The 144179-nt window shown below is 41.1% G+C and overlaps 4 protein-coding genes across 6 annotated transcripts; 2 read left to right on the forward strand and 2 right to left on the reverse strand.

Moving 5' to 3' along the window:
- Nucleotides 1–13445: 13445 nt before the first annotated feature.
- On the reverse strand, nt 13446–45558 carry PFKFB3 (6-phosphofructo-2-kinase/fructose-2,6-biphosphatase 3). Of its 3 annotated transcripts, XM_053465415.1 has the most exons (16): nt 24349–24705; nt 19566–19691; nt 19195–19291; nt 18873–18939; nt 18711–18785; nt 18536–18592; nt 18278–18402; nt 17787–17994; nt 17261–17407; nt 16841–16945; nt 16576–16705; nt 16401–16463; nt 16084–16151; nt 15714–15887; nt 15090–15112; nt 13446–14181 (listed from the first exon to the last, which is right to left on the reverse strand). In XM_053465415.1, the coding sequence occupies exons 1-16, from the start codon at nt 24425–24427 to the stop codon at nt 14175–14177; spliced, it is 1551 nt and encodes a 516-aa protein (XP_053321390.1). In that variant the 5' UTR covers nt 24428–24705; the 3' UTR covers nt 13446–14174. The 3 variants fall into 3 exon arrangements, with proteins under 3 accessions (XP_053321390.1, XP_053321391.1, XP_053321389.1); XM_053465416.1 differs by lacking the exons at nt 15090–15112; nt 24349–24705 and adding an exon at nt 45463–45558; XM_053465414.1 differs by lacking the exon at nt 15090–15112.
- A 7052-nt stretch (nt 45559–52610) lies between these two features.
- RBM17 (RNA binding motif protein 17) lies at nt 52611–62613 on the reverse strand. Its single transcript, XM_053465421.1, has 12 exons — nt 62554–62613; nt 61040–61179; nt 60520–60636; nt 59074–59240; nt 58398–58495; nt 57809–57865; nt 57205–57343; nt 56222–56373; nt 55688–55764; nt 55368–55466; nt 54081–54153; nt 52611–53228 (listed from the first exon to the last, which is right to left on the reverse strand). The coding sequence occupies exons 2-12, from the start codon at nt 61160–61162 to the stop codon at nt 53131–53133; spliced, it is 1200 nt and encodes a 399-aa protein (XP_053321396.1). The 5' UTR covers nt 61163–61179; nt 62554–62613; the 3' UTR covers nt 52611–53130.
- Nucleotides 62614–74254: 11641 nt separating this feature from the next.
- Nucleotides 74255–112991, forward strand: LOC128492747 (uncharacterized). Its single transcript, XM_053465426.1, has 9 exons — nt 74255–74429; nt 85402–85587; nt 100065–100142; nt 100636–100821; nt 102563–102589; nt 108767–108805; nt 110455–110481; nt 112042–112108; nt 112788–112991. The coding sequence occupies exons 1-9, from the start codon at nt 74303–74305 to the stop codon at nt 112906–112908; spliced, it is 858 nt and encodes a 285-aa protein (XP_053321401.1). The 5' UTR covers nt 74255–74302; the 3' UTR covers nt 112909–112991.
- Nucleotides 112992–124612: 11621 nt separating this feature from the next.
- LOC128491384 (uncharacterized) lies at nt 124613–140905 on the forward strand. The gene is made up of 7 exons (XM_053463708.1): nt 124613–124717; nt 134589–134747; nt 135115–135186; nt 137903–138139; nt 138791–138856; nt 139041–139059; nt 140899–140905. The coding sequence occupies exons 1-7, from the start codon at nt 124624–124626 to the stop codon at nt 140903–140905; spliced, it is 654 nt and encodes a 217-aa protein (XP_053319683.1). The 5' UTR covers nt 124613–124623.
- The last annotated feature ends 3274 nt before the right edge of the window (nt 140906–144179 follow it).

The raw sequence follows: 144179 nt of genomic DNA on the forward strand, positions 1-144179 counted from the left end.
CAAAACAAAACTCAATCTGAAAAAAAAACCTAAAATAATGTCCATAGGTTTTTTCCAACCCCTGAAGCTGATGTACCCTGCTCAACTTCCATGCCAAAAAAACATAATAAAACCGCCAACTTGTCCTCCATGTTCCTGTGTCTATTTCCTGGTGGACATATCAACAAAATGAACTGACAAAGGAGAGAAGTTAAAATTAGAAACCTCTCTCGGATATGTGATATTGTTATTATTATTGTTGTTTTTATTTTTATTATTTCACTCTACATATTGTAATGAGGGATGACAAACTCAATTTGACCCAAAGAAATATGTAAGGGAAACAAGGTGCTTCTCAAACGCATATAATCTTTTGCTGAAATTTCCAACTATTTAGCTGACTGTGGAGCTGAAAATCCCCATAGCAGATGCCTGTAACATAGTTGTCTCGGCATAGTATATTTAGCTGCCCCATAGTTTTACCCTCCAGTTCATTGTAGGGCCATAAGTCTGAATGCGCTTATACCAACAGAATACTACAATGCACTCTTTGTTTAGCATTCCTGACATTTGTGACTCTAAAGCATGGTTCCAGTTCCTCTGCACTGCTGCCCCGCACATGCCCCAGGGTACAATAAACCTTCTAGTGAAGAGAGTAAGACACCCAGTGATAAAAATAGGAGAGTTCTAAGTTATCAATGAGTCACAAAGACTTTCCTCAAAGTGTGGATGATGTCAATGTGAAACCCTCTCACTGTGTACATGCTCACAGTCACATACTGCATTCCCGTCTCCAGTATGCTGCTATACAAATACTTCTACAGCTACAGGTGCCCAAGACATTTATTACCATTTCCTCTGCTTACACACACAACAATGTGGCCACAATCGTGGTTAAATATTGTGTTGTCATATTGTCCAAATATAAACGTACGTACAGAATAGTATTTATTGTGTAAAGTCAAGCAATGATATGTAAAAAAAAAAGAATAATGTTAGATGGACTTCATTGCCAAACTGCCTTGGTTTTACTTTAAATACACATTTTACACACGCACATTTGTTGTATCAAGTCACACTCATATGACTGGGTTGTCACTTCCTCTATAATGCATTATTGTCTTCTGACTCAGTTTACCTTTGTTCCTTTCAGTATAATAAAATTAAGATTGCTTTAGTTCTGAGTCACAAGAGGTATGTGGTCTGTGTACACCGGTAGTGTGAGTTACTTAAGAAGCAACCGGTATGTAAGGTCATATATACCGGTACATTGCATGCCGATAACTTAAATTGCACCAGTTCTCTGGTATATTGCAGTACTATTGCAGACAGTGACATAAACCGACCAGGACTGAGGGCATCAGATCTGAGGGCAGCAGCCCTTCTGCACAAAACCAGGGGCACATTGCCTTTTCTTGGAGAGGGAGATTGTAAATCTAAGGGTTAATTTATCGGTAGCAATCTTCACCCAGCTTTCAGGATGTTACCCTGCAGAGCTGCTTGGCTTTCCTCCTTTTATCATGAGGACACATTAGCATCTTTAGCAGAACAGTGTGTCTTTGTGCTACACAGCCAAGCTGGCAGGGTTTAATCCTCAACTCAGCTGGGAAACCAATCTTTGGAAGGAAGCATCTGAACACTGCCTGTGTGAACCACTACATGTGCAGTCAGGGCTGGACTCGGGATGACTTAAGTTTGCAGCCATGGTCCCCAATATTACTAAAGGGTAACGTAATATCATGTTATGCACCCCACTGTGCTCCTGCCGCCTCGAGTGGGCTGGCTCACCTTATACTATCCCTGTTTAAATTTGGCCTGGCATGAGAGGCAGTTGCCCCTCGCACCTACCCACACCACAAATGAGCACATGGCAGGCTCCCAGATGGACAGCCCTGGTATATTATATATAGCTTTTGGCTTAATAACTGTAGGTTGATATTCCTTAAAGCTCATAAAAATGGAATGTTAGTCCAATAAAAAATGGTATTGCAGTATTCACTGTGCATCTACACTAGTGGACTAATATGGCAATCCAAGGATGGATACAGTTTGAATACTTATTATTTTAATTTCTAAAGACCATGTCCATTACCATGTTCAACTGGAAGGAAATATATGGTGCAAAGAAGCCTGTTTCCCTGCATGAGAGTGAAGGTTCCATCTCCCATCATTGAGCCCAGATGGCTGTTTCATTAGCATGTGCCTAAAGGAGACTGGTATAGATTTTAGCTTAATAAAGTTTGCTGAGGTTCAGGGGGTACCTTATGTGCAATCCCCAGTTATGTGGATTGTATAAAGAACAACTAAATGACATAACAGGTACTATGACAATCAGCTGCTCAATGTAGTCTTCAACCTGAGTTCACCATTAGCTAATATTTTCCATAAAAGTTTAAAATTAATATTAGTTGAGGTTAACATTAGTTGTTTTTGTGTTTGCTTTTTATTATGGAGTGGAATTCTTTAATTTCACTGGGTCTTCGAGATAAATATTACACTAGTTTACAAAAATGCTTACTCTTTCTGTGATTAGTTCTGCCACCCTTTAAATCTCTTCCTTTGAATCTAATGGTAGGAATATGTTTACAGTTTCCTGTGGTTACACAAGGATTACACAAGGATGCTGAGAGATAATAAACCCTGGAAAGATGCCAGTAATTTGAAATTGTTGTTATAGTTATAGATAGAATCTATGAATGTGTCACAAACAAAATTAGTGTTTCAATATGGTGTAATCTTTTAAATGCAAAAACAACCTAGTCTAAAGTATCATCATACCTGGGTTTTGTCCGAAGATTCTGGGTGAATCGCAGGTTTTCTGGGTCTCCGGGTCACTAAGTGGAAACTCTGGGTTGGGCCACCATGCTGACATTGCAGGACCTGCTACCAGCATCCAGGAGCCAGTAAGTTCCCAGATATGCATATAATATATATGTGTGTATGTTCTGTCTATATATCATAGACATGACAGCTTAACCAGATATATACACAAAGGCTTAAGGTGTATACCGTCAAGCATTATAAAAACAGTATGCCTTATGCATCAAAACATCAATATATATATACTGGTATATACACACGCAGTGCTAAAACAATGCAATTTGAGTAACAAAACCGTTACAACCTGAAAAAGGTACATAAAGAATAATAACACTAGTGATAGATGGGTTTCCATGGATTTTAATTATAGTTTCATCTCAGAAGTAACTTTTTCTGTATATCCTAGCGACAGCTAGAAGAAAGCTAAGTGCAATGACTCACGAGCTCTACAGAGGAATTATTGAACTACCAGTGAGCAATAGATTGAAAGATTCTGTTATCATCCACAGAATGAGAGGCCATCTCTGATCCTTAATACACAATGTGCTCTATGCTGACGTAGCAGAAACGTTGCAGGTTAATTTAAAGTTATTGCCTGACTCATTCCTTCATTTCCTTTTCTCTCTCTGTTTCTGCATTAAAGACTGTGTCACCACCAGATGGATACTAAAAGTACACATTGATAAAGAATCACATAGAGCGAAAAAAACATCAAGCCCAGGGTTCAGCAGTGGAACATTTATCAGTTTTGTACAGCTCCACATGGCTTGTTATCCTTCGTTTTATTTTCTGCATTTTTAGAGGCATGCCGTTCAAAAACTCACAAACGTTAATTATTTATTCATTTAGAGCAATTTGTTGGCAGATGATAAAATGGATATCCGTATCTGTACTATACAGCACTTTTTTTGGTCCATGTTGACCTTTTTGGGTTCACAACGCCTGTCTTCTTTTTCCCGTCAGCAGCCACCATAGTTTAAAGGTGGGGGGTCTGTAGAACTGCTGGCGGAGGCACTCATCAAAGGAGGTATTGTGTTTTTGGTACGATTGGCCTGGAAGGGTGGCTCATGGGGTAAAGCTTAACCTAGGTGTCATGTATAAAGATGACTCTGGTTCTATACACAAAGTTCATGAATTAGTCTAGAAAATATACTTATGTAGTAAAATCACAGAAGCTGTATTTTCACTTATCAAAGTGGTGATATGGCCCAAAAGCCATGTATTTTATCTTAAAATAAGAGAAATGAAATGGCTTGTTTTGGAGTCAGCACTAACCATGTATGTTTACTAATTCTAATCAGAAGCCTGTGAGTATTGCCATTAGGAGTGTTTTATTCTTCAATTGAGAGTTTCAACTCCTAGTATCATACAAATACCCAAAGGCGTCTTGTGCCAGCTTTAATCACATTCTTTCTGCTGGAAACCACTGTATTCTTATTGTGTAACCAGATGGCCGCTGTATTTACAGAACACACTGTTCTACAAATAAATACACATAGGGAGAGTTAGATCCTTAGATATGTGCTGGGTTTATAATCCAGACACAATGTAGGATCTAGTGTGCACTGAACCTAAAAACTCTTTTGTAACCTTATTACTCAAAAGTTGTATAGCATGAGTACACAACAACAATAGACAACAATTGATAGATCCTATTCAAGACCCCGGTGATGCCTATTTCCATACAATAGATATTTCTTCCGTGAAATACTATACATAATAGGTGTTGGTCACTAAATCAGTCTTTGCGGAAACCATGTCACTGGTTTTATTGAATATTTGTATGTACGTTTTATTTGTATTAATGTTGTTGGTCATTTTTTATTCTCTTGTTTGTAATAGAGTTACAGAATCAGCTTGCTCTCCATCAATAAAATGTAATTGTAATATGTACATTTTTATTTTATAGGACTAACTTAGAGCTTTATAGTATAATAAAGTGCAGCTTTATAAAAAGTAGGAGGTCGGCAGAGTTATACAATGAGGAGGAGGAGGTAAGTAAAATCTACAAAAGCTCTGATACTGCTGATTTTAGATTCATAATGTGATCACATAAATATTTGGGAATATGATGCCATGCCTGTTTGAGATAGATGGATACTAAGAGGTTCATATTTATTTTAGTAGGCATTTTACTTCAATTCAATATAGAGCAAAACCTAAGAATGTTTACACTCCGGCCTGTACTAGCCATAGGCACAGGGGGGCTGGCACCGTCTGGCCTGGGGACAGCACTGCTGAGATACTGGGAGATTTCCTGGAAGGCCACCTCTTCTGGGGCCGGTCTTGGGGCCTGCCATCTAATTATATGTGTGGCAAAGCACAGATGTGAAAAATGTGGTTTTCAAATGAGCTTTATAATGCATTATTCTAAATAAAAAATATTGGGACCAGAACGTGACATGTGCAGTGTACCCAAAGGTGTCACTATGAAATATGGGGCTGGTATTCAATTGTTTCCAGAGCTGGTTTTTTTTCCCGCCCAGCCCTGCCTTGCTTAGAGCTCTGTCTTATAGCTGCTCACACATTGTGCAAGGAGCAGTGCTTTTACTGTGGCTTTATGTAACATTTGTTTACTTGACCCCACTGTGCTCTCGCAAGTGGGCCGGTCCAAGTTGGACCTACTTTAAAGAGTGTTGGACCAGCATGGGGGCAATTACTCCCTTGCCCAGCCCAGTCCAGTCCTAATCATAGGGCAAATACCTGGTGGGAGACTGTTGTTGGGCCATCAGTTTTCAATTGCATAGAGCATGTCTTTAGTTAACCTGTGAGCTGGTGTGATTAACCTACCCAGCCCAGTTAATGGCTCTGCTGGGCACTGTTATTTAAGGAAAGCAAAATGACATTCCCAGTTACATGAAAAGAGAGCGTTCTGTAATATTATGCAATTTGTAGACATTCAAACATGAAACCATGCTAAGGATCATGGGTGTAGTTTAATCACAATTAATAAGTTACCCGTTGCATGTTACTGATCCAGAAGGACTAAGGGACAACTAAAACAGAGAGTAAAAAGTACAAAAGATCTACTAGAGTTCATGATTGCACAGTTTATCAACAAATAATTGAGGATAGAGTTGAGGTCTAGATATAATAATTGAAAGCTTGTTTCATGTGAGCTTTGAAAAGAGAAAAAAATGCACATTTACATAGTAATGAGTTCCGAAGGTAAAGGGCAATCAGGAAAGGTTCTGGTAAAAGTTATAGATAAAAGTTGAACGAGAATGAGAGTGCATATAGTCGAAGGGTCCAGGTGAAAAATGCCACTGTTGATATTTGAAATATTATTTCTGATAGAATGGAAAGTCAGTGGAAGTTTTGCAGAGCAAGTGATGACACTTGTGATATGAAAAAAAAACAATACAAAAGGAAGAATGCTAATTGAAGTAATATGAAAAGCAGCAAAATCCACGAGATAAGTAAGCTTTGGATGAGAGACAAAAAATTATATCAATTTATCAAAACTGAGTTAACTGAGAAAAGCGTTCAGAAAGTAGAAGAAGTTAATGAGGCAATGGAAGAAATGAACCTAGTAAAATGGTCATACATAGAATTACCTCTATAAGCAAAAAGAAAATGAGAGGTAGGACACTAGCTAGATACCTTGAGGTTCAATGTCAAATGTGCTTGAATTGTGTGCATAGCTACTGACATAGCAATGATGGCCTGATTGAAGCTTCAGCCATGGACTACCTTAGAAAAATCCTCTGTGCGTCCAATTGAGTGCTTAGGTTTTCAAATGCCCAAGTGGCAATACATACTTGATCTTTGTTCTCCATCTTATTTTGGTTACCCATCATACTCTTTTATTTTGATGGGCTATTAAACTCCTAAATGTGTGTCTTAACTCTTAACCTGAATCATTGCTATCTACCCTTACTTTGTTGTAAATCTAATGCCTACGACACTTGCAGTCTCCAACAACGCCTTTGTCTCTTCTCATCAGAACATTTGGTTCTAGGTCTTCTGCTTGTAATTCTCTTAGAGTTGTTTTGTTTCTATATAGACACTATGGACAAGGCGTTCCAAGAGGCTGCCACTGTTCTAAAATATATATGCCTCATACATAACCAAATTTCAGGATACATGGGACTGATAAAGGTAGTTGCAATACGGACAATTAGTAAGTGAGAAGAACAATATGTATTTTGTTTGGGTTAATGGGACTGGGTAAGTGAGGCAAACATGTAAAAGTGACCTCATCCTTAGTTGCCAAGAAAAGTGCTTATGTTTAGACAGGTGTGAGAAGAAGGAAGAGGTGGTATATATCAACATGTTAAAGGGAAAAAAAAGTTGGACTAAACTGAGGAAACAAGTATCTGATAGATCACAGCATAAACAATGGAATTCACCCTGCTTGGACCAATACAAGCACCAAATGAGCAATGCAGATGAACACTATATGAGCTTAACCCAAAGGCTACAATTGAAATTGAAGAGTGGATTTTCTTGACTCTGTCTCTGGATATTAATGACTCTGTCATTAATAATTTCTGTTTAATATATATTAAAATGTACCATGATCATAGAAGGACGTTTTTGTTCTTTGAATTCAAACTTGGTATGGGGATTTTTAGCCTATATTTTGTAAAAAAAAAAAAAACAGCAGTTACATCTAATGTGACTTAAAAAAGTGTCCGAAAGAGACCTCTTATCATGTGAGAACACTTATTTCTGTGAGTTTGCAGATCTGAAAAATGTTTAAGTTTAGTACGTAACAGTTACATGCAGCATCATGACTCATCACAAGTGTATTGCAATGTATTGCAATTAGCTGACACGTGTATTTGATTAAATACTAAGTAGATATGACACACAGGGTGATCAGTTTATCGTAATACTGAAGAATAAATAAGTCTGAAAAATTGCAGATTATCTTAATATTTTACCAGGTTAATACTCCGTTTATTCCGTGAAAATAAAGCACATTAATGCCAAAATGGACATATGGGGGTATGGAATCAAAATCGGTATGATTTCTGTCCTCATATGTCCATTTTGGCATTAATGTGCTTTATTTTCACGGAATAAACGGAGTATTAACCTGGTAAAATATTAAGATAATATTTATACTAAACAAATAGAGACCTTGTTTAAATATGTAATCCAAGGCATATTATGTGGCATATTAAATTATTTTGGTGATTTAATATGGACCTTTCTAACAGCAAGAGGGTTAACACCATATGGTTTTAATCTGCATCACCTTTTTTCAGTTAGGAGGGGTAGGAATTCAGCACAGCTGAGCTCACAGAAAAAAAAGTGCCACTTTTTGCTCATGGGCTATGTGCTCCAAGTCACATAGACCGTTAAAAAAAAACTCTTCCCGAAGTAACATCTACTAAGGTTTAGATGTTAAAACATGACTGTGGTCACATAGGCTCTTTTCCATAGCTTCCTTCCAAAGATGACGAATCCCGAAAAGGGAGTAGCAGGATCTCTGTTGGTCAAATGCTGGCAGCAGACAGGGTTTCTACTGGCAACACTCATAACCACAGAAAAATCCTGTGCACGTAGAGCTTGGTCATGTTTTCTGAAAGTTATTTCAGGTTCAGATGTTATGCTTCAAAACCCTAGGATACAAAAGGTGTTAAATCATTTAATTATAACAAGAGAAGACAAAGCTATATTTAAACATTTTATTGGCCCAGCAGCTGTACAAACCTCTGAAAGGCATATCCTGTATTAGACAGTGTAGCTTTTATATCAGATACACAGAAAATAAAATGATACATACATAAAATAAGTCAAAAATAAAAACAAGCCGAGCTAGTAATATTAAATAAATAAATAGCATGTCTTTTTTTACAATTTAAATATTTAACAATCGGGGGCAGTTTTACTACAAGTTATGATGTGAACAGTATGTAAGTAATCGTCCTCTAGATTGTAAGCTCGTTTGAGCAGGGCCCTCCTCACCTGTTGTCTCTGTTAGTCAATTTGTTATGTTACATACTACTTGTTATGTCCTGTCTACCCATTGTACAGTGCTACAGAATTTGATGGCGCTATATAAAACAATAAATAATAATATGCAGCCGACAAATCTGCAGCAACTGCCTGATGCTATCATTTCCACATGGACCAAAATCTCTGAGGAACGTTTCCAGCACCTTGTAGAAAGTATGCCATGAAGAATGAACACAGTTCTGAAGGCAAAGAGAGATCCAACTCGGTAGTAGCAAGGTGTACCTAATAAAGTAGCCAGTGAGTGTATGTTAAGCTCCTTTAACCTTTCCTGGTAAATTTTATCCTGTAATCCATGAACCTTTAGCCCTTCTCTGAACTTTCACCAACATTTCTATATCCTTCTGTAGATACGGTCTCCAGTACTGTACACAATACTCCAAGTGAGGTCTCACCAGTGATCTGTACAACGGCATGAGCACTTCCCTCTTTCTACTGCTAATACCTCTCGCTATACAACCAAGCATTCTGCTCGCATTACCTGCTGCTCTACTGTATTGCCTACCTACCTTTAAATCCTCTGAAATAATCACTCCTAAATCCCTTTCCTCACACGTTGAGGTTAGGACAGTATCAAATATTCTTTACTCTGCCTTTGTATTTTTATGCCCTAGATGAATTACTTTGCATTCATCCACATTAAATGCCAGTTGCCACAGCTCTGACAATTTTTCCAGTTTACTTAAATCATTTCCCATTTGGCCTATCCCTCCAGGAACATCAACACTGTTGCAAATTTTTGTGTCATATATGGAGATTTTTATGTCATATATGGAGAAACAAGTGATAGGTTTATTGAAGATACGTGAGGCATTGGTTTTACCAACACTGAGCAAATAATTCTAATAACCTTCCCAGAACCTAAAATCTAAGGGACTAGAACAGATAAAGAATTATCTAAGATAGGGATTCCACACAGAAGGACATTCTGTTCATGCTTTTGTGTGTAAATTAATTGTGTAGATAATATCTCACGTTCTGTGCCCTGGGTCGTCACAGCGGGTATGTGATATGCAACTTCCAAAATATTACATCTTCAAAAGGGACCCATGGTAAACCTTCTTCATCAATCTATATTATCCCCTGAATTTACCCTTTTTAGGGAGATTTAATTTCCCAGGTGTAAATGAGTAATTTATGGCTTAATAAACTGAACCCCTTAAATTAAATTCCATGAGCCGATGTGGATATAGTGCCTTATCTCCTATATCTGCCCTCTTATTGCCCCCGTCCACTTTAACACTATTTAACACTCTCTATTACAGCCCTCAAAGCCTGCAATACACTCCTCCATCTTCCCCACAACTGAATTTTTGCCCTCTCCCACCCGCCCCAGTGTTGTCCTAATATATAGACAGTTAATTACCAGATCTATTTAAACATGCCAGTAGAGGGCACCAACACTTTGGATCCCTTTAGTACCCACTTCTCCCCATTAAACCATTCAAAATACATCCCTCTCCATCTCTCTGCCATCACAGCTATCCCAGTACCTCTACACTTACCTTTATATGTGAAACCTGCCTGTGTTTGCTCTGCTACTTCTGTCCCCCATATATGCCTCCCTATTCCTATCACTCGCAACCACCAAACTTAACCAACATGGTCAACCTAACCAAGTTTATTCCTATCATCTCCAACCATAAACTCCCTCCAGTCCTTAACTGTTCCCTAACAAAGGCTCTCCTCCTCACTTATCACCTCTTCCTTTTCCCGTCTACAAGATTTCACTCGAGCTGCCCCATATCTCTGGAATCTAAAACCCACTTCTTCAGAGAAGCATTCCACCTTAGCTGCTAGAACTTCCTTGACATTGAGACAACCACCACACTACCTCTCACCCTTTCTCTGTGCCTTATACCCCCCACACGTCACTGATACCCCCCGCACCACCTCTCACCCTTTCTCCGGGCCTTATGTTTGTCACCCCATTCCCTCAAGATTGTAAGCTTGCGAGCAGGGCTCTCTCCACCTAATGTATCGGTTTGTCTTAGTCTGTCAATTCTCGTCTTGTCATACCCCTTGAACTTATGTATTGTATTAAGCGCTGCGTAAATTGTTGGCGCTATAAAAAATAAAAGATAATAATTATAATAATATTACAAAGATACTAGAATATACGCAGTATTAACCTGGCAAAATATTAAGGTAATATTTATACTAAATTAAAAAAATAGACCTCGTTTAACTATTTTTTTACCCTTCGTGACAAGGTTTTAACATGTCTGCGTTGCTCGTGTTTAGCTAGAATTTTCTTTTCCCATTTACTGAACCCATGCACGTTATATACATTGAAGGGATTTCTTTAGATGTCATGATTTTGGCTGTATCATATCATCTACTATAAGAAAAAGTATAAAATAGTGAATGGTTGATATAAAAGGACATTTTTTTTTTACTTTAAAAAATCTTTTACTCATCTATATAAGCTAATAAAAAAACCTTGTTAAGTATATTTTTTTTTTGTTTTCTCTCTGCATGTTACAGGGCAATTACATGTAGCGTTTTGCTTTTTCAAACCCATGTTTTCCAAATCTGGTAATTCTGTTCCCATGTGCTATTTGAAACACCTTTTGAACCGTTCAAAGAGATTTACCTTAATCAACCCATGTATTTTTTTTTGTATTACACCCCAGGGTATTTCAGATACTACTACTTTAACTCTTTCCATCACACGTTGTCATAGTAATTTCTGTGTGTGTTTTTTCCCCACACATTTTACTTCAGGCATTAATTTACAGCTCCTGGTATATGTCACTGCCAGACAATCACAATATGTGTTCAGCAAAAATCTGTTATCAACCATGCATGGGCTTGCTTGGTGGTTTGGGGGCATGTGCATTTTTCAGTCTTGAACTTTTACATTTGGTGATCCTCTGCCCAGGCCCTATTTGGGACATCTTTGAGCCTGGCCAATTCAATATACCCAATAAAACCATATATTTGTGAAAACTAGACACCCTAAGTTATGTCAAATTCTGGTATTTCAACTATTTCCATGAAAACATTTTGCAACCAGCCTTGTCAGAGTTTGCAGTATTCGTTTGTGTAAATTCATACCTCAAGTACATGTCACTGTGAAACACCACAATATGTGTTCAGAAAAATCTCATGAATACAGTAATAACCCCCATGGGTTTGTTGGGTTACTTGGAATGTAAAGGGCCACCTTTGAGAGGTGTGCATTTATTGGAATTTAGACATCTGGTCCACCTGTACCTATGTCCTATCTTTGAGACATCTTTGAGCCGTGCCAATTTCATTTTCCTCATCAAATCATGCATTTTTTTAAAAAAAAACTAGACACTCCATGGGCATTTAACATGCCTGCATTTCAACTCATTCCATGCGAGAATTGTTTGTGAAGATATAATGAAAGCATTTAACAATTATAACAAGAGAAGACTAAAATATATTTAAACATTTTATTGGTCCAGCAACTGTACAAATCTCTGAAAGGCATATCCTGTATTAGACAGTGTAGCTTTTATCAGATACACAGGAAATAAGATTATATATACATACACATAAAACAAGTCAAAAATAAAAATAAAAACAAGCCAAGCTAACATTAAATAAATAAATAGCATGTCTAATTGTTTTTTCTTTAAAAAAAATTACACTTTAAATGTTTAACGATCCAGGGCACAAAAATCACTTTTGTTTTGCAGTTTTACTACAAGTTAAACACCCTTAATGACGTGCACAGTATGCGAGTAATTACAAAGCCAAAAGCAGCCAAAGTGTAATTGTGCAAACAACCCGAAAACCAGCACAAAAATAATGCTTAACTTACCATGAAAGAAATTAAAATGCATGTATTTTAATGTCAGAGGCATTAGCAGTGCCACTGAAAGGTGTAGTACACTAAGCAAGACAGTTGGTACAATGGGGGATGGTAACTTTTAAATATAACATGGCAAAAGCATTTACATACACAACATACCCTGATCTCTTGTAAAAAAAAATAATACACAATTGCCCATATACCATCTATACATAAAAACGCAACCTTTTGTTTGAGACGGCAGACAAGAAAAAAAAAAAAAAAAAAAAAAAAAAAAAAAAATCAAATGGATCTTTAAATAAAAATAAAACAGTCTTCCAACAGTCATGTATCAGGCATCAGTCATAAAAAACATACAATCTTCCAGCATTTCTTCCCAGCCCATCACAAATATGTGCCAAGACTTTCCAGTATTGTCTGTACCTCAAAAATCTGTCCTGGTCAGATTAAAGTGCAAAGATGCATCTTTGTATTAAAAGTGAGATTATGAAGGAGAGAAAAAAAAAAAGTTGAAAATGCCATTTTACAAAAATACAGACAGATCAGTGAAATAGCCACTCCCAGTATACACGGGAGTATAGGAGCGAGTGCAACAAAAAAAATAAAAAGGCTCTAGAAGTGGATGCGGCTCCAGAATATTCAAGTTAGAGGGAGTAGAGAGCAGTTATAGATAATATTGTCCTACTAGCAGGAGTAGAAGGATTGAGAAAACCTTTGTTCCTTGCATCAAAGAACTTCATATTATGCCTCTTAAGCCTTTTGGTATCGTACACCTCACAATAAAGCGTTTCATACGGACCTTTGCACCAAAAGCATTAACAGAAACAAATCTGGGCACTTTGCAAAGACTTGAATGTGCAGAACAAAACAAAAAAAAAAATCCAATAATACGTGACGCAGGCCTCAGTTACAGGCTAAGCCGTTCGATTTCAAAACAATTCTGAACACAAACTTCCATAAACTGTGTGTAACAAAAATCAGGCCATGGTCCGAGTACCACGCAGTGGCGACTGAACGGGTTGTATGCCAGCCGAGTACATCACCCAGTAGGCACTCAAGGGTCTAAACGAGAAAGCTCCATATCTTTCGTTTGTGATGTTGTTCCATAATGCAGGTTCTTTAAGCAGTTAAAGGTTCTCCGCTTAGTACTTCTTTGATTCCTGGAAATCAATTTTTTCTTTTTAAATTAAAATGGATAGTAAAAGCTCGATGAGACCAAGAATGGCATCATATTCAAGAATTTAAAGATAAACAAATTGTCTATACAATGTCTAGACAATATAGACAAAGTTAAACGAAACCAAACAAGAAGCATAACTAAGAAGTAATTTGTGTTCAAGCAGTTCCAGCTGTGCACTCCTCCATTGAAAGGACCTGGAAGTCTTTGTTTAACATAAAAATGAAAAAAATCCTCAGTGGCAATCTTCCTTTTCGCTCTAGTCCAACAGCTTTAGGCAGAAACAGCCGGAGGCTAAACTTTTCAGGGTGATAAGTTTTGAAGAGCTTCGGTAAATCAACATAAAATTGGGGCATCAGCTTTTACCGATGGCCATGTTTTCCAGGACAGATCACTCGTGTCCTATATAGAAAGAAACGGAGATGTTGTCCTGTGCAGGAACACTCACACCCTACAAAAAAAGAAAACAATGATTTATAAGAATAGTTACATTTTTAGTATAGACAAATATAAATTCATACTCTAGGCATGCAGATGTGGACACATCAGGCAAAAAATAAATAAATATGGGACTGTTCAACAAAATGGGAATATGATCAGAAACTCCATTATAACAAGGATTAAAAACCAGTGATCCACGTATGATACAAGCTACTATCATTGGAGATAGGAATCCCAAATAGCTACTAGTCCTTCTAGTACACTAAATGACAAACCAATAGTTTTTTTCCATTATTTATTGTTTTATATAGCGCCATTAAATTCAGCAGCGCTGTAAACTGCCTGAGTGTTACAATTAAGGTCTGGTTAATTTGATACACAATCTAAAAGGAGTCGAGCCAAAAATGTGGGGACATTTACGTTATCAGAATATTTGCAATATAATGAAGAGAATGGAGAGAAACAAGAAAGCATACACACCACACTAAGCATGCCACTGGATGCTTGACATGATCAGAAGGGGGGGGGGACACATGGCATAGCAATAAGATGGGTGAAAATATTGATAAGGAGGACAGGGCCAACATGCCCCTAACCAATTACCTTCGATATAAAAACATGGAGGCCAATCTAAGGTAATGACATACTGATAGCCTTTAAAGTGAGGGGAAGAGAAGCAATTTTAATTATCTAGGTAGATTAATTTAAAATTTGGATGCGCATTTACTGTTCTTCAACGTCAATGTATGCAATAATAAAATTCCACTATGTTCTGCTGTCTTTCCAGTCATAATGCTATGGTCTAGTACAAAAAAAAAACATTAAAATGGCTAATGAAAATGACAAGTGGCCCAATACTGCACAGTGCATCCGCAAAATGTACACGACTAAAAACAGAAACAGAGATACAATACTTACAGGCAAGCCTTTCCTAGCAAAGGCTGTAAGGAGAAAAGGAATCAGTGTGAGAAGAAAGCAGAAATATATTCAGATAGACGAGAAAAGGGAGAAAGTTGTAAAGCTGTAGAAAGACTGCAGTGGGAAGAACATCATCTGTTTAGCGGTCAGACCGCAGCAGAATACAAAAAGGCTTTGAAGGCCCTCTATGTAATGTCACAGTGCCAACATGCTATTCCCCTTTTTGTTTTTTTAAAGATACGCACCCTCGTTCTAAATGAAATTGAATGAATAATAGTGTGACAATCTGATTTAAATAGGGCAGTGATATAGGGGAAGTCATGTGCAGATCAGACATGAGCCTGTTTCTGGCCTTATCAGCAGCAGAGGTGTGGAGGACCATCAAGTTAGAAAGTTCAGTAGAAAGCTCCTATGAAGTCAGGGGACTTGTCTTGTTTTTTTGTTACATTTAAAGGGGATGCCACAGGGTTTAGCCAGTGTAAATATTTAAATATATGCATATACATATATATATATATATATATATATATATATATATATATATATATATATATATATATATATATATGCTTAAAAGTGCTTAAAGAGCCCAATGTTAATAATCAGAAAAAGAAGTGGACCAACCTGTGCAGCTTGGACAGTTGGAGGTTCATGGGCTGCACATCCAGATATTGAAGCAGATGTAGCAGCAGTCAGTTCTTCAAAGCTATTTATTCGAGCTTTCTTAGTAGGCTCAGGACTGGCAAGAGGGGTCACACTATTTCTTCTCATCAGTGGGTTTGGGAATTTCTTGAAATCCTGGAACAATTTAAAGCACACACATAAGTGGAAGAACAACCCACTTTAACCATATAGTATATTACATACAGTAGCTTGCTACAGTGTAACAAAAGGGACAATATGTGGAATCCGCTCCCATACAACCAGGACACCGCTATTTTCAATCCTTCAGCTTTGCAAGGCTTGACTAGCAAGAATGAAATCCCAAACTCACCTCCACCGATCTCTCCCGATGGGTGTTTACTGCCTCCACATTGAAAGTGACAGTCTCCACGTGACATCCTGCCAAAATACAGCCTCGTTTAGGTACAGTGTCTCTTTATATACAATTTGCAGTGCTAGATTTGACAAAAACTAATAGGGGTAAGCCATAATTATCACAGCAACATTAACTTACTATTTAACATTATGGTTTATGTGCCTGTCATTGGTCATTTCAGTTTTCACTTTTATTACTATATTACCAATACATAAACAGGTTGTAGGATTAAAAAAAAAAAAAAAAAAAAATTGGACATGCAAAAAGCTTACCATATGCAAATGGAGTTAATTTCAGCATTGAATGCAATGGACACTTCAGGTAGGGCATCTCATCTATAAAGACAATGAATGAATTATTAAAACACATGCAATTCAGAAAACGGGGTTGTGTGTGGGGTGTACTAACTCATTAAAGAAAGAAAAAAAAACAACAACATCTCCATACCTGCAGGTTTGTCCAGGAAATAAGACAGGAGGCACCTCATCACTGCCTGGTGACAAATAACCAGGACATTCCCCTGCCTTTCCAACTCCATGATGACGGGCTCCAGACGTTGAACCAGGTCTTGGTATGACTGGAAAATTAGATGCGCAGATGATTTATTAAAAAGCTAAATCAAGATATACATCATTGAATGTATTTTATGCCTGGGTGACTTATGTAACCATAAACTGATGTCAGATTACACAGAAAGTGTTAGAGAACTTACCTCTCCTGACGGGTAACGGTAATGATATTTGTCTTGAGCACGCAAAGCATATTCTTCAGGATACATTTCTTTGACTTCTTCATAGGTTTTATCTTCGCACACACCCTGTTAAAACAGCACACTGACTATCAGGTCATTCACAACAAGGTGTCAGTGTCTAAGCAAACATTCATTCCTTTCACTCTTTGGCCAGCTTTGTTTGTTAAGACTAAATTGTACTAATTTCCCATTTGTTTGAAAAACCATGAGATATTTGTCAAACTAGGAACCAAATTAAATATATATTTTAAAGTTCCCACAACTACAATTTGAGGAATGTGTGAATGATACAGGTTGTGCATTGCAATAAATGTATTTCTCCAACACGGGGAAAGGGGGACACACACACACAAAAAATAAATAAATAAAAATAAAACTTACAGCATCCAGTTCGTTTAATGCTTTCCACTGTTCATAAGGCATGTTGAGTACTTCTGCTGTCTGAATGGTCCTCTTTAGTTGACTTGTCCATACTTTCAGTTCCTTCAGGTTCTGTTCCTCAATATAGTTCTTCAGTGCAACAGAAAACTTGGAAGGAAAAAAATCACAATGCACATGTTAACTGGCCGACAATGAAAAATAAAGCTGAAACACCTGCTTCCCATATAGCTAGCTACGACTACTATTACAATCTTTTCAAAGCTTGAGCCAGCTAACATGGGAACTGTAAAGGTTGCAATAAAAGTAATGCTGATAATAGGTAACCATGAACTTAGTAAATAGTCAATTTGTAATAGGCATGTAGACAACTGTTGACATGTTTCCTTTGCCTGCCACACTTGTTAAAGCATCATTCTGCTCAGATGCAAATGGTAAAAAAAAGTCTTCAGCATGGTAAACCAATATGAACAATGGTACCACAAGTCCTTGAGACATGACGAACTAACATTTTATTTAGCGTTTTTACCTTCTTTCCTCTTTGTGATAGGCCAGAATCTCCTCCAAGCTTTCCTTTAAGGTTGTGCTCACTCTCACCGGCTCTGCACAGATAAATGCAGTGGGGTTGAACGTGAATGTTCATCAGGTAATATACGATCTTGCTCTGAATATGATCTCGAACCCTGTTAACCAGAAACCTTCGGCCAACGTCAACGACAATAATCATGGACAGATCCCTGAGAAGAAGAAAATGAAGACTTAGACACACCAAAACACAGAATATTAAGCCAAATAAAGAAACACTGCTAGAATTGCAAAGTGGTTACCGCAGATATTGTCCAATGGAAACAGTAGGGGAAGGGTTCCTAAAAGTGGCAGTGTGGAGTGTCCACAGTCATTCTACATATTTGAAAAAGGGGGGGGGGTGAATGCACTATACAATTGCACGGGAGAAAGAGAGAACACCAAACAAAATATTTAATCTTTTTTCTCTCTCAAGATGAAGCCATCAGACATTACCTGTCATGGTTATCAGGATCAAGAGGTTCATAACTGTTCTTGTAGCAGTTTATTCTTTTCATGAAGTCCTCCACTGCCTCATTTGGGGCACGTCCCCTGTAGTCTGGGCTGGACAATTTAACATCCTGTTAAGAAAGAGAATTGAGATTTCAAAGCCATTTCCAACCGAAATCTCACAAATGTAAAATATGTCCACTTCGGGGGGGACGGCACATATCACAGCAACAACAGAACACTTTCTTTCAATGCAATACTTACCAAGATGTTACTAGCAACAACACTTGGGTCATCACACACAGATTCAATGAAGAATACCTGAACAAATAAAAGAAAATCATCATATGACAAATTGGAATAACAGTTTTTTTAATTGATACAGAACATCTAGGAAGAACAATTACAGGCTCTTTAATGGCATTAGAACACATCTTACTTTGAAATCATTCTCTTTGGCAAAATCAACAATCATTGATCTCCTCTCTCTGGTTGTATTGGTGGCATCAAATACCTAAGACAAAAATAGACATATTTTAGGCCATTGTGGTTACTATATACACAAAAATTAATAAAACACAAGAAATGGAAATGAACTTACAGCAATCTGTCCACCTTCTTCTGTCAGGTAAGATTTGACATCTGCTAACGCAGATAAGGCACACTGTCTGCAACAATAAGGAAGGAATACATTTTTGCTGTAATTAATGAAGTTAGAAGGTATTACAACATTTTGGAAGTCTTCATATCAAGTACCCTTATTGGGCAGGTTATTTGGTTGCATTGAACTATATTTAATAGTCTCTTTAGAACATAAACTGTATGAAAAACCCACTCATATGAAGGTAAAGAAGACTACAATATGATAATTCAGTTATAAAACCACCAATAAATGATACAGGTGACACTGGAGAGATACTAACCTTCGAACCTTCATGGCTTCCCTGTTGTCTGCCCGAAAGAAGTCAAAAGAACTGAATTCCTTTACGGCTTCCCGTCTGTACTCTCCCACATTAAAAACTGGAACGTAGAAACAAAATATGTCAGTATTCCTACCATGTCGAATACATCATAAGATATAGTAAATGAAGCATACTTCTTCTAGAGCAATGAGCCCTGCACTATTAAATGTTCAAGCCCATTGTAAATGCCCTTCAGCATAGCTATAGAGAAACTGTATTCGCAGACATTGCTTGGTATGAAACGACAGGGGATTAGTCTTCATTGCCAGATTTTTGTTCATTAAGACAAGATGCCAAAAAGAATTGGGAGAAAAAAAAAAAAATGAAATCACCTTTTGTAGGGACTCCACTCCAGTTGAGGTAACGTGTGAGCTTCTTTGAGATGTAGGTCTTTCCACGGGCTGGTAATCCAACCATTACAATCACAGTCGGTGAGTTGGCAAGTTGGGGGCCACCCACTACAACAGAAAAAGAAAAAAGAAAAATCATTAGAAAGTTATGCTGATTAATGAGATCAGTAGGCATCAAAATGTTGGATCCATTGAGATGTGACATATTATGTCAGACAGTTTTACCAATTACTCAAAATGAGTCAGCAATCCTTTGAGAAGCAGCAAAGCGGAGCACCGTGCTCATCATCTAAACTGCAGTTGGCACCGAACACACGGTAAATTAGTACAAGCCACCAGGGAATATGCTCCTAGACATCGCAGAATCATCTCCATCACTACAATGAACCAGCTCATCTTAATAAGACAAAACAAAATGTACTGTACTATACGGCATGGGTTCAGACTACTCGCTTGGGCATCTCACGCTTCTGCTGACACCGTTTTAAGTTTAGATAAATAATAATTTTCAATAATTTACTCCTGTCCAACAAAAAACAGACGCGTTAGCTTTTGTTTGTTTTTAAATAATGCAAATAGAATGGATTACAGGTTTAAACCAGACTGCGCATCTATTTCTTGCCAGCGAGTTTGGCACCAAAATGAATTCTCTGCGTGCTTTGGCTAAAGCATGGGGTTATTTAGGACCAGGTACAGGGAAACTTGCCCATTATAATCATTGTTCTCATGTTTTGTATCTGTGAGTCTGCACTTGCCTTATTTTCACTCTGGGGCATCAATCAGCAAATTAATGGTGAAAACTATGCCATTACGGCTAAAAGTATTTACAGCTCTCTGCAAACGAGACCGTTTTGCATATATGGAGAAAGAAATGGTAGGTTTGCTGAAGATGCATGGGGCATTGGTGTTACCAACACTGAGCAAATAATGCTAATAAAAACGTCCCAGAAACTAAAACACAGAAAGTATTATCTAAGATAGGGATTCTATACCTAAGGGATATTTTTGTTCATGCTTTTGTGTGTAAATTAGTTGTGTAGATAATATCTTAAGCTCTGGCAACTTCCAAAGCAACCCATGGTAAAACATTTGCCAATCTATATTATCCTCTGAATTTACCCTTTTTAGGGAAATTTAATTTCTACGCAAACTAAGAAATAATTAATCACTTAAAGTATTCCCTACACCTTGATTAGTTGTCTGCTCTTTTCTCATCTAAAATAAGCTTTATGTCTAACCACATATGTGCCAATAAGCAGCAGAAACCAAAACATTTGAACAGAGTTTGAAACCATGAATATTCTGCTAGCATGGTATGACCATTCCTGGGAACATAAATGAGTTGACCCCGAAACTCTAAAAAATGAACCCCCTAGTGGCACATCTTGCTGATTCTAATTAGTGACTCAAAATACGTTTACCAAATGGGTTTAATAATTGTCCTGGTGGAAACCTTGACTTATCATTGGTCAAGATATACTTAATTGATTAACACACATTCAAACAGGGATATCAACCATGACATACTGGTAGCAAAGCTACTAATTGGGAGTCTTAGAAAGCATTAGATAAATGTAGAGTATGAATGAGTCACCTCCAGACTGTGACCCTGAGAATCTGCCTGTTCCCTCTGAGACCCTGAGATTGGTACAAGATCCCTGAGACTGCTTCATATGCATAATTCCATCTAGAGCCATTCTCTTAGAGGATAGATGGAAGTTGACATGTATAATCTCACATGAGCGCAATGTATCAGACAATTTATCTTGATTAATAGCATCCTGTCTGCAGCAGGTAATCTCATGCATGTGCCAAAATATAATCCTCTACTAATCTGCAATGTTCTGAACAAAAGGAACACCTGTGGTGATCACTTTTAAATCACAAAGCAAGTGAAGGGGGTGGGGGAGGAACCAATGTCTGTCTTTTGGTCTCCATATACAAAATCACTAAGGTTTTCTAAACATTACATTTTAGCATTACAAATAGCAATACCAGGCACGCAAAACCGATCAAGTTTCCGCTCTTCAATAACTGTAGAACTGCACGAGATGTCTATTTGCACTCATTTGTTTAACACGGATGGAAAAAAACGTAGACAAGGGGTGGAGACGTCATAGGGATTGTGACCGTTTCAGACCAGCAGGGAAGTAGCACTATATTTTGCTTCACACCACCTGGATAGCAGCGCACTTCAAAGCCATTAACACAGGTAGCAAAAGGGAATTTGCATATAAATATCTATACACGGCTGCCAAGCCAACACAGTTCTGAGATGTCAGGGGAACCACATTCATAACTTTATTGAACCGACTTAACTAGGTATTGAATTCCGATGGATTACATTTAGAGATTGTATCCCCTTTCTTCCAAAATAAAACCCTACCCGACACCATAGGCATAAACAGAACGGGGCTGCGTAACGCCTGTTGCGGGGGTCTGGTTTTATAGCCTTGCCTCTAGCATTCACAACAACAGCTCAAGTACACACGTCGTAATACAAGCACAACAGTTTGTTAAACGGTCTTCGTTACATACAGTTAATAACTACACGGCACAGGATTCCAGCTTTGCAGTAATGGAGAATCATGCTGAAGTGAAGAGGAACAGGCGGGTGGGGAGTTACCGACCCAGGGCGCCCGTCTATTACAATGACAATGTGCTGGCGTCTAGCAGAATAAACTGGCAGGCTCGGTCACGAGTCTATAGCAAAGGGAAATTATCTGACACAGCCATTTACACACGTGCACTACACAGCAGGACGATGCTGCGCAAACACAACGTAACCCGCCCAAATGAAATGGAATGATGATTATTAAGGTTCTAAAAATCATATATTTAAAGTTGAAGCATGAGGGTGACACAGACATTGATGCCATGGGCAACAAGCCAATTCCATAAAGCCACCCTAACACAATCAGTATTATATGGAAGGGATCAGATGTGCAGATCACATCTAATCGCACAAGCTAACAAGGTTTATTCACTAAATAGCATCATTTATTAAAGCCAACCTCAAAAATATTTTATCCGAGAAAATACACAGTCCAACTGGAGAGATGACTGTCAAAAAAAATAATTGATTTAGCAATACTGAGGACCACCCAAGCTTCCTTCAGGGGGGCTCTCAGCTGGGTTAGCCATTCATAACGAATATGGATAAAGTTTGAACTCTCCTGCAAACTTCCACTAGGAGATCTGGTAATTGTGCGTACAATTGAAAAAATTGCTATGGCTAAACACAAATCCTTAGAGTCTGGGGATCTAATGGACTAACCATAATCCCAGATAACCTTTTCCAGAGGACACAAAGTCTGTCTAAAGTTATTTTGGATAACTAATCCAGACATCACAGATTCCAGCAGTTACATGTGCAAGAGGATTATCCAACTGCCCATTCACTGCTCGACTTTCACATTAAACTGATTAAACCCGGAACAAAATGCCCTCTGGATCCTTAAAACTAGCAGGTGATATTCAAAAAATAAATAAAGCCAAATCTATATAAAACTCTAAAGCTGAAATATTTTGGAAGTAAAAATAAAGATGATGCCAGAAACAAATGTAATAAAAATAAATAATAAACAAAGTTACATCTGTTCAAACACTTTAATCACAGTCTAGAATCCAAGAAGCTGGCAACTACCCAAGCGTGTCATGAATGATCAAAACCTACTTACATCAAATACAAAATAAAAGTAAAATGGTATTTTAGGATCCTGAACTAGAATATGCATTACCTAATGCTAAAAATTTATAGTAATTTCTAGAATATAAATTTGTTACGTAATGAAATATAAAAAGAATAATTAGGGGTGTTGATAAAGTGTATAAGGGAGAACAAGTGAATAAGACAGGTGATGACGACATGATAATTGCTTGGTGTTTAGTAATATTTGGAGGTCGCTGGCATGTAAAGCTGTTCTAGAAATAAAGCTGGCTATTCAAATGCTAACACGCTTCCTGCGCCTCTCGTTTTGCATGGCAGAGTCGGTTTCCTTGACAACAGCAGCCCTCCTAAAGGCATTATACCGAGATCGGGGGATAATGCGTCATCTCGGAAGGCTCCCTGCACATCTGCCAATACTGGGACAGGAATGTGCGGATCAATCAGCTGATTCCACAGCTGGTGCTTTAGTGAATCTCCCCCTCCTCCTCACTCACTCACCACCAGCGCTACAGATTAACCACACTCATTAATCCCAGGCGGAAGAAGCTTGCTAATGGATACTTTTATCTCAGCCCTTTGGATCTATTGAATAGATTCCCTCTAGCAGCTAAATGGTTAACACCCAAGTAAAATCTGAGCCGGTAGGTAAGGGGTGTATCCCTAAAAAAAAAAAAAATTGGGGGAATCCCACTATCCGTAAAATTGTCATTATCGTTTTATATAGCGCCGTCATATTCCGCAGCGCTGTATAACGAATATACCGATCTCTGTGCACTCGGCGGTTCATAAACGGAACTACGAGTCGATCTGGATGAAAAACAGGACATGTGCATGTTAATCCAGCAAGAGGATATCAGACACGGTTTTAAAGGGTTACCATGGAACTCCCTGCGCGAACGACCGTGTTATGTGACTCATTTCAATAGATCTGCACGCAACAGACATAGTAATCCGCGCACACACACAGCGTAATATTACAGATTCATGTGTTTAACGGGCTGGGCGGCTGAGCCTCTCCATCATCATCATCACCCCACCACGGAGGGAGGTGGCCACCAGCCTGCCCTGCATCCCACCGGCATGCAGCCTCCTTACCATTGATAGGGCAGCGGGGGATCTCCTCGCTGGGAAGCCAGATCTTCTGAATCCTGTTCTGCATAAGCTCCGCAGGCATGGCAGCAAGTGTTCAATCAGATCTTAGTAAAATGAAGTTAATTTCCCCAGATAATATACCCTGCGATGGATTGGTGAAAAATCTTAAAAAAATGACTCCGATTTCTTCAGATCGCAACGCAGAATTGGGGAAGAAACATGTTTGAAAAGGAAATAAAAGAAATTCTCTCTATTGGGCGCAGTGAATTTCCCGGTGATCTCTTTATAAAAGCCACTGCAGCCGATTTCGTGTCAGGTACTGACAGCCTCTCTCCAGAGCCTCTCTAGTCGTCTCTGATCGGAACGCTCTCTCCAGGAGCTAGAAAAACCCCGGCCGGCAAAAAGCAACGTGATAATCCTGACGTCACCGAAACGGGAACGCCCCCCATTCTTTCTGCTTCTCACTGCTGCCACCTTGCGCTCGTCTCGATGTCCTGCAAGGCAGCATCCTGCACGTACTTCTTAACCCTCTACATCCTGGACATATTTGAGTGGATATCTACAGATTGATGTGAGAAGGTACGCTGATGTTTTAGATGCATTTAATATGATAAACATAATGGCTACTTTATTACCTCCAGCATATCCGATTTATTTGTAACGAGAGACGACTTGGAGAGTGACCTAGATTTGCAGGATGGATGTGCCCAAGCAAACTGTAACATTCTATCTGGAACTGTGTGAATCTAAATTCACTAATAATGTAACATGGCATATAGTTATGGTACTTGTGTATTTCTTTTTAAATGAAATCCAGATCATGCGTTGTTTCTGCTTTCTGATGCTGGAAGTCTGACAATGAGTCACCTCTAGGCTCTGTACGGTAAATGAAGTTTAAAGTTACTGTCTGAGACACATTCACTTCCAGCATCCTATGTGTACTGGGCTGTAAAGTCTCGGGTATTGCACAATAGTGGAATATCCTCAGGCAGCCCCTGCCATCAGGTGCCTCGCTTATTTACTTTCCTTTATTGTGTTTGCCATCATGACAGCACTCATTGCTTTGCACATCTCTCGTTAACCCATTTGGATTTTCCTCTAACACACGGGGCAGTTCGCAGGGGGTGCATCCCTATGTTGATTAGAATACACGAATTCACCATGCAAAAGCTTTTTCTAAGGCAAAGCATGTGGAAATGGCCTTTCGATCCCTTGTCACAGGGCGTGTTCTGCTTAATTAATGAATTCCAATTAGCATTGTTATCCAAGGAACCTCACATTTATTCAAGGATCCCCATTCGGATCGGTTCTAGTTTGTGATCACACTGCCTCCCGGGGCACAGCTATTGTCATGCAATGTCACTAGCCACGGGGCTTTCCACTGTCTACTCGGTTTATAAGGAGTTAAAAGGCCACCTGGTCAGTGACACCTACTTCACCATATGTTTGGCTAAAGCAAGTAATTAAATTCATTACTGCAAGAGACTACAGTAGCCATGGTCCCTACACATTGTACGGTGATTTGGGACTGTTGGCTCATGTTAACCCTTATGTGCCATTCAGGCTGAAGTTGGGGGAACACGGTGTGATCGCTTAATACACATTGTCCCGGAATGAGGGACCACTACTAGCCCCAGGCTATCTGCTACACTTGTCACTGAAGCCTTATCTCTTGTGCTGGCGCTGCCGTTGACGCAGGTCCTAGAGGTAAGCCGGCATTCGGTAGGTAGGGCTGCCAGACAGAAGGTGGTCTGGAAGGAGGTGGGGGTGGGGAAGAGTAACAGGAGGGGGTCAGAACTCCCTGCTGCTATCTGCCCCAGGCACGTCCTTCACGTCCCCAAAAGCACAAAGAGCTCCCCTCCCCCTCCCAGTGCCAGCTTGACTCACATCCCTCCCCAGCCACAGAAAAGATCCTTTTCTGCTGTTTTTTTGCTAAAATTTTTCACTTTCCTTTTATAGACACCTTATTAAAACGAGCATCATTCATTCTGCTCTCCAAATAACTTGGATGATTACATTAGATCAAGATCCACAGATTCATCTGCACAAATACAACAATCCTAATCTGACAATAATCCAAATTACTTTTTACCTTACTGAAAATGACCAAAAAAGACTTTAAGCTAAACATGTTAAACTTGTAATTTAATACTATTCTAAACTAGCTGAATTTAGCTTAAAATAATCTATTTTTTTTATTGCGACTATAAAAGCAATTTGTGTCTACAGCTTCCTTAACCCACTACTCTTCTACTAAAATTTATTTCAAATAAACCTACTAGTGTTTAATATGTATAAAAAAGATTAGTCTAAAGGCCAGATTCATTAGAGTATTAACTGAGGTTGCCACTTTTGAGATTAATAATAAAAAAATATTGGCCCATATATTACTTCAACTATTATTATTAAATATTATTAATATTTCATTGTTATTTTCTCTCCACCCTGCTTTTTTAATCATAAAGATGGGAGCCTAAGAATATCTAGAAGGACAGAATTCATGGACAATCCTCAAGGGGAGCGTTTCACTGCATGCACCGTCACATTTTTATGTAAGAAGAAGCATGTATATTTGCATGAGGAATAATGTATGTATGTGTGGCTGAGTGACACCATTTGTATTATACAGCCCCCAGTAAAAATCCAGAGAGGGATGTCATACTTTTGCTAAGCAGCAACCCTAGGGTACAATAACAATGGTCAACGCTAGGGTGCTACCGGTCTCAGAGAAATTGTAATATATTCTCAACCTTCAAACCCATACCCAGCATCGTCAGTGTCGTTTTGTTTCCGTATAGGGTACATAAAGGACCAGACATTTCTTGAAACCAGCGGTAGGCAGCAACATTCTTTGTGAAAGACATTTGGCTAAATGCCCCCTCTAAGCAACAATGGCTTCCAGAAGTCTTACGGCAGACACTGGTGTCCAGGTACAGACACTTTGCCTACTGTTGCTTGAAACCATCACCTCCACCTCCACCTAGTCTCCGTTTCACATAGTAATCCAGTCTGTGCTGGCCTCTTTCTTACTGTGGAAAATCCCACCTAGACAATTGGCCTCTTATCATTAGAATACAATTGTTTTTGGGGACAGAAACAGGATGTTTGGTTATTTGGTTCCTTTTTCTTGTTTTGACTAGAATTAACTAGAACTGCTGTTTGTGTATTGGTTTCTTGGGGAACTAGCAGAATACTAAATAAGATTAATTTCCTGTACATTGACACCTTTCTGCTATATTTTATTATTATTATTATTATTATTTGTATTCACTTGATTGCTTTTGCCCCAAAGAAAATAATCTGTGGACATATTAAAATATTATTATTAAGGCCAGGCCCAGTGTGCTCCAGCGGCAAACTGGGTGTGGCAATGTACGGCCACCGTACGCATATGCTTGGCTGCATGCCACTAAAGCATGACAACTTAATGTGTGGCTGTGCAGATAAATCTATCGGCTGGATGTCATTCGGTGGCCACTGGCCTTAAAGTGCCTATTTATCCCCAGTTGACCCTTTCATTTTTTAATAGCATTATTAGTACTAATAATAGAGATTTGTGTATTAAGTAATGCCTAACAGGGCTCCAGCATCTTGTGTTATGCCGCTGCTTCCGGTAACATGAAAATAAAAAAAAAAAATGACAATTTCTTATTGGATCTGCATAGATCTGCAGCAGTAAAATAAAACCTTCCTCAATCTGGAGAACCAAAGGAACCCTTATTGATTTAAATATTGCTGTAAATATTACTACTATAATTAAAAAGGGGAAGCTCTACTAACTATTATAAGTAACAGAGCCACTTGCAAAACCTAAAAATGGTGCGTCCTTATCTACACAGACAGATTTTCAGTGTAGCCAATGACCTTTAAGGCCACTGGCCGAGTGCCTGGGCTTACTTCATGTAGCAGTCCAGTTGCGCTTTACAGGAATGTTTTTCTTAGCTGTGCCCCTGCCGGGGTATTATTTTGTGTGTCCGACACCCCCTTATTGAAGTTGCAGGTTTCCTAAGTATTTGAACTTGTTTCCTTACTAACTTTTATGTTGATCGGAAACAGAAGATATATTATTGACTTCATGGTATCACAAGTGAAAAAAAGATGCACATTACGTCATCATTCCCATAAAACCAAAGTTCATTGTGGATTGTGGGTTAATCAGGGCAATACCGTATCATTAGTGATAAGAACTTCCTGCTGTAATGTAAAAAAGAAAAATACCTGTACATCCATAGTATCTAAAGCTGTTTGATTACTCATAGGATAAAAAACACAAACAAAGATGTGTGTCTTCATTGTGAGTTTACTTTTATTGAAATATTTGGGTACTGATAAGCAAATGTATGAATAAGACTCAATCCAATCATTACATTGTTTGGAATAATGGATATTGTTTATTTTCTTCAATGGTAATTTAATCTGTTTTGTTACTTCCAGTTTGTTTCAGATCTGCTCCAAATAATATCTTACAGTTTATTATTAAAACAAATGAACAGCTTAACTATGGAGCTTTCGGAGGATACAGTTTAAGTACAAACTGGATTTTTCTGCACTCATCTGCAATACCTTTTAGGGAACTAATGTTTGCATCTTAAGATGTAAAGTTGGATAAGGTTTTAAGAACTTAGAGGTCTCCTAGACCTCCAAGGTCTTGAATCCTGCAGATTCCACCAGAGGCATAACTGGTGATCTAGCATAGGACAGCGAGAGCTTTGAGTCTGCCACTACAGTTCCCTGTACCAGGTGCAGACACATGGGTTCAAGGAACCGGGATATGATATCATAAGCCAGTGCTATAAAGCTATAGAAGCTGACTAGTGGTGAGAAGCCCACAGATAGAGTATAGTGGAGGCAACTGCAGTGGTCCCATCCCCAACTGGTAACAAAATGGGTGTATAAAAGAGATTCTAGCTAAATATTCTAGTAACACTATACAAGGTTTAGACAGACCACCAAATCGGGCACTTAAATGGCACATTTCAGCTTCTACTTTTTAAAGTCAATATGCTACAAGTCTACAAAGTAGTGGGATAAAACCCGAGCCAAGGTAGTTAGTTCGGATTTCACACATATCTATGTTTTCCCAGAACCTATAGGCACCCAGCTTTGAGTTTTCTTTTACGGTACTCTGTACTGTGATGAATTAATTCTTTCCCAGCTCCTAAAAGACCATTTCTGAATGGATTCATAGGTTGCAGGGTGTGTAAGAGTGTGTAAGAAGGAGGTTTCTAGAAAAGCCAGGTACGTCTAATTCCCCATAATTATCTAACAGTTTTTGGAGCTTATCTTTAGCTCAGTCCCCACTTATAAAAGCAAACAAAACATTAGTACAACTGTTTTGTGGTACTATTAGAGATAATTTAATTATCAAAGCTTTTCAAATAATGTTAGGAAATGCATTATATACAAAAGGACGGCTATGTGGGTTAATCCTTAAATCCTGATCTGACTAGGTTGGCGACCATTGATATATGTAAACACGTACGTAAATTTATTTCTGTCAACAAAACTCTTTAGGTCCTCAGTAAACATACCTTAAGGGTTCTCTAGAAATATAGACCAACAAAGCTAATGTGATCCCTTACTTGACTTTCCCTTCTATCACTGACCTAGATCCGTTTATTTATATATTTCCTAAGAGACACAGGTCTTTGCTGTAGTCAAGCTGTATTTGTATAAAAAAACATTAAAATGTTTGTTTCTATGTAAATGTTTGCAGTAGTATTATGGGACACAAACAAAATTTTGCATAAAAAGAAGATAATATCATGACACCTTGTACATTCCTGCTAATAAATAATTACAGAAGTGATAAGTAGCATATGGCATGAATAATAGCCTCAAGGGACCATGTGTACAACAGGAAGCTTTGGGCAGCCCCTAAACCCTAGGGCTCCTGTGCACCGCATGAGCGTATGTTACATAAGACTAGATTGGCATTTGTTTACCTTCGGGTGGTCCTTGAGTGGGATGCAACTTATACACTCTATTTAGTTTTGTTTTGTTAACAATCAAATCAAGATAGTTTTTTTTGAATTTCCATAGTAACCAAAAGAGATGCAATATACAAAGTCAGCGGGGAGTCTTTTACACGTCGGGAGACACTGATGCAGAGATCTGAGGTTTACTACCTCTAGTATTCATTCTCACCTTTTCAAAGGGAATTCTATCATTCACAGTGTCTATTAGTATTCATGCTCAATGAGAAATTAAATCAGTGATTCACCTGTAAATATTTACTTGACTACCTAAAGATTAAATGTGCCACACTATGCCTTCTGATAACATGAAGAAACCTGTTTAAGGAAAGAGTAATGATGTCATTCCCACATCCACATATTTCTCTCTGCTACATGATTCAATACAGTCTGCGGCTTGCCATGAAATTTACAACTCGATAGACAATGACCCAAATGGAATTTTACTTGACACAAATGGCAGACATGTTCATACTTATGTTGTATTGTCCACCTATTAGTAAAGGATTACAGTGGTGGTGGTAGAAAGTATATACTTCAAGGTGCATGCATATCCATCTATCTATCTATCTATCTATCTATCTATCCATCTATCTCTTAAATTGTTGTTTCTATTAAGATACTGGACAGTTACCTTTTTGTCTCCTTTCCCCGTAACCTCACATCATTCCATTGATAGACTAGAGTAAGCAACATATAACTTCACATTTGCAGAGTAGAGATGGATGGTGATGAAGGTGGGGATGAGTCAGACCCAAGGTACTGCTCTTTTGATTCATACACAAGCAGAAACCTTTTTGCCCAAACTCGTTTAAAGAAAGCTTGCCCATCTATTCTGTAGACTATAGTACTGTGGAAGTGGTTGTTGCGCAACATCTGGAGAATAACTAGCTAAATAGCTTTGTTATCATTATACCTTTAATAGGGTAGCAAAAGTGGCATATTTAATTTCTATTTTGTTCCATGCCCAACACTCACATCCAAGTATGAAGCATATGCACACAGTATATCAGATTATTTCATTTTAGCAAGAGTATCTAGCATACTCTCTATAAAAATTACATTGTTTGAAATACATCTATAGTGAAAAAGTTTAATAATTTAAGATGCAGAGCTACTCCAAAGCTACTTCAGTGGAAGGAATATGTAAATCACTTGCAATACAGTTGGATTTACTATATAGTAATGGTGACACAATTTCTTTATGAAGTGCGTATATTTTATATTAAGTAAAATGAATAAAACATTTTTAATAAACCATTTTCAAAATGTTTAAATCATTTCAAGTTACATTTTTATTCACTCTTTTGAATATCTTTTTAAGCCTATTTTCTGTGTGGTTTCCTGTTATCACTCATATTAAAAAATAAAATAAAAAACAACTAGGCTGTAATACTGCAAACAACACATAGGCTGGGTAATCAGCAAAGCCTACCTGGCTATGAAAAGGTAAGCATATATGTACTGGAAACTGGGCTCGACTGGCACTTTACCGTTCCAAAAAACATTGTATGTAAGCAACTAATAGACATATTATAGATGAGTCATTATGCACTGCCATACAGAATTCCAAAACCATCATAAAAGCTGTTTACTAGACCTTATTTTTTATTAAGTAATACTGGAACACTGACATCCCTTACCAAGTGCCCTTCTGATATCACAGCTTTACTGAATGAAGTAATATAAACCAAGACATAACTCATAAGCTTATAAAAAGCATGCTTCTATCCAGGGCAAATATTACATGCAGATTAAGTAATAGATGTACATTAAGAAAATACATTATGGACGATACTTCTTGACAATGTTATAATCATGTAAAACATAGATTCTCTTCTTCTATTTTACGTTGTATTTCAGAATGCATCATGTTAAAAAGTGGTTTCATGGAATTGTGTATTGTGTCATAACTGATGACTGGTTGTCAAGCTTATAAATATTCAACTAAGGCAGCAAAACATAACAATGTCACCAATAGTCTGGTTACAATTATCATAGAGGAAGTGGGGTTGCCCTTCCAATAGGAATATGTGAACCACATAAGGATGCCAGAAGCCACTTATGGTTGTCGTTTGGACTGTCATTTGCCCTGGAAACACTAGCAAAACAACACATTACAGCACATTATTTCATCCACGTAATAGTTGATTCCTTCAAAAAAATGGGCTTTCATTTGGGAATGTAAAATGTACAGCATATGATAATTATTAAAATTACTTCTAGCAAAAAACATAGAAACAAAACATGGAATTTGCAAGCCCATTTTTTTCCTGCTGCAAAAAAAGTTATTACCGTATTTGCTCGATTATAAGACGAGGTTTTTTCCAGAGCAAATGCTCTGAAAAATACCCCTCGTCTTATAATCGGGGTCGTCTTCTAATCAGACCCAAAAAAAATGGCTGGGGCCATGCTGCTTACCGGTCGCGAGCAGCGTCTCTTCCGTTAGAAGCAGGAGGACAGGAAGCTTGTAGCTTCCTCACAGAACTCTATCTCCCCCTCCCTCCTCTGGGGGCGGGGCCAGAGAAGTTGCTGGTACAGCCGGTCCCCTGCAGAAGTCTTCGAGTGAGAGATCTGCAGTTCAGGTAAGGGGGTGGGGGAGGGTTTTTGGGTAAGTATGTGTGATTAATGTGTGAAGTATGTGTGATTAATGGAATGAATGAGTATTTAAATGTTTGTGAATGTGTGTTTGTGTGTGATAGCATGGATGTGTAAGGGGGGTGGGGGTTGTAGCATTGCATAGGGAGGCTGTAATCCCACTACTATCGTCCCCAGGTTCCAGCATGTACTGGCTGCCTTGGCTTGATAGGAGTGTGATTGCTGTTAGCAGCAATCACACTCCTATCAAGCCAAGGCAGCCAGTACATGCTGGGTTAAAAGGCATATCAATGGGGCTGAGTGGCATATAGGGGGTTAAAATGCATTTCTGGACCTCCAGAAATGCATTTTAACCCCCTATATGCCACTCAGCCCCATGATATGCATATATACCTCCAGAAATGCATTTTAACCCCCTATATGCCACTCAGCCCCATGATATGCCTTTTAACCCCCTATATGCCAGAGTGGCATATAGGGGTATAAGGCATATCATGGGGCAGAGTGGCAAATAGGGGGGGTATAAAGCATTTCTGGGGGCAGAGTGGCATAACTGGGGGGGCAGGTTGGCAAATAAAAGGAAATTTAAAAAATATATTTACATGAATTAATATTTACTGGTAAAACTTTTTTTCCTATAGGGTCGTCTTATATTCAGGCTTTTTGTTTTTTTCCTAAATTAATATTTTGATTTTGGGGGGTCGTCTTATAATCGGGGTCGTCTTATAATCGAGCAAATACGGTATTTGCTCTTTGATCTGTACCGTTCTTTTAGCCTGCACTGCTTCTGGAAGGTTCTTCCACCTATCTACCACTCACTCTGTGAAGATGCAATGCACCTCCAGGTCAGCAAGGGTAAAATCTGAAGAACATAAACTGTCCTTCCTGGCACAGTGCCACTTGGCCTGGCTGACACAACCTAGTCTATTTGCGTTCATCGGAAGACAGCCATCTAGCTCTGTGCTCAGTGTCACACATGTCATGTTCCTACCAGTTAGGATCTGGACCCGAATCGTCAGACGCCGTCTACATCCCTGTTAAATGACAAACCCTACGCATACACTGTGCATACTGAGTCACACATACGCAGGGGGGTATATTCTGACCTAGGCTGGCAAGTAAAGAGGACCATTAGGTCAATGCTCGTTGGGTCAGTGAAAAGGGAGATGACTGACCTCCCCAACTGACCCACAAAATGTGATGCTGTGCATCGTTGAAAGGCAGAAAGCTAGGATATAATGTCATATCCCAGTGCTCAAAATAGGGATTGTGGCAAGGAGGAGGCGGCTGGTGGCACTACCTTTGCTTAGGCCTAAGGCCAATCGTTAATTTAACATCCCTACCCCCAGAAAAAGAGTATGTGTAGTATGGGGTAGAAGGCACTGAGCAAGAGGGATGTGATTGGGTCCACCTAAATATAGATTTCTCAGTCTTCCAACTAGATTATTTAGGGACTGGGGTCAGGACATCATACTTTGTAGACAGTAAGTGCAGGAGGGAAGGAGTGACCATCAATGGTAGGGGTCCCCAAGGTTTTCATGACACAACAGTCAAGCTATTGGTTACACAGGAAGGCAAATGGACAGACAGACAAGCAACATGCTAGTAAGATAACTACAGTTTTTACAATGTGAATATTCCAAACACTTTAGCAGACCTACATTGCTTTAACTTCAGTTAGATATCTTACTTGGGAATCCAAAAGTTGGTTAGTGTTGTAACTATTACATAGATATCTGAAATATGAAAGATGGTCTTTACATGGTTGCAAATTAGTGTTTCAACATCCCACAAGAGTAGAAGCTGTTATAATGTTTTTCTACAGAGGTCATGGTCTAAATACCAATACAAAACAGTAACATAAAGATTACTGTGAGTGAAACATGTATAAGCAACTAAACAATGGAGCCTTTAGTTGAAGTTGATACATTTTTATAGGGCAAACAAAGAAAACGATTAGCTTTAGGGATCTCGGAGGTCATTTTTTCCATATAGAATCAAAGGAGAAATATCCCAGTTTCCAAAAGCGTGTGTAACTTTACTCCCTTTTCTATGGTGATTCAATAAAAGGTATCAACTTTGACTTGAAGAGATCTAAGTAGTATTACTGTGTCCAACCTACATTAAATATGTCATATAAAACATTTCGATGGCATATTATGAAATTAAAAATGTCTTCAAGGATGTATGTATTTTGTAAGGAATGTATAGTTTAAATAAATGTCAGTATTCATTAGCTGTGTAAAAAAGGTGTCACCTTTGTGTGAACTTGCAATATGAACATTTGAGTTGCTCCACTCCAAAACACTTTATGGATAAAAGTAAACATAAACCTCAAGAAAAATGTCCACTAAACGTTCTGCTGTGCTTTTCAGCTAAAAATGTTTTGAATCAGAGGTAAAACTATAAAAGCATATGAAGCCGGTTATGACTCTAGTTCCTATGAAATATTTATTTACCTATCTGGTTGTTTATTCAGATTGTTATGCTTACTAAAAGGTATGTCCACTAAAAACAGGATTTAAATCAGCTCAGTTTGCAGATTTCAACTGCATTTAGTGCCGTCTTAGCACATGAACTGTGTGTATATTTATACCACACGGTTTACCAAATAGTTCTCATTTATATGTTGAAATGTTTGTGTTTTTTGGTGCTTACAATGTTCACCCCGGGTGGTCAGTGCATCACTTTGCCCAGGACCTAAAATGCTGTTAAGACGGCCCCGACTGCAGTTGGATCCAGATAATCTCCAAATCGATTCCAACCTTACATAATTTCTGTGTTTTCACAAACTAAACACTGTTGACTATGATTGGGATCTGCTCTGTGCTAAACTCAGATGTAAAAAAGCCATCATTTAAGAACATTTCCAGTAGATCAGCAACGTGACCCAAAGTTTAATAACCAAGACTGGAAAATGTTAGTTAATATTACCTGGCCTAATCTTTTGACCTGTTTTTTTTTTGCTGGGAATTGATGTTTATGAGACTTTTTACCTCTTCTTGTCAGACCCGTCCCCTTTGTTTTTGGTGCCCAGGCTTTGCCTACCTGCCAGTGAGTTACTTATAAACTCACTCTGTACAGTATCTCTGTCTCTAATTATTACTCTTTGAAACAGGATAAATCAGGCCTTTGGTGGTAAGTGGGTTCATCACGGGTTTCAGGGGTGACCATGTTTACATGTTTATATAATTATAAATATTAGGAGAGCACACCAAAAGGGTATTCAAAGAGTTAACGTCCCAACTGGGTGTAATCACTGCCAAAACTACAGAGGTAGTTACAATCTCGGCTCCTCATGCTGATTCAAAATAGTTTAGAAATAGCCCTTCCTAAAGGGACTGGACCAGTTCAGGTCGGAAGGGCCCTTTCTAAACTATTTTGAACCAGCACGGGGAGACGGTATCGTACCAAGGTCATGTTACGTCACGTGACCCGGCAGTGAAACAGTGGCTGCCAGCACAGTGTGTAAGCAGCCGGAGAGAAAGCTGCAGGTGTGGTGAGAGATAAGCGGGGATGGGAAGGAGGTGGGATATATGAATATGTAATTGTGTGTGTGAGTGTGAGCATGGGTGTGTAAGTGGGGTGAGATGGAGTGTGGTTAGAATGAATACATTTGTGTAAGTGTGTTTTGGGGGCAATGATGGCACACACCAGTTCTTGAAGTTGGGGGGTCCCTAGGGCAATTTTCGCCCTGTGGTTTCCTGTAGCTTGCATCAAATTTACATAGTCTATATGACATATAGTACTGCGCAAACATTTTAGGCAGGTGTGAAAAAATGCTTTTTGTTTTTTTTTCTTCATTTAACAAAATCCAAAGCAAGTAAACAGAAGAAAAATCTAAATGAAATCGATATTTGGTGTTACCACCCTGCTACTTTTCTCAAGGCATGCATCTCATCCCTAATATAACCTAACATGGTTGTGTTGCTTACCACCAAGTTGAATCAACAGGACTGCATTACTTTAAACCCAAAAAAGAGCACCAGCCTCAATTGATTTTATCGCTTCCCGAGCTAGTCAGGAGAGTTCAGGGTATTCCTCCTAACTAGCCCATGATCTGAGATCCCAGCTCAGCAGGACAATGGGATAGAGCCCAAAAACTGGAACTGACTCACTTAAATTGGGATCGAGTTCCTCTTTAAGCACATTAACTCCTAGTTGCATTTAACCCCTTAAGGTCCATTGACGGGTCAGGCACGTCCCGCAAAAACGTTACAACCAATGACGTGCCTGGCACGTCGTTTCATTAAACAAGCTTTGAAAGTGATCTCGATGTCGAGGCATTCAGCAACACCGAGATCAGCATCAGGGGCCATCTCTGGCCCCTCCCCGGGTAGTCAACATCCGCCATACACTGTATCACCGATCGCCACCTAAACTTCAATGGTGTCGCTGAAATGCCTCGATCACGAGGCATTCAGCAACACCAAACACTAACCCCAGGACGCCCTGTCACTGCTCTAAAGAGCGGTCACAACTACCACTGCGAGTGATTTTGCAAGATGGTGACACGTCCTTTAAAAAAAGGACCCTCTAGAGACCTCTGGTTCCACTTGCAGGTTGAATACAGGTACATAGATAATATGATGAAAAAATGATATCTGAAGAAAGCCCTCCCGAAAAAAAAAAAAAAATACATAACTTGTGTGGGTTCACTAAATGTGGGAGGAGAAAATGACATCTAAACACAAGCACCGCAAAAGTGTTAAAACAGCCTTGGTCCCAAAGTGTACAAAAGGTAAAAAACAGCCTGGTCCTTAAGGGGATAAATATATTTGTGTGTGTCATACGGGCATATGCATGTGTTTGTCTATATACACAATTGTGTTTCTTTACATTTTTGGTTGATTATGCAAAGCCAGTGATATGCAAGGCCAGTGATACTTCATTTTTTTGTTAAAAACATTATGATTCCTAGAAAATTTAAGAACATGGAAGTCACGGTGCGTACAGCAAGCTGTTCCGATTCTATAAATACATTTCAGCCGGATCATAATATTTTGCTTGCTGTACTCCTTCAGAAGCAATAACAAGCCATCGACGTTCTAGGTGGGAGTTATGCAATCCCAAGAATGCTCCAATACATGATGCCAGAGTAAAAACATGTTTTTATCCTTTCATTCAACTACATGAACTTGGTTTGACACAGGCTAACTCTCATGATAGCTCCTGGAAGTCTCAGCCAACCATGCGCAGCCAATGGAGAAGTCATTCTGAGTTACACAGGTTGTGCATGCACTGTGCACGGGGAGGAACAGCTGTTCACTCCCTACTGGATCTGTGCTGAGGCACTGAATTCCTCCAAGACGACTGCTTCCAAATCAGCAATAGAACAGTATTCATGAGATCATGCCCCGAGTGTAAATAACACAAGTGCTCCATCGTGGCATTGTGCCAGTACCAATCTATTGAGGCTGTGATCCTATTAATGGCGTCAAAAACAGTGCCTGTACTGTGGGCTACATTCGGTCAAACGCATCTGCTTATTACTGCACTTGCCCTATATACTCATCACTAACCAGCTTCAGTGCTCTCTCATGTGAGACTTTTGGGGGGATCTGATGAGACCCTGTGCACGCAAGTGCAGAAATTGCTCCCATTGATTTCAGAGATTTAAAGAATGAATAATTCTACATATGACAGTCCTAAAATGTGGCATTTGAATGAAATATTTAAAATATAAAACACAAGTTTGCTAAACTGAATCAGATTCAAGATAATGTTCCCATGACCTATAAAAGCCTAATAATCCAGTAATCATGTGGCAGAGTAAAGCATTTGATGAACACTCTACTACTAAGCATGGATTAGTATTTCATGCATAAAATACTGAAATTACAACTCATAATCTCTTATAAAACGCTGCTATGGACATTCATAATGTCAATGTTTATGGAATTTACTAGCTTGGTTCTAGCAATGGTTTAAAGGGAAACTCCAGCCACCATATGCATTTCACTGCATTTGATAGCCGAGTGCTCCCTTTTCGATGTGTCCCCTTTGCTAATTCATAGGAGCTTCTGCGGAATCCTTCCATGTGTATTTGCCCTTTCCTCACCCCCCTCCTAGCTATTTTCCATGCCCAAATCCCATCTCCTGGCATATGGGGTCATTACCTCCAGTCAGATAATTACTTCCCAGCACTGGCTCAGCAAACATCATGGGGCAGAATCTAATCGGTAAATAATTTATTTTCAAAGGAAAAATAACAACTTTTTCAACAATGCATTTTAAAGTACTCAGAAAGTACTTTAATATGGAAAGAGAGTGAGAGAGTGAGTGAGTTATTGTGTTGCACATGTAAATAAAGAGATACATACATAAAAAAGTGAGTAGTTTTTGTAAGTCTAATTGTTATGTTATATATTACTTGTTATATCCTGTCCACCCCTTGTACTGAGCTAAGGAATATAATGGCGCTATATAAAACAATAAATAATAATATTACCTGTCCTAATCTTCTGACCTGTCTGACTTTGCTTCTGTTTTTTTTTTTGCCGGGAACTAATGTTTAGGGGACTTTTTACCTATTCTTGTCTGACCCTTCCCCTTTTGTTTTGGTGCCCAGACTTTGCCTACCAGCCATTGAGTTACTTATAAACTCAATCTTTAATATATTTGTATTGCACATCTAGGTAAATAAAGAGATACATGCTTACAAAAAGCAAATTGCAACAAAAATGCAGGGCAGTATTTATTCTCAACTCGGCTTGCCTTTGGAACCTACAGCGCACAATAGCAATGGAACTTCTTGATACCATTATTTGCTGTGCGTTTCCCCTCCCAAGAGATTTAATGATCGAAACTAAGTTGAAAACAAACTTGAACGCTAAACACGCGAAGTACCTCTCCATTGGCATGCATTGCCCATACTTCATTCACGTGCACAGAGACAGGAATTGTTGCCAGCTGCATGCAACAGCAACAGGTATCGTGCTACACATTCTTGGAACCGTTCCTAACAGTCTGTGGTCGACTTGTGTATTCAAGGGTGTACACTCTTTGAAGTGTAGAATTAACATTTGACTCACTGATTGTGAGCAAAATTGTGTGCATAGATTGATATACTTAGGGAGAACAAACCCCCAATCTGCTGATGCCTGGGTGCCATTCGTTAATTGTTCGGTAGATGAGTTGGGCTCCCCACATGAATGGCAATGGCTTTTCAGGACCCCAGAGAAATATTTCCCATATTAAGCAATAAGTCTTTATTGAGAGAAAACCTCTGACAGTCTCATCAGCTACCGCAGCTCAGGAACAGTCAAAATTAAGTTTATCCCAACAATATGGTCGCCTGTTGGTGCAATGTTGAGTCTTGAGCCTGCTTGTGTCTCTCAGGAAGGTCAGTTTTGAACAATGATACGATTTCTGTTTTAGTCTGTAATAGAGTGACATTAAACATTGATTCCTTAACACAGACGTTTACTCCACTTCCCAGGGCAATCTCAACATCACCCTGTAACAGGGGCGTACCTACAATATTTGGCACCCTGGACGGATTCATTCTGGAGATGCTTAAGGATTTATTGTGGGTGGTAAAACATTACATTTGCTGTTGAATGTTATGTTATTTTAGTTTAATTTGTGACATTATCTCAGTTGCTGTTTATGGGGCAGAATGCCAAGTTTAGAGCACAGAAACCAAAAAAAAATAAAAACCGGCTTCATAAATTAGATATCTTATCAAATGTTCCAAGTCACAAGATGTTCTTAAACATTACTGTTTGACTGATGAGGATGTCTTAATTGCAAACACTAGGAGTATACAGTTTTCCACAATGCAAAAGACTTTCCCAGCTTTATACATTGCAGGGGGCATATTCAGTCAAACGCGGCTCTAATGTAATAGAGCGCATGCTTGCATTCTCACCATTTATTGGGTCCTCCAGGCAGCCATAAATGGTGCCAAGCAAAGACTGTTCTGAAGCTGCAGTGTTTTCACCAAATAAGTTTTTTTGGTTTTTTTTTACAGAATATTTAAAAACCATAAATGGTGGGGCTGTATGGGGCCTTAGACTGCTCCTTTAAAAATTGCTTACCACTTCCCTCACATGATTGGACACAGATCCACAGCTCATAGAACATATAAGCAAAACAAAAGTGTTGTAATGGTGTCACTCCATAGGGTATAACTCATACAACCATTAAAATCCATATTTACTAAACATCAAAATGAACGAATATAGTCAAACACGGGACAAAACATCACACTACAATAGTTGTTTGTTTGCCTTTTATCTTTCTTTTAATCATCTACATTTACATAATTAGCACTGTTTGTGTAGGCATGACTAGTTGCCCCTCATATTGACATTGACATTGGCATCTGCCAAAGTGCCTACTATATGACCAAAAGTATGTGGACACCTGACCATTACACCTAAATGAGCTTGTTGGGACATCCCATTCCAAAACCATGAGTCTCCACTCTTCTGGGAAAGCTTTACACAGTGTAGGAAACCAAGGGGCCTAGCTCAAACCAAAATAAAAATCTCCTGATCATTATCCCTCCTTCACCAAACTTTACAGTAGGAACTACGTATTCGGGTAGGTAGCATTCACTAAACCCAGATCTGTCCATCAGACTTCCCTCCAGAGTCCAGTGGTGGTGTGCTTGTGTGCTGCTGCTCAGCCATGGAAACCCACCTGATGAAGCTCTCGATTCACACGGATTGCGCTGATGTTGCTTCCAGACACAGTTTGGAATTCTGTAGTGAGGGATGTTACAAAGGACAGGTGCTACTCTCTACAGCACTCAGCATCCCCACTATGTGAGTGTGCGTGGTCTACTGTTTCGTGGCTGAGCTGTTGTTACTCCTAGATACTTCTACTTCACAATAATACCACTTAGAGAGGACAGGGGCAGATCTGCATGGACAGAAATTTCACAAACTGACTTGTGGCAAAGGTGATATCCTATGACAGTGCCATGTTTAAAGGGTGTAGCTGAAACACCTAAACTCAATAATTAGGTGGGGTGTCAACATACTTATAGTCATACAGCATAGCTCTTAACCCTAACCATAATAAGCACTGCTGAATACTGTATCATACAATTGCAGAAAAGGTTATTATTTACACTATAAAACATGTCTACTGTGAAAGACATGTCAGATGGAAATGTGCAGACTCCAAAGAATTCCCCAGTTACATAACAGTTACAGTTCCTGTTAGCTTCATCAGCTGAGGGTTAGAATGTGTTTTACAGTGTGCCTGTTGGAAAACATTTACTAATGTCATCAAAATGCCTCGTGACAAACACTGAATCACGCCACGGCCCTGGTTACTACAAGTCGACATTTTTTCCTAGAAAAATTGCATCCCTAGAGAACAATAATAATAATAATCATATTTCCTTATCAACAAACTTCTCAGACAGTAGTTAATCTCTGAAAATGCATCTACTTTTATTCTAAGTGTAAACAAAACATTTTTAAAATACTAAGACCTTGTTACTACTATCTATTTTTCAAATTTTTGTACTGTATGTGCTGTATCGTGTTAGCATATTATTATTATTATCTTTTATTTATATTAAGCAGCGCTTAATACAATACGTATATTCAAGGGGTTTGACAAGATGAGAATTGACAGACTAAGACAAACCGATACATTAGGTGGAGAGAGCCTTGCACGCAAGCTTACAATCTTGAGAATGTACATCCAAGTTCAAGTTTCTGGGGGGGTTTGAATTGTGCTAATGTAGCACTTCCTCGGGTTGCAGCTAAATGGGATACGTACTTCAGTCGGATAGCAGGAATAGCTATTCCTGTAATGTACAGCACTGTTTACAGTATATGAGAGTAAACAAATAAAAATATATGACGTAGAGCACTGGCTGCACGCAGGATGTAGTCAGCATAGTACCAATTCAGAACTCATCATACATTGTTCTATAATTCAAGACTTTATTGGCATCCTGTCCTTCCTCCTTTTCATAATTTCTTCCTATAAGTTTATGAGTATATTCTCATTATAAAGTGCTTCATGCTGCTGTTTTACAATCCATGTCTACCTTGTTTCCTCAGGATGTAACTGACCCAGATCAGTTTAGTAATTAGAGATTTTTAAAGAACCTTATATTGTTGGTCAGTATACTCTGAATCAGGGGGCATCTACCTGAAGTACTTTCATATGTCTGCAACAAAGTGACAAAATGCCCAATTTAGTCATCTGGGAGGTTAACATCAGCTGAACTTGGCACCTGGCAAACTGGCAAATACCAGGAGGGCCTCTGACCAACATCACGCCATATTCACCCGATCTGCATGACTATTGTGCCATTGGCCTTAAAGTACCAGGGCTGCCTACTTATCCCTTGTCTAGCCCTAAACGCGGTGATAACTCACATACACTTGAGAGATGGAATGCTCAGTCAAATCACACATTATGCTTCTTATTACATATATACTTAACTTTTACTAAATGTAGTGTTTGCTCTATTAGAGCTGGAAGTTGCAGGCAAGTTTCAATGTAAAGTACAAACTTTCTGCGATTCTTGCAGGGAAACTTGCCAAGGCAATTTCAGATGCATTGTTACATACAGTGATAAATTCGAACAGCGGGTCACCCTAAGCCTGACCCAGGACAGCACCCCAGCTGCCCTCAACACTCTACCCTGCGCCACCATCATCTCTGCTGAGCACCAGGATCGACTGGTGCGCCCCCTCATAAGGACACACAGATTGCTTCCGCATGTTATTCCGATTATGCCAGCAAGAAATTATAGGAACTATCTTGTCATATTATATATAAATTAAAACAAACAAATTAATCAGTCATATTAATATTAAAATATAGCATAATCATATTGGGATAGCCCATACATTTTTTATGTTTGTTTAGTCTAAGTTTTTATTATTATTATTATTATCAATTTACATGTAATATTTTGTTACATTTTTGTTTATCCTTTTTTCTGCTTTGGGGTGTTTCTGTGCATTGTTACATGTACCTGATATTACTAAATTAGTCGTGATTCATTTATCTGCTTCGCCATAAGTTATAATTAAAGTCTGCGAATTAGAGTTTGAGAAAACGTATGTCTCGTCTTCTTTTGTTTTCAGGTTTATTGCTACTAGTGGATTACACATTTATCAAGGTAATTTACACAAGAATGATGCGTTTCCTCCAGGGCTGCTGTAACTGGCCCGTGCGTGTGCTTCTTCACATGTATGCCACGAGAACGCCAAACACTTTACTGATTAGCCCTGTGTCGCTACACAAACACGACGATAGCTTTGTTTAATATCACCGTGTTTAAGAATGTGTTTGAAATGCTAATGATGTCTTCTTTTAGGACCATTCACTCAACGTGAATTTCATTGTTTATTTTGACCCTTGTTTAACACACAAGGAAGGAAACAAACCTTGATAACCTGCCATTCTAGAATAAGAAGAGATGTTATCAAGAGAATGACCAACTGCGCAGAGGTAATACATTGAAAATTAAAAGAAAGGGGGTAACCTGCCCGCCGGGAACCCTAGGCCTAGTCACTAATGCTATACAGTTTGACTCTTAAGGCATCTAAAGTTATAAACATATTCCCCCCCATTATTTTCCATATACACCAAAGCAAATAATAAAAGTTATGGAAACGAAATATTTTTCTTAAGATACCAAACCCTACCGTAGGGTTGCGTGTATTTGTACACAGGGTGAGTATGCATAAACTAGGGTTAAATGCCAAAATTATACTAGAGAAACACAATCTTTGTAGAAAATACACACTTACAAAAGTATGACACACTTGTAGCACCCCTTGGTACACCAGCTTTTGTGGACTACAAATCCCAAAATATGCACAATACGGTGACCAATCAACAACTAGCATACATGTAATAAAACAGTTTAACTATAAAAGTCTACTACTCCCAGCACCCTAAGCACGTAACACTCTGCCAGGAACCACTCCTCTTACATAAGTTCCTGTCCGGAGCATAGCAGTGGTGCAGCACGTCAGACACGTAACATCCTGATTCCCTGTTGTGAATGTATTAATTATGCATACGGCAGGGCAGCATGTTACATATGCTGGTCAGCAGCAACACTAGATGTCTATGCGTGTCAGGGAAGTATGGCTGATGGGGTCATTTGATCTGTGACCCTGTGTCATTATGAACTTTGCTATGGAATATGTTGGTGCTTTATAATTACAAAAACAAAAATAGTAATTTGTACTTTATTCTGGAACAGGCGCTATTTATATATGAATTTTATAATGATTTTTTATTTTAAATTAACACTGATTAATGGATCGCCAAACTGTATTTATAGTAAAGTGGTTTAGGTTGCTTTAACTTGTTCGCAATTACTTTGGATCAGACTTGAATAGGCTAGAGCGCCTGTAAATCAGGTCATTTTGGTAAATTAGTGTTTAAAGACACGTCTATTACTTGGCTGACCTGCATTCACCAGTAAGGTGTGCACTTTTTTGTATACTCTTTGTGACTGAACACAGGACGACAGTTGTGTCGTTTTAAGTGTCTCCTGTTTTCACTAACTTCCCTGCAGGGTATGTAAAATAACATTGCCTCTTACCTTTCCGAAAGGCCATTGCTGAGGTCAAAGGGTTACGCTATGGCTGTGGATGGACTGCCAAAGGTTCAGGAAGGCTGCAGCACTCTGGACTGGGAGGGATCTGATAGAAAGCAGGAAACTGGTCATATATGGTCATTTTCACCCAGCCACACGTCACTTCGGGGAAGGAGCTCTGTGAGACAGTAGGAAGTTACTCTCTGCACTCTACACAAACAGAAAAGGGGAAGAACTGTACAAAACATTCTCTGCATTAACCCTTCATGTGCAACATTGTTATAAGGCACATATCTGGCTGCAGAATTGCCCTCGTTCAGATATACTAATTAAATTGAATATGTGAATAATAATAATAATGTGTAAACACTAACCAGCAGTATTAAATTCTGCGAAAGTGGAAGTAAAAGAGTTAGATTTCATTGGTGTAGCACTAATGCTTAACATTATGCTTTAAAGTGTTGACCTAAATGCACATTATACGCATAATTATATCATTGGTCGTTATGCAGTAGTTGCCCTTCACTCCTGAGACCTACCTGTTGGCTACCCCTGGTATTGTGTGTTTGAGCTCTCTCTCTCACTCACTCACTCACTCACTCACTGGGTTATGGGTGCACTGCAAGCTTTTTTGCATTGCTGACGGCTTCACCAAAGAAGGATGCAAACATATTTTGAGGAGTACTATGATATACATTCTTTAAAAGGTTTAAAAAAATCACAACTTCAAGCGACAGGAAAGTGCTGCAATTGAAATCAATGGGAGCTCTTTCCACGCATGCACAGCAGACAAATGCGTTTTAGACAACTGTATGTTTCCAACTTTGTGACACCGGTTTTGGGAAGGCCCTTTCTAGTGTGAAGGAACTTGAGTAGCCTGTACAGAGCCCTGACCTTAACCCCATTGAACCCCTTTGGGATTAGTTGGAATCGAAAGCCAGACCTTCTCGTCCAACATCAGTGCCTGAGCAGTGAACACAGTGTTTTTACAGTAGCTATAGTACATGTTTATGAAGGAGGCAGAAGCACCGACTCTCATCTGTTTTTTAATTCCATTCTAGATGCTTAAAGTTTGAAACACAGGCAGGAAAGTGCACACATTGAAATCAGTGGTAGAGCTTTCTGCACATATGTACTGGGAGTCTTGTAAGACCCCTTGACCCCAGTGTGTATAGAACACATGGACATTGGCAGCAGAAAACTGATGACTACGGATGAAGGGTACATTGTGCAAGCATTTTGTTAGTAAATGTTAAGTTAGTTTCCTTGATAGTTTTTTCCCCCTCATAGTGCTTGGGTGGTCTGCACAGTGATATCAACTACAAATGTGGCCTTACTATGAGCACGCATACACATACTGCGCGAAGAAGCCCATTAGGACGTGCCGCTACATCCTGACTTTGCTGCAGGGGCAGGGACATCCCCTTGCTGCTACACAGGTGCGCTGCAAGCACCTGTACACCGTCATAGAACAATTGCATGATCATGGGATTGGGCATTGCCTTCTGGTAGGTGACATTGCTGACACTCGTCCTAAATTCACTTGCGGATAGGAGAGCCCTGCTGGCTGATTGCACGTATCGCAATCAGCAATGCAAGGCTATGGATCAGGAGGAAGAAAGTCCCCTTCCAAAAAAGAGAGAAAACAAATAATCGGGTCCTTATGAAAACTCCTGGGACTGCAAATGTATACAAAGCATCAGCTGTCACAATGGAGGTGACTATAGATATACATTAGAGCAGTAACCTTGGAGCCTGGGACAAGGTCAGAGGTCATGTCCTGTACTAATGGTACATCCACTGCCACAAGCGGGGGGATGCACAAGGAGGCCTTGCTGCCAGGTAGCATGAGCGCACCCTTCACTTTGAGGTACATGGGGTAGATGCCCCTCTTGCCTGGTGGAAGTTACAGCCCTGGCAAGCACAAGTGCAAACAAAGCCCACCTGAGCAAGCAGTCTACTATTCCAGAATTCGGGTAGGTATATAAAGTGTCATGCTTACCTGCAGTGAACGATAGGCCCACCTTAATATGGATCTTTTTTCAAACAAGGTGACACATGACGTGTAAACCAAGACATTCTTAAACAAATCAACACATTACAAATTATATGTTTATTCCCCAGTAAAGACCCTGATCAAAAATAATGTTTCAAAATATACGAAAAAAAGAAGAGAACAACCCATAGGCAGCAGTTTATTAAAACAAATGAAATCCTTACAATGGAAACTAAAGAAATTAAGTAAATGTGGATGAATTGGTGAAGCAAATAAAAAACACCTTCACAATTGTTTCTGGCTTTAGCCTACGGGCCACAACATCTTAATTCAATTGGATCATTTAAACTTCGATAAACAGCTGACCAGCACTATTTATCAAGGTAATGGGTAACCTTATTATTTAACAGGAATTGAATCTGACACATACTGACTTTTGTATGGAAGAATGCCCAAATACAGAAAGTTTAACACCATACATTTTGAGTATGCATACTTAGGACAATATATGTTTTGACGTTAGGACAATATATGTTTTGAAGTAATGTTATAAGACAAATTCTGTAATAATTTTTAACTTGGTGTGACACAGGTAATGAGTTTAATTTATACACGTTTGTTAGTTTAGCGTATCATATTCCTTTGGACAAGTTAGAATACTTAAAATGTCTTAAAGGAATGTCAGCTGGATATTTTTGGACATATTTTATGGGCTAAATGGCTCTTCTCAGCTGTCAAATTACGGTATATCCTTTAAATTTATATTATACCATGTCCCCAACTTTTCAGGTATCCAAAGCAGATACCTTTGTTGTGAGATGTGACTGGAGGCAGAAAGGGACAGGGCTGTGTATGGGATTAGAGGGGCTTCCACCAGGACAGGACTGCCCACCTACCTTACTCGAAGAAACACAGGGAAAGCATCAGAGCATCCCTAGGTCCAAGATGAAATGCAACAGGACAGATCTCCATAGATTCTACAGCTCCCTGGGCTGATCATGGGGGAGACCAGAAGTCTCCCCAAATGGCCCATAATCTCCGCCACCCACAAGCAGGACAGTGGGACAGCACAGTGGCAATAGAATCTTCCCTGACGATGGAAGATTACATACATGTGGCTGCACACCACTCACTTACAGTTTTGCAGTATTCGGCTGGGAGCCCCAAACTAAAAGATTGTATTTCCCGCGCAAGCTGCAATAAATGTACATGGGAGGTGCAATCTAGCAAAGGCCCACTGGCTGTTTGCCTGATAGCCAGCCCAGGCCTGTCCGTCACTGTTTTTTACTCTTCCTCTTTGGTGGTGGCTGTCTTTGTAAGCTTGGGGGGGCAGACTTTCTCTGCCACTTTTAGCCACAGATCTCAACTCTAATGGCAAAATAGTACCTAGCTTTCAAACCACACATCTACACTGACAAACAAAAAGCATAATGTATACATAGATTTAATAATTTAATTTCATTTTGTTAAAAGCGGCTGACAGCCTCCTTTAAGTTACATACAAGGCATTGTTAATTGGTTCAGGGAGCCTTTGTAAGGTGAAGCAAAGAGAGCGGAGATGATAACTTTAGGGAAGACCATTGACTAGATGTTAGGTCTCCCCACTTTCAACAAATACCAGGTTCCCTGAGATAAACAGTCTCTTACTTTTCAGCTATAAAGATAGAAAACAATTACATTCATTGAAATACTTTAAGCCATAGGTAGTTTTGGTAAATTAACTTTGTCTTCCTGAAAACTCCGAAGTGGAACCATTCACTTCTCAACCCGGGATGAGGGCTCAATGGAAATGCTTGGCACTCTAGGGGAGAAAAATGCTAATTTCTAAAAATAAAATCTCTCAGAAATCCCCTGCTCTGGATAAGAGGAGATTTACTGCCTATAGAGAACGAGGGAAAACAGAGAAAAGACACAGTGCATAAGTGTTTGCATTGAAGAAGATATTAGACAACATGGCGCAACACTCGTAGCGCAACGGGGCACACTGTATTTGTTTTTGTAAACTGGTATAGCAGTATCCTTCTCTAGAGTGGCTTGCAAGGTCTATCAACCTAGTTATTGAGAAAGATTAGTAGTAATGGCCGGCACAGGAATGAATGCCTGGCCAAATTATAATTTCAAATAATATACTAAATTGGTAGGTGGGGACTAACACAGGGAGTACTGTTAAGATTTTATACTTGAGGGAATATTTCCATTGTGGTGTATTAAATAAATCTAAATTATTTACTATTGGAACACGTAAGCTACAGATATTCATGTTCTAAAGCAGCGATGAGTTATAGCCTCATAAATCTGTGTGATTATACTCTTAAATTACATAAGAACATGGCAACGCTCATCAGTAGTTTGGGAAATATTGAGCTTAGCTTTAAAATTGTTTTTAATTATGTTGAGTATGAGCAACATTACGTTACCACCAACAAAAAGAGCTGCGTATTCTATAACATACTATACAATGCCATAAAACGGACTTAATATAACTATAATATAAAACAGGTGTAACATTTAAACAGGTAAATGTATCATAATTCTCATTGGCTGCTTAAAAATGTTATTTTATTTCGTGAGCATGCCAATAATGTAATGGATTGACACAATATGGATACTGTGGTTAAGAATTCTGCTATATAAATTATACTACAGCCTTACAAAACGACGACCAAAACTTTAATACATATTGCAAATAAATTTAATTGGAACCCTCACATGTTTTATACTTATATGAACAAGTAATAATCATTTCATTTAAACATCAGTCCTAAACTGAACATTTGTGATGTAGTAAATTTACCAGTAGCCTTCATCATCACAATTAACCATTTTTATTTTGTGTGTGATGAAAACAGTTGTACGCCAATGAGTTTTGGAATACCGCAGATTTCCTCTGACAAACGAAATATACAAGCCACTTATTGCAAACCGTATTTTTTTTACCACAATTCCTATATATGTATATAGGTATGGCCAGACAAATTATTGAAGAGTTTGTTTACAATAAATAGGACTTTTGTTTTAAACCATATGCATTGCTTTAACAGGTTACCGGTATTTATTATAACCAATATATAAAACTACCAAAAATTGTGAAAAAATGTATGGTCTTTAACAATGCCAGGGATCTTAGTTTATCAAGACTATACCCCCCAGTGCACCGAATCCATCTGGTTGTCTGAGGATGCATATCCTGTAATCTAATATGAGCGAGGATTTATTGCTTATGGTGGACCTAAATAAAAATTGAAGCAAGTGGTATACTTTATCACACCCTGTCCTCTTTCGCATGTCAGGTACAGACTACTTGCTTCCATCAGAAGTTAGAACATTAGCTGAACCTTAATACATTTATATGTATATAACCATGCTTTAAGGATGCAATTTATTACATGTTTATTTTACATCCCGGTACAACCCAGAACATGCCTGCTGTATTCCTGAATATGACATGGAATGTAAAGAGGGATCACACACACACGTACACACACACACACGTACACACACAAACTTCCTTGTATAGAGGAGCAGTCATGATTACAAGGTTTTATATGTGGTTCTAGTTTACATAGAAGAAATCACTGCTACATCATTATACTATATTTAACCCATTATAGCAGCACTTTGCCTTTTTTGAATGTTTTGTATTACGGTAATCATGCGCCCCCCCCTTTCTTTTGTTGGACTTGCATTTATCTATACTGTTTACAACAGATTCATAATGCTAGCATAAATTTTAACCATGTTGACTGTGGTTGATGAGAGTGCAAGAAACAAATATCTCTCCAATACACCTTAGCAAAGAACAAGAACAGTCATGTTCTGAAGTTTCAGAGGCAGAGCCAGATGTTCTCCCAGTGGAAAAAAATAACTGTTTTACAGTTAGAACATTAAAAAATACATGTTTTTTTATTATTAAATAAAGACACTAGTCACACTAACATGGAATTCCCCAATCAATTTATAGAATGGCAATAAAATGAATGATCCTTTCCGGGAAAGGGAATGAAAACTGTTCTCAAGATTAAAAATGACACACTGAACAACCAGAGACCCCATATTATGCCATCATCAGAAATCGGGTGCCGGTTTTCTCACCTTCGATTCACGGCACTTACGGGGGACATTGCCTTTCCTGATGTATTGTTAACAGAGTTACCATAATGCAAACAGTATAATACCTACTGGTCTTTGAATTCCCTAACTCCCCTGGTAGCCAGCAATGTACCTATGTTATTAAATGAAATTGAATTTCAGGGCAGGTATGTTAAAAGCACCTATTTTAAACCTCAAAAGCTAGTTTAAATGTTATCACAACATACAGCAAATGTGTATATTCTGTTGATTAAGGTTAAAGTTTACATTTTATGGCAAACACTCCACTTGCAAGAAACGGATATTTACCTTCAGAGATTGTGATCCTTCTGGTTCTATGGGGCTATTTTTTACTTTACAGGTAGAGTGAGAAGAATATATCTTTCTATTGTGCATTAGTCAAAAAAAAAAAAAGGAGTGTACATCATGGTAGTAAATTAAAGATGCATAATTGTTCACACTAACACCTAACATGCTTTCCCAATTGCTTCAGTTTATAGATCATGACTTTAAAAACAAAAAATCCTTGCTCATCTGGATTAAGGGGAAAGCCAGCACAAAAAAAAATAACACTTCCTGAAAAATCCCACCCAGAAATTATCAGCCAAGTGGGGAAAGTACACTTTTTTCTTATTTCCCCACATTGTACCAGCATTAATCCTATAACGGTTTCAAGTGCTTGTCAATACCTTGACATTTGCACAGAGTGTAATGTAGCGTTGGTTTTCCTTATTAAATGAAGATACTTACAGTAAAACAAAAACAAGAACCATAAAAACCATTGATGCAACATAAACGGACATTTCCCGGTATGGGGATTGCAAATATGTCACATTTGTTCAACCCTCTTGTCTTAGCAGTATTATTCTTACAAAATCTTGTAACGTAGAAGCTTGGCCAGTATCGATACTCTTGTGCATTACCACGCGGTCCTCGGCAGGTCAGAAGTGGCTATCTGGCACACTGGGAAAAAGCTGGATATGCCAGGCTGCACACTATGCCAGTATAAAGACGTAGCATGCAGCCGCAGACCTTAAAGTGCCAGGGCCGGCTCATGACTTCACAGATGTGAAATAGACTTTTCTGTTTATTCCTTTGCAACAAGTTAATTTAAAACCTAAGATTTAGTCAATACAAATGTTTACGCGGAATAATACACATGGCAACCAAACTTCTACATTTGGTGATATCTTGTGCGAACAAACCATCATGTCCTTCCTTTAAAAAAAAAAATCTTCTGGGAACTAAAAATATACAATTGACACAGCTTACAAGATATAAAAATAATTCTGTGTATATTTAAAGCCAATTAGAAATCCATTACTGGGATATAAGATGTTGTAGACAGAACAACAGAACACAAATACCATAGTACAATTAGGGGTCATATGAACACTTCTTAAACTGTTTTAAAAGTATTTTATGCTATAAAAATGAAACCAACAAGGAAAAAAATAGGCTCATCACAATAAACGTGACAAACATAGCCAAAGGAAAACAATGTGCACCCATCTAGCACTTAAGAGGGTTCATTTCCGTTTTCTTTATACAAATGGTCTGAAATAAAAAGGAAGTCTCAATGTGTTGGGCTAATCCCCGAGATCCAGAGTTCTGAATTTGTCCAGGTTGTAAAAAGACGCCTTTACTATTCTGCCACCAAAATATCTCCCATTCAGATCAACCACAGCTGAAACAGAAATAATAATGAAAGGCAATTAATATGCAATACAGAGTAACAACACAAATAAAATGGCATAATTTCCTAAAATTGCATATTCCCGATGCTAGAAATAATAATTCAAAGGTATAACAAACATAACAAAAATAAATCTCCAACTCCCCATGTGTCATCAGATAGATACATGCTAATATTGAACAGCGAATTGAAGAGAATTAATTTTGACTGTAGAAAAGAAAATAATTTAACCATTAAGGGATGATTATATGGTATATTACTAGTGAAATAGCTGGTATGTCATTGGCTAGAATTAGCCCAATGACAACTTTCTTTCCCTGTTTGCTGTAACAGTGCTTGCACCTATATAGTGACAGAACCTGAATACCCAGTAAGAAATTCAGGTATTCTCTTCCTGCTGTGTCAACAATGGTACCACTGGAAGCATCGGTTACTGTAGCAGAGAGCCTGTAAGGCCTCTGATCTCCCCCTGCTGCTTAAAACAAATAGTGTAATCAAGAAAGCAGGTCTCTAGAGGCTTGTTTCCAGGTAGGGAGGGGTAGACCACTTCCCCAAGGCATTACAAGGGTCTACACATTGGAGCTCTTCTGCAAAGTTGACTCAATGCATAATTACATCGATATGCACTATTAAACTGTATTAAAGCAGCATTAAACGGATTAAAAGGCAATAGAAGTAATATTGTCTCAGTCTAAGCGACTTTCTTACAATGCACATCACATCAAAACTAGTAAGTGATAAATGTAATTGATTACATGGCTTATTAGAACGCTGCTATTTGAGTGCCTCCCACAGAAACCTCTTGAACAAACAGAAAGGCTTTACATAAACCATGCAATTTACCTTTAATTGCAGATTCCACCCGTTCAAATTCCAAAAATATCCTCACTGCATCCTCGTCAGGTGCACCAGGGATCTAGAAACCATAGATGAATAAATGAATAAAGTTACACAACACGCATGCAAGGTGTGGAGACCGAAGAACCCTCTGTCCCTGAAGCTGTCTCTGGCAGCTGGGACGCAATTGCAGGGAGGAGTCTCTTTAACCCCTTCAGGACCGGGACGTACCTGGTACTTCCTGGTCATAGGTCACCGGTAGACCGGGACGTACCAGGCACGTCATCCCCAAAAACCGCCCCCCACATCGCCACAATCGTGATCGCGGGGGCGCTGCTGCTGCTGTCTGCCCTGGAGTCTGGTAACTGAATTGTTACATTGTATCAATGTAGAATGTGACTTATGCGCCCTTTCAGATCTGAAATTAAGATTAAACGCGACATGCGTTTCACTAACTGTCAGGGGAACCGAGGCTGAAGAAAGTCAGCAATCCCAGGCAACACTATTGTTGATGGAGATCTATATTTTTATCCTATTTACCAGTATTTAATTACTTTCTCTGTTCCAATTTTAATAGAACACTCTTAGGGTACATTAATAAAAGTTATGTTTTTTTCTAGTAATTTTGGGTCTTTAGTTCCTCAGTTTGATTTGGTGACTATTTCAAATTCAAGCTAAAACAACAAAACCACCACAAATGAATCTTTTTATGAGGGAATTAGGCAGGCTTGTGCTTCCCCTCCAGTAAACTGTCTGATCATATTATGCGCTTTCTATCTTACGTCTTTTTTATCAATGCAGCGTAAAGAAGTGGCTGTCAGAGGATGTTCAAATGGTATCCCGGTTTCCCATTTGCTTACTAAACAGGATATTCTTAATGGTCGGATAAATTCTCAGAAGAACACAAATATTATCATGCATGATCCCGAGGGAAAAGAAATCAGCATGTGTGATGAGATTACATTATAAAAACACAGCATTAGAATTCCTTGTACTACTAAACTTGTCCAACATTTCTTAGAAATACTTTGTTAATCTTGTAAAGGTTTGGCTCATCCAAAATATTTTGCTAATGGCTCTTGCCAGAAACGGGAAATGCTTATTTTTGTCTTGTTTTTTGTGATTAACCCTCCACAGTAAAGAACAAAAGTGTCAGAGCTTCTAAGGTTCTAAATTAAAGCTACCAAAACAGTTATCCATGAAACCAGTGTTAAAAACAATCCAGTCTTGGATTCCAGAGTGTGTGTTTTTTTTAATGTAAGCCAATTTAGTTTCCAACTTAAGGCTACTAACCTCAAATATTACGCATTTTCCAACTTTACCATACTTTTCACATTCTTCTTTTGTTTCACCTTCAAGATCCTCATCAACCTCACCTGCACCCACCATGTTCTAGAAGTTACAAATAAAAAGAATACAGTTATGCATAGTCATATAATAAGACAGATTGGCCAATAATTGGTTCTCAGAACATGTACAGATGCACAAAACTGCAAAGACATATACACAATAAAATGGACACATTTTAATCATAAAAACAGCTGAGTGGGGAAAAAATAATTCTAGCTGCATAAACAAGATTTAAAAGACCAGCATAAGCATTATCCTCTTACCCGTAGTAAAACCACCTTTGTCGGAAACTTTAACATTTCTGTTAGAGGGTTCGGTTCTGCTTTTTTTGATGTTTCCACTGAAAGGAAGACATGCAATTATTAAGTACAAGAATTTTTCGGTGGAAGATGTGCATAATCCTGACAGCTAGACACTATATTTTAAACGATATTAAACTATATATATATATATTTATTTTTTAAATCCTGTATTCGTAGTTTTGCACCATTGCACAAGTGCTACTATAACAAAACTGAAAAAGGTTTGTTAATTGAAAACTGCTGTACAAACCAGCATCTACGGGGCTTTAACAATACCCTGATTTATATGCTATTTTACAAAAAAAAAAACTTTATAACGCAGCTGGCTGAACATACAGTTTCCTAAAGGTTTAATTTTAATCATTTGGTTAGAGAAGACATCTGATCTGACTACATATTTTGTAAAAGATTATCAAACGTTGCGTGCTTTCTGCCTTCTATCTCAACGAACACCTTTTCCCTGCCTCAAAACAATAATAAAAAAGGCAGACATACCCTTATCTGCCACGTCTCCAACAATGATTTTTCCTCCTCTCTTGCTTGTCTTTTCAACAGACAGGGCAGTGCTCAGCCCTTGTTCATGCTTTCCAAGTCCCTGTCCTTCTCTGAAGCCATATTTCTGCATTATTTTGTGAGCAACGGTACCACTGCAAGGCAGAAAAAAAGAAAAACTGACTAATACATGTTCCTGCACAATAATTAAAGGATTTTTTTTCCCCAGGTATCATGTGCCAGTTAAAACACCTATTTAATTGGATATACATTCGGTTTCTGATTGCAATTAACACTAAATAGATTGCTGCAACACATTATTATTTGTTTTATAAAGCGCCATCAAATTCCGTAGCGCTGTACAATGGGTACATCACAAAAGGGCAATAGCTGCATTACAAGAGCAAGTGCAACCAATTTCAAACTGCGATGGGAACTACTAGAGACCCAAATTCATATACATTAAACATAAAATTTAATTTTTTTGCAATTTTTATCAAATACGAACGATAAAAAGTGTGAGATTTGCAACACAGTTGCTCCCGGAGATGTATTAATGGTCAGCCAGCCTATGTGAGCTTCTACTCCAAACACTGAGCTGTTCCTGCATACTACACAATATCATCAGGGAGTTTTTAACATTTAACTTTCCCACAAACACACAGGTTAGTGAATACAACCAGATTTTAGAGATGCTGCCATAGCAATATTACAGATGGAATTAAAATGCTGAGGAAACATCTTTATCACTGGGTATTATCTTATTACCAGTGTTCACAGCCCTAACTACCGTTAAACTACCATGACCAGGAGAACATCGCACATCAAACGGCTGGCCTAACAGTTACCCTTGCTACCATCTGCTCGCCACAGGATTGTCCTCTTCATTGAAAACCACACACAGAACAAGAGAAATTGAAACAAGTTGGTTATTCTCGATCAACTGGATGATCCATTAGTCTTGACCTGGAAACACGTTTGCTTACCCCATATTCGCAATGAAGGAATTACTAGGCATAGGTGGTGAGCGCGACCTCTCTGGTTCATCATATATAGGTGGTGGTATGGCGGCTTTCGCAACGGGAGGTCGGGGCCTGGGTTCATCATCATATTGCGGAACTATAGCTACACAACACAAAAATATATTTGTGAATTTAGAAAGACTGTACTTATCTTTACTACATCCCTCCCTTAAAACAAAAAGTGACCAGAAGAAACCTCTGTCTGTGAGGCTTATTTGCAGCAAGTTGTAGTTTCTACGAAATGAAAAATCTAATTAGAAGTAATAATCAGCAATACAAGGGGGCCGCCATGTCGGTGTTTCCTGTGTGAAGGTGTGCCCTGGCATGATGCTTAGTTAACATAGTTTTTGAACACATACAACGTATATCCCATTTGGGGCAACCATACTGCACAACTTGCTTCTATTTAGCATTTACAAATCTCCCCATGCCATGAGCATTCAAAATAAACAAAAGCTCATGTTGCTCATCAAACAGATGGCCGCATGCAAGTGTGGCCTTGGGTTTAAAAAGAAACCATACTTCCTCTAGTGGCATAATAACGCCATACTCTGACTGCAGTACTTACATTCTCTGTCCTTCTCCACAAGAGATGAGGGTGGTGCAATAGCCGCTCCCCCCATTGCTGTGAAATAAAAAAAACAAACCTGGTCATAACAGCATCTGAATGCAACTGTAATTCACAAGGGACAAGATATTTGTTCTTTAGGCAAAAAGAAGCAATCCGTTTGAAATCGGACATGTTTATTCTGTTTCACAAATGCAGCAAGGCTTATTTGCTTAATATAACATTCCATGCATTTGCGTGAAAATAAAACAGACTGAAGCAGCATCAAGAATTATGGGATCATCCGCCCTTGAATTGGGCCTCGAACTAATACGCCTGATGTCATGCAGCCGCATTGTAAGGATAAGCGAGGTCAATGTCTGAATTTAATTGTGGATGTAAATATTTAATCTCTTAATCCAAATCCTTTGAGTGAGCTCAAGCATTCTGCCTGTGCAGTCATTCAACACACACCATTCAGAAAAAAATATACAATATCACTTAGTGAAAGAGTTTTAACAGGGGAGAAAAAAAGTTACACAAAAAATAATAAAAACACAGAATTATATCGTACAGTTCCAGCTTTCTAACCAACAAATAATACACTTACTCCTCTTCCTCCTTTCTCTCTCATAATCTTCGTCTTCATCTGATTCAGGATCAGGTCTACGCGAGAACCCGCTTGCTTCATGCCTGTCCTTTCTCCTCCTTAAACAGAAATCATTTAATTAAAAATATGCATATTAAAAGTATGTATGCAAAATATAGGACAGAAACAGCAATATTGGGTGTTATCAAAGGGTTATAACTGTTACATTATTGCATTAGTATTTAGGACAATAGTTACTCTACGAAGAGAAAGCATAAATGTGGGTCATGCACCCCGCTGTACAGCAGTAAAAATGGAACATGGTTGCCCCAAAAAAGGCAGCTTTCCATTCAACAAAGCGGGTGTACACGCCAATAGCATCTACCTATTCAGCAGGTCTGTGCCACATGATATGAATGCACGTGCAAAGAAAAGATTATGAGCATTAAAACAAATCCCTTCCCTCATACAGATGGCTCAGCTACTAGATGATCCACCTAATCAAGCAGGACTGCCTCAATGAACAGCTGATCAGTTAACTTATATCGAAGCTGTAAGAGTAGCAGAAGAACGTGACTTATGTATAGATCACCAATAGTGTTGACGCCCCTGTAAGTTCATATGTACGTAAGCTCATCTTTTAAACAACCATTTTGGCATTGTTTTTACATTTTTTAGAAGAAAAGCTGTTTCTTACTTTTCTCGTTCCTCTATTTCTTTCTGTCTTTCAATTTCACGTTGCCTTTGTCTCTCCTCTCTCTGACGTTTTACCACTTTCTCATATTCATTGGGATACATGGGGTCATACTCGTCAGCTAAAGGAACCAATACATCGCCAGCAGAGAACCCAGTAGGCACTGATTCCTGCAGAGAAAAAATATTTATATTACGTATCTATATCATACATATATCTACAGCATTAATGTATTTAAAAATGATGCTAGCTACTTCAATAAACGGCTGTGGGGCTTATAGTTGGCTACCCATAAAAGATAATGAGATTGCAATTATAGACGTGTACTGTATCTATACACAAAATAGTCAATGCAGTTACAGTAGTTCCAAATGTTTATCCACTAAAAGGAATAGTGAATGTTTTATTGCATTTACTGAATATTTAGGTCCCCAATGCTTCCTGTGCCCTGCATAATAATTCAACATGAAACACGATACAGAACTGCCCTTTTTCAGCACCTAGCCTTTGAAGGAGACTTTCTGTACGCTGCGCTGAAAAGAATAGTAACACATACATACATACATACAGTCAGTTCCCCCCTGACATTTTTGTAATTATTTTATCTTTTCATGTGACAAGACATGGTGTACACACCTTTGTGAGATACTGTACATATATACATACATAAAGTCCGTCTCAGTGTACAATCCTGCCCAATTTCACTGATCATACCCAAGCATACCCCACCAAATTAACATTTTTCAAGAATACTTTATTTCTCCTTTCAAGCAGTTCTAGTTTGTTTGCATATTAAAATGTATTCTGGCAGATACAGTTTATCCATTTGTTCTATCTTAGAAAAATCTTTTGAACAAATGCCCTGATGTCTTTTCAGACTCCCTCAACAAAAGAATGGTTCAATCGTTATTCGATAGACTAATAAAAGTCTACAGAGATGTGCTCAAAGAAGAAACAAAAAAGGGTGTGAATTATACCATCTGACTATTTAAGTATACTGTGCATGGCTGTCTAGCGAAATGTGGGAAATGTAATGATACAAGTCAAGTAGAAACTAAGGGTTTAATTTAAGAAAAAACAGCAAAAATCATATAAGGAACTTCACTTGCTCTTCCCCAAGATAAGAAAACAAAACAATTAAGTACAATCAACGCAAGTAAAAATACTGTTGAATTGGGTAGCTTCAATCAGTAGAACTGGCATGTACTTGAAATGTTCCATGGACAAGTCTGCAAGCGATATTAGCAGGATGAATTTTCACTTTGGCCTTTTAATAAAACAGCCAAACTGGGCATACTGATAGGCTTTTTGTTTATTAGTAATAATAATAATAATACACATTATTGTTAAACAGGAAATAAGTGGTCACGCAAAATATGGGGTAAATAAACATTAGCGGTAATGTTCAAACCTTATGTGTGTTAATGCTGTGCGTGTTTCCAACCTTACCTTTAGCCCAGTAGCCAGATGTGGTGGGGTGTCTGCAATCTGCCTGTCATCAGCACCACTCCCTCGCTTGAGATCAATTACAGGAGCAAGTACAGTGCTCTGTTTGGCCCTCTGTGTCTGAAATGGAAACAATAAACGTTACAGACGAACAATACTACCGAGCAAATACACACATTATGATAACATAAAAACTGTCAACTGATCAGGTTAAAAAAAGGGTCTCACAATCCCAAAATAGTCAGAGGATCATTTCAGCTGCAGATAAACAGGAAGATCCTTTAAGCATGCCAAATGAACATTTCAGGGCCTCAACTTTAATATTCACCATGGGGCAAAATACCCTAACCGGATAGGAGAGATTATTCCAGAGGGTAAGTATGAATTAATTAGACTAGCCCATTGATGTACACTCAGCAAAACCGAGAAACGCTCTGACAGACACACTGGCTACTATTAGCCCAACTTCACTTGTACTCTTTGCCACATTGATGAAATTGAAACCTACTGATCACTCAGTTACCTTTGCTTGTGTAAGGGCTGCCTTCTTCACTTGCAGCTGTGACTGCAAGAGCTTGAAGTTTTTTGACCATCCCTCTGTTTTTGAATCACTGGTTTCAACGCCAAGATCATCATATAAAGACATTTTGCGATATCCTCAAGCTGAAAAACATAAGCATTGTAGTATCTTAACATAAAAGAAAAAGTAAAACAAAGCAGGTAATGCAATTTGGGAATGGGCTGCAGATCACAATGTTCTTTTAACGTTATCTTTATTAAGGTTCTTCATTAACTACAAACTTATGATATTATTAGTTATTAGGCATATAAGCGACATTGTAAGCGATCTGATAAGCGACATTACAAAACCCTACAGGTTTTTTTCATAAGTCAGCTAAAGGCTATAGTTCTGAATCCAGATGACTGACAGAAGTGCAGAATTTGTATGGTAGTATGTCACACAGCTAGATTTTCAAGAACATTTAAAAAGTACATTAAGGGAGATAGAAAGATCTTATAGAGCTGGCTGCTTCTACAAAGTAGAACCAAGAGGTTCACATGGAGTGCAGGATACAGAGTTTTACTTGGGGATACCATAAAACAGCCATAAATATAAACACATATTAAAGAACCAGTATAATGTATCAGACACTACACTATAGAGGAATGCCCTGCGATTATTTTAATATGCATTCTTCCAAAACAGTATACAAATAAAACATGTACCTGACCTAGTTACAGCTCCTACATTTCTTGCCATTGATTGGTTGTCTAGAACAGTCAATCAGCAACAGGAAAGTGTTCCCACTCAAATGAATTGGATTACTTTTTACACATGCGCACGCGGGTCTGAAGAGCGTTGGAGCTGACTGGAGGTAAGTATACTACATGCAAGGAGATGTGCTGGACAGATAGACTTATGTAGACATTTTCGTAGAATTCATAGCTGATGTCCTATATACTTTCAGTAAGGTGGTATATACATAAAATGAATAAACACCTAAAACAAAGGATTTCTCATAGCTGCTGTCAATTATAACTAGTAATTGAAATGTATATCACAGATATAGATAAAGATGAATCTTGTTTCACAATAAATTATACAGTTTCCATCAAACTGAATAAACTATGGGGTTGGGAAATCACACATGCTGGGAATATTACTTGCAATTACATTTACCTAGCAGATGGACGCCCCTTTCGGTATAGCTACGCTTTAATAATGATCCTATAGGCGGCATTAATGCATAGGATTTACAATTAGAGTCATAAGACTCTACTTCATAAGCATTCGAAGACTCGGTCTTTATAAAACACACGGTTTATTTTTAGAAAGCAATTCATTAATAGGCCGCAAACCTAAAGACACAACCGGAAGAAAGGACATACAATAACAAACACACACAAAATACACGCAAATCACCGCCACGTTCCAGAAACTAACCTGCACAAACCGCAAATCCCCCCATAAATTAAAAAAAAGAATTAATTAAACAGCCACAGCACAGTGCTTACAAAGCAGGGCGACAGGCATACCGTAAATCACATGCGACCGGCGTTCGAGACCGAGGCTTGACCCGCAAAATTGAGGCGCACACAGAGCGGACGTTGAGTAAATTAGCGGAAGTAAACGGAAGCAGGAAAACGCCATCTTTGATGCTGGCAGCGTGTATTCTGTGTTTTGGGTTTTTTTTTACATTCGGGAGGTAGTGTTCGAAACAAGCTAGCTCTTTTCTGTTTTGCGATATAGGCAAATGCACGAAACTATCCAATAACACGTTAAATCATCTCATTTTAATTTTATATCTACTTTTAACCTCAAGGTTTAATGTGTGGAGCGGTGTGAATGTAAATCAATCTGCTATGAAAAGAAAGCATGGAGAAACAGTCACACTTCTCCAATACTGGGACTAGTTTATTGTCCCTTGCTGGTCAACCACATTTTAGTAAATGACAGAATTTAAATATATCATCGTTCCAGCTTCTTGGAATTAGAATAGTTTCTAACTTTACGCCGGGATCTACTTAAAGGATTTAGAGAATGGAATACCTATAGACTATAACGAGAACCATATGTAAATAGTGAACTGCAGACAGACTCTAAAATATATGAGAATTTGGTACAGGTTTTCTCAAACTACTGTGTCAGTTGAGGGTCAGATTAACGCAGATAAAGAGTGCATTCTAGTTAATGACAATATAGTGCAAATGTCAAAAAATAATCGTGGAAGGAAACAGAAAAATGATTTGAAAATAAAACAGTGGCAGATAGATCGTTGGCACAGAAAGTCACCAAATACAGTTGCAGGTTCTAAGATTGAACTTAACGGAAAATATATCTTGTAAAGAATGAAAATGGAAAGTAATAGTAACATAGAAAGTGATGGCAGATAAAAACCATTGGGCCCATTCAGTCTGTCCAACATCTGAATACTTTCCTTAGTCCCTGTCCTTATCCTATATCTAGCTTAGCTTTATGCTTGATTAAATGTCTTCACTGTATTAACAAAATGTGAATGCCCATAGAGCATGATAGAAGGGGGAAAAAGTCTGGTTCAGACAAATCCCTGCGACCTGTTTCATAGACCTATACTCTCCAGGTACATTCATAGGTTCTAAGAATGGAATTATGGCTCTTGTTTGATCTCACTAGTGCAGGATAGGATATTACTCTGAGCAATATGTGTTTGTGGATACACCCCAACATTTCAAGCATTCCGAATTGGGACACTTGGGGAGTCTTGCAAGAGGTGGGGAGATACTGGAACTGGGTGTGGCTGTAGGTGTAAGTCATTTGCACACCTTACCCGATGAAAACTTTTTGCGGCCCTCGGGTGCAGAGCGTCATGATTTGTCCACATGGAAGCTGCAATGGAGGTCTGAGCTCCCAAGAGCACAGACCTCCATGGATTTTACAGATCCCTAGGCCGGTCAGGGGAGATTCTGAGAAAAGAGTTTTAAAATGACGAATCAACAATATGTATCTACTTAACGGCATTTATTTGTAGTACATTTTCAAATAGGCATATTGTTTTGATTAGCTTTCTATTGATAGTGGAGCAGACAATGCTATTGAGTGTATATGATACGGTGGACTTTTTTTTACTTTGGAGCAGGATTCGCTTTAGAGATGTCCACTTTGACATAAGTGTATTTTATTTGGTGGCTGTTTTTATGTCATTGATGTTCATCAGCAGGAGTTATCACTAGGTGGCACTCATATTCAAAAAATGTACCGGTTCGTGAAATGCTTAATACTTGCTTAAGTCATATACTTTATACGTTTCATCTGCTATATAATCTATAGAAACTGGGAGGGAAATTAGTCAGAGCTAAAGCTACATATAGAGGGTTTACGGGAGTAACTAATGGTGTTATAAAGTTTAGGACATAAGGATCAGCATGGAGAACCAGCACTGACCTGGCCACTTAGTCATGACTATGTAATGCTGACATACCACATATCTAGGTGGTATCTAGGTTAAGGTGACCAGATTTTTAATTGGCATATGGTAAAAAAAACATTTTACAAGCATATTTTCTTCAAACTTTATATGCAGTGTAGTTGGTTTATGTTTATGAAGTGATTGTATGATATATATGTTATTTCTCACATTTTGTCCATGAGATAAAAAAAATACTTCTCAGAATCTTTTGTAAAGATTGAGAGTATCATGGGTCTGATGCCAAAGATTTTGGGCCTTTTCACGCAAATAAATAAAATAGAATCTAAACTCCTCGCCATCCATGTGTACTGGATAAAGATTACAGTGGGGGAAAAAAAGTATTTAGTCAGCCACCAATTGTGCAAGTTCTCCCACTTAAAAAGATGAGAGAGGCCTGTAGGTACACTTCAACTATGAGAGACAGAATGGGGGGAAAGAATACAGGAAATCACATTGTAGGATTTCTAATGAATCCATTGGTGACTCCACTCGTTACCTGTATTAATGGCACCCGTTTGAACTTTTTATCAGTATAAAAGACACCTGTCCACAACCTCAAACAGTCACACTCCAAACCCCACCATGGCCAATACCAAAGAGCTGTCGAAGGACACCAGAAACAAAATTGTAGACCTGCACCAGGCTGGGAAGACTGAATCTGCAATAGGCAAGCAGCTTGGTGTGAAGAAATCAACTGTGGGAGCAATTATTCGAAAATGGAAGACATACAGGACCACTGATAATCTCCCTCGATCTGGGGCTCCACGCAAGATCTCACCCCGTGGTGTCAAAATGATCACAATAACGGTGAGCAAAAATCCCAGAACCACACGGGGGGACCTGCAGAGAGCTGGGACCAAAGTAACAAAGAATACCATCAGTAACACACTACGCCGCCAGGGACTCAAATCATGCAGTGCCAGACGTGTCCCCCTGCTTAAGCCAGTACATGTCCGGGCCCGTCTGAAGTTTGCTAGAGAGCATTTGGATGATCCAGAAGAGGATTGGGCGAATGTCATATGGTCAGATGAAACCAAGGTAGAACTTTTTGGTAGAAACTCAACTTGTTGTGTTTGGAGGAGAAAGAATGCTGAGTTGCATCCAAAGAACACCATACCTACGGTGAAGCATGGGGGTGGAAACATCATGCTTTGGGGCTGTTTTTCTGCAAAGGGACCAGGACGCCTGATCCGTGTAAAGGAAATAATGAACGGGGTATCGTGAGATTTTGAGTGAAAACCTCCTTCCATCAGAAAGGGCATTGAAGATGAAACGTGGCTGGGTCTTTTAGCATGACAATGATCCCAAACACACCGCCCAGGCAATGAAGGAGTGGCTTCGTAAGAAGCATTTCAAGGTCCTGGAGTGGCCTAGCCAGTCTCCAGATCTCAACCCCATAGAAAACCTTTGGAGGGAGTTGAAAGTCCGTGTTGCCCAGCGACAGCCCCAAGGAGATCTCTAGAGGAGATCTGCATGGAGGAATGGTCCAAAATACCAGCAACAGTGTGTGAAAACCTTGTGAAGACTTACAGAAAATGTTTGACCTCTGGCATTGCCCTCAAAGGGTATATAACAAAGTATTGATATGAACTTTTGTTATTGACCAAATACTTATTTTCCACCATAATTTGCAAATAAATTCTTTAAAAATCAGATAATATGATTTATGGACTTTGTTGTCTCATTCTGTCTCTCATATTTGAAGTGTACCTATGGTGAAAATTACAGGCCTCTCTCATCTTTGTAAGTGGAAGAACTTGCACAATTGGTGGCTGACTAAACACTTTTTTGCCCCACTGTACATCAGTGTGAGGCAGATATTATAGGATAGAATCTTATGTGATGGGATTGGGAGTAATCAGGTCACTAAAAAGTAATCAGGCCACAATTTAGTGCCACTAATCCTTTTCAATAAAGTATGGACATTGAAATAGAGTAAATAAGACAAAATCTTTACTTTTCCTCTCACTGGTTTCTTGGCCTAGAAAGTTTTGTCCTCTGAAGTGACTACAAATTCAGGAGGGTGTTTCATCTCTGAATAAGTAAAAATTAAAGTAAAGTGTCAGGAAAACAGATGACACAAACCAGGACAGGCTCTGGCACACCGACAACCAAACCCACACACCAGGACTGGCTCTGCCACACCGACACGCAAACACACACACCAGGACAGAATCTGCTACGACGACACACAAATACACACACCAGGACAGGCTATTCCACACCGACACCCAAACCCACACACACCAGGACAGGCTCTGCCACACTGATACACAAACACACACACCAGGACAGGCTCTGCCACACCAACACCCAAACACACACAATCAGGACAGACTCTGCAACACTGACACTTGGGATGCAACAAAATGAAAATTCTGGACCGAAACCGAAAATTCAGGATTCACTTGGCGGAAACCGAAAATGACCCCCCACCTTTAAAATAAAATAAAAATAACCACACTTTTATTAAAACACACCAAAATTGGACAAAAAAAATCAATAACTATATAAATATATATATATATATATATATATATACTTGTTAACAGCAATCACACTCCTATCATACCCAGGCAACAAGTACATGCTGGAATCTGGGTATCCCTGGACATGATAGGAGTGTGATTGCTGTTAGCTCCTGGTGTGTGTGTTTGTGTAAAAGTTCTAAACTTCTATGTTACCGTTTTGTGGTTGCAGTGGGCCATTTAGAAAGGGAAGGAATATGACAATGAGTTCACTGTTCACTTACCCAAGTTTTGTCTAAAGGCTGTCTTGTACAGCGGGCAATTACTTTCAAGGGATCCATGTATAAAGTGGATATAGAGGCAAAAAGTGATTATTGTTGACCTTGTTGGCATGCGCCTACCCAGAATCCCTTGTGGTTGTGGCAGCACCATGACATTTCTGAGGGAAAAACAAGCCTTCTGGCTTGTCTGGTGTCTGTAGATGAGTGTTTAATAATGCTTCTACTACCCCCTTAATTTTAAGTGGAAGGGTTTTCTCCACCTTTACCCACCATAACTTATGTAAAGATATATATATATATATATATATATATATATATATACACACCAAAGAAAGACCTACTTGGCCTGACAAAACAATATATCTTTTACATGGTTAAACTGAATCAGGGGAGGAAGTTATGATTGAAAACAAGATAGCAAAAGTGCTAAAAACCCTTCAGTCCTTAAGTGTAAAAATAGAAAAAATGAGTTAAGCAGTACAAGAAATCCTTCTCAGGTACTAGATATTGTAATGTATGTCAAAACATGTCAGATAGATTTGACTGAGAAATGTGGAAAATGTTAGTACTTTATTAAAATGTGTAGAGATAAGTTGAATCTTTGTTATTTAGACAAACTTCAACCTTTTGTCTAAATCTTTCTTTTACATGCATACAACTACATTTTTATACTTTTATATCTAATATATTTTAAAATAAAAAGTAGATATTCAAAGGTTTTAACAATGTTGCTTGTAAAATGGTGCAAAGAGGTCTGGGGTTAGTTTAATTTTTTAAATTAAACAATAGTTAAGCAATACAAAATGGCTATATGTTCTGTGTTTATTGAGATATTATTGAAACATAATATGCAACTTCCTTTTGAATTCAGTCTTCCCTAACTATACCTATGAGAACTAAGGACTGAAAGAAGCAGTGTTGTATCCCCAAATACCGTTCCTACCGTTCTTTAGTACGTTACTGTATACATGTTTTTATGTTCAAGGAGATAAACCTCCTTGGGATAGGGGCATTGCCTCTTCCTCAAGTGCCCCTCCCATCTCGTGGCGCTTGGGGCAGCTGCCCCTAGTGTTCCATGGAAGTTATGGTCCTGACATGTGAAATGGAGTGGCACAGATATGTGGTTTGTTGGCAATGTTTGGGAATATGTGGATGCTGTGTGTCACGGACTGGGTCCAAGCAGATGACTGAAAGCACCCAGTCTGTGACACATGGCTGCAGGTAAACGGCCAGGAGTTCGCGGAGTGGAGTTTGCACCCGTCTGCCCTTCCAGTGGGCCTCCGTACCCGTCTGCCCTTCCAGTGGGCCTCCGTACCCGTCTGCCCTTCCAGTGGGCCTCCGTACCTGTCAGCCCTTCCAGTGGGCCTCCGTACCGAGCGTGCCCTTTCCGGTGGGCAACCTGCCATGTTCCTGATTTGCGGCCAGCACCCCACTATGGACTCCCAGTATGAGTGCCTGCATCCGGGCTACCCTGGTTGAGTATTCTCCAAGTGGGCAACCTGCCGTGTACCCTGAAAGAGGGTTTCCTGAGTTGCGGCCAGCGCCCCACTGTGGACTCCCAGGATGAGTGCCTGCATCCGGGCTACCCTGGTTGAGTATTCTCCAAGTGGGCAACCTGCCGTGTACCCTGAAAGAGGGTTTCCTGAGTTGCGGCCAGCGCCCCACTAGTGGACTCCCAGGATGAGTGCCTACATCCGGGCTACCCTGGTCGAGTACCCTGCAAGTGGGCAACCTGTCGTCTGTCCAGCAAGTGGGTTACCTGTCGTCTGCCCAGCAAGTGGGTTACCTGTCGTGTCTGCCCAGCAAGTGGGTTACCTGTCGTGTCTGCCCAGCAAGTGGGTTACCTGACGTGTCTGCCCAGCAAGTGGGTTACCTGTCGTGTCTGCCCAGCAAGTGGGTTACCTGCCGTGTCTGCCCTGTCAAGTGGCTTATCTGCCTTGCCTTCGTCTGGACCTAAAAGTCAGCTAGAGACAACTTCCTCATTCCTGTTCAGACATTCTGATTCCTGTTTTTGGAGGAGATTGATCTACTAGCGGCAGTTCCGGTCATCGAAGGACTCCTACGTGTTTCAGACTCCGTATGCTGGTTCCTGGGTTGACTTGTTTCCTCCGTTCTTCTGTCTGAGAGCGGGCCTTCCTTCTATTGATGTTTCTGTTCGCGTCCGGAGGCCGCTCATTCGGAGGGGGATACTGTCACGTTCTGCCCAGGCTGCATATCTGTCTTGCTTTAGTTTCCCTGTTTTGCTTCGATCCATTCCTGGATTTCCTTTTGCTTTGTTCTGATCTTCCATTCCTTGCTTCTGCTTCAGCTCTTTGCTTCAGCTCTGTTTCCTTGATGAGGTGTGCCCCACCTGTGTGTTCTGTTTGTCTCAGCCTTAGGTATGTCTCAGTGCTGTGTGTTTGGTTTACATGTTTGGTTTGTTTCGTACTACTGTCAGCAGGGATTAGCGTTAGGACCCACCGTCATTGGAGTACTTTGGCGTAGTGGTGGGCTAAGCATACTATGGCCATATCATGTGACGGAATCTCCAATAGTTATCAATCAGTCTTAGGCTAGTTTCTGTATTCATGTTTGTTTGTATCTTATGTACCTTTGCCCTTCTTCCTTGAATCATCTGAGGATTCCGGTTCCTCTCTCCTCTCCCCATGTCCCAGTTAATATGTCCTATCCTTGCTTAAAGGAGAAGCGTCCGAGGGTTCCGGCTCCTCACTCCTTCCCCTGTGTTCCTTGCCTTCTTCCCTGTCCTTTGTTGTGCCCTGTATCATGTATATCTTGTCTAGTAATGTTTATTCCTTGTCTGGTTCACTGTAGTGCCCTGTAACATGTATGTCTTGTCTGGTTATGTTTCGTGCCTGGTCTCCCTGTCCCTTGCTTGTTATGTTTCTGCTATACCCTTTGCTTAGCTTCCATACTCCCTGCCTGCAGCATCCTGCACGTATTCTAGTGATATGTTTCATGCCTGCTCCAGGGTGCCTACAAGATTTCGCTTTGTTCTGGTCTTCATCCACTGCCATATCAGGGCGCTGGTGTTTGGCTGCACAACCCTAGGTGCTCATCACCTGGGTGAGTGTGGTCACCCTGCAACCAGGCCCTGTCCAACTCCACTACTGCATTGTGACTCCTGCACACAATCTTTGGGCGCGCTGGGTCCTTTAAGTCATCTGCTTGGACCCAGTCCGTGACACTGTGTAGTTGCTGATGTTATTAATCGCAACTGGTACAGCACCTGCAGACCTCAACTCCCATTATCCGCAGCCTATTGAATGCAAGAGACTCCACCCTTTAGGGCTGCTTAAGGCTTCCCTGACTCACCTTTGCTCTTATGGTATGGTTTTACCTTGCCAATGCACCTTGAGGCAGTAGCCACCAGGGCCGGCCCAAGACATTGTGCTGCCTGGGGCAAAGTGTGAAATGCTGCCCCCCTGGTGCGTGAGTGCTGACGCGATGCCTGACGTCACCGCACTCTCTGGGAAACGCATGCTGCCATGCGAGAGCTGACCTCTAGAAGACGCTCTGTGCAGCGTGCATTCGTCCGCAGAAAAGCTATTAATAGCTTGCTGCTGGCTGCAGCGTCCTAAAGCATTTCTTGGGGCGGCAAAGTGCAGACTCTTCAAAAGTGCCACCTGGGACAATTGCCCCCACTCTGCTCCTGTTCTCATTATCTATCCTTCCTCTCCCTACCTTCTCATTATGTACCCTTCCTCTCCCTACCTTCTCATTATGTACTCTTCCTCTCCCTACCTTCTCATTATCTACCCCCTCCCTATTATCTAACCCCTCCCTCCCTATTATCTAACCCCTCCCTCCCTATTATCTACCCTATCTCCCCCCCCTCTGTACTTCACTTACCTTCCAGCAGTCCTGCGGCGAGAGTTTCCCTGCTCTGCTGCGGTGCGTCATATTCCAGCGCTCAGCATTACAAGCCGGCACCGAAACCGAGCTAGAGGGCTCACAGAGGAGAGAGAGGGGCGCCGAGCGGTTACTGACAACTTGATAAGCGAAGACCACTCGGCGCCCCTCCCTCTCCTCCGCTTAAAAAAAAGACGGCGCTTGGGGCCCTCTTCAAATGTGCCGCCTGGGGCAATTGCCTCACTCTGCTCCATAGCAGGGCCAGCCCTGGTGGCCACTCTGCCCCTTTGCCTTCCTGCTCCTTGACTCATTGTCTATTTGGACAAAAAAGAAAATTGATTTTTAGTATTAAAACATCAGTGGAAACTACTAGATAATTGAAGACACAAAATAACCAAAGCACAATAATATAAGGATGTAAGGACTGGTGACTAAAGTGTTTACACCTTATTTGAGGAGATAGGTCTATATTAAAGTTAAATGAAATGTTAGTGTACTAATGAAAGTTTCCTTTAGAGGGAGCAGAACTGTGTTCACTGCATGAGAAGATCACATGCAAAGCAACAAGGTGACTTCACAAGGTAACACACCCTCTGAGAGTGCAGGTTTCATAGACGACAAAGGAAGGGGTTCTTTACAGTAAATACAATAAAGGTATGGAATTCACTGCCAAGGGAGGTGGTGTTATCAAATACATTAGATGCCTTCAAAAGGGGTCTGGATATTTTTTTAGAAAGGCATGATATACAGGGCTATAAATAGAATAACTTTAACATTTTAGAGCTTCTTCATCCAAGGAGAAATCCATTTGCCTCTTGGAGCCAAGAAGGATTTTTTTTCCCCTGATTGCAGAATTCGAAATAGCTTAATTAGGGTTTTTTGCCTTCTTTTGGAACAAAAATAGGAAGGTTAGGTAGAAGGGTTGAACTTGGTGGACTTAGGTCTTTTTTCAACCTTATGAACTATGTAACAAATATGTAACACACACTTCAGTTATAATTTAATAGTCCCCTGAAAACAAATAATGAATGCTGTTCCATATACTTGGCTGAACGTAACGCCTGTGATTAAATGCGACATTAGAAACATCATTCTTACTTATGTTACCTGCCCAAACCCACCACAGGAATAATTCTTTAATCATGTAAATATTTGTCTCATTCATTTTTTTTGTTTGGAGCACTATAGGTTACTGTGCTATAAACTGAAACAGCTTCTTAAAGGTTTCTGTGTTTGTATTAAACGTGAGACAATAATAAAACAGAGCTACCAAGGTTTCTTTGATTAACACTACTGGGGACTGTGATGTTTAACTTAATGTCTAAGTGGGGCATCACCTTTATGGTTATCTTTTCTACATGTTAGCAACGATTTTAAAACTATTTCTTTGCATCTAGTTTCAGTTTCTTGTTTGAAGTTCCACTACAGTTCTATTTGGCTTCTCCCTTTTTAAAAGTCAGTTATTTTTCCATTGTAACATCTCTTCTGCTTCCTGTGCCAGTGATATTTGGATCCATACAAGTACAATAACTAAATATGCTAGAACACATGCTGTATATTCTATATCTCAGTATTTGGTGTTAGCATGTGTATGTGTATAGTGTGAGAATGAGGGGTGTTAGAGTGTTTTTTGCATGTTAGTATGTATGCATGGTGGAAAAGAAAGGTTATAAAAAACTATTAAACTATTCTTACTTTGTAGCATTTTTTCATACTATATATATATATATATATAACTTAGAAAAAATACAGATTGCCAACTTTCAGAAGTTTCAGGGTTAGGGTGCAAATTTAATATATACATACATATATTAGGGGTAGGTACACATTCTTAAATTTGCACCCTAACCCTTTCTGAAAGTTGGCAATCTGTATTTTGTCAAACTTTGACACGTGTGCTTTTTAAATCTTCTAGAATAGATATTGCAATATTTCAATAGGAGCACAAACTACATGATGTTTTATTCCTATGCAAGATTATTATCAAGATTATTAATTGATGTTTTTCTGTATTATTTTGTTGAAGTTTCTAGTTTATTAACCATGTATAAACTGGAAACATATACACAGATAGATATGTTTATATTTTCTAAAATATTATTACAATATAAAATAAATTAAAAATCAATTCTGGTATATAAATTAGTGTATCTATTAACAGTTTTTTGGATATATTATTATTTATTTTAAAAATATATGTATTCATCTATAAATAACAATGTGAGTATAGAGTTTGTGACAGCTATATTCATTTATCATCAAGGTTAATAAGATATATTTGTTTGTGAAGGCTAAATTTGAAATATTCATGCAATTCACTAATCATGCTTTCTATTTTGTACATACTGTAAAGATCCCAAATCTGAAACATATGTTTTCAGGTATTTTGCTGTATTTTTACTTACAATATTATAATTGTCAAACTAATACTTCCAAACTTTTATTTTCATTATAGAGCAAGATTACTATATACAGTACATTGTCAGCTCTCAACATACTAATACTTATAGTAAATGTTATTAGTTTACAAGATACTCTAAGGATTCATTCTTCAAAACAGTGCATAAATTATTTATGCTACAGTCTTTCATATCCCATGTTTGTTACTACCTTGTCAAAGTCATAAAACGGAAGAAATCGGGAGGTATAATCTACCCATGTGGCTATTGCATTACTTTTCCCACTTTGCACATTCCTTTCTTTATTGAAAGAATATAAAGGATATGTTCTAATTCTCCAAGTACATTACAAATTGGCAACAATGACTGCTGTAAAAATAATGTAGTGATGGGCAGTAGAAATTGTACAGTTTGTGTATCATCAAATGTTACTGTTGGTGCTTCTTTCATGGCACATATGTAAATACCCAATATATACATCATCAACTGTAGAATATTCCCTAATTATATCTCTGATAAGTACTCTGTAAAGTTTACATCCAGTTCTTTAAGCTGATTACAATAAAAAAATAGATGTATTCTGGACCTAGTATCATTTGTTCTTTAAATACCACTGACTCCAGTACTCGGGTTTCTGAAACTATCTCACTGGAAAAGGAGTATCACACTGTCTCTTACTCTAACCACTTCCTATCATATAGGGTATGTAGTCACATCTCACAGTGTGATTTCCTGGCAAAAAAAAGGCAAAAATAGTACCTGCGCATTGGGTAGTTTTTTGTGCCTTATATACTATAGGCAGGGACATGATCAGAAAGTCATTTGTCCCAATGGCTTAGTGAATGTTCAGCTACTCTTGGATAAGAATATACGGATCCAAAAGTGAAATACAGCTTTCTAAAATGAATTGTCTACTGATCTTAGTTGTACTGACAGCTTCATTAATTGCCACATCTGAACCCAAGAAAGGTAAGTGTATAATGCATCTGGTCTATTCAGTACCCAAGAGATAGATCTTCAGATGCTAATATAAAGGAACTTCACCGGTTGGCAGCCAGAATTTAAGGACAGGATCACTTGAATTGTAACTATTATGGATGTACCTGTCAATTTTACCCTTAGACAACAACTCTGTGCACAGAGGTTGTGACAAAGCACCACGTTAGTACCTCTGTTGCTAAAACAAAGTTTATTTTTATCATGGAAAATTGATGTATAAGTATATGCAGCCTATATAATGTATATATTTTTTTTACAAGGTTTGCATCTAAATACAATCTATTGTATTGAATATACTTCCACCACTAACTCTCTTGCCTCCTCTCACTGATTGGATAGTTATTTCCACTTTTTTAAACATTGGGGATTTTTTTTACAATAGGTCCAGAAAACACAGTAATATGATAAGATATATCCTATTAATAACCCATTGTGGACTGGAATGAATTATTAAGGGTATTTTAAAACTGATGAACCATTATATACACAGGATCTTTTATGCATAGTTATTATAGCACATATAATATAATTAGGTGAGATTGGTTTTCATCTCAGCTCACCTACAATGCATTTATTGTGTAGTGAACTGACCCTATATACCTGGCAACATTTTATCGCAATACTTATGATGCCCCAGCTTGTTTTCATTTATTTTATAGAAATATGAAATTTGATGTCAGATAAGAACCATTTGACCCATCTAATCTGCTCATTTTACCTGATGTAGAGACTCAGACCTTAATCAGTCCTTGGTCTTGTCGTAGATTTAGGATAGCTTTATGCTCCCAAGCACATTTAAATTTGTTTGCTGTATTAATATCTACCACGTCTGATGTGAGGCTGTTCCATTTATCTACAACCTACTCAGTAAAATAAAACTTCCTAACATTACATCTAAACCTCCGACCCTCTAGTCGGAGTATGGCCTCTTGTTCTAACATGTCTCCTATAAAATTAATTTCCCTCCTGTACTTTGTTAAATCCCTTTAAGTATTTAAATGTTACTAACCACAACCTGTATGTTTCCCAAATTGCTTTAGTCGATTCAAAACAGTTTTCCCTTCTATTGGGAAAAGAGTGCAAGTGGGTTTCCCGGTCACCTTATGAACTTTTTATATGGAGAAATTAAAATGTAAAATATACTTAAAATGTGTAAAACGTATTGAAGGCTGTCCTGTTGTCCGTTACAACTATACATTGTCTATTGAAATATGGTTTATAAACTACTTACCAGTATACTTTGCAAAACACAAGGTAAAAACAGATGTTTAAGAAGAGATAAATATTATGCTGGTCATGACTCATATTGCAAGTAACATAAACCAGCTCTATGCCTCGGCAAATGTTCTCTTTCCATTTAATCAATTTCCTTAGAGAGAGAGAGAGAGAGAGAGAGAGCACGTCCTTCTGTACTGAGAAGCTTGTGATTGATCAAAACCCTAAACCACAAGGTATCAGATTAAAAAAAAAAAAAAAAAACATTTCATCTTTTTTCTGTTTTCCTTTTAATGGGAAATCTCAAGATTGAAACACTGATGTGTCACTAAACTCATTAAAGGTTAGTACCACAGGTGTGTGTTGAATGACTACTCCATACATACATTGTACAGTTTTGTGCAAAATTGTACATACAATGTAAAGTTTTATTACAGTTGAGTGAAATATATTAAAAATAAATTGAATATTATGAAAGGCAAAGTATAGGGTTTACAGGTTGACAATATCAATCTGTGAAGCTGAAATTCCAAAGATACATTTTTTGCTGTGTGTGTGTAATACTGCAGTGCGTAAAAAATTATATTCTTGTCATTGATTTATTGACAATTTCCTCCTGGGGTTGTCGTTCATATGTTTATTTTCAGTGGAGAAAGTAAGTGAACCTTTGTATTTAATAACCGGTTGAACCATACCTTTGCAGCAATAACCTCAAACAAGCATTTCATGAGGAATTTTGGAGTATTCTTCCTTTCATAAGTGCTTAAGCTCAGCCATATTAATAGGATGTCTAGTGTGAATGGATCTCTTTAGGTCATTCCACAGTATCTCTAATGGGTTAGGGTCTGGGCTCTGACTCGGCCACTCCAAAAGGTTGATTTTAGTTTGTGTAGTAGATTGTGTAGTAGATTTACTTTGATTTTTAAGGTCATTGTTCCACAGCATTATGCAACTTCTAATAAGCTTCAGCTGGCAGACAGCCACCCTGACATCATCCTCTATGATAACTTGATAAACTTGGGTATTCATTGTCCCCTCGATAATGGTGTGCTGTCTAGGCCCCGAGGCAGCAAACAAGCTCTAAATCATGATGCTCCCTCTACCATACTTTACCATTGGGATGATGATTTCATGTTGGTATGCTGTGCCCTTTTAACTCCATATGTCGTGCTGCATGTACTTCCCGAACAATTCAACATTTGTTTCATTGATTGTCAAGGTGCTCTTTGACAAACTTCAGCCAAACTTCCTCTGTAGTGTCCTGCTATGGACTCCATGATTGTTCAATGTTTTAAATATGGTACACTCATGAACAGAGATGTTAACCTGTTCCAGTGATTCCTTCAAGCCTTTAGCTGTCGCTCTAGGGTTCTACGTTGTGCCCTTAGAGTAAGGTGACCACACGGTCTCCAGTTTCCGGGGACAGTCCCCAGATACAGGGCAGGATTAATGTTCGCTTCCGCAGGGGCCCTGCAACTTACCTCATGGGAAGCAGGAACCCAGTGGAGTCACATGACTTTACGTCACGTCGCATGACTTCGCTCCATTCCTGCTTTCCCTTGGAGGGCAAGAGAAGTTGTTTGCACGGATCTGCAGTTCAGGTAAGGGGGTTGGGGAGGAAGTATGCGTGATTGAGGGAATGAATGAGTATCTGTGAATGATTAGTATCTTAATGAATGTGTGTGTGTGATAGCATGCATGTGTAAGTATGGCACAGGGAGGCTGTAAGTGCATGTATTGGCTGCTTCTACATGATAGGAGTGTGATTGCTGTATTAAATATATATGATTGTTAACAGCAATCACACTCCTATCATGCCCAGGCATGCCCAGATTCCAGCATGTACTGGCTGACTTGGCATGATAGGAGTGTGATTGCTGTTAACAATTATATATATATATATATATATATATATTAATTTTGAAATATTTTGTCCAATTTTTATGCTTTTTTTACTTTTAATAAAAGTTTTGGGTTTTTTTTTAAAGATGGGTGGGTCTTTTTCGGTTTTGGCAAAGTGAAATTCAGAATTTTTGGTTTCAGTCCAGAATATTCATTTTGGTGCATCCCTAGTGTCGGTGTGGCAGAACCTGTCCTGGTGTGTATGTGTGTGTGTGTTTAGGTGTCGGTGTGGCAGAACCTGTCCTTGTGTGTATTTGGTCATCTGTTTTCTGGCACTTTACTTACTGTAGGGATAAATTGAACTATTACATTTTTACTTATCCAGAGATAAAACGCCCTGCTGAATTTGTAGTCACTTCAGAGGACAAAACCTTCTAGCCCCGGAAATCAGTGAGAGGAAAAGTGAAGGTTTTGTGTTATTAACTCTATTCCAATCTGCATATCTTATTAAAAAAATGATTAGTGGCGCTAAATTGTGGCTTCCAGAGTCCCGTTGACTTTTTTTTTAGTGTACTGATGTACCCCCAAACCCATCACATAAGACTCTATCCTATATTATCTGCCTCGCACTGATGTTCTCTTTATCCAGTGCACATCGATGCCGAGGATTCTGTCTATTTTATTTATTTGCATGAAAAGGCCCCAAATCCTTGGCATCAGGCCCATGAAACTCTCAATCTGCCCAAAAGATTCTAAGAAGTATTTTTTCTCATGGACAAAATGTGAGAAATAACGTATATATCATACAATTACTTCACAAACACATACCAAATACACTGCGTATATAGTTTGAAGAAAGTATGCTTACAAAATGTTTTTTACCAATTAAAAAAAAATTCCATGGATTTAATTTTAAAAATCTGGTCATCTAAATCGGAGGTTTAGATGTAATGTAAGGAAGTTTTATTTTACTGAGTAGGTTGTAGATAAATGGAACAGCCTCACATCAGACGTGGTAGATACTAATACAGCAATAGATGCAGTACTAAATCATCTCCATTTAGAAAGAGTTTATTAACTGTGGACTGATGAATAAAAATTTTGAAATTATGTTGTAAGCCTTTCCATCTTTATGCAAATCAACAATTCTTGATTGTAGGACCTCTGAGGTTTATTTTTTTGTGAAATGTGATTCACAAATCTCAGATGCTTCCTGAGAAAAGCAAACTCAATGTTTCAGTTTTTCGTTTTGTGAGTCCAGGTTTGCTAATTCCTTAATCCAGGAATTAGCCTAGGGGTTCACATACTTTTTCCACCCCACTCTGTAAATGTTTGAATTATTTATTCAATATAGACAAGAACAATACAATGATTTGTGTGTTATCAGTTTAAGTAGATTGTTTGTCCATTATTGTAATTTAGATAAATGAGTAATTCCAAAGGGTTCACTTACTTTTCCTTGCTACTGTATATCCATTGAGTTACAGTGTAACAGGTACTTTATAATTTACTCTCCATTTCCTTTTTTTCTCTTTTTTTTGTGTTTCCTGGTAATTTTTTTTTTTTTTTTGGTTGGACACAGGGGTGGATAATGCACATTGAGCATGGCAGGAAAAGATGCGTTTCTGGCATTGTAGGTGTGACGGGACTGACCTGTACCCCGAATGGGTACTCCCGCCAAACATTGCTTCCTCCTGCCGGGACACCAACAATTAACCCCTTCAGCGCCAGGCAGAACCAGCGTTGTAGATAGAAGGGGGGACGTTGCTGCACCGGAGCTGCGTTGGCACTGTGGCTATCCGAAGCTTAGCTACACAGTGTGGCTATTGTCCTGAAAAGGACGATACAGGATCATAGCAGCCCACCCCAAGCATCAGGCAACACTCATGTTGAGGTGAAAACAGGACTTCTTTTATTAAAACCAACTACAGAGCTATATATACACAAGTAAGAAAAGGGGCAAGACAAATATCACATGATCTAATTACCATGTCAGAACAGAAGTAATTAGATCAAATCCTGCAGCACAATATCCGGGGGAAGGACAGAATGACATGAGACATAAATAATTACATTCATTGGGGACATAGACGTGGAATGATGATAGACATATAATCAGAGGCGTATCTACTGAAAATAGCGCCTATGGCAAGCACTGAAATTGCGCCCCTGTCCAAAATTAACAATTGCACTCCAAATGCCAAGTTTATGCCCGGTGCCAAATAGCTGTAGCAATAAATAATATAAAGTCCAAAAATAGTTACCGGCACTCCAGGGACTTTCCAAATAACCACACAAACAACTTCGGTTTTCAAGTCAACGTTTCAGTCTTGTTTATTACAGACTTTCATCAGGATATATATATATCCTATATTTATATATATATATATATATATATATATATAAATGATATATATAAATATTAGTCCCTGCTGCCGATAGCGGGTATGGATCAACACACAAACCCAGATGAATTGAAATTCACTTGTGATCTCAGCACAGAAGGTATATATCAAATAAACAGAATCAGACATACAAGTCCTGTATTTGCAGGTATACAATAATAATATATGAAACGTAGCATCGCAGGTATAGATCAACTGAATAAGACATATTAACCCTGTATTTGCAGGTACACATAAATAATGTATGGAAACATAGCATAGCAGCAGGTAAAGATCAATTGGAATTCACATAAAAACACGGCATTAAAGGTATATTTAAAACCCCCTAAATTACAGGCATAGATCACAGGTTGCACACCCCAAAGCCAGCCCTGGCGTCCACACTGCCCACATAGAACCTGGCCAGCATCCAGATAACACACATAAGATTTGCCATCTTTGTCCCCAAATAGCCCAGCACAAGTCAACTTTGTCCCCAAACAGTCCGGCCAGTGCCATCTTTGTCCCATATATACCCTGCCTGTGCCATCTTGGTCCCCAAGGCTCAAACCTCCTGCTAGTGCCATCTTTGCCCTTCCACAATTATACATCTATGATACACAAACACTTTTACAGTCACTCACTAATTCACACTTTAATTCAGACAACTCATCCACACATTAACTCATGCACTCCCTCATTCACTCAATGCATCCACACATTAACTCATGCTCTCCCTCATTCAGACAATTCATCCACACATTAACTCATGCTCTCCCTCATTCACTCAATGCATCAACACATTAACTCATGCTCTCCCTCATTCAGACAATTCATCCACACATTAACTCATGCTCTCCCTCATTCAGACAATACATTCACATATTAACTCATGCTCTCTCTCATTCACTCAATGCATCCACACATTAATGCACTCTTTACTTATATCTACACCCTCTCCCTCCCCTATCACTTTCTACCCCCCTCTCCCTCCCTTATCACTTTTTAACCCCCTCCCTTATCACTTTTTAACCCCCTCCCTCATCACTTTTTAACCCCCTCCCTCATCACTTTCTAACCCCCTCCCTCCCTCTCTTATCACTTTCTAACCCCTCTCCCTCCCCCTACCCACTATATATCCCCCCTCCCTCCCCTATCACTTTCTACCCCCCCTCTCCCTCCCTCCCCACTTTTTAACTCCCTCTCATCACTTTTTTAACCCCCCTCCCTCATCACTTTTTAACCCCCTCCCTTATCACTTTCTAACCCCCCCCCTCACCTTGAAGTCCAGCGACTTCTGTCTTCCTGCACCGCTCGCTGGTGCCCGCTGCTTCACTGCTGAGCGCCATAATATGAGCAGCAGTGAAGCAGCGGGCACCAGCGAGCGGCTTTTAAACGCTCTCTTCTTTTTTTTTGATGCGGGGGAGAACGAGGGGCGCCGAGCGGTTGCTAGGCGCCCCTCTCCTCCGCATCAGCGTTTAAAAGCCGCTCGCTGGTGCCGGCATTTCATGCAGAGCGCCACAATATGCCGGCATATTGCGGCGCTCTGCATGAAATGCCGGCACCGGGACGGGGATAGAGGGGTCGTGGAGGAGAATGAGGGGCGCCGAGCGGTTGCTAGGCGCCCCTCTCTCTCCTCCGCATCAAAAAAAAATAAAATGCCGGTGAGCGGCATTTAAAAGCCGCTCACCGGCGCCCCCCCTGAGATGGCGCCCATGGCACGTGCCATGGCTGCCATACCCTATATACGCCTCTGCATATAATTGGCTTGAGACAGACAATGGCCAGGACACAGAGATAACAGGAGCTCTCACAGGATTAACAGCTACCTGTTGTGTAATTGATAATTAGGTATGCAGCAGTGACACCTAGTCATACCTACAGGAGGTCTTAAGACAAGGAATAACTCACACAATAACAGGGGAAACACTTTACACTTATACAATCAACAATGCAAAGATAATCAGCCTTCTTCCTACCACAGGATGTCCAGCTGACGTTACAGTTTTGAGACTCTGAGTAGTAAAACATGGGGAAAATCAGTAGAAACTAGTGATGTCCGGATCAGGATCTTACAAGGATCCGAATCTTACAGAGATTCGAATCATTCAGAGAATATTACTGATACCATACTTTTATAAATAAATACATTAATAATGTTCACACTGCCCCCAGGATTTAGATTCCCCTGAGTTTGCCCCCTTTACCTATAACTGCACCTACAGTTAACTTTATTAAATTAATTAAATTAACCCTCAGTTATCAGCATAAAATTAACCCTTGTACCCCATCAACCATAACTGCCCCTGAAATTAACCGTAAAGATCCCATTAACCATAACGGCCCCTGAAATTAACCCTAAAGACCCCATTAACCAAAACGGCCCCTGAAATTAACCCTAAATACTCCATTAACCATAACTGCCCCTAAATTAATTGCATGTACTCCAGATAAATTACCTAATAAATTGGTATGGTTGATGGGGTCTTTAGTGTTAATTTAGGGGCAGTTATGGTTAATGGGGTCTTTAGTGTTAATTTTGGGGCAGTTATGCTTAACCAGGTGTTTAGGGTTAATTTAGGGGCAGTTATGCTTAATGGGGTCTTTAGTGTTAATTAAGGGGCAGTTATGCTTAATGAGGTGTTTAGGGTTAATTTGGGGGCAGTTATGCTTAATGGGGTGTTTAGGGTTAATTTGGGGGCAATTATGCTTAATGGGGTGTTAAGGGTTAATTTGGGGGCAGTTATGCTTAATGGGGTATTAAGGGTTAATTTTAGGGGCAGTCATGGTTGATGGGGTGTTAAGGGTTAATTTTAGGGGCAGTCATGGTTGATGGGGTGTTTAGGGTTAATTTAATGGTGAGGGTTAATTTGATTAATTTAATAAAGTTAGCTTAAGGTGCAGTTGCAGGTAAAGGGGAATGTAAATCCTGGGGGCAGTGATTATTAATTATTTTATTTATAACAGTATGGTGATATTATCTGACTGATTCGAATCCCAATGAAGGCAGAGAGTGGTTCAAAGATCCGGATCTTACAGTGATCCGGATCTTACAGTGATCCGGATCACTGTAAGCTTTGGATCCCTGTAAGATTCGGATCCCTGTTAGATCCGAATCTTTGATTGACTCTCTGCCTTCATTGACATCACTGGAGTAGGCAGGGGGGAGGATTCATTGAGTAATGAAAGGGGCGGGGCCAATCGTTAGTGTGCCTGCACGGAGTTACTGGAAAACAGTAACTCCTGTGAGTCACACTGAGTGATCCGAAGATTCGGATCATGAATCGGATCATTTCAGTGAACGAGTCGAAATGATCCGATTCACTTTAATGATCCGAACTTCCCATCACCAGTAAAAACTGAACCCCTGTATTCACACACAGAAGTCTCTACAAGGCCTGGGCCCATAGTCGATAGGGAGGAGGCTGGCTCTCAGGCCTCTCCAGGGGCCCCAGTGATGGAGGGTTCTGTCACAGTAGGTGCCGCACAGAAGGATGTGCTAAGGCAGGTGGACAGTGCCCAGGGGACCTGGTAACCAAGGTATCATGACTTGACTGATGCACACTTTTTTTTGTTTTGAGAAAGGAAACTCTTAAGGGCGCCTAGTCTGATAAACCTTTACAAAATCGTTTACTTTTACCTGTGGTTAGGCTGTGGTTTGTTCTTTCAAATTGTTTTCAAGCTATGGGTTTTATGCTGTTTATTGTTAAACTTCTCACCGCCAGCTATGTTAATATTCTAAATATAACTATTTGAGGTTTTTCTTGTTAATTGTGGAAAAGCACTTTTTAAATCTACCAGTAGTTTATCTATAGGGGGTGAGCAGTGAGGCTGCTCTGGGCACCAACATTAGGGGCTGTGGGCTTCACACCAGAGCCTTCTCCCCTGGTGCTGGTCTTCAGGGCCACACAAAGGGGGGTGCAAGGAGTGCACTGGATCCAGGCATCATGAGTGCTGGTCTGGGCAGCAGGTGCTCACGATCACAATCTCCCTCCAACCGGCCCAATATTAAGGGAGTGCGAGGTCTGTTACTTCAGACGTCAGTTTCCATGCTCCCTAATCACTACACGCCACCAATTGATGCCAGCACAAAACGTCATATTCTGGCACATAGTGGTTAGGGTACACCAAAGCAGAAGTCTAGAATGACAGGCCTCCCGTGCCAATGGAAGACAGAAAATGAAGAGGAGAAAGGTAACAGATGGAGAGAAAGGGGGAAGATGATAGGGAGAAACAGTTCAAGTGTGATCCAGTATGTATGTGTGTATGGGCAGGTGTGTATACAAGCAGTGTGTATGTGTATGCATGGGCAAGAATGTGTATTAATATGTATATGGGTAGTGCATATATGTGTGTAAGGGCAGTGTATGTATATGTGTGTATATATATACGCAGTGGATATGTGTGTGTATGGGCAGGTATGTGTAAGGGTATTGTATGTGTAAAAGGGTTGGGAAAATAAGCATACATATGGGAAGTGCATATATATATATATTTTTATAAGGCCAGTGTATGTTTGTGTGTATAAGGGCAGTGTATGTGTAGATATGGGGCAGGCATGTGTAAAGGCAGTGTATGTGTATATGTGTGTGTGAGCAGGAGAGTGTAAGGGCAGTGTATGTGTATATGTATATGTGTATGTAAGGGTGTGAGGCTGTAGCCTTACAACCAGATGGACATGGGCTAAGGGCAAGGGGGAGGGTTGCTACATTTTATTCTGCCCCACTGAAATCTACCAGGTAATTCAAACACCACATAATTTGTATTATTCTGGAGATGTAAAATACAAGTTTAAGTTTCTTGTATATTAATAAATGGAATATACATTAACATTCCACTTAGATAACAGACATGTGTGACGACCCAGAGACTAAAGAAGAAAAAGTCCTTTATCTGCTAGAAGTCTTCTTATCCGCTTATAAGTTTTGTTGAGCGCACAACATGTCCCCTCTGACTCGCTCAGCTCTACATAGTATTTGGGCCAGAACACCAGGGACTCAATTCAATGGTTCATTTAATGTAGATCATACCTTTAAATTATACCCACAAGTAAGCAATTCAACTCTTCTCACTAGAAATCCCTTTGAGGTGTTTTTAGACATCAGGGATGTCCCCTGTTACCATGGAATGATTAATAGTGGCATCACCATATGGTGGCAGTCTCAGACACGATTAACACTTATTAGAGTTCTGACGAGTAATTGACTAAAAACCCCAGAAATCTGTGTTAAGACTAGGTATACCTACTTCCTGATGAGTACTGAATTTGATGTAAGTGTCCTCATTGCATAGAAAAAAATTGCTAACCCAGATCAGCCTCAGGGACCAAGAGATTTACCATAAATAATTCCATGAGTCACCTATAGCCTATTCACCTTTGATTGATTGTTTAAGCACAGCATAGCTTTAAAGGTATGAAGTTTAATTGAATTCAACCAAAGTAATGATGTATCCTGTGCAAATGCAAAAATAGAAACATTCCTTGTTTATTTCTAAAATAGGATATTGCAAACATCCTGCAGAATTTACCAACGTAAACCTCACTGCTGAAACTTACATGGTTCAAACTAAAGTTAGATACAGATGTGATCATGGCTTCAACAGAGTACTAGGAAGTTCAGGATACTATGTATGTACCGATGTGTCAGGAAAGATTGCATGGAAAGGCCGTCCCTTGCAGTGTAAAAGTAAGTCCCATTGCATTACTATACTAAACTGACAAATAAGCATGACTATAAATTCAAGCTCAGATTGGCGGGTTTCACAGATATTAAATATATATATATATACTGTATAGTAACATTTCTGTTTTGTTATTTGATATTTGTACTAGTGTAGCACTGTATTTATATTGTGAAATCATGTGCTAGTTGCAGCAGTTTACCGTATTTTTTGTAAACATGAAAACCATGTTTTAACCAAAGTTTTATTTCTTAAAGCAAAGTGTCCCTGATGCTTTTTCCCTTGTACATTTCTCTTGACATAGTAACATCCTTTCTGAGATCCAGTGTTCACTGGGACCAGTAAGGTCAGGTTAATACTCCATCTGCCTTACGTTGGTTACAAAGTAATTACTTTTTGTCCTGAGGGGGTTGTCATCCATAGATATTTCCAATGAATGTTTTTGCATCTAATAAGCCTTTCCTATCGCTGATGTCTTTCCTCCTTGGCATTGTGTTAATAATCACCTGAATGCTCCAGACCAGCAAACTGCTAAAACCTTGGATTTTATAGAGGTGGTCACACTTGTTGAATTAATTAAGGGCATTTGATTAGCAGCATCTGCTACTTAGCATCTTAATTCCTATGGAAGCATTAAGGGGGCAGGCCCGGACTGGCCATCGGGCACACCGGGCATTTGCCCGGTAGGCCGGGCCACGGCAGGGCCGCATTGACTTAGGGGCTGATGGAGCTGCAGCTCCAGGCCCCTACCCTACCTACGGCCGCATTAACGCAGGGCATAAGGGGCACCTGCCCCTTAAGCCCGCCGCAAGTGCGACCGGGTCCGCCACTCTAAGAGGCCGGGAAGTCCCCACCAAGGCCGGCCTTACGGGTCTGCGGCCGCACAGGGTTTAAATTAAAACATCGGGATGTTAAATAAAGTTGAAAAAAAAAACCCGATGTTTTAATTTAAACCCTGTGCGGCCACAGACCCCTAAGGCCGGCCCTGGTGGGGGCTTCCCGGCCTCTTAGAGCAGGGCGCCACACTCCAGGGGGCGCGACGGGGGGCGGTCCGCACCGGGTGCCGCTCATCAGGGGGTGCCAACTTGCGGCACCCGGCACCCCTCCGGAGACGGACAGTAATGTCCGCCGGTGGAGGAGCAGGCTCGCAAGGGAGCGGTATCGGAGGTCTTTAACAGACCTCCGGTTCCCTTGAGTGATTTTAAGCCGGGTTCAGCCCGGCTTAAAATCACTCAAGGGAGCCGGAGGTCTGTTAAAGACCTCCGATACCGCTCCCTTGTGACCCGCGCGGCAACAGCTGCTGTGCGCCGGGGTTTGTTGTCAGATCCCGGCGCACAACACTGAAGCCGCGCCCTCTGAACCGGAAGAAGACAGAGAAGACAGAAGAACTGAAGAAGAGGAGCGAAGAGGAGGAAAAGGAGCTGTAAGGAGAAAAGAGGAAAGGTAGGAAAACATTCAGTGAGAGTGGTTTGGTGTATGTGTGGATTGGTATATATGTGTGGATTGGTGTATATGTGTGGATTGGTGTATATGTGTGGATTGGTGTATATGTGTGGATTGGTGTGTACGTGTGGATTGGTGTGTACGTGTGGATTGGTATACATGTATGGATTGGTGTATATGTGTGGATTGGTATATGTGTGGATTGGTATATGTGTGGATTGGTATATATGTGTGGATTGGTATATGTGTGTGGATTGGTATATGTGTGTGGATTGGTGTATGTGTGGATTGGTGTATGTGTGTGGATTGGTATATGTGTGGATTGGTATATGTGTGGATTGGTATATGTGTGGATTGGTATATGTGTGGATTAGTATATGTGTGGATTAGTGTATGTGTGTGGATTGATATATATGTGTGGATTGGTATATATGTGTGGATTAGTGTATACGTGTGGATTGGTATACGTGTGGATTGGTATACGTGTGGATTGGTGTATGTGGATTGGTATGTGTGTGTGGATTAGTGTATATGTGTGGATTGGTATATGTGTGTGGATTGGTATACGTGTGGATTGGTATACGTGTGGATTGGTAAGTGTGTGAGAGTGATGGGTGTTATGCTGTACCATTTCCAATGTCTTTTTCATGATCTAATTATGCTCTAAAAGTACATCATAACTCCCATCACTCTATACTGTTCCATACAGAGGCAGAGGCCTTGCACCCCCACCACAGGACTCCTGAAAGGTAAGTGAACTTCAAAGAGGGAGAGGGTAGATAGTTAGGAGGGGGTAGTTGCGGCGGGCTTAAGGGGCTCTGCGTTAATGCGGCCATATAGGACCAGTCAGTCCAGTCCTGACTGGACCTATTTTAAGGTGGGGGCCTGGAGCTGCAGCTCCATCAGCCCCTAAGTCAATCCTGCCCTGCCACAGGCGCGGTCGCAGTTGCTGCCTGCTCCGGCAACAAGGTAAGTAGGGTGAGGGAGGGGGGTGCAGTGAAAAGGGGCAGAGGGGGGTTAGATAGTGAGAAAGGGGGAGAGGGGATAGATAGAGGCGGTATATATTGAGAAGTGGGAAGGGGGTTACATAGTGAAAAGGGGGAACATAGTGAGAAGGGGCAGATAAGATGAAGAGAGGGGGTAGTGTGAATGCGTATGAGATTGCATTAATGAATGTGTTAATGATTTGTGTGAATGATTAAATGCAAAGATGGTACGGGTGGGCTTTAACAATAAATAAATAAATAAATAAATATGGGCTGCTCAGGCTTAAATGCCCGGGCCTATTTTTTGTCCCGGTCCGGGCCTGTAAGGGGGTACTTAGTTTTTCACACATGGCTTCTCAGTTTTGGCTTTATGTCATGTGTTATTGTTCATCTGAGGTTGTAAGGAACAGATGATTGTTATTATGTCCTGATATGTAAAACCTTCGAAATCAAATGTATTAAATGCTAATAAACTAATGTTAAAAACTGGCAACTGTAAAAATGTTTTCATATTGTGATTTACCAAACTGAAAAATGTAAATTTGTAAATTATTTTCCGAAGTAACATCAGTAGGCTTAGTGCAAAACTAGCACTGGCCTCAGACTAGCAACAGTTTGATTAACAGAAAATATCCCACTGTTACGTTTGCAAAGGTGTGGAAACCAGGATGCAGGATACAAATGGACCAGTCTCTTATTGGTCAGATAGTCCAGGTCAGGAGCAGAGAAGTAACGAGGTCAGGAATCAAGCCGAGGTCGGAACCAGGTATCAGGCAGAGAATGGTCAAAACAAGCCGGGTCAGGAGCCGAGAGGTTAACGTGGTCAGAAATCAAGCCAAGGTCGGTAACAGGCAGCAGGCAGAGAATAGTCAAACAATCCGGGTCAGGAGCTGAGAGGTTAACGTGGTCAGGAATCAAGCCAAGGTCGGTAACAGGCAGCAGGCAGAGAATGGTCAAACAATCCGGGTCAGGAGCTGAGAGGTTAACGTGGTCAAAAATCAAGCCAAGGTCGGTAACAGGCAGCAGGCAGAGAATGGTCAAACAATCCGGGTCAGGAGCTGAAAGGTCAACGTGGTTAAAAATCAAGCCAAGGTCGGTAACAGGCAGCGGAAGACGACCCTGTGTGGCTGGATTGTCCCGGGAGGGGTAAGTACCGAGTACCCGCCACCCGGGCGACGCGTCCCGGACGGGGCTGTGACGCCGCGGGTATTCGGGCGACGCACTCCGCACGGGAGCGCGACACGGTGAGTCCCCCCGGACCGTACTCCGGCCGGGATCGTGACAGGGTCCAGGGCGACTGGGATGACCAGAGTGAAATGCCTTTATCAGGTCTGCAACGTGTAGTACACGGGCGTCTTCCCATGAATTGTGACTGACATCATATCCCTTCCACTGGATGAGGTATTGAAGGCGTCCTCGATATCGCCTGGAATCCAAGATGCTGGCTATCTCATATTCCTCCGTATCGTCTATGGTAACCGGAGCTGGAGGATCGGGACTGCGTCCCGGGAAAGGATTAGCGTGATAAGGCTTCAGCAAAGATACGTGAAAGATGGGATGGATCCTCATCGTCGGGGGTAATTGTAGTTCAACAGTTACTGATGAGGGTGTGTTTAACACGACATACGGTCCTACGTATCTAGGTCCTAATTTTTTAGTGGGACAGCACAGTTTGAGATGGATGGTTGATAACCATACCTTGTCTCCTGGTTTGTAGACTGGGGCAGCGGAACGCCGTCTGTCTGCTTGTGCCTTATATCGCTCTTGTGCTCTATGGAGGGTGTTGCGTAACATCTTGTGTGTCTCGAGTATGTTCTTTACACGTTCCGTCACAGAAGGGACCACACTACGGATCGGAGAACCAGGAAGCATGGATGGATGTAGTCCGTACATCGAAAAGAAGGGAGACAAATGTGTGGAGGAGTGGATATGATTGTTGTACGCAAGTTCGGCGATGGGGAGCATCTCATACCAGTCATCTTGGAGATGGGTGGTAAAGCAGCGGAGGTATTGCTCTAGCGTTTGATTAGTCCGCTCCGTTTGGCCGTTGCTTTGTGGATGGAATGATGTAGACATGGAGCGGTGGATGTGGAGTGTGTCACAGAAGGCCTTCCACACTTTTGATGTAAATTGAGTTCCCCTATCTGACACGATAGTCTCTGGTAATCCATGTAAACGAAATATGTTGCGGATAAAAAGAGAGGCTGTTTCAGCAGCTGAGGGTAAGCGTTTGGCTGGTATGAAGTGGCCCATTTTCGTGAACCTGTCAACTACCACCATGAGGGTGGTGTGATGATGCGATACTGGTAGGTCTGTGATGAAGTCAATTGACAGGTCTGTCCAGGGTGTCGCGGGGACCGGGAGTGGGCACAGAAGACCAGCCGGCTTGTTCCGAGTGCCTTTGGCCCTGGCGCAAACAGTACAGGATCGAACGAATCGAAGGACGTCGTTGCGTAGTGTGGGCCACCAAAACGATCTGTTTATCAGGTCCATGGTCTGGGTCATACCACCATGTCCTGCTGCTGGTGTGTCATGGCAGTATTGTAGAACCTGGAGACGTGCGGCAGGAGGTACATAAAGCAAGTCTCCACGGTAGTAGTACCCGTTCTTCTTGCGTAATTGGAGGTTCTCTGGAGGGACGGTGTCAGATGCTTGGAAGTGGAACAAGTCCCAGAAAGAGTGAGTACCAGCCAAAAAATGCCCGGGCCTTAACACGGTCTCCTTGTCTTGTTGACGAGACGAGGATACGTCACACATGCGGGACAGTGAGTCCGCCTTGGTGTTCTTCGAGCCTGGTCTATAGGTTATATGAAGTTGGAACCTGGTGAAGAATAAGGACCATCTTGCGAGTCTAGGTTTCAGCCGTTTGGCGGTCCTGTAATACTCCATATTTTTGTGGTCGGTGAAAACGGTAATGGGGTGTTGCGTCCCCTCCAACAGATGTCTCCACTCTTCTGGTGCTAATTTCATGGCTAATATTTCTTTTTCTCCGACCCCGTAATTCCGTTCTGCAGGAGTCATAGTACGCGAGAAGAAGGCCACCGGGTGGAGTTGGTTGTCGACATCGGCCCTTTGCGAGAGAACAGCACCGACCGCTGTGTCAGAGGCATCAACCTCCAACGTATATGGCTTTTGGTGCATCGGATGGATCAATATGGGGGCTGACGTGAATCGCTCCTTCAGAAAAAGAAAGGCTCTCTGTGTGTCTTCAGACCAGTGGAATTTTCGTTTGACGGACGTGAGAGCGGTGATGGGCTGTATGACTTTAGAGAAGTTGCGGATAAACTTCCGATAAAAGTTCGCAAAGCCGACAAACCTTTGAACGCTCTTTCGGTCCCTCGGGGCAGGCCACTGTAGGATGGCCTGAACCTTCTTTGGATCCATCTCCACTCGTGTAGGTGTCAAAATGAAGCCCAAGAATTCTACGGTCTGTGTTTCAAACACGCACTTCTCAGGTTTTGCGTATAGTTCGTTTTCTCGAAGACGTTCCAGTACCCTGGAAACGTGTTTTCTGTGTTCAACCAGCGATGGTGAGTAGATCAGTATATCATCGAGATAGACCACAACAAAACGATCTAACATGTCTCTGAACACGTCATTCATGAAATGCTGGAACGTGGCTGGGGCGTTGCACAGCCCGTAAGGCATTACTAGGTACTCGAAATGTCCATACCGGGATCTGAATGCTGTCTTCCACTCATGCTCCTCTTTTATCCTCACCAGATTGTATGCGCCTCTCAGGTCAATCTTGGTGAAGTAGGAGGCAGTGCCAACTCGTTCCATAAGTTCTGGGATCAACGGCAGAGGATATCGATTCTTTACTGTCACTTTGTTCAGTTCCCGATAGTCGACACAAGGACGTAATCCTCCGTCCTTCTTGGGAACGAAGAAAATCCCTGCTCCAGCAGGGAAGGTGGATGGTCGGATAAAGCCTTTGGCTAGATTCTCGTCGATGTAGGCCTTGAGGGTGACGAGTTCAGGTTCGGACATAGGATACAAACGGCCGAACGGAATAGGGGCTCCTGGGAACAAGTCGATCGGACAGTCGTACTCCCTGTGGGGTGGCAATCTGTTGGCTGCTTTTTTCTCAAACACATCAGCAAATCGGCTGTAATGACTCGGAATCGTGGGTATCGGAAGGGAGCTGTAGTCGTGTGCTATATTGATGGACGGAGGCGGTTTGTGTCAATAAGGGTCTTTATTGATATGAAAAGACACAGAGTTGGATGTCCAGTCAATGTGAGGGTTTTGAGTCCATAACCAGGGGAGTCCCAAGATAACCGGAAACACAGGAGAGGGTATAACATCGAATGATATGTACTCCGTGTGATCAGGATCGACGTGCATGTGCAAGGGTGATGTCTCTGTGGTGATGGGACCGGACTGTAGAGGACGTCCGTCCACTAACTGGAGCAGTAGAGGTGTTGTCTTCTTCTGGACAGGTATGCCGTGTTGACGGTTCATGTCTGTGTCGAGTATGTTACTGCTGGCACCAGAGTCAATCATAGCTGCGAGAGCGACGGTATTCCCCTTCCACTGTAATGTAATGGATGTAAGGACTTACCTGCCTCTCCGGCCCCGCTCCATGGCTGCTCCCACGACGCTTCCTCAGGCGGCTTCCCGGGCAGCGATTACCACCGCTACCCGGTCGGCGTCTTCACCGCATGGCCGACCACGCGGTAAACAGGTACCACAGCGCCACCGTGTGGTCAAAAGTTAATATTGCACGTTACATTTATAACATGCTTTTATAACCTCGGCTGACCTCTTAATGCAGGACACGCCTCCTCCTCTCCCTATTTAAACCCGGAATTCCTCTTCTGGATCACCCTTGGTTGGTGTATTTTGCTATTTGCTTGTGCATTGATTGTGACTACTGCTCCGGTTTGACTTGGCTTGTTGACCTCGTTCCTGTCTCCTGATTCGGCTCCTGATTCCTGCTCGTCTGGTATTGATTCGGCTTGTTGACCTCGTCTCTGGATTCTGATTTGGCTTATCCTGATTACCTGTCTGACCCGGTTGGTTCTCTGACTTTCTGGTTCCTGTTTGGCCTGGCTACCTCCGCCATCTGGGGTCCTGCCTCATCATACCATTACAGTACCAAGGGTCACCATGGACCCCGCGGAGATTGGCCAGAAGATGTCTACCTGTGAAGCCCGTATTGAAAGTCTGGATCATCGCATGGACCAGTTTGCTCAGGCTTTGCAAACCCTCCTGGCGAGGACTGATCCAGCACGTGGCCCTCCTCCTGTGCCCGCTGCTGCACCTGTTGCTGTTCCACCGCCTGCTGACCCAGGTCTTCATACCCTCCGTTTACCTCCTCCTCCCAGATATGGAGGAGATCCTGCTACCTGTCGTGGATTCCTCAATCAGTGCTCCATTCACTTCGAGATGTCTCCCTACTTGTTTCCTTCCGACAGAGCTCGTGTGGGGTATGTCATCTCCCTACTCACTGACAGGGCTCTGGCCTGGGCAACTCCTCTTTGGGAACGCAACTCTCCAGTGGTCAACAATTATAATGACTTTGTAACCACTTTCCGTCAAGTGTTTGACAGGCCAGGTCGCGGCCATATTGCCTCGTCAAGTCTCTTCTCATTGCGTCAGGGTACACGCAGTTTATCGGACTATGCCATTGAATTCCGTACCCTGGCTGCAGAAGTGGCATGGAACAACGACGCCTTGGTTGCTGCCTTCACTAATGGCCTGTCTGACCGCCTGAAAGATGAAGTAGCAGCCCGAGACCTGCCCACGGACTTGGAAGAACTCATCGCCTACATTGGCCACATTGATCTACGCCTCCGGGAACGCCAGGTACAGCGAGATCGCCAAAGAAGGGGTCCAGTGCGTTTTGCGCCACGTCTCGCTGCTTCTGACTCTGCTTCTCTTCCGCCTGAAGAGCCCATGCAGATCGGCTCCACACATCTCTCCGAGGAGGAGAAAACCCTCCGGCGCCAACAGGACCTCTGTATGTACTGTGGCAAACAAGGTCATTACGTGCGCTCCTGCCCCGTGAAGCCGGGAAACTACAGGGCCTAAGGAGGATTGGGGAGTCTCCTCTAGGCCTTCCTGCTGTTTTTCCCCACGACCGGACATCGCGTATGTTTGTGCCTGCTGCTCTCACTGTCCAGGAGAGAACCATTCTAGCCCCAGCCCTTATTGACTCTGGGGCCGCCGGAAACTTTATCGACCGCGACTTCTGCAGGCTCCACAACATTCCCTTGCAGGAGAAAGCCTCTCCAGTTTTTGTGGAGGCAATCGACGGGCGGCCTCTCCTACCTGCAGCGGTGACCCATGACACTACACCGCTTCGTCTCCAAATAGGGGTTCTCCATAAAGAGACTGTGGTTCTACATGTAATATCTTCTCCGGCTGCTCCCATAGTGTTGGGCTACCCTTGGCTGCAGCTACACAACCCAGACATCAATTGGTCCACCCGTGAGATCACCTCCTGGCGGTGTACCACTTGCGTTTCACCTCAACCCTGTGTATTGAAGGTTGCCTCCTTAGGTACCACCATCTTACCTCCACAATATCAGACCTTTGCTGGTGTATTCGACAAAAAGGAAGCTGACTCCTTGCCCCCGCACCATCCTTACGATTGTCCCATCGACCTGCTTCCTGGCACCGTACCCCCACGGGGTAGGGTGTATCCGTTATCCCCGGCTGAAACCGAAGCTATGGAGACCTATATCCGTGAAAATCTCCTAAAAGGCTTTATCCGCCGCTCCACGTCTCCCGCCGGCGCGGGATTTTTCTTTGTTTCCAAGAAGGATGGAGGTCTACGTCCGTGCATCGACTATCGAGGTCTTAATCGAATCACCATAAAAAACACTTACCCTTTGCCACTCATCTCTGAGTTGTTTGACCGACTAAAAGGCTCAAAAGTTTTCACGAAATTAGATCTACGGGGTGCGTACAACCTCATTCGTATCCGTCAGAACGACGAGTGGAAGACAGCTTTTAACACCCGCTCTGGTCACTACGAATATACAGTAATGCCATTCGGGCTCTGTAACGCCCCGGCTGTTTTTCAGGACTTTGTAAATGATTGTTTTCGGGATTATCTGCACCAATTCGTTGTCATCTACCTCGATGACATTCTAATCCATTCACCTGACCTGCTTTCACATCGAATTCACGTAAAGAAGGTCCTGACACGTCTTCGTGAAAACCGGTTGTACGCAAAACTAGAGAAATGTGAATTTGAAGTCAACCGTGTATCCTTCTTAGGTTACGTCATTAGCGGTACAGGGTTCGAGATGGATCCTGACAAGCTCCAGTCCATTCTGCAATGGCCTCAACCACAGGGACTTAAAGCCCTACAGAGATTTCTCGGCTTTGCCAATTATTATCGCCGATTCATCCGGGACTTTTCCAAAGTGGTAGCTCCTTTGACCGATCTCACCAAGAAGGGAGCTGACTGCCATAACTGGCCTACCGCTGCAGTCCAAGCGTTCCATACACTAAAGACCCTGTTTGTGTCCGCTCCGATCCTCATACATCCTGATGTATCTCAACCCTTCGTAATCGAAGTAGATGCTTCGGAAATCGGGGCCGGAGCAGTATTGTCCCAACGCAAAACGTACGAAGGGCCTCTACACCCCTGTGGCTTCTTCTCTAAACGATTCTCTCCTGCAGAGAGGAACTATGACATAGGCAATCGTGAACTACTGGCAGTGATTCTCGCCCTTTCTGAATGGCGTCATCTTCTGGAGGGCTCCCGTATTCCTGTAACCATCCTCACGGATCACAAGAACCTCCAGTATATTGGCGATGCCAAGCGACTAACGCCTCGACAAGCACGATGGTCCCTTTTCTTATCCCGCTTCAATTACATAATCTCCTATCGTCCGGGGTCCAAGAATACCAAGGCCGACGCTTTATCACGTATGTTCTGTACTGCCTCTGAGGAGAAACCTGACCCGGAACCCATCGTACCCACTAACCGTATCATCTCTGCTGTCACTCTTGCCGTTTCCTCTCCCCTTCTGCAACGAATTCAAGCCAGTCAACCCACTGCTCCAGCCCAGACCCCTTCTGACAAGTTGTTCGTGCCCCCTGTATACCGTGAGAAGATACTCCAGTTGCACCACACCACAAAGTTTGCGGGCCACCTTGGTCTCCGGCGCACCTGTCAGGCTCTGGGCCGTAGTTTTTGGTGGCCCTCCTGGAGAAAGGACGTTGCAGACTTCCTTAAATCTTGCCACACTTGTGCTACGACCAAGACCCCCAGGACTCCTCCTTCCGGTCTGCTATTGCCCCTTCCAGTACCCAGTCGTCCCTGGACCCACATCGCCATGGACTTCATAGTGGAGCTACCTTCCTCTCATCGCTTCACCACTATACTTACTGTTGTTGACCGATTCTCCAGGATGGTTCATTTCGTGCCTCTCGTCAAATTACCGACAGCTAAAGAGCTTGCAGTCATCTTCATCAGAGACGTTGTACGACTCCACGGCCTTCCCCAGGTGATTGTCTCCGATCGTTGAGTCCAGTTTGTTTCCCGTTTCTGGAGAGCCTTCTGCAAAGCTGTGAGTATCACCCTTTCCTTTTCCACGGCTTATCACCCCCAAACCAATGGAGCGGCTGAACGATCCAATCAACGCCTTGAGCAGTATTTGCGGGCTTTCATTAATGACAACCAGAACGATTGGGCTGACCTTCTTCCACTCGCGGAGTTCGCCCTAAACAATGCGGTACAAGGCTCTACCCAGCATACACCTTTTTACTGTGTCTATGGTTTCCACCCGACTGTACTTCCTGCGGTATCCCCTGATTCAAGTGTTCCTGCGTTGGATGATCATCTTAAGCGGCTAACTTCAGTTTGGTCCTCTGTCCGTTCTGCGTCCATTGCTGCCTCTCAGGATCAAAAGAAGTACTATGATCGCAGACGGTTACCAGCCCCCACTTACATGCCCGGGGACAAAGTCTGGCTATCAACCCGACATATACGCCTACGTACTCCCTCCAAAAAATTGGCTCCTTGCTTTATTGGACCTTATTCCGTCCGCCGTCGTATCAACCCTGTTACCTATGAACTGGACTTGCCTCGCAACCTCCGTATTCCTCGTACATTTCACGTTTCCCTCCTGAAGCCGGTGATATTTAACCGTTTTTCCCGGACGCTGGCCAGTCCTGGTCCTGTTTCAGTCTCCTCCATGGATGATTATGAGATCCGTTCCATCCTGGATTCACGCTTCTTCCGGGGTACCCTCCAATACCTTGTACACTGGAAGGGATACGGACCGGAGGAAAGAGCCTGGGTGCCCGCCTCTGAAGTCCACGCTCCTCGTCTGGTTCGTCAGTTTCATGTCAGGTACCCCCGGAAACCCAGTGGGGGTCCTGGTCGCCCTTCGGGCGGCTCTCGAGGGGGGGGTACTGTAAGGACTTACCTGCCTCTCCGGCCCCGCTCCATGGCTGCTCCCACGACGCTTCCTCAGGCGGCTTCCCGGGCAGCGATTACCACCGCTACCCGGTCGGCGTCTTCACCGCATGGCCGACCACGCGGTAAACAGGTACCACAGCGCCACCGTGTGGTCAAAAGTTAATATTGCACGTTACATTTGTAACATGCTTTTATAACCTCGGCTGACCTCTTAATGCAGGACACGCCTCCTCCTCTCCCTATTTAAACCCGGAATTCCTCTTCTGGATCACCCTTGGTTGGTGTATTTTGCTATTTGCTTGTGCATTGATTGTGACTACTGCTCCGGTTTGACTTGGCTTGTTGACCTCGTTCCTGTCTCCTGATTCGGCTCCTGATTCCTGCTCGTCTGGTATTGATTCGGCTTGTTGACCTCGTCTCTGGATTCTGATTTGGCTTATCCTGATTACCTGTCTGACCCGGTTGGTTCTCTGACTTTCTGGTTCCTGTTTGGCCTGGCTACCTCCGCCATCTGGGGTCCTGCCTCATCATACCATTACAATGGAGAGGGACAAATGATGTGGTAAATGTGGAGAAACACCATGGGTGGCCGGAATAGATAATGAGGGTAGCTTACCCCGGGATGGTCTTCTCTTATTTTGGCACTCGTTGGCGTAGTGTCCTTGGGTACCACAATATAGACAGAGATCAAGAGACCGACGTCGGTCCTTCTCGGCACCCGACAACGGACCTCGGATGAGTCCCAACTGCATAGGTTCCTCTGGGGTCTCTTTGGGTGTGGTTTTCGGTGGTGGTCTGGCGGTGGACCAGGTGTGAGAAGGAGAGGCTAAGCGTTCGGCCTTTCTTTCCCTTAACCTCCGGTCGATTTGTATACACAATGTGGCAAAGTCTTCCAAAGAGGACGGGATAGCGGAGCGAGCAAGTTCATCTCGTATCGAATCCGACAGGCCCAGCCGGAACTGGTCATGTAAAGCCGACTCATTCCATGTTGTCTCGAGGGAGACACGTCGGAATTCGGCTATGTAGTTCTCTACTGGACGTTTCCCTTGACGAAGGGCTCTTAAGGCACTGGTAGCGGACGTGGTCTGGAACGGATCGGCGTATAGTGCATCCATGGCCTGCCGGAAGGTGTTCCATGTGTCAAGCACCGGACTATTGTTACGGATCAGATGATGGGCCCAGAGTTGGGGTTCTTCAGACAAGAGGGCTATGACCGTGTGAATCTTGATGTAGTCATTAGCATAAGTTCTAGGTTTGAGACGGAACAATATTTGGCATGAGGTTATAAAGGTCTGGTATTTTGTGCGGTCTCCGGTGTACTTGTCTGGCAAGGGCACTTGTGGTTCCAGCGCTGTTGCTCCTTGAAGTACTGGTGGTTCAGGCACCTCGACTGGTGCTGGAGGCAGGTTGCCAGGTACCTGGAGAGCACCTTGAATTTGTACAATCTGTTGTTGCTGTTGATTTTGTCCGGTTTGGATCTCATGAAGGGATTGTGTAATTGTCGCCATCTGCTGGGTGAGAGCAGTGACAGCATCGGCTAATCCTGCGGTTTCCATGTAGGCTCAGTTGTTATGTTACGTTTGCAAAGGTGTGGAAACCAGGATGCAGGATACAAATGGACCAGTCTCTTATTGGTCAGATAGTCCAGGTCAGGAGCAGAGAAGTAACGAGGTCAGGAATCAAGCCGAGGTCGGAACCAGGTATCAGGCAGAGAATGGTCAAAACAAGCTGGGTCAGGAGCCGAGAGGTTAACGTGGTCAGAAATCAAGCCAAGGTCGGTAACAGGCAGCAGGCAGAGAATAGTCAAACAATCCGGGTCAGGAGCTGAGAGGTTAACGTGGTCAGGAATCAAGCCAAGGTCGGTAACAGGCAGCAGGCAGAGAATGGTCAAACAATCCAGGTCAGGAGCTGAGAGGTTAACGTGGTCAAAAATCAAGCCAAGGTCGGTAACAGGCAGCAGGCAGAGAATGGTCAAACAATCCGGGTCAGGAGCTGAGAGGTCAACGTGGTCAGGGATCAAGCCAAGGTCGGTAACAGGAATCAACATAAACAGGTAAGCACCAGGTAAGAACAACAGCTAGTTGTAAAAACAACTGAGCACTGAACTGGCATCAGTGCTCTGTTTTTAAACCTGCTGCCCTTCCAGATCCCGCCCCCAAACTATGATGACGTCCAATGGACGTGTTTCTCCTCCATAGGGGTAAGAGATCGGCAGGGGGGCGTGTCCTGTGACACCGTGGTTGTCCATCACTGTGCGGCGGTTCATTCTTGTGAACCGCCGCGGAAGAGGACCCTGTGTGGCTGGATTGTCCTGGGAGGGGTAAGTACTGAGTACCTGCCACTCGGGGGTACTCGGGAGATGCACTCCGCACCGGAGCGCGACGCCACGAGCACCCGGGCGACGCGTCCCGGACGGGGCTGTGACGCCGCGCGTATTCGGGCGACGCACTCCGCACGGGAGCGCGGCGCGGTGAGTCCCCCCGGACCGTACTCCGGCCGGGATCGTGACACCCACAAAAGTCTGCCTTATCTTCTTTCTACGAGCAATTAGTTATGGAGCATAACTGTAATTACAGGCACACAGTTATGTATGTAAATAAATAGTCATAATATTTTATGTAGTATAGATTTTAAAGCATACAATGATATAACTTTTTTTTTTTTACAGAAAGCTTGAGAGACAATGCACAATTATCCACTGATTTTCAGAGGTCATGGGCATTTGGAAATGGCAGTGGTCTAACAGGTTAGATGTGTTAAAAAAAAACATTTGCTAAACTGATGAAGACTTAAACTCCTTTCATGTCCTATTTGTCTTAAATATGTTCTCCTCTTGAACCAATACAGCTACCGTATATTCCGGCGTATAAGACGACTTTTTTTAACCCGAGAAAATCTTCTCAAAAGTCGGGGGTCGTCTTATACGCCGGGTATACTTGCTTACCCCACAAAGCCACGAATCTCTAGGGGAGGGGCGAGTGGAGAAGCCGCCTCAGCTGGGCCGGTCTTCAGGCCACCCGGGATGCAGCATCATATTCAGAGCATTGCCAACCCCTGATTGAAAGTAGATTGTAGACGATAATTTGTTTTGCATAATACTTTGTATGGTGGTCCGACAAACTTGTGTCAACCCTTAATGATTTTTAAATCCTTTAAATAAAATAAGCTTTCAGAAGAGTTTTAAAGTTATTACATTCATGTGTGTTCAAATAAAACATGTGTTACGTTTTATTCTTCAGATCGCTGCGGACTTCTGCCTAACATTTCACATGCCTTCTTGAACATCAGTTACTCAATTTACCAGGAGGGACAAGAATTCCATTACAACTCCAACCATGTCCAGGCAGAATCACATGGAGTCATAAAGTGCATGTATTGTAATGGATTGATAACCTGGGTTAACATGACCGAAGGATGCATCCCCAGTGAGTAAGCAGGTTACATTAAACATAATAATGAAGCCATGCTATTAAAGGCACGGTTGTGCTGCTGTTCTGCTTCTAATCTGTTATCTTATAGTCTATTTTCTATTTTATTCTTCCACTTTTAAGTTAATCATGATGAAAGATGTGCTTTCCACAGTTCATTTTAACATTTGTGGTGAATGTACATCTTTGAGGGACATATGGAAATTAGGGGGGAAAAGATCTTGAACATCTTCAGATTGCAAAGTGAAGTAAATATGATGCGTCTTTCATCTGTGTCTTACCACTGAGTCTACGGTCCTCAACATTCCCCATTTCTTTGTGCTTTGTCTGAAAACCCCCGTCTATCTTGACATTTCTGCCTTGCTGATGCAACTTCCTTGTGTCTTGTTGCTGTGCTCCGTCTTGTCATGGTGTATGTGTGACTTTTGACATAAAACTTTTGTCTTCAGCAACCGCACCTTGTTAGTGTGTTTGGCTGTTCCTCACTCAGTTTTATTCCTCCTACACAGCAATTTCTGTTACAATTAATGAATGTGTTTCAACCTATATATTATATTGATATTTATTAGCACCTGTTCGGTATAATTGCTTAATAATACACCTAACATTATGCCTACAAAATTCCTGACTTAGTGTAAGTGTTCCTACAAGAATGCATGCTGTTTTGATGGCAAATGGTGGTCGTAACCAATACTGACTTGATTAAGATTTTTCTTCTATTCACTCACTTTGCATTTTATTGAAAGCATTCTAACTTTACATCACTGTTTTACACCTGCCTAATACTTTTACACAGTACTGGCTCATTTTTACTAAACCTACTAAATAACTTTTATAACATCCTGGTGCCACTTGCCAGTGCCAAAACATTTCCCTTGAAACCTCAATAGAATATATAGCTAGAAACATAATTCAAAAATTATACCACACTGTTCGTTATTGCAAAAACTTTATTTTATTATAAAAGCAATTTTTGTGTTTTATTAAATTTATTATGTACATCATCATTTTCTGCACGCTTTTATTGTTTTCTGTCAGAAGTATTATTTTTGTTGTTGTTATTAAGCCTAAGGTTGTCTGATGGGTGACTTAGCTTTTACTGTAATAAATCAAAGCTGAAGCAGGGTTGCTTAAGTTACTTAACTTACTGTTTATTTATGTTAAAGTTGTAAAATATATTTTCTTCCTGTGACAACTTCCTTTTGGCCCAGTTAAGTTGTAAACTGACCACCAATTAACCACATTACATGTTTATGGGTGTAACATCTTAAATATTGGTATATTTTCACGTAATTAACTTGTAAACCTATGTTTGGCAAAAATTGCATTTTGGTAAATGGCTACCTCACACCATTATAGATAACAAGATTTGGTCTTCGTGTTGAATATTGTTCTCTACAATGTAACTCAATGTAATTGAGGTCATAGTCCATAACTGTTAACTGTTAGGATTTCGCCAAGGCAGTCCTGGCCAGCTGGTCTTGTCCGTTCTCCCAATTCTATTGACACTGCCAGTGTACATGTTCCCAGAGGAGCGCAGCCAGCCATGTTTGTATAACGTTGGTGGAAATTGTTGTGAAGCTCGTTGTTGTTGCCAGCCCGTGGATTAATTGTCCCTCCACTTTACAGCTCATACCAATCAAAATGCAATGTATAATTTATATGTCTGCTTTAATAACATTCAGATTGTATTAACATTTGTGTAGGTTAATATAAAAATAATGTTTCTTTCTAACAGGTAGGATGACAGTTTCATGGATAACAGGTACAATATTACATCTAATTTCTAAACTGAGTTATACATCATGGAAGGCAATTTTTATATTTATATATATGATAAATACCTGGACTCCAATGTTCCCTCTAATTTTTCTTAGGTGGTATGCGCAGAAAATTTCTTGTGCAAAAATTTCCCCAGAGCCAAAATTTTGTGCGCACAATATGCTTCTGCAAATGTTACATTTCAGTTGTTATTCTATATTTTTGGTAAAGCTCGCTCGTGGTTAATAACACTACATTATAGTGTGATAATGTAGTATTAGTTACACAACAGTGTTACTTACTGTAATGTTTTTTTAAAGGTGAAATTCTCACTGCATAAGTAAATTATGAGCGAATCACGAGTGGAGGCTCCAGGCCGCATAAAGGATAAAAAAAAATTGGGAAAAACTGTTGTCCGCAGGGGCTTACCTAGAGTATTTGGCACCTGGGGCGGATCCTGTACGTGGGACCCCCACACACACACTTTAAAACTGCATAGCTTCTATCATTAGGCAAACATTGATAGGGGTACAGCATAACTGTTATCATTATTTACTAAGGCAGACATTGACAGTGGTACAACATAACACCTACCACTATATACTGAGGCAGACATTGATGGGGGTACAGCATAACACCTATCACTATATACTGAGGCCGACATTGACGGGGTACAGCATAACACCTAACACTATATACTGAGGCAGACATTGACGGTGGTACAGCGTAATCCCTATCACTATACATTGAGCCAGACACTGATAATAGTGCAGCATAACTCATATCACTATATACTAACCCAAACATTGATGTGGTGTAGGCCTACCACTTCATTGTCTGGCTTAGGGATGCACCGAAACAAAAATTCTGGACTGAAACCGAAAATCCACCATTTACCTATCCGAAACCAAATATGAACCCCACCATAAAAAAAAATCTCACACTTATTTAAAGTAAGTAACACAGCAAAATAGGACAAAAAATTCAATAACAATATTAATATATATATATATATATATATATGATTGTTAACAGCAATCATACTCCTATCATGCCCAGGCATACCCAGATTCCAGCATGTACTAGCTGACTTGGCATGATGGGAGTGTGATTGCTGTTAGCAATATATATATATATATATATATATATATATATATAATATTGTTATTGTTCACATGTGAACTCAGCACTGGAGGCATAGAATCAGACATACCAACAGGGGCGTACCTAGAGTATTTGGCACCCGGGGCGGATCCTGTATGTGGCACCCCCCCACACACACACACACTTTAAAACTACCTGGCCGAAACTGAATATGACCCCCCCCACACACCATAAAAAAATATAACACTTTTATTTAAAGTAAGTAACACACCAAAATAGGACAAAACAATTAAATAACAATATATATAATTGTTAACAGCAATCACATTCCTATCATGCCCAGGCATACCCAGATTCCAGGAGGCACTCGCAGACTTGGCATGATAGGAGTATGATTACCCTATCTACCCCTTCTCGGTCCCTTCTGCCCTATCTACCCCTTCTCACTCCCTTCTCCCTATCTACCCCTCCTATCTACCCTCTCCCTCTTTGAAGTTCACTTACCTTTCAGGAGTCCTGCGGTGGGGGTGCAAGGCCTCTGTCTCCCAGCTCTGCCACTGTATGGAACAGTATAGAGTGATGGGAGTTATGATGTACTTTAGAGCATAATTATATAATGAAAAATACATTGGAAATGGTACAGCATAACACCCATCACTCTCACACACTTACCAATCCACACATACCAATCCACACGCATACCAATCCACAAACACATACCAATCCACACACACATACCAATCCACACACATACCAATCCACACACACATACCAATCCACACACACATACCAACCCACACGCATACCAATCCACACGCATACCAATCCACACACACATACCAATCCACACACATACTAATCCACACATATACCAATCCACACACATATACTAATCCACACACATACCAATCCACACACACATACCAATCCACATGCATACCAATCCACACACACATACCAATCCACAAACACATACCAATCCACACACACATACCAATTCACACACATACACCAATCCACACACATACCAATCCACACACATACCAATCCACACACACATACCAATCCACACACACATACCAATCCACACACACATACCAATCCACACACACATACCAATCCACACACATACACCAATCCACACACACACATACCAATCCACACACACACATACCAATCCACACACACATACCAATCCACACACATACACCAATCCACACACATACACCAATCCACACACATACACCAATCCACACACATACACCAATCCACACACATACACCAATCCACTCTCACTGTATGCTTTCCTACCTTTCCTCTTTTCTCCTTACAGCTCCTTTTCCTGCTCTTCGCTCCTCTTCTTCTTCAGTTCTTCTGTCTTCTTCCGGGTCAGAGGGCACGGACAGCGGTGGGCGCGGCTTCAGTGTTGTGCGCCGGGATCTGACAACAAACCCCGGCGCACAACAGCTGTTGCCGCGCAGATCGCAAGGGAGCGGTATCGGAGGTCTTTAACAGACCACCGGCTCCCTCGAGTGATTTTAAGCGGGTTCAAGGATTTCCCTTGAACCCGGCTTAAAATCACTCAAGGGAGCCGGAGGTCTGTTAAAGACCTCCGATACCGCTCCCTTGCGAGCCTGCTCCTCCAGCGGCGGACATTGCTGTCCGTCTCTGGAGGGGTGCCGGGTGCCGGCAAGTTGGCACCCCCCTGATGAGCGGCACCCGGTGCGGACCGCCCCCCCCCGCCCCCCGCTAGGTACGCTACTGCATACCAATCCCGTATTTGCAGGTATAGCAGGTATACAATAATAATGTATGGAAACATAGCAAGAGATAAAACTACAGGCAGAGATCACAGGTTGCACAACGCAAAGCCAGCTCTGGCGTACACACTGCCCACATAGAACCTGACCAGCACCCAGATTACACACATAGGATTTACCATCTTTGCCTTTCCGCAAATTAATTTCACATCTATCATACACACAAACACTTAAACGGTCACTCACTAGATCACACTTTCAATCACATAATTAATTCACACAATCATTTATTCTCTCTCATTCACACAAATTTACACATTCATTAATGCATTCTCACCACCTCATTAATTATCTCCCTCATTCAGACAATTCATCCACACATTCATTCATTCTCTCACTCATTCTCACTATCTACCTTTCCCCCTTTTCTACCCCTTCTCACATCTACCCCCTCTCCCCCCATTCTCACTATCTACCCCCTCTCTTCTCACTATCTACCCCCCCTCCTCACTATATAGCCCCCTCCCTCCTCACTATATAGCCCCCTCACTATCTACCCTCCCTCCTCACTATCTACCCCCTCCCTCCTCACTATATACATGTTCGGAGTGTAGTACTAAGCCTTGGCTAAGTCTAGGTGTTAGCACTTGATATCCAAGGCTTAGTACTACGCTCTAAAGCTTTTTTTTTTGTCCCCCCCACAGCGTTAATATTTGCGCTCCTTATCTTGGGTTTAGCGCCCTTATTGGCACAGTTACTTCTAACACGTTATTGTGTCTGGAAACTTGCCACGCACCAGACAACATGCTAATTAGATACCTAAGCATTAAAAGGGATATTATACCCCTCATCACTATCTTCCCCCCTCCCTCCCTCCTCCCCTCCCTCCCTCCCTCCTCCCCTCCCTCCTCCCCTCCCTCCTCCCCTCCCTCCTCACTATCTACCCCCCTCCCTCCCTCCTCACTATCTACCCCCCTCCCTCCCTCCCTCCTCACTATCTACCCCCCTCCCTCCCCACTATCTACCCCCCTCCCTCCCTCCTCACTATCTACCCCCTTCTCCCCCTCCTCACTATCTACCCCCCTCTTCCCCCTCACTATCTAATCCACACCCTTCCCACTATCTACCCTCTCTTTCCCCACTATCTACCCTCCTCTCCCCACTATCTACCCCCTCTCCCCCTATCTACCCCCCTCCCTCCCCACTATCTACCCCCCTCTCCCTACTATCTACCCCCCTCTCCCCCTTTGTAGTTAAAGGTTTTTGTACTTACCTTCCTGCTCTGCCGCTGCTTCCTGCTCTGCCGCTGCGCCGCTTCACTGCTGAGCGCCGAAATATTTCGGCGCTCAGCATGACATGCCCGCACTGCGACGGAGTTAGCGGCCTCGCGAAGGAGACTGAGGGGCACTGAGCGGTTGCTAGGTGCCCCTTTCTCTTCTCCGTGTAAAAAAAAAAGTGACAAGGCTGCCGGGGATCCGGGACATGTGCCCGTGGCACCCCCCTGACGAGCGGCACCCGGGGCGGACCGCGCCCCTCTGCCCCCCCGCTAGGTATGCTACTGATCTCCCCAACCGAGCTTGCTCCTCTAGCGGCGGACATTACTGTCCGTCTCTGGAGAGGTGCCGTGCGCACAACCAGTAGTGGACCGTCCCCCCCGTTGGGTACACTACTGGTTGTGCGCACAATTATTGTTAGTGTGCGCTCCCTCTGAAAGCTATGTGCGCACACACAAGCGCACATCTTAGAGGGAACACTGCTGGACTCTTATTGGATTCTGAGCATGTCGAGCAATGATTGCCATGGACGTGATGCTATTATTGTTATTGTCTTTTATTGATATTGCGCCAAGAATTTATGCAGTGCTTGCAGAAATAGTGATGAACAACACAATAGTAATTGAAGAACAATCGAAACTGATAACTTGTTGTGTAGCTGTAAAAGAGCTGCGTTACCCAATTTTATTGCACAGGTAATTGCTTCAATGGTATTATTTATTGAAAATATGGACAATTTTAAATTAGAAGCAAAATATTCCTACCAGCCAACCTATACTCTTTCATGGTAATTCATCCAATATATTGTCATGGGTGTCTGAAAAGAGATAATTGCCCATCAATTAAAAAAAGAGCATTTTAAATAATTAACTATACCTACCGAGCAGAGATGGTCCTGGACAACCTGTACCATCCAATCTATTTCAAGCTCCCCTGCCTCCAATTTAATTTAAAAAACCAGGTCTGCCGCCACATGACCACACTGGCAGAATCTAGTGATTCAGCTGAATATCGGAGAGGAGTTGCCATGTGCGCCTAAATGCCACATGACGTGAAATTGCTGCACAGATACACTACTTGGCCACTACACTACCATGATCAAAATGAAGCACAAGGCTAGCCCTAGAAGGAATGATAAGTAAAACAGACAAGTGTGTCTTTCTGTGTAGTGTACAGGTGAGATTACAAGAGCATCAACCATGATGATTAGCGACATTGGCAATGCCAACGCTCCATATCATTCTGATGATGCCATGCCTCATTGGAGCGGAGGGGTAGAATGGACACTCATGCATATTGTACTGGTCCAGCTAATCATCTGTAATGATAATTAAAATCTACAAAGCACAGTTGTACAGCCGCATATCTCCAAAGACAATTATTATGTAAATACAGTTCATAAAAAAAAGATAAAGTTAAATTGTTTCAATGGACGATCCTTGCCCTCTGCTTATAACCCAGCAGGTGTAAAAAATACAAAGCATCTGAAAATGCAGGTTTGTCAGTACGGAAACTGTTACGAATGTAATGCAGGTTTGTAACAGTTTCTTTATCGACAAACCTGCCTTTTTTATATTCTATGTATTTTTCCTACTTTGTAGTGATATCAAATCCCATATTATAGTTTTGATTTTTTTATTAAAAAAGCCAAAATGGTTAGATTCAAAGAACCTATATATATATATATATATATGTATTACAGCTCATCTAATCTGTATACCATGGGAGCTGTCAGTTAACTTGCTGTTTAATGAATATGTTAAATTATTTCTCCTCATTGTTATTGATTTTTATTTCTGGAACTAATGCTGGTAAATGCTAAGGTGACATTTCTTTTTTTGGCAGAGAAAGCTCTTTAAAGGAAATAAAATAACTTTAAATAAGTTATTTTAAAAACTGTCTGTCAAAAATGCACACATGCTCTTATGGTGCAGAGGTGCAATCACCAGTGTCACAAAGGCACACGTGAAAGCCTTGTTAATGAGCATATTTAGGACGACATCTCAATGGATGCTTAAATATTTTTGTTAATGTTCTTTTCAGAAGATGTTACAGAATACCTTCATACTGAAACAACAAGAGGTAAAGTAAACGGTCACACCTTCAATAAATAGTTGTTCCATTGTACAGGAATCAGTAGGACAAAGTATCAGAAATTCGGACAGCTGTACAAATACTTCTGATTACTCTGTAAAAACAGACCTGTTTTTTTAAATCACATTAATCAGAAAAAAAAAAGATTTGGTACTCACCCCAGCAGTCTTCTTTATCTATCTCTCTCTTACAACCAGTGTAAAGCAGAGGGAGGCAATGATCACTGCCAAAGGCAATGTTGATAGATATTGCCATTGGCAAAGTGTGTGTACATATCGTTTAAATGTCATCCTAATAGTGTCTTGGTAGATCTGTTATGAAACGTTGGTATATTCTGTGTATCATATAAAACCTGCCAATCCTGTTTGTGTTCTTCCTGATCTCAAATTTCGGTGGCAAATACCACGCCATTTTTAAATAGTTGTTCCATAGTACAGAAATCAGAAGGAAAACATATCAGAAGTAATATTTGGTGTTACTACCATAGCAACCAATGCAGTTTTCCAATCATCAGGAATATACCGTTAGTTACAATGGTGACAACATTTATGAGATCACAGTATTTTTATCCCTCATTGTTACTAAAATGGATTTAGATGCAAACAGTGAATCTTTGATAAACTTGACATTTATGCCATATGACTCATAGCCAACCTACAAATTTCAAAACTGTTTAAAATCTCTGAAGACTTGACAACATCCATAACACAACACCTGAATCAGATTCCAAAAGATGCAGAGTTATGCCATCACAGCAACACCTATTTAACCTATGATCCAGTCATGCGGCCGCACAGGGCGCCATGGCAACAGGGCCGCCGTCCAGGACTTAAATTAAAACATCGTTTGTTTTTTTTGTAACTTTATTTAACATCATCCATGTTAAATAAAGTTTTTTTTTAACTTTATTTAACATGGAGGGTGTTAAATAAAGTTAAACATGTTTTCATTTAAGTCCCATGCAGGGGCGTTGAGCGGTTGCTCGTGAAGTTTTCGGCAACCGCTCGTCGCCCCTCACTCTCCGTGACTCCGTCGGGTGCTGGCGGTTCGTGCTGAAAAATTCAGCCAGAATAATTCCGGCGCTCATCTATGAGGCGTGCACCGCGGCAGAGCGGGAAGACGGACGCCTCCCGCTCCCACCGCAGGACTCCGGCAACAAGGTAAGTAAGAATAGGGAGGGGGGGTAGATAGTGATAAGTGACAGGGGGGGTAGATAGTGATAAGGGGCAGGGGGGGAAGGCAGTGATAAGGGACAGGGGGGAAGGCAGTGATAAGGGGCAGGGGGGGAAGGCAGTGATGAGGGGCAGGGGGGGAAGGCAGTGATAAGGGGCAGGGGGGGGAGGGAGTGAGAAGGGGCAGGGGGGAGGAAGTGAGAAGGGGCAGAGGGGGGAGATTTTTCCTTTCTTTTTTTTTGGGATGGGGGCACCAGAGGAGTAGTCCGCACAGGGCGCCAGAACACTTAAGGCCGGCTCTGGACGTATTTGTCCTCCTTCTCCCTGCTTTCCAGTTTACTGTGCTAGTAAGATCACAGTAGAAAAGCATAACAGAGATATAAGTCTACTTATGTAATATGGAGATTGTATACTTTAGTGTTTGTTTAGGTGAATATTTACATGTGTGGTTTTGCTTTCTACCAGGGATGATGACGATAATACAAATATCAGGTAGAGTATAATATCTGATTTCTTATGTGTCTCAATAGACTGTTTTTTCTTTGTTATGTTATTTCTACATTTTGGGCATGTTCTAGGCATTTTCACTGTTTACTAGCCTTTGGGGAAGAATTTAGGGACCATTGGTCATGTTTTTTGTTTTTGCTAAATTTTATGTGCTCAGTCTATCACTTCAATATTTGTTGGGAAACCAACCATTGGAAATCTGGAGAAATAATCCTCCCAAGTAGTTAATTTTTTCAGGCGTGCACATAACAAAGTTTACTAGTCGCCTAGCACTGCAGACCATTGGGGCATGCAACCGTTCCATGGTAATGCACCCCACAACAACAGACCACTCAAGTGTGCTTCTGACTCATCTATTATCAATTAAGTTTCTTGATATACATATATGTTATATATTTTTTTTTTATAGAAATCTTATATATATATAAATAAAACTCATTTAAGTCAGAAAGAAATATTTTTAAAAATGGGAAAAACTTTAAAAAAACAAACAAAATATTTTCGTGGTTTTACCTATAAAAGATACGTAGCCAGTGCGGATGAAATAAGTATATTTAGAAAAGATTATCTAAAAAAAAAGTTTTGGTACTTTTCCCAGCAGTCCCAGCAGAGAGAGGCAGTGATCACTGCCAAAGGCAATGTTAATAGACATTGCTGTCTACAACGTGTGTGTCGTTTAATCTCTGAAGTTCCTCATTGAGGGTATAACGATAGCATGGCATGAAGACAAGACATTTCACACAGTTACATAGTAAATAAGGTTGAAAAAAGACCTAAGTCCATCAAGTTCAACCCATCTACCTAACCTTCCTATTCTTGATCCAAAAAAAAAACCCTAATTAAGCTACTTCCAATTCTGCCATCAGGGGGAAAAAAATCCTACTTGACTCCAAGAGGCAATCAGATTTCTCCTTGGATCAAGACGCTCTAAACTATTCATGTTATTCTATTTATAGCCCTAAGTATATTCAAAGTATAATGCACAGTAAACTTATGTGTACATGCACAAAAATGAAAATTTAGAAATGGTTGGGCCATATATTACTGCCAACGCATCAATCTATCTAGTTTTTTTATAAAAATCTTTCCGCAACGCAAAGTAATGTTAAGCAAGCTTAGACACAATGACTCTAGAGTAATATAGCTGAACACTTCCATCACCTGGGGCAGTAAAGAATTATTTGTGCTTTAAGACAGATATAAATCCAGCTATGTCTTTGAGTATACGTTCCAGCCCAAAATACAACGTGCTATACAACGTGCTATAAAAATATTCAACAATGATATGTTCATTTCATAAATAAAGCCTAAAGTTTCAAACAGAATTGGTATTATAGAATATTACAGCAGTGTTGGTATTGTTCCTGGAAAGCAGGTACAGGTAACGTATTTAAGTTTGAACCAAGATACTATGATTAACAGAATTTTGTGAATCACCAAAATGAGTTTTAATACATATGTGTCAGACCTAGAAAGTAGTAGATTATGAAACAGCAAGCCAGCTAATACACCAATACACAGCTAACACATCTTTTCTTCTGGTAGTGTTGTGCACTGCATTTGGAGCTGTTATCACCATCATTTTGTGTTCAATATTTGGAAAGAAAAAATGGTATGTATTCATACCTTACTTGCCTGTTATACCTGAAGTCTTTACCGTCTGTTCAAAACACAATTCCCATTTTTTTCGAAAAATCATGTTATTTACATTGTTAATTTTTACATAGACGTTAAAACGTAGGAAACATATTTCTAATTCTCAAAACCCTCACCTAACCAAGATTTCCTAGATATGATTGTCATTAAGTACTTTATTCATTTATTGGCACTGTTGGTAATAAAATGTATTCCATATGTAGCGTAAAACCAGAATTTTCAGTACCAAAGAATTCTGTATGTGTACAGAAGAGTCAACATGAAACCTTGGTATACCTTATGTGTTTTTCCACTTATTAAAAAATTACTAATGATGTACTGTATATCCAGCTTCTACCTACTAATATACAATAGCAGCTGTAGAAATATGTGCCAGCCTCCCAAGAATGTAAACGCAACAAAAAAAAAGAGATTTAATAAAACGTTTGAGTTTATTATCTGTATAGTTTATATTTAATTCTTTTCACACCAAGACAAGAAAAAAAGAACAGTCTCTTCTCTTCTTTTCACACTTTAACATTTTTAGAGACTTCTCAATGCATCAAAAGAGTCTGGGCTTTTTTAGTATGTATATACTGTATAACAGTTATTTAATTTAACCACTTAAAAGTACTGTTTTTTTTCTGCTTGTTTAGGAGGAAGAGGTTTCCTGGAAAAGTCAAAGCTGTCAAGCAAGCAAATGAAAACAAATCTAATCTGGATGTTCATCTACATCTAAATGACAGCAAGTCAGTGTTTGAAGAGATTGTTAACTGACTGGATCCTAACATATAAAGATATCAAACAGCTGCATAGCATCCCTTCACACTGGCAATAGATCAATGAGACCCCTTTACAGTATGGAAAGGATATATAGTTCAAAATATGGATAGAATTAGTGAACCAGAAACAGGGAACCGTGAAGAATTTATTGCAGCATTCCAATGATAAAAATAATACATAAGCAAAATAGACAAAATAAATAAAAACAAAGAAATGTTCCCTAAGTGTTGTGGGTAAATGCTGGTCAATTACGGAGTTGATTTCAAGAGATTTGGCCACACCTTCTTCTTCTGGCGATGTATGCAACATGAACTTGCAAAACTCACAAAACACATTGGTCTCTTCTCCATTTTGGCTTTATTTTTATTGAATAAATCATGACACAGTGTAATATGTCATGTGTTGTTTTTCATCTGAGGTTGTATTTACCTATTTTTTGGACCTGCTAAGAAACAGATGATTGTTATTATGTCCTCATATGTAAAACTATAGAATCCAAACGGGGTATACTTTCTTTTTCACAGGACTGTACATCGAATGTAATTAAGAAAAATACATACATAAAAAGGTACAAATATAAAAAATACATACAAAGTTATACACTAGGGAGATATATATATTTCATTAGTGTAACACAATGTATCCACATGCATCTTATAATTATATAAAGAAAAGAAGGAGACACTTAAGTACTGGAGTAAAAATTGTATCCATACCATCAGGTAAGAGGGTTTGGACTTTAAAAATCATTTAGATTTTTTTTCTCAGACGTTTAGTTGGACAAGTTGACTATTTATTGCCATTTTTTAACAAATCAATGCCAAACATTGTGTAAGGTTGTTTAGCATCATTATAAACAGCAACATATTTCTGTGCAGGGGGGTTTAGTGTTATATGCCAGAGTGGCATATAAGGTATAAGGCATTTCTGGAGGCAGAGTGGCATATAGGGGGTATAAGGCATATAGGGGTTAAAAGGCATATCATGGGGCAGAGCGGCATATAGGAGGGTATAAGGCATATCAGGGAGGCAAAGTGTCATATAGGGGGGTATAAGGCAGTTCTGGGGGCAGAGTGGCAAGCCTGGGGGCAGATGTACATATATATTTTCTCAATCATATAGATATAATTTCTCAATCTTAGCTTTAACTAAATATGAAAAAATAGTTCACATGAATTAATAAAGAAATAAAAGTTTCTTACAAAAATATTGTGAAGAATAATGTGATCACTGCTTTGTTCCACCGAGTTTTTTTTTTTTGAAATGTTGGGAGGTATGTTTTATTGTAATAGTCAATCAAGCAAAGCAAAATACGGAGATCAGCGATGTCAGGAACACGACAGGAGTCAGAAGCTAGGAGCCAGGAGGGACGTCAGAGAAAGCCAGGTCATGCACAGGTAATCACGAACACAGGAGAATGCACTTGCAGCCAAAAGCAACACAAGGGCAAGGAGGAAGTAAGCCTTAGCTATTGAAATAGTCTGAATGAGCTGGCTATGGGCTGGCCCAAAGGTGAGTAGCCTAGGTAACTCAAGAGAAGAAGTTACCTGATAGGTGAGTAACCCTGACAGGCTGTTAATTAGCCTTCAGCTGTATAACTTTGGCAGTGAGCAGAAAAGCAGCCAGACCACAACACGTCCCTTCTCTCTCTTTTCTTTCCCAAGCTGTGCATTTTGAGATCCCTTATTCGTTCCTGATAATTATTATCCTGCAAACCATTCACCATTTTAGTAGTCTTTATTTGTACCCTTAGAACATGTCTATATGCAATAGTCTAGGTGAGCTCTGACCAGAGATCTGTAAAGTGGCACATGTTTTCTCTTCCTGCTACTAATGCCTATAGCTATACAACCCAGCACCCTGGTTCTTTTTTCAGCTTTCTTCTGTTGTCACCGAGAGAACAGTCTCCCAAACGCTATATTTTACCTTTGGATTTTTTGCTCCCAAATGCATTATTTTACATTAATCGGCATTATACTGCAGCTGCTGCACGCTCAACCATTCCAACTTACTTAACCCCTTGACTGCTAACGACGGCATGGTGCCGTCGCCAGCAGTCCCAGTCAGGTGCTAACGACGGCACCATGCCGTCGCTAGCACTCTCCTACCTTTATGGAGGTCTGTTGACCCCCATCACCACCTACCCCGGCGATCTGCCCCTCAAACTGAAGGGCATCACCAGGGCCACCCGATCCGACCGGTGACGGCACGCGCAATGACGCGATGACGTCACCGCGCAACTTTATTAACAACTGACAATTGTAAGTTAAAGCGGTATGGGGCATGATGCAGGCTTCTAAGCAGCTACAGACCCTCAACATATACCGTTGGAAAGGTAATCGCCTCACCTTTCCAATGGTATAATGCTTAAGAAAACAGTGTCCTAAAACGTGGTTACAAAAACGTGTGCCAAAGAATCGTGGGGGCCAAGCCGTGAATTTCGAAAACTGTGAATTCAAAAACGGGGAAATTAACAGGCACTCGTGTAAAAACGATGTGAATTATATAAATTGAAGAAAAATAGTTTAAGGACAGGCCATTGCTGGCCTGCCGGATTCAAAAATAAAATCTTAACCCCAAGACCAGAGGGTACATGGGGAAAAGGTAGTGCTAGTAGGCCGCCAGTGAGAACATGTGCTCACTGTGTGCAGTGGCGTGCAATACCACACACGGTGACTCCAGCATTTCTGCCGGGGCAATTCCACTTCAGGCTCCATTGCTTTCCCAAACCCTAAGGCCAGAGGACCAGTGTCATCCACAAGGGGAACTACACTTGATCTTAGCCAAAAGGCCGAGTTTAGAAAAATAAAATTACAGACTAGTTTTTTTAGTCGGAAGTGAAAAATTACACTTTCTTCCCATTTTTGGCAATATTTTGCAAACCTAATGAGACATACACATATAGAAATGGTATATTTGGAATCTGCTGGGTGTGCTGAAAAAAACAATATATGGTTTGTATAGTTTATTCCCAAGAAATTTACTTCTAAACGCGTTTAAACGTGAGATGCACCAAAATGCCGAAAACCAGCTTAGCACCAGGGTGGGAAATGGCTTAGCAGCCAAGGGGTTAAAGATGCTGTTTTACATAGACACCCCCCAACTTTCCCAGATTCCTATATAAGTATGTAGTATGAAGGAATGCATCTTAAATAAACTTACTTTAAAAAAAATAACATACCACTGTGCTGTGTTTGTTTCTTAATCCCCTAAGGATACAGCTATTTTTTTTATTTTTGTACCCTTTGTGACCAAGGCTGTTAAAACATTTCTGCGGTGCTCGTGTTTAGCTGTAATTTTCTTCTTTCATTTAGTGAACCAACACACGTTATATTTTTTTTTAAGATAAGGAGGGATTTCTTTAGATACTAAAACTAGACACTCCAGGGCATTTCAAATGCTAGTATTTTAACTATTTCTGTCCGCCAATTCTAGTACCAGTCTTTGTCAAACTTTGTGGTAATAATTGTTTTGCATTTTCTTTTTCACACACATTGTAGTTTACAGCTCCTGTATATGTCACTGTCAAACAACACCCCTTTAGATATTCAGCAACATTTCTTGAGTACAATGATATCATCCATGCATAGTGTGACGGAACCCTCCATCACTGGGGCCACTGGAGAGGCCTGACTGCCAGCCCTCTCCCTATTGACTATGGGCCCTGATTTTGTAAAGACTTCTGTGTCACCCCCAGCAGTATCATCTCATCACTGGCTGAGGGGATTATCTCCGGCAGACAGCCAGGATCTGCCACCAGGGAGTGACTACACCATTTTGATTTAATTTCAGCAGAACTAATCATGCCACTATGCTAATATTATTTATTATATTGGTTGAAAATATGGATAACAAAATACACAGACAGTTGTCATATTGACATACACATATTCGTTAAAGCAATGTATCTAAAAGGGTAATTGCGACATACAGTTTAAAAAGACATACATTTAGTTACATTATAGCAGTAGGTTAACGTCTTGGAACCCGCTCTATGTTCTAAATTGCCACCGTGAGCAGATGGAGGCAGGGTGACGTCAACTCCCACACCCTCATAGCTCACTTTGATATTGCCCTCTGATGATTGCGCCTATACGCCTATTGTGACTTTGCCTCAAGTGCGTGTTCTGTTATTGGATACCTGTGTTTGACCCTGGCTTGTTATTTGGTTATTCAATTCTCTGGCTTCCTGACCTTGGCTTGGACTTGATGTTCCTGATATCTGGTGCCCTGACATCAGCTGTACTTTTGACTTTGTTGCTATATTCTCTTTGCCCTACCTGGTCTCGACCTTATGCTGTGCGTTACAAGGCAAAATATGAATGATGTGCATTACTGTTTCCAAACTAGATTTTTCAAAAATTTAAATACTGGGATTTGGTGTCCTATAGCAGCGATTAAAAGGCAAAACTGAACTCAAGTAGACCTGAATCAAATTTTTAAGAATCTGCCAGATGAATGCTGAGATTGTCCACTATCCCAGTGTTGTGGAAACAACTAAATACACCTCATATTAATAGATGTTTAGAGACGATCTATTAGTATTTTCAGGGCTGTATTTAATATTGATTGGCCCCTAGGCAAGCATTTGCCATGTTTGCTCCCAAACAGCCAATCTGTGCCATCTTTGCCCCCCAAACAGTGTGCCTGTGCCATCTTTTCTCCCGACTTACACATCCACACCCATGCTATTATACATGCATACTCATTCACACATATTCATTCCATTCATTCACATATACCCATTCACACATTCATTCACAGATACTCATTCACTCACTCACTTATTAATTCACTAATTCACATTTTATGCCTGTTTTAGCTCTCCGAGTACAAGTCTGTGTTATAACTGGTAAATGGATAGGGTACATCCTGGAAGCCTGCTTTAGTTTGATTGCATTTTCTTTTCATTTTGCTACAGTTTTGTTTTTACATAATTTGTCACTTTACATTTAAATCTGTTACAGTGAAAATCAAAGCATACACTGGTTACATAAAATGTGTAAAGCAAATCAAGACCATTTTTATAGAGTTCTACGATGCAACGTTCCTGGTGTCTGATTTTGCAGTAAGGAATATGTGATCCACAGGATGGGGTAATGTCTTTGAATAACCTTAATGCATATAGTCTGTTTTGTGGTACAATGTAATCAATCTGACCTGAACCAACCTGCGTAACAGGTTATACGCTGCTCATTTTTGTTTATACTGCCATACTAAAAAAAACATAAAGAATAATATTTGCCTCATTTCAGCCTTGTGGGAGAAAATCAAACTATAAATCAATTATGAACCCTGGAATCTAGTACTGGCACAAAATAAATCCTTAGAACTTATGATCCCTGTGGCAGTCAGTGCAAGTGTGAGAGTTTGTACAGTGCTATAGAAAATGCTAGAAAGTGGAATTTTGTGGAATAATGGGGTCATCTGGGAGCACCAGGTGGTAAGACTATTTCAGGTAGCCCATTTCACTAACATTGAGGTAATCTCTTTTGCAGTCAGGGTTCCTTTATTTTACTTAAGTTTGTTATTTCCACTGAGAAAACAGATCAGAAACTGGCCAAATAGATTTGTTCATTTAGGTGGAGAGCAGCGCTATCTAGTGTAAAGAACCTGGAAACCAATAGACCCAAAGGATACTAAGAGGAAATATTAGTAAAAGTCTACTTTCCAGAAGGACTTTGAAGCTACTGCCAAAGCTTTTAGAATTAAAGCCATGACATTTAATGATATGGTAGAGTAAATTTTATTACTAGTGCGCACAATCCAGCTTAGATCTCTGGGGTGGGGCAGTTCCATTATGAGTATTTATACTGTGAGGCTGTACAGCCCCATTTGGAGAGCAGGGTGGGCAAATGCTCCAACTCCAGTATTTCAGTCAGTCTGGATCAGCAAAGTATAGCCAGAGAGGGCTTGGACTGGGAGCTAGGATTTTATTTTATGATTTTGATTTGAGGATATTTTGTGTACCACAAGATATAAATTACAGTTAGCTGCAAATCGGTGTTCCTGAGCCTTCTTGCCCTAGAGGACGGTGCTTAAGATCCCTAAGAGTGCCATTTACGGTCCTTATGCTACAGGGTTTGTCACGAAATATTTCCTTAGTTCTGTAGATTAACATATACGACTATGCAAATTACATATTTTGCAAGAATTTCAAAAATTCCCTGAACAGCATACAAAATCTTTGGTCAATTCATATACAAAACCTTATATTATGTTTATATATTTGTGTCAGGATTCTATCCTGACTGCAGGATAGTTAAAGTTTAACCCTTTGTTCGCTATGTATTTAATCCATGTTCTGTGTGTTTATGTTCAGCTGTGTTTGGTTATACTGTATTTGTCTCCCCCACCTGAAGCCTATGCCATTACCACACCTGACCTAACCAACAGGCTTTATTGCCCTGCCTCCCTCACCTGAAGCCTAGGTCATTCACACCTGACCTAATGACAGGCCTATATCTGGACACTCCCCTGTTTGTTAGGGGCCTTTGCATTGAAGTTACAGGACCATATGGGCTTCCTGTCATATGTATGTTTTCTTGCTAAGAGACTGTTTAACCTGTATTTGCTTTTCCTGCTATAATATACAATACATAGCATTACCTGGAATTCTGTCTGTGGTGTATTCCTTTGTGCCTGTCTTACTTATCCTTCATTTACCATGCACCGCCGTGTGCAGACAGAACCCCACGTATGCCCTGCAATGAGGCTCCTACCAAACCTGATTACCTGGGCCCTGACAATTTGTTGCCAACTTTATTAGGGTGAGACACACAGGCAGTTTTTTTTTTTTGTATATACTGTACAGCCAATACACTGTATTTGCAGCATGCTCACACCTTTTTGGTAAGCCTCATTTTACACATTTGCATTATTTGAGCATGGGACTAGCTTTTCTTTTCATTGTTTGCACATATTTAAGGTTGTTGGCGCCTCACTTGTCTGGTTGCCGCTTGCTGTCCAGGGGTTGATTGGGAGGAGGCTTACTTTGCACCTCCCCCAACACATCAATAAGGTTTTGGTAGCAGTATAAACTGCTTTGTGTGCCCACTATGTAGGCTGTGAGGGTAGGTTCTCATCCTACTGCGGGTTGACGTGGCGGGTGAGCTTAATCATGCTTTAGCCAATTCATATAACCAAAACCTCTCGTTTATATTATGTTTATATATTTGTTGATTTATTAGGGTGAGAAGCACTGAGTTTTCTGTAAATAAGCGTTGTCTTAAAATGGATGTAAAATATTTCGGAATGTACAAAGTTTTGAGCCAAAATGGTGCTGGCCAAATTCTTAAAAACTGTTACAGACTACCACGTACACATATTGCAACGGCCATTAATGGAGTTTGATCCTGTGGCAAGCCCTGTTTGTGCAATCTGGGTGCTGGGCAAGCTCCATTTCTGCAGTATGGGTGGTGGGCAAGTCCTATGTGTGCAATCTGGGTGCTGCAGCAAGTCCTATGTGTGCAATCTGGGTGCTGCAGCAAGTCCTATGTGTGCAATCTGGGCGCTGCAGCAAGTCGTATTTGTGTAATCTGTGTGCTGCAGCAAGTCCTATGAGTGCAATTTGGATGTTGTAGTTTAGGATTTCCACGCATTATTTATTTAATTCAGTGGCTTAACTACAGGGTTGCAGCAGTCACAAATGTGATGGGGCCCGCCTCTCTAGGTGATCCAGGAGACCCCTGCAACCACTTGTCTTTGTGCCACTTCAAGGTTGCTTAGAAAAGGCTTTTCCAACCTGGAAAGTTGAAAGGGCCCTTTCTAAACAATTGTGAACCGGCACGGAGAGAGCCAGGCATGCAGTGTACTAAAGTTACCTCACATGACCCCTCGGAGAAACCAAGTAGGAGAGGTAAGGAGGCATGGACGAGAGTGAGGGGGTATATATGTTTGTATACATGTGAGCATGGATGTCTATGTATAAGTGTATGTGATAATGCATGTCTGTTTATAAGTGTATGTGAGCATAGATCTGTATGAATAAGGGTGTTTGAGCATGGATGTGTAAGTGTGTGTGAGCATAGATGTGTAAGTGGCGTCAGATAGATCATGTGTTAGCATGAGTGGTGTGCGGGAGTGTGTGTGTGTTAAGAATGAGTGTGTGTGTGAATGAGTGAGTTATGGTGTGCATAGTGTATGTTGGAGAAGGGCAAGGCAAAATGCTGGCACAGGCAGCCTGTTTTGGGAAAAGAAGGTACTCTCAAGCTGTTTGGGGCAAGGTTGGCAAACCTACACTGTGGCACATGTTGCTTGGTGAAATTGGGGGGGTTAAATTTTGCATAGGGGCTCTGCAAGTTCTACTTATGGAGGCATGGGCGGGAGTGAGGGGGTGTCAGGACCCGGGCGAGCAGGTCGGGTAGGAGTCCATGTGCAGGGTATACGGGGGATTCTGTCTGTACCCCTTTATGCATAGTGATGGAGAGATAGGTAAAGACAGAGTAGCAGAACTGGAAAACCAGATAGAAGGGAGCTGAGGCAGGGCGGACGGCAGGTACAGGCCTGGGTGCAGGTACAGGCCTGGGTGCAGGTACAGGCCCACTGGCAGGTAAGTCCACTGGAAGGGCGGATGGCAGGTTCAGGCTCAGGTACAGGTTCAGGTAAGCCCACTGGCAGGGCGGACGGGAACGGAGGCCCACTGGCAGGGCGGACGGGAACAAAGTAATACCGGGCCAGGCACGGGAACAGGCTCAGGCACGGGAACGGAAACGGGCTCAGAGAAAAGCAGTCCTTCAACGTCAATGCCAAGGCCCTGACTGAAGGGCAGGGCAGGGCTTCACTCAGGTACTTAGGTGCAGCTGTACCAGATAATGAGAGCCTGAGCACTCCAGAGGGAGGAGGGTGGCCACTAGTGGTAGTAGATGGAACTACCACAAGTATGATTAAGCCATGGTTCAGGCAGCAAAGAGTGGACCCTGACTGGGGGTATATATGTTTGTATGCATGTGAGCATTGTTAGGGATATTAATGAGATAAAATAGTCAAAACCAATATTCTATCACATACACAAAATGCTGACGCTATTAATTATTGTAGGACCACATCCACAATATTAATATAAAGAGATATCCTAAATCCTTTCAGATTGCGCCAAAAATTATAATTACTAATGAGATATTATACCATCTTGATAGTTAATAAAAATATTATTTATTGTAAAGACACAATCTACAAAATATCTATATTACCCATGCAGTGCAGAAGATAAAACACAAAAATCATCTAAATATGTCAAAATGAATCAAGTATTATTGATTAGTTAGCAAATGAGTCTGACACAAAATGCAACAGGTGAACAAGCACATTGCATAAACATGTCAGCTTGATATCACTTTATATAAACTGCATTTGTTAACATCACATCAAACCAATTAATTTCCAATCCTCTCAGCAACCAAAACTAAAAACCCAAAAATAATAATAATAAAAAAAAATCACTATCTCTCTGTATTAGTGAAATTTCTAATGGAAGCAAATATTGTCAAACCTCAGTTATAGGTAAAAATACCTTTTACATCACTGTCATTTTTATGGGTTATAACCTGCAGTCTCACAAGCAGTCATATACAATAATGTCGTATACTATTTCCCAAAGAAGGGAATAAATTCTTCTACCTATACCTATGTTCAGGATAATAAAACCATTATATTTACCACCACTTGTTGCTGTGGTCCAACTGGTCCTCGTAGATATCAATCCAGGTTCAGTGGAAAAATTAAGTGGAAAGAAATATAACTTTCTTAGTTATATATATATGTTTGATACTCAAAGTAATTATGAAAGTGAAATATGGTGCCAATATCTTGTGATGTTCAAAATTCCAATTGTCTGGCTTTCCATTCGCTTTTAAAGACAGGGCTGATTACCATACTCTTCACCTATTGATTGGAATTCTCCAATCATAATTGTGGATTTTACTCATTATAATGAGGACTTCTTAGCACATTTGCATTGTATTTCCATTATTGACCTCTGAGAGACACTCCGGTCTAAGAAATAACTTTAAGACAATTACATATACATCTGGAATTTGTCCTTGATCACACATATCTCTAGAAGTTACCTCCTAGGTAGTAAATCTGTTTCGGTGGTCTTGCAATGTACCCCCCATTGCAATTTACATCCATAGAGATAAGTAGCTTGTACTCCTTACATTTTCCCATAGAAGATACACTAATTAGGGAGTATTTGCTGAAGCAGATATATTCATAAAAGCTTCTTTGTTCTCAATTATAGAGAGAACAAGGAAAGAAAAAAAAAATCATTCATATGGTTGCAAAAAACAAAATGGCTCTGACTTCATTTCATGTTCATGTAAAATACTGAAATATAAAATACTTGTTTTCCAGCCTAAAATATCTGACAGCATGGATGTCTATGTATGAGTGTATGTGATAATGCATGTCTATTTATAAGTGTATGCGAGCATAGATCTGTATGTATAAGGGTGTGTGAGCATGGATGTGGATGTATAAGTGTGTGTGAGCATGGATGTGGATGTATAAGTGTGTGTGTGAGCATAGATGTGGACGTATAAGTGTCTGTGAGCATAGATGTGTAAGTGGTGTGAGACAGATTGTGTGTATGAGTGTGTACATGTGTGTTTGTGAGTATGGTGTGCATAGTGTATGTTGGAGAAGGGCAAGGGAAAATGATGGTACAGGCAGGCTGTTTTGGGAAAAGAAGTTACAAGCTGTTTGGGGCAAGGTTGACACTGTGGCACATGTTGCTTAGTGAAAATTAGGGGGGGGCGGGTCAATTTGTGCACAGGGGCTCTGCAAGTTCTAGTTATGCCCTTCAATGCTAAATTTGCTTGGGATTTTTCAGTTGTCTATATAGTTGAACTACATGGGAGGAGAGGTATAGCACTGTGAAGGACAGGGCACAAGCACAGCCAACCCACGGGGGGGCGTGTCATGTGTATGATCTGCTCACATGACCCTGCTCCAAGGGCAGGGTACAAAAGGGAGCAGCAAAAGAAGAAGCTTTTGCTTAAAAGGGGCAAAAGTCCTTGCTCCAGCCCTGCATTAATTCTACATCTAAGCGCTCTTACCAAAGGAAAAGCATTCATAGATATCAGCACAGGTGGTTACCACAGCAGAAGCTCATTACTGGCAATGCGGTCCATCCACTGGCGTGAGTACCGGTACTTTGGTTACTGTTGTTTCTATTGATGCCTGCTTAACTTTTTTTTTTTTTTTTGCAACTAGTATTACTTAATTACACTTACGTGTGAAATACTGGCATTATAGTGAAAATCTGGATTTGCAAAAAAGCCAAATCTATCCAAAAGGATAAATAGTAAACCTGTGTATCTGTGTATACAGTGTATGCGTATATATATATATATAGAGAGAGAGAGAGATCATTTGAACTATATAAAGTTCTTGGCTTTATATAGACGTGTATACGTTCTTAACGTGCTATATTGTAACTTTCAGCTGCCAAACATAAACAGACCATTAAAGGACTCTATGGATTATGCTTTGTGTAAATGTGAAACTGAAAGTACGGAGCCCCTGTTCCTCCACCCCTGCCAGAGCCGTCCTTTCATTAACCCGCTCCATGGCTCGCCGCAGCACAATGCACGCTGTGCCGCCCGGTGGATGATCTGCACGATCCCGTTGGAACCCCACGTGTGTAAGTGTTTGGCGGCTCCTGTGCGCTCTGTGGTGGAGCAGGAGAGCAAGACGTGCTGCCGTCTCATGGCCCAGCCCTTGTTAAGGAGACGCAGTGCTCTCATACTCGTTCTGATCATCTGGAAGCTGCAGCTTCATGCCGTAAGAAGTGACGTCAAAGGTAAGAGCAAAATTGGCTAAAAGCTATGGATCGTGATTAAAACCGGGTACCAAGTGAAGTCAGATAAGTGACCCATGTGGGTGATGTTATGCTTGTGTTCAATGCTGATTTGGTCCACTCAAAGGGTGACATCACATGCCGCTAACAATTTAGTGCAGGATCAGTCAAATCTGTGGCTTTTCTGCACATCCAAATAAGGTAATTTGATCATGTAGTATTTATTTACATTATCCCTTATGGTAAAAGGGGCTAGAGACTGAGGGTTTAGGTTTTATCATGAAGCATGATAAGCAAAGCTGGATACATTTTATGAATCCCGGTACTCTCAATTTTACTTAATAGTAAACAGGTGGCACATTTGGTTTTAAGACACGTTGTTGCTGGCACTACTAGGACTAGGATATGACATGAAAGTTTATGACATCATGAATTACCCAGAAATGTTTGCATAATTAAGTCGGTCCTTAACGCTAAGTTATTTGAGTTTAAAGTACACATTGCACGAGAACATTTATGTGACTATACACCTGGCACACACCTAACGTTCGGATCACATACAAGATGAGGCCTGGGGGTACGTGAATGTTGATGCAAGATTGTAAAGCACAAAGTGCTGATTTGCGTGTGTGTATATATATATGTATGTATGTCAAGCAATAGAAAATAAAGAGTTCCTCTAATTTAGCACTTTATATAATAAGTTAGATGAACTCTTTCTTTTCTATTGCTTGACATTTACACTATTACATATTTATTTGTGGGGGAGTTTTTATATGCACCTTTGAAGAGTTTCTTAGTATAGCAGCTTATTTAAAATTATTGGTTATCATATTTTAGTTGTTTTTAGCGCAGCCTTTTTTAACCTCTCTATTTGTCTATAATATATATTCTATACTTAGATGCATTTAGGGCTTATAGTACACATAGGCATTATATGGCCAGGTTGGGCTTGGTGACAATGCTGGTACAAATTGGGATCTCCAATAACCTATTGGAACAACAATAATAATTAAAGACAAATGGAGAGACTCATGATAGAATAGAATAAAGATCTCAGTTTTTACATGGGGAGGGACTTTAGAAATAGTGAAACATAAGGTGTGTTTTTACAGAATAAGAAATTTTACTTGAACTCCTCAAAGTTAAAAACAGATAAATCCATGTTTTTGAAACAAGCGAAATGCATTTGAATAGTTTCATGTGCTAGGTTTCCGTCCATTTATTTCTAGTGTAAATGTTTTTCAAACCTTTTGACTCTTTCAAAGAAATTCATGCATCAGATTTATTTGCTTCCTTTTTAAAGAGTTTACCAGCAGCGTCTGCTGTGAATACATCTGGGCTCTAATTTTTCCTGTCTACAAGGTTACAAGCTTAATTAATGAAACAGAAATGTTATTGGTACAGGACAAGCTGTAAGGATTTTTAACTCCTCAAAAATGAGTCATTTAATAAAATAATTTGTTCAATAATTGTAAAATCAAACGCCTTAGACTAAGATCACAAATAGATTGCAATGTAGAAATTTCCAAAAGAGAGAACTGAACCTATAAATTACTTATCGGCTCAAATCTGCCTTTTAAATCTACCAGATGTGAGCTTTTCATTTGATTACTCAATATATTGGCTAATAATCTAAATTGTGCTGATGGATCAGCAGTGATTTTCCAACAAGATAACAAATACCAATATGATCTCATATTACCAATAGACAAACTGCCAGGCTTACTTCCTAGTGATTGACCCAACGTGTTTTACACCCTAATGAGACCACAAGGACCAGTGGTGAATCACTGTCTGTGCTTATCTTAATTTGTCTGGGCACTAGTTGGCCGATTATTTTTTCGATTAATCGGATAAAAAAATGAATGTACATTTTTCATTTATTTAAAATAATTTAATAAACAAATTATGTTAAATACAAACATCTGAACAAATTGATAAAGACAAGAAATGTATTTAATTTCCCAACCAGGCCCTCCCCACAATTTATGCACATTTGAGCATGCTGCGCTGCCCCCCCAGACATGCCACTCCGCGCTGCCCCCCCAGACATGCCACTCCGCGCTGCCCCCCCAGACATGCCACTCCGCGCTACCCCCCCACATATGCCACGTACCCCCATGATCAGTGGTAGGATTCAGCCGGTTTGCATCAGTTCGCGCAAACCATTTCTTAATTACCCTATTATAGGCCGCACTCCCCCCCCCACTTGTGGTTGTGCAGCCTATAATTGGGTTTAGGATCCAAATCCCCCGCTGCGCTGCAGGGGACTTGGATCCCCAATTTCCTATAGGCATCTTTGTCACTAAATAGCTTCCCATAGTCCCATGTTTAGTGACAAAGATGCCTATGGGAAACTGGGGACAGAGTTAATAAATGGGATTAATTAATAGTAATTAAAAGTATGCACTGGTGCTTTTTAGATGATTGCTTGAGATTTTTTTTAATGTGACAAATGCAATTGATAAAACATCAAAGGAGGCATCATAGATTTGTAAAATTAAAAAAAAAAAAATAATAATACTTTTTGAAAAAAAAGGTAAAAACAGCATATACCAATTTGAGTCAAATTGTTTCTTGCAGTTTTCACCTTGTGTTCAAGAAGATTTATAAAAACGTTTAGTGGCTCTTTGTTTTATTAATAGCATTTGTCACATAAACAATTCACAATCAATTATCTAAAAAGCACCAGTGCATACTTTTTCCAGACTTCTATTGAATGCTTTCATTAACTGCTTTTCATATATATATGATATATATATATATATATATATATATATATATTTGCTAAACAGCTTGAAATTGTTCAAAGTGCATTTTTTTTACAGTAGATTTTACTTATTTATGAGAGACTGCCCGGGTCTCTGTGCGCGAGAGAGACTGCCCGGGTCTCTGTGCGCGAGAGAGACTGCCCGGGTCTCTGTGTGCGTGTGTGAGAGAGAGAGAGACTGCCCGAGTCTCTGTGTGCGTGTGTGAGAGAGAGAGTGCCCGAGTCTGTGTGTGTGTGTGTGAGAGAGAGAGAGAGAGACTGCCCGAGTCTGTGTGAGAGAGAGACTGCCCGAGTCTCTGTGTGCGTGTGTGTGAGAGAGAGAGAGACTGCCCGAGTCTCTGTGTGCGTGTGTGTGAGAGAGAGAGAGACTGCCCGAGTCTCTGTGTGCGTGTGTGTGAGAGAGAGAGAGACTGCCCGAGTCTCTGTGTGCGTGTGTGAGAGAGAGAGAGACTGCCCGAGTCTCTGTGTGCGTGTGTGAGAGAGAGAGAGACTGCCCGAGTCTCTGTGTGCGTGTGTGAGAGAGAGAGAGACTGCCCGAGTCTCTGTGTGCGTGTGTGAGAGAGAGAGAGACTGCCCGAGTCTCTGTGTGCGTGTGTGAGAGAGAGAGTGAGAGAGAGAGAGAGACTGCCCGAGTCTCTGTGTGCGTGTGTGAGAGAGAGAGACTGCCCGAGTCTCTGTGTGCGTGTGTGAGAGAGAGAGACTGCCCGAGTCTCTGTGTGCGTGTGTGAGAGAGAGAGACTGCCCGAGTCTCTGTGTGCGTGTGTGAGAGAGACTGCCCGAGTCTCTGTGTGCGTGTGTGAGAGAGACTGCCCGAGTCTCTGTGTGTGTGTGTGTGTGTGTGTGTGAGACTGCCCGAGTCTGTGTCTGTGTGTGTGAGAGAGAGACTGTCTGAGTCTGTGTGTGTGAGAGAGAGAGACTGCCTGAGTCTGTGTGTGTGAGAGAGACTGCATGAGTCTCTGTGTGTGTGTGTGTGAGAGAGAGAGAGACTGCCTGAGTCTGTGTGTGTGCGTGTGTGTGTGTGAGACTGCCTGTGTGTGTGTGTGAGAGACTGCATGTGTGTGTGTGTGAGAGAGGCTGCCTGAGTCTGTGTGTGTGTGTGTGTGACTGCCTGTGACTGCCTGAGTCTGTGTGTGTGTGTGTGAGACTGCCTGAGTCTGTGTGTGTGTGTGTGTGAGAGAGACTGCCTGAGTCTGTGTGTGTGTGAGAGAATGCCTGAGTCTGTGTGTGTGTGAGACTGCCTGAGTCTGTGTGTGTGAGGTTTTAATTTTTTAGTACGGAATCTCGGAAGTGGTTACTAAAAAAAATGGAATCCCACCAATGCCCCTGATACACCACTCCATCCTCCCCAGACATGCCATGCTGCCCTCCCCACATATGCCACTCCACTCTACCCCCAGATATGCCACTGTGCCCCCAGATATGCCTTATACACCACTCCGTCCTCCCCAGACATGCCACACTGCCCTCCCCACATATGCCTTATATACTCTATATGCCTTATACCCCCAGATATGCCTTATACCCCCCAGATTTCTCATAGTCCCCTCATAGATTCACAGACCCGTTCGCATCACACTGACACAATACTTTTATAAATAAATACAGGATTAATCTTCACTGCCCCCAGGATTTAGATTCCCCTTAGTTTGCCCCCCTTTATCTCTAACTGCACCTTTAAATTAACTTTATTAAATTAAATTAACCCTCAGTCCTCATCATTAAATTAACCCTAAACACCCCATTAACCATAACTACCCCTAAATTAACCCTAAATACCCCGTTAACCACAACTACCATAAATTAACCCTAAACACCCCATTAACCATTACTGCCCCTAAATTAACCCTAAAGACCCCATCAACCACAGCATCCCCTAAATTAACCCTAAACACACCGTTAACTACAACTGCCCCAAATTAACCCTAACATCTCATTAACCACAACCGCCCTAAATTAACCCTAAACACCCCATTAGCCATAGCTGCCCCTAAATTAACCCTAAACACCCCATTAACCATAACTGCCCCTCAATTAACCCCCACCTCCCCTAACTTTCAGCAGCCCAAATATTAATTTTATACATACATTGAGATGAGTGTCACAGCCATGTGGTTCTGGGAGAAGGAAGGGGCGGGGCCAGTTGTCACAGTGATTACAGGGAGGGACTGGTAAGTAGGAGCTGCTGCTGTGAGTCACTGAAACGGATTATATAATGAGGGGTATTGCTCTGAAAAAAACCTCATTTTATAATCGATAAAAATTTGTTGTTGCAGCCCTACTGGGCACATTTTTAAATGTTCTTTTCTTTATGTTTCGTTAATAAAATAAAAAGTATCAATAACGTTTAGATTTAAAACCAATGTCCCTCTCTTCTTATATTTTGTACCTTACATACAATAATTGAAATTGCAAAATAGGGGAACTTTTTTTTTATGGGGTGTGACTGGAGGAAAGTCTTTACCAAGAGTTTGTTCTGTGGCTTTTGAAGTTCTTTATGTAAGTCATCTATAGGGCTGAAACAACTAATCGATATAATCGATAATTAAAATCATTGACAACGATTTTTATTATCGATTAGTCGAATCGATTTTTATCGATTATAAAAAGAGGTTTTTTCCAAGCAAATGCTCTGAAAAACTCCTCTCCTTATATAATACGACCTCAAACAGAGATCGGATTATAACACTAGAATCCAGATCCCCTGCAACGCTGCAGGGGACCTGGATTCCCCTCACTGTCGGCCGGCGATACGCACAGACAACTTCCGCCTCTCCCCTCCACTTTCGTACACCCTTCTGACTCCTCCCATACAGGAGGAGGCAGAGTGGTGGTTGGGAGTGGGGAGGAGGCAAAGTGGTGGTTGGGAGTGGGGAGGAGGCAAAGTGGTGGTTGGGAGTGGGGAGGAGGCAAAGTGGTGGTTGGGAGTGGGGAGGAGGCAAAGTGGTGGTTGGGAGTGGGGAGGAGGCAAAGTGGTGGTTGGGAGTGGGGAGGAGGCAAAGTGGTGGTTGGGAGTGGGGAGGAGACAAAGTGGTGGTTGGGAGTGGGGAGGAGGCAAAGTGGTGGATGGGAGGGGGGAGGAGGCAAAGTGGTGGATGGGAGGGGGGAGGAGGCAAAGTGGTGGATGGGAGGGGGGAGGAGGCAAAGTGGTGGATGGGAGGGGGAGGAGGCAAAGTGGTGGATGGGAGGGGGGAGGAGGCAAAGTGGTGGATGGGAGGGGGGAGGAGGCAAAGTGGTGGATGGGAGGGGGGAGGAGGCAAAGTGGTGGTTGGGAGGGGGGAGGAGGCAAAGTGGTGGTTGGGAGGGGGGAGGAGGCAAAGTGATGGTTGGGAGGGGGGAGGAGGCAAAGTGGTGGTTGGGAGTGGGGAGGAGGCAAAGTGGTGGTTGGGAGTGGGGAGGAGGCAAAGTGGTGTATGGGAGTGGGGAGGAGGCAAAGTGGTGTATGGGAGGGGGGAGGAGGCAAAGTGGTGTATGGGAGGGGGGAGGAGGCAAAGTGGTGGTTGGGAGGGGGGAGGAGGCAAAGTGGCGTATGGGAGGGGGGAGGAGGCAAAGTGGCGTATGGGAGGGGGGAGGAGGCAAAGTGGCGTATGGGAGGGGGGAGGAGGCAAAGTGGTGTATGGGAGGGGGAGGAGGCAGAGTGGTGTATGGGAGAGGGAGGAGGCAGAGTGGTGTATGGGATGGGAGGAGGCAGAGTGGTGTATGGGATGGGGGGAGGCAGAGTGGTGTATGGGATGGGGGAGGAGGCAGAGTGGTGTATAGGATGGGGGAGGAGGCAGAGTGGTATATGGGTGAGTTATGGTGGTGTATGGGGGTATAATGAATTTCAGGGTAGCAGAGTTGTGTATGGGGGTGTAATGAATTTCAGGGAGGCAGAATGGCATACCTGGGGGAGTTAGAGTGATGTATAGGGGGGGTAGAGTGGTGTATGGGGGTATAATGAATTTCAGAGTGGCATATCTGGGGGAGGCAGAGTGGTGAATCGGGCAGTATAATGAATTTATGGGGGGGCGGAGTGGCATATCAGGGTGCACAGTGGCATATCAGGGTGCACAGTGGCATATAGGGAGGTATAAGGCATAAATGGGGGCGAGTGGCATATTGGAAGTTATAAGGCATATAGGGGGTATAAGGCATATCAATATTAGGCAAATCCGGGGGCATAAGACGTATCTGGAGGTAAAAGGTATATCAGGGGGCTCAGTTGCATATCACTGGCATATAAGGAGTATAAGGCATATCGGGGGCCAGAGCCGGCCTTAGGTGTTCCGGCGCCCTGTGCGAACTACTCCTCTGGCGCCCCCCCTCACTACCCCCCCTCTGCCCCATCAAACTACCCCCCCTGTGCCTTCAAACTACCCCCCCTGCCCCTTCAAACTACCCCCCCCCTCTGCCCCTTCAAACTACCCCCCCCTCTGCCCCTTCAAACTACCCCCCCCCCTCTGCCCCTTCAAACTACCCCCCTCTGCCCCTTCAAACTACCCCCCCCTCTGCCCCTTCAAACTACCCCCCCTCTGCCCCTTCAAACTACCCCCCCTGCCCCTTCAAACTACCCCCCCTCTGCCCCTTCAAACTACCCCCCCTCTGCCCCTTCAAACCGCACAGGGCGCCACACTCCAGGGGGCGCCGCCGCCGGGTCCTCCGCCGCTGCTACCGCCGCCGCCGCCACGGGGTCCTCCGCCGCCGCGGGGTCCTCCGCTGCCACCGCCGCCGCGGGGTCCTCCTCCGCTGCCGCCGCCGCGGGGTCCTCCTCCTCCGCCGCCCCCGCTGCACCTAAATGAAAACGTTGTTTTTTTTGTTGTTGGTTTTTTTAACTTTATTTAACATCCTCCATGTTAAATAAAGTTAAAAAAAACTTTATTTAACATGGAGGTTATTAAATAAAGTTAAAAAAAACCAACAACAAAAAAAACAACGTTTTCATTTAGGTGCAGAGGGGGCGGCAGCGGAGGAGGACCCCGCGGCGGCGGCAGCGGAGGAGGACCCCGCGGCGGCGGCGGAGGACCCCGCGGCGGCGGCGGGGGAGGACCCGGCGGCGGCGGCGGCGCCCCCTGGAGTGTGGCGCCCTGTGCGGTCGCACAGGTCGCACACCCCAAAGGCCGGCCCTGTCGGGGGCACAGTGGCATATCAGGGGGCCCAGTGGAATCTCTGGCATATAGGAGGTATAAGGCATATATGGGGGAAGAGTGGCAAGCTGGGGGTCAGATGTGCATAACTGGGGGCAGTTTGGTAGTTGGCAGTTTTTTCCTCATAGTTTTTATTAAATATGAAAAATAGTTAACATATGAATTAATATTTACTAATAACTTTGTATTAAAACCTAGTTTGAGAATCACTGTGTTTGGGTTCTTGTAGCTTTTATTATGTCAGTAAAATAAGAAGGTGAATAGAGAGAGAGAGGCCATTACAATAAAGAAATGAAAGTGTAAATTGTAAGGTTTTTTTTTTTACATTATTTTAAATTTAAAAAAATTGCATTTTTTTATCCGATTAATCGAAAAAATAATCGGCCAACTAATCGATTATTAAAATATTCGTTAGTTGCAGGCCTAGTCATCTACAAACATTCAAACAATGTATTTTATGAATGTGGTGTTAGCCACACGCTTACACCAGTTAAATGCTGCACAAATCCAGCCATCAACTGTACTTATATCATCAGACGGTCACTAAAAATCTTTTATTTATTTTTTTCTTTTTCTTTTTTTCTTTTTTTATATATGTATTAGAGCTGAAACAACGAATCGATAAAATCGATAATAATCGATAACGGAAATCATCGATAACGATTTCCGTTATCGATTAATCGAGTGATCAATTCGTTGTTGGAGCACTCGGCTCCTTTTACTTACCTCCGCGAGCGTTCCCCGCTTCTGCTACACGCTCTGCAGTCTCCGCCTTCTTTTAGCTACGTGACGGATGTGACGCGTTCCGGAGGTAAGTATTCTTCATGTCTATGTGCACGGATCGCACAGAGCCACTCGCACAGAGCGAATCGCTCTGTGCGAGTGGCTCCACTCGCACAGAGCGGTTCGCTCTGTGCGAGTGGCTCCATTCGCACAGAGCGGTTCGCTCTGTGCGAGTGGCTCCATTCGCACAGAGCGGTTCGCTCTGTGCGAGTGGCTCCATTCGCACAGAGCGGTTCGCTCTGTGCGAGTGGCTCCATTCGCACAGAGCGGTTCGTGAGTGTGGGTGCAGGGCAGAGTGGGGGTGGGGGTGCAGGGCAGAGTGGGGGTGGGGGTGCAGGGCAGAGTGGGGGTGGGGGTGCAGGGCAGAGTGGGGGTGGGGGGTGCAGGGCAGGAGACTGGGTGCAGGGCAGAGTGGGGGTGGGGATGCAGGGTGTGAGTGTGGGTGCAGAGCAGAGTGGGAGACTGGGTGCAGGGCAGAGTGGGGGTGGGGATGCAGGGCAGGGTGTGAGTGTGGGTGCAGGGCAGAGTGGGTGCAGGGCAGAGTGTGAGTGTGGGGGCAGGGCAGAATGTGGGGGCAGGGCTGGGTGCAGGGCAGAGTTAGAGACTGGGTGCAGGGGCACAGTGCAAAGTGCTGGGTGCAAAGTGCCAGTGCTGGGTGCAAAGTGCCAGGGCTGGGTGCAAAGTGCTGGGTGCAAAGTGCCAGGGCTGGGTGCAAAGTGCAAAGTGCTGGTGCAAAGTGCTGAATGCTGGGTGCAAAGTGCTGGATGCAAAGTGCCAGGGCTGGGGCAAAGTGCTGGGTGCAAAGTGCTGGGTGCAAAGTGCCAGGGCTGGGTGCAAAGTGCTGGGTGCAAAGTGCAAAGTGCTGGGGCAAAGTTTCTTGATTAGTAATAGTCCACCTCTTTTCAGAATGTTTGGGGTTATTTTGTTTCATAAATATTGTGTTTGGGTTCTTGTACTTTGAAAATATTGTTTTTTATTACATCATAACAAAATAAGAATGTTAATGTAAATTTTAAGTTGTTTTTTAACATCCAGTTCATTAAATTCTTTTAAATAAACGAAAAATTTGCATATTGTTTTTTTTTATCCGATTAATCGATTAATCGAAAAAATAATCGGCCGATTAATCGATTATTAAAATAATCGTTAGTTGCAGCCCTAATATGTATATATATTCTAATCTCACTTTTTTTCTCAGTTTGGAGTACAACAAACACAGAGGATCACTTGGGACCATTAGAACCAAACCACATGGCAAGCGACAAAGCACGGTTCAGTTGTCCCGTTGGTTTAAGAAGGAAAGCTGGCACTTCTAGTTTGGCTTTATGCAAGAAAACAACTTTTAAATGTGAATTAAGTATGTACTAGCAATACCCAATAACTACGAATTGACTCCATTATGCATTAAACATAAAAGTACAATTTTAGAGAATTTTGTTCTATATAAATATATATATATATATATATATATAATATAATATAATATAATATTGGTACCATAAGCTGACATGGAAAAAATGCTTGTCGTTATACATGTCCACAAAGAATTTTGGGATCTCTAGTTCTCACAGGCTTGTACTCGGCCTCTACATGTATTATTGTGCATTAAACACCAAATCAGTGTGTCATATACTGAATTGTACTTCGGGTCAGTGTGTTCCATGTATACTGAATGTATACTGAATGTAACTAGGTTAACTAGGTACTTGAAATTTTATGTTTAGGAGATCCATCCTCTCAAGTTCTTACTACCATGGAACTTCCCAAAGTTGATAGCAGCCCTGCTCCTATGTCAGGTGAGTTAATTTTTTTTTTTTTTTTTTTTAAATGATGCATTAATTCAGATCCCTATATTTATAAGCTTTATAATTTTTGTCCAAAGTAAAATTGGAATCACATTTTCCATTCTCCTTCTTTCTACCTGTCTTACTCCATGTATTGCTGTTATTAGCAGTTGACAACTAATTGATCTAGTGGGGCAAGTCATGGCAATGATATTACCCCTGCCATTAGGTTCTAAGCTCATTTGAATTAGGTCCTCACCTGTTGCTTCTGTAAGTCAAATTGTTATGTTACATACTACTTGTTATGTCTTGTCTACCCATTGTGCAGCGCTACGAAATATGATGGCACTATATAGAACAAATAATAAAACCATTGATAAAATCCACACAAAACCATTTTAATGGCCAAGTAGAGTATTTCATACCCTTTCAACCAATATTAACATAACCCTAACCATTCTGTATTACTTATTCTTTACACTCTTTAGTACTTTGTTGTACTTTGTGGACTGAGCAAGGTCCTGGATGTCGTGTACACACTTTGTAATTTGATATTATTGGTGGTGCTGTATGGCTACTCACACAGACACATTGGTAAGACATTTTAACCTATTCTTAAATATTTACAGGGTTAAAGTATATTAGCACATATTTAGAGTACATTTTAGAATGTTATTGAAGGTAGTGGGAGGGACATCCTATGAACAATAGTTACTTATAGAATGCATTCTGCTGCGTTATGATCCTTTATTATCTTGAATCCATAAGTAGTCATATGGCTCCTCATCAGTTTGTTTTGACTTTTGGTTTTAGTTAATTTGGACAACAAAAATGTTTTTTTTGTTTCTTTTAGGCATGATAAACCATGATATGTCAAGCTAAATAATAGCTTGTACGGCCTATATAATTTTAGTAATCTTATATGGTGACCAGTATGTGCCTGCAATATACACAGGGCTGGCCTTAGGGGTATGCGGCCGCACAGGGCGCCATGGCAACAGGGGCGCCTGCCCGGGACTTAAATTAAAACATCGGATTTTTTTTTTTTTTTTTTACTTTATTTAAATCCTCCATGTTGAATAAAGTTTGTTTTAACTTTATTTAACATGGAGGATGTTAAATAAAGTTAAAACAACAACAAAAAACCTGATGCTTTATTTTAAGTCCCGGGCAGGGGCGCCGAGCAGTTGCTCGTGAAGTTTTCAGCAACCGCTCGGTGCCCCTCACTCTCTGTGACTCCGTCGCAGTGCCGGCGTTTCATGCTGAGCACCGGAATATGATGTCATAGTCCAGCGCTCAGCTGTAAACGCCGGCACCGTGACGGAGTCATGGAGAGTGAGGGGTGCCGAGCGGTTGCTGAAAAGTGGCAGAGGTGGTAGATATTGAGAAAGGGGGGTTTTTTTCCTTTCATTTTTGGGATGGGGGGGCACCACAGGAGTAGTCCAGAATACTTAAGGCCGGCTCTGAATATACACATTAGTCAAAACTTAATTTTTTGTAAAGTCTGCAAATTTGTAACTGTTATGGGATGAATATCTATTAAAATCAAACCTGTAGGTACAACGTTTGCACTGCCCAAATAAGTACCTCAATACATGTATCAAATACCGGTTGTGCTAATACAGAATCCTAATAACATAGACTCTACTTTATAAACAAAAATCTGCTTATACCACATACATGATCATACGTGGAAACTCTCCAGGGCATATGTTCTCTGCTGACAGGGGGGAGCGGCGTTGGACACAACAAATCCCCAACCCACTCCCCCCTCCACAACTGCTCATCCACTAAAGGCAACTTGGGGCTAGCCATGGCAACAAGCCACATCCATATTAACTACATGTATGCAAAAGAAAGTAGTATGAAATTATAAATCCCAAACCTTGTTTGTGCCTGATACTGTCACTACTTGTTACTGTCTCAGCCGGTGAGGGGGGTGATTTATTTGGAAAATAATGTATTTAACTAGCATGTGTGCATGTCATTAAAATGTCATGCACTTATTCCCTCTTCTCTCCCTTCCTCTATTTTTCTTCTGTTCCTTCCTTTCTCACCTTCTTCCCTGTCTCACTTTCTTACTTTTTTTATTTCTCTCCTTTTTCTCTCTCCATCTTTTTCAATAATCGTCTCTCTCCTCATCTTTTTTCTCACCCTCTCTCTCGCTGTCTACCTTTCTTTTTCCTTTTTTTCTCACCCTTCTCTCTCCCTCTTATTTTTTTTTTCCTCCATTACTCTTCTATTTCTTTCTTTTTCTACTTGCTTCTTCATACCACCTCTGCACACATTATCCAGCAGCACCTCCCCATTCTCTCTTTGTAGCCATTGCTACAGATTACTGCTCACCGTGGGCAGAGCATATCACAAAGGTCACATCCAACTTCACCTCTTTCAGTCCCACTCAGTTTGATGGACAATACATTTATTAGCATAGAATCACACCACTGCATGCTGCTCTAGCAGTCCCATGGGAAAAAATATAATTCATGCATTAATGCAAATTAATATGTAAAACTAATAACATGCAATCTAGCATCACTGATTAAAAAAATGTGAAGTGTGGATATTAGGACTTCTGAGGGCAAAGGGTAGAAGTAAGTAAACATTTGGGCTTTGGAAGGAGAAGTTGCTGTTTTAACTTTCTGAATACTTTCTTGCAGTGCTACATGACATTGCTCAATAAGTATGTTATGTGTACACAATATTTACCTGTTTCTATATTATCTAGATTTGAGTTCCCCAGCATCATTACCAACTATGTCAACAGAAAAAGGAAGACTTACAACAAGGTCTTTCACTGCAAAGAAAACAGAAACGATAACACATACCAGTGATGGGGTTACACGGCTGGCCAAGCCTCCAGACCGTAGTACAACAACCACTCCGAATAAATCCGATAACAGACATGACATTGTTACAAAAGACAGAAGTGTGGAAAGGACTACAGGGGAAAACACAGCCACTGGTCAGTGTAATGCTAACATACCGTATGTGTGTATGCTTACAATGCAGATATAATAGACATTAAGGAGAATATTGGCAAATTCAAGTCCAATGTTAATTAAAATGTACTATTCCACCCCAAGGCAAATGTGGAATGTGACATATATATATATATATATATATATATATATATATATATAATTATACTCCTAGTTTTAATTTGACCAACACTGCAAAGATATATACATTTTATTTGTAGTTCTACAAAAAGTGCACTTCATTTTTGCTGCCTTGATTATTTTATTTCTTCACAAAGAGAGCCTTTTTAAACACCTTACTGTCTAATAGATAAAAACCCACAATTCCACATTATAAAACTAGAGATGCTCCCGAGCAGGGACACACCATAGGGCAGGCTATTATGCGCTAACATCATAAAAAAACATATCTCGCAAATGATAGACCTAGCCTGTTTATAAATGATATGCTGTCTGGAAGCATTTACAGTATGTTTACTTGTCCCTAGAATCAAAGATTCCAACAATTATGCACACACAACAGACATCGCTATCTGGCAGTGTAGATACACAGGGAGCAAAGTTTTCAACATATGATACAAAGTCAACAACCATATCAGGCTACGCTGATGACAGTTATGTTCATGTTACTACAGATGGAACCGTGAAGTGGAACAACACAGAGGATGATACAGCCACCACACAAGCACCCGAGTCCACAGGTAAGTGTGCAGTTGTTTGTCCCTTAGAGTGCCATCATGGCTTTCATCGGTTTCATAAGGTTTGAAGGGACAGTATAATGTCCCTGACACCTCCACTATAAGAAGAATGCGCCAAAGTACATAATATACATTCTTTAAATCTAAAAAGACTCCATGGCTTATTGACTGTTCCCTGGACGTGCAGTGAAGCTTACTGGAGGAAAGTATTGCACATGCAGGGAGATGTGTTTGACCAAAAACATCTCGTGCAAAGCAGCTAGCTGGGGGTGGGCAAAGGGGCAAATGCATTTGGAGGTTTCTGTAGAACCCCCATGCATTTGCAAAACAGACCACACAAAAATGCAAAGTGCCAACACAGCTATGGATTAAAGTGCATATGATGGCTGGAATGCACAAACAAAACTTTACATGGGCAGACTTTTTGTGAAAAAGTATCACATATAACCCCCCTCTTACGTGTGCCTATCTTGCACATTTGTTATATACTGTCAACTAAAGGGAACATGTCAAGATCCCTGGATATTAAATGTATATCGTATTAGAGAAATATAAATCAATAGTATTAGCATTTGTTGGCTTACACCCTTACTAACTGTAGTCGGTTATTTTCAGTTCAATTAAAGGTACATTTAACATCTTGTACCATTTAACTATACATTTAATAGAAATCGAACAGCCACCTTAAAACGGCTATTACCGTATTTGCTCAATTATAAGACTGAATATTAGTTTATGAAAAAAAGAAAAAGCCTGACTATAAGATGACCCTGTAGGAAAAGTTTTACCAGTAAATGTTAATTCATGTAAACTATGTGAACAATTTTTTTTTTTTATAAAAGCTATGATTGAGAAAAATATTTAGTTTTTATTTCCTTTTTTTAAAAAAAATTTTTTTTTTTCAACCTGCCCCCCTAGTTATGCACATCTGCCCCCTGGCTTGCCACTCTGCCCCAGAAATGCCTTGTACCCCCTATATGCCACTGTGCCCCATGATATGCCTTTTAAACCTCTAAATGCCACTGTGCCCCATGATATTTCTTTTGACCCCCTATGTGCCACTCTGCTTCCAGAATTGCCTTATACCCCTATATGCCACTCTGGCATTTAGGGGGTTAAAGGGCATATTATGGGGCAGAGTGGCATATAGGGAGCTATAAGGCATTTCAGGAGGCAGAGTGGCGTATAGAGGGTTAAAAGGCATTTCTGGAGGCAGAGTGGCATTAAGGGGGTTAAAAGGCATTTCATAGAGCACTCTGCCTCCAGAAATGCCTTATGCCCCCCATTTAACACTCCCTCCTCCAAACTTACCGGAGCTTCTGAGTTCTCCGTGATCTCCGACGCGGACAACCCCCGCCGCTAACCGCACCTCCTCCCGGCTGCAGCAGAGGTTGTGTACGCGAATCGCGTAGAGCTCTACATGCTGCCCGGTGCTTAGTCCGGGCAACGTGTAGAGCTCGACATGCTGCCCGGAATAAGCACCAGGGACTCAGAAGTACCGGTAAGTGTGTGTGTGTGGGGGGGTAGACGGGAGGATCCAGGTCCCCTGCATCGCTGTGGGGGATCTGGATCTTAGTCTCATAGTCAGACCTAGTGGAGGTCTGATTATAAGACGACCCCGATTATAAGACGAGGGGTCTTTTTCAGAGCATTTGCTCTGGAAAAAAACCTCATCTTATAATCGAGCAAATACGGTACTTCCATTTATTTAATCAATAGAAACATCATTTCTAGTACTATTGGAAGCTCAAAAACTTCCTGTATACAATTCCTTAATCACATTGTTTTCTTATTCATAACTATTCATTCACTCCGTGTTTCCTGGGGGAATTTTAAGAGTGACTGAAAAGGAGGCACTAATATGTTGTTGCCTTCCAAACTAAAATGGTTTTTTAAAGTTTGTGTTTCATGCAATTTTTAGCTTTTATAAAGAAGAATAAAATCACTCACCTGCTAAGGTTTTTTTTTTGTTTTTTTATATACATGAGGGTACAATTATTATTTTGCAAAATAGCACCTTCTGACGTTATGTTTTTATGTTTTAGGGAGTGAAGCATACAGACATATTACAATAGGTAAGAAAAAAAACAGTGGCTGTGAGATTAACAAATACAAAAGTGCCTACCCTATGATGACATTATTAAGAAAATATACAACATAGTAATGATTGAATATATTTAGTTTTGTTTTAGGACACTTAAGATTTATCATACTATGCACCCCTAGAAATAATAACTGCTGTCTTATATAGATGTTGCATTATTATTAGTCATAATTTTTATGTTTTTAGGGTCTGCTATCTTTGCCATTGCAATTCTTCTTATTGTAGTCTCCTTTGCCATCTATAGGACGCTGGGGTAAGTGTATTTCAATATAATGGTTAGATGTATGTAGTCATAGATTCTAAGAGTGGGTGGGGTGTGGGGGATTTGCTTACTCCTTGCCCTCTCTGACTCCCCACCCTTTCAATATGATTTAGGGCTAGCCATAACTATGTACACTATATGGATAAAAGTATTGGGACGCTTGACCATTACACCAACAGGGACTTTTATGACATCACATTCTGAATACATAGACATTAATATGTAGTTGGTCCCCCCTTTGCACCTATAACAGATTCCAAAAAACAAGATTTTGGTGTTTCTGTGGGAATTTTTGCACATTCATCCAGTAGAGCATTTGTGAGATAAGGCCCTGATGATGGAGGAGAAGGCCTGGCTTGTAGTCTCTGTTCCAGTTCATCTCAAATCATGTGTTTATGAACCTTGCTTTGTGCACTGGGGCACAGTCATGCTGGAATAGGAAAGGGCAAATAGGAAAGGCCAAACTGTTTCCAAAAAGTTGGAAGCATAGCATTTTCCAAAATGTCTTGGTATGTCCCCTTCAGCATACCAAGACATTTTGAACAATGCTATGCTTCCAACTTTTTGGGAACAGTTCATATGTGTTCCTTGCTTCAATTGTTACAGTAATGACTGAGTACACTTGTATTAACCCCTTCACAACAAAGCCTGTACGTGTACGGGCTTTGTCACCAGTGCAGTGCATCGTGACCCTGTACATGTACAGGCTGCTGTTAATTACCTACATTGCCTTAATCGCTTCCTAAGCATAATGATCGCCTTGTGATTGCGCCAAAGGTACTGCATTCAACCATGCAGGCCAATGGAGCCCTATAGTGCAACATATATTATAAAAAAACTAGACTCCCCCCCCCCCGAAAAAAAAAAGGAACAAAATAATTATTTCTTACCGTAAATTGTTTTTCCCTGAATATAGTGGCAATACCAGTGGGTGTGTACTTTCCTAGGGGACAAGCAGCCTGTAAGAAACTAAATAAGAATGTTTTAACCCCCTCCTCCTTACCCAGAAAAAATGTGTTTTGCCCTTTGCTCCACAGTAAGTATAAAAAAAACAGGGAAGGGAAATCCGTACTGACTATATTTGGGGAAAATTTACGGTAAGTAAAAATTTCTGGTTTTCATTTCGTATAGTGGTAGTTCCGGTGGGATATAGAAAGATATCAAAGCCGGGTGGGATTCAAGAAGCCACCGCCTGCAGCACCTTATGCCCAAAAGAAGCTTCCGAGGAGGAAAAGACGTCTGTAGTGTTTCAGGAATGCATTAAATGACAACCAGGTTGCTGCTTTACAGATCTTCTTTATAGAAGCAGCCGTCCTCTCCGTCCAAGACACCGACATGGCTCTGGTAGAATGGGGATATTTTCACATTGACTTGATAGGATAAATGAATAGCTTCCGTAAGCCATCTGGCAAGTAGTTCACGAACAGATGATCAGAGGTTCAGGTAAATATCCAACGCACTTTTGACGTCTAAGTTGTGCCACTTGGCTTCTTCAGGAGATGATGGTGATTGGAAGAAGGCGGGAAGTATGATTGGTTGGTTGATATTGGATCTGGAAACGACCTTAGGGAGGAAAGACGGTTTAAGATGCAGGACCACTTTATCACTTTATGATGAAAGACAGTAAATTCTAGAGAGGAGGTTAGTGCTTGTATTTCCCTGACTCTCCTGGCCGAAGAAAAACCATCTTGAGTGATAACCTCTTCAGGGAGACCTCTTCGAGGGGGTTCAAAAGATGTGCAAAGAGCCTTCAAAGCCAGAGATAAATCCAATGCGGGAAAAAGACTTCTTCAGTGGTCTTCGTAAACATGTCTACTGTTTCTGGGAGAAGCTGCTCGTGGTCCAGCAGGATTGTTGTCCGAGAAAGCTCCCAATGAGCAAGGGACAGATATTTGAGCTCTGAAAACCAGCTGCGGTTCGGTCAGTACGGGATTATCACCAAAACACATGCCTTGTCTGGCCAAACTCTTTGAAGTATGCACGGAATCAGGGCCACTTGAGGAAAGACGTATGCCATCTTGAAATTCCAATGGAAAGACAGTCCGTCCAAAGAAGTGTGGAAAATCTCCTTTGTTCGGGAGGCGAAGAGCTGGACTTTTCTGTTGTCCCGAGTGTCCATGAGATCTATCTCAGGAGTGCCGAACCTGGAAACTAGACTGGCAAATATGTTGTGGTCCAGAGACCATTGTGCCTGAGACCACTTCTGTCTGCTTAGATCGTTGGCAATGATTTTGGCTGATCCTTTTATGTGTGTAGCGAACACTGCTTCCAGATTCAGCTGAGCCCATTCCAAAATTTGTGCACAAAGGGAACAAAGCTTCCTTGTTCCACCTTGCTGGTTCAAATCCGAAACCATGGTGTGGTTGTCTGAAGTCTGACAGATTTCTATTTTATCCACGGTTGGAAAGCTCTGAGGGCTAGCAGGACAGCCTTTGGTTCTCGGAAGTTTGAGGATTGTGCTGAGACTCCTGGAGACCAAAGACCCTGCTTGAAATGGGAATTCAAGTGGGCACCCCATCCTATTTTGGATGAGTCCGTAGTGATAACCTACCATTCCGGGGGCTGAAAAGACAGGCCTCTGGATAGATGTCTGGGGATTTCTCCACCAGTTTAGTTGCACAAGGACCTCTTCTGGTACTGAAAAAACTGAGTCTAGGTCTTCTTCTCTCCCTGACCATCAGCTCAGAATTTCTAATTGAAGAGATCTCATTTGAGCCCTTGCCCAAGTGACTGCCGGTATAGATGCTGTAAGTAGACCCAGAATGCTCATGGCTTTCCTTATTGAAACAGTTGGAACTTTCCATAAGACAACATTTTCCCTTCATATCCTTTTTTACATTTGTCTGTGGGAGAAAAAGATGAAGGGCCCGTGAATCTATAACTAGGCCTAAAAAGGGAATTCTAGTAACCGTAGTTAGATTGGACTTTTCCCAGTTGATGACCCAACCATGACACTGTAG

Source organism: Spea bombifrons, chromosome 4 (assembly GCF_027358695.1).
Source record: "Spea bombifrons isolate aSpeBom1 chromosome 4, aSpeBom1.2.pri, whole genome shotgun sequence".
Lineage (NCBI taxonomy): Eukaryota > Metazoa > Chordata > Amphibia > Anura > Pelobatidae > Spea > Spea bombifrons.

Bases quoted from the DNA above. Each gene is read 5' to 3' on its own strand.
- PFKFB3 (XM_053465414.1), bottom strand. From the start codon at position 24,427: ATGCCTGCGGAGCTTATGCAGAACAGGATTCAGAAGATCTGGCTTCCC. The intron at 19,292-19,565 runs GTGATTTCATTT...TCTACGTTCCAG, and splicing joins GAGTGGAGTCCCTACAAAAG to TTTTTAATGTGGGAGAGTAC. The intron at 18,403-18,535 runs GTAAGTATTGCA...CTTTCTTAACAG, and splicing joins TTGTTGCTAGTAACATCTTG to GATGTTAAATTGTCCAGCCC.
- RBM17 (XM_053465421.1), bottom strand. From the start codon at position 61,162: ATGTCTTTATATGATGATCTTGGCGTTGAAACCAGTGATTCAAAAACA. The intron at 56,374-57,204 runs GTAAGCAAACGT...TCTGCCTTGCAG, and splicing joins TCCTTCATTGCGAATATGGG to TGGTACCGTTGCTCACAAAA. The intron at 53,229-54,080 runs GTAAATTGCATG...TTTCTGTTTCAG, and splicing joins GGTGGAATCTGCAATTAAAG to CTGTGGTTGATCTGAATGGG.
- LOC128492747 (XM_053465426.1), top strand. From the start codon at position 74,303: ATGTTCAGCTACTCTTGGATAAGAATATACGGATCCAAAAGTGAAATA. The intron at 100,143-100,635 runs GTTAGATGTGTT...TTTATTCTTCAG, and splicing joins AAATGGCAGTGGTCTAACAG to ATCGCTGCGGACTTCTGCCT. The intron at 100,822-102,562 runs GTGAGTAAGCAG...TCTTTCTAACAG, and splicing joins GACCGAAGGATGCATCCCCA to GTAGGATGACAGTTTCATGG.
- LOC128491384 (XM_053463708.1), top strand. From the start codon at position 124,624: ATGGCCCAGCCCTTGTTAAGGAGACGCAGTGCTCTCATACTCGTTCTG. The intron at 124,718-134,588 runs GTAAGAGCAAAA...TTTTTTTCTCAG, and splicing joins CGTAAGAAGTGACGTCAAAG to TTTGGAGTACAACAAACACA. The intron at 134,748-135,114 runs GTATGTACTAGC...TTTTATGTTTAG, and splicing joins AACTTTTAAATGTGAATTAA to GAGATCCATCCTCTCAAGTT.